Here is a 142252-nt window from a genome sequence, read left to right as displayed (position 1 = left end):
TTAAGCAGAGGCTTGACAGCCACCTGTCAGGAATGCTTTGATGGTGTTTCCTGCTTGGCAGGGGGTTGGACTTGATGGCCCTTGTGGTGTCTTCCAACTCTATGATTCTATGATTCTTTCAGCTTCTCCAGGTCAGTAGCTTTTGCCTCATAGGAGCAAACTTGTTCCATCAGAGTGAGGAGCTCATTGCACAGAGCACATAATTATGACTTCTGTCCAGCAGGCAGGCAGTTGTGTAGGTCACATTCTGTACAATGCAATGTAATAATAACAATTAACAATAACAATAATAAATTTATATCCTGCCCATCTGGCTGGGTCTCCCCAGCCACTCTGGGCGTCTCCCAACAGAATATTAAAAACACGATAAAACACCAAACATTAAAAACTTCCCTAAACAGGGCTGCCTTCAGATGTCTTCTAAAAGTCAGACAGTTGCTTCTTTCCTTGACATCTGATGGGAGGGCGTTCCACAGGGTGGGCGCCACTACCAAGAAGGGCCTCTGCTTGGTTCCCTGTAACCTCAGTTCTCACAGGTTGGGACCCATCAGAAGGCCCTCGGAGCTGGACCTCAGTGTCCGGGCAGAACGATGGGGATGGAGATGCTCCTTCAATGTATACCCCAGTTGGCTTCCTACCTGAATGTATTTGTTTGTTGAGTTAATTGCTTTGGAGTTTGGTAACTTCTTAGGTCAAAGGAGAGGGAGAATAGTTTGCCCTGGTCTCATTGCCCTGTTGCCGAACTCACACAGCGGCCCAACCCATTGTGTTATGCTACATCTACGTGCAAAAGCTGGACGTAAGATGGGTCTAGCAGCATGGTTCTCCTCCTTCCTACACTTGCTAACTGTACACATGGAGAATATCCGAGTAGATCGATGCTTTCTTCACGTGCCACATGTTGGGTGGCACCTTAGCTGTCAAACCTTATTGCACACATGATATGTTATTAGTTGAATACATCTCAGCAAACCTTCATTAGGTTTTAACCAACACGACACTCTTCCTGCGTTTGTGCTTTGCTGAACACAAGCGGGAACAGAGTTTCCTGTGCGATGGCGATAACATCTGCTCGACTTTGTTGTTGGCTGCCCGAGAAAGTTGAAGACGGTGCCCCGCGATCTATGGAAAACTGCATAGCCTTATCAGATCCTTACCAGATATTGCTGGAGGAAATTGACTATGAGGGCTGGCCCTACTTAGGATTTTTAAAAAACAAAAACAAAACTGTCAGTCAAAATGTCATTAGATAAGCACTTTTGTACACTTTCGCCTAGTCAATGCAGTCCAAAGTAGCATGCAGACCAAAGAAAGACAGCGTCTTGCATACACTTATACAGTATATATTCTTTGGTAATCAGCTGTATGACACTTTTTCTGGCACGGCACAGTGCCAAAATAAATTGATGTGAGCTATTGTATTTATCCTCTTCCAAAAACTTTTAAAAGCATTTTTAAATGTCAAACAATTATAATCGGTGGGACTTTCTTCCAGGTACACCAGAAGCTGCCTTTATATTGAGTCAAGACCACTGATTCATGTAGCTCAGTATTGTCTAGTTGTTGTGGCTGATTGTGGCTCTCCAAGGTTCCAGATAAGGGATATTATAGCCGTTTATTCACATACGCATAGGATCAGAGTGTTGATCTTTATTATTAAAAGCTGGCTGGATGGCTGGCTGGCTGGCTGCTAGACAGACCGACAGCCATCTGGTTTTTATTCAAGGTCAGGTCAGTACCGACCACAAGAAAACCAAATGCAAACACCAAATGGAACCAAACAGTAGTGCAGTTAGGAATATATATAGGGCTGTTCCTATTCTAAACCAACAGTATGTAAAATATTTTAAGTATCTGACTTATGGTGGCACTGTATTTTGCCTGTCCTACTGTAAGTAAATGTAGCAGTAATGGGACACACGCGTTTTACATATGCTTCTGCAAAATTATTTGTGAGGTTTTCCATATTCTTGTCCTGGGGAGTATTTCTAGGATAAAAATAAGACAATGGAATGATAATTCTATTTTTGCTTTGATGGCTCCATGTACTTTGTGGACTTACATAGCATCTAATGACTGTCACCGTTTCCTTTGAGTCGCCTCATAAAACTGAAATTACTGGAAGCGAAGGTAATAACTGCAATGGAAATTAGAAGAGAAAGGGAAACAGGATACATTTTGAGTAGCCTCAAATATACAGCCAAATCGTTTCTTCATATATTTTTGCTTTGGCTGCCGTAAACTATGTGAAGCACCTATGTCTTCACTGCGATATACGAAAGGACAGAGCATGAGACTCAATCTCGGGGTCATGGGTTCAAGTCCCACATTGCATGAAAGATTCCTACATTGCAGATGATCCTTATGGTCCTTTCCAACTCTATAATTCTATGATTTATCACTCAGTGAGGGTGTTTGGATGGCTTAATTTGCAACAGGTTGTTGAGATATTGCAAATGGGTCATTGACAATAGTTATAAAAACTTCTCCGAGCCTCCCCTTTCAGAAAGAGTAAATCCTAAATAAACGCTGCCCTAAATTTGCTTGCATGGGAAGTGGGACGTGGGTGAAGCTGTGGTCTAAACCACCGAGCCTCTTGGGCTTGTTGACTGGAAGGCTGGAGGTTCAAATCCACAGTACAGGGTGAGCTCCCATGGCTCTGTCCCAGCTCCAGCCAACCTAGCAGTTTGAAAGCACACCAGTGCAAGTAGATAAATAGGTACCGCTGTGGCAGGAAGGTAAACCAAGTTTCTGTGTGCTCTGCTTTCCATCATGGTGTTCCGTTGTGCCAGAAGCGGTTTAGTCATGCTGGCCACATGACCCGGAAAGCTGTCTGTGGACAAACACTGGCTCCCTCGGCCTGAAAAGTGAGATGAGTGCCGCAACCCCAGTCACCTTTGACTGGACTTAACCGTCCAGGGGTCCTTTACCTTTTTTGCATGGGAAGCATTAATCCCACAGTAAGCACCTGTATCCAATAGCAGTGTTTTAAACCCCTCTCTGAAAGAATTTCCACTGCACATTCAATCATCATGCAGTGGCACACTGTTAAGACCCTATCAACTCACACTACAAGTGGGTATTGTGTTTCCCCTCCCTCATTTCCTTATCTAAAACAAACACCTTCTCGCATGTACAAAAGGACTGCCTTCGCTTCCCCCGATTTGTTCGTTTTCTGAACGCAGGGATGTGTATTCTAGTAGGCAACCCGCAACTTGAAGTGGAAGCGATACACTCCCAGCAAAGCTATGCCACGTGATATTTCTGGCTATAGAGTAAACTGGCTGTTATGTGCAAGGGCTGGCTTGACATTGCTCATGGTAGAAAACATGACACCGATACTAGAAGCTAGCAGCAGTACAGTCTATAAGCAAAGCTTTCCAAGCTGTGTGTTAGGACACGTTAGTGTGTCGGCTTCAGTGTGTGTACCCTCTTTCTTTTTAAATGATGCTCAGAGATATGTAATTTAAGAAAGAGAAATGGAACACGTAGATTGGAACCTGTTGCCCAGATGATTTAATGGGGAGAAATGTAAGTCCTGAATATAACTACATGCTTTAAACTTAAAACGTGTGCGCAAACGCTCCCTGTGCTCTTCCCAGGGCTGGAAAGGGATTAGTTTAACCTCTGGTTTGCTAGTAAAACTGAATTACTGTGTCATGAAATGCCTAAAAAAGTGTGTCACACCAACATGAAGAGTTTGGAAAGCCCTGGTCTACAGCAATGCAGCTAGCTAGGGAAGTCAAACGGCAGTACAAGTTATTCTTGCAAGCTGATATATATAATTGATCCTATTTGTCTAATTTTCTCTCTATTTAGATCATGAATCTTCTGATCCAAAGAGTTGCCTCTAAATTAAGTCCTATTCAGACTAGCAGCCATATCTGTAATTTTTTGTTCTTACACTTTGATTCTAAGTAACGGTAACAAGGTCCTGTTTCAGCTATATGAAGTGGTTCAACGTCTCAGCCACAATTGCTGCCGTCTCAAGCATCTATGCAATAGGCTGCACTGCAGGCCTGGTCTCTGTTGTATGTCACTTTGCATGTCTCGGGTTCTGCATCCCCAGAGGACCCTGTTTTACTACAAAATAGGATTTTGAATCCCAGCCTTTGTGGAGAGGTGTTTTCTGGAATGTAACCTGTACCCCAGCTTCAGCATCACCATTTTCCATGGGCACTTTGCTGTTGAACTGGTTGGCCTTCTGGCAGCTGCTAATAAATAGAACTCTGAAGCTAAGCTACTATCTTCGGGTGACATCACTAAAACCACAAACTAATGTATCCCTTTATACCAGGGGAGTTCCCCAGTAGGTAGATCCCCCTACCTTGCCTGTAGGTGGCCTCATATTGTGCCTTACTGAGAGACATGGAACCAACAAATTACCTACATGCAGTGCAAATACTAGATGCCTAAATTCCCAGTGCCAGTTGTATATCTGCACCCACCTTGTACAAGCAATTCCCAAATCTGAAAGGAAAACTTATTTTGTGTGCATATCTCCTTTGCAACACCAGAGGTATGACACTAATTGGGTTAGGGGGATCCCATTTAAACTGGCCTTAAGCAGCATGTGAAGCTCATGATACAGGAACTACGCTAAGGTTAAGTAGCTCTGAGTCTGGTCAGTACCTGGAAGGGAAAAAACCATTTCGGGATCCCATTTTTATTGCATTTAGCTCCCTGGAGGAAAAGCAGGACAGAAATGTAATAAATAAATACTGCAGTTTGTTTTTATTTTATTTAATAAACCACTGCTATTCATTTTTGGTAAAGAAGTTTCCAATGCATTTCTATAAACAGTCTTGCTTTATAAAACTCAACACTGAACTATTCTTCCCTGGGCGCTATGTCTACTACAAAACTGCAAAATGTTGTCATTCATAACAAAGTTTTTATTACAAGTAAACAGTGCATTGCTGGAAATAATCCTTTATTAGATTGTAAGCCATCTCACACTTAAGATAAACTATTGTTTCTTTTCACTGTTCAACAAAGAGGCACTTATACGGGGGTCTTAGTTATCTGTTGATTAAAATATTGCTTAAAGGCTAGATGATGGTTGATCAAGAAGGGGTGACAGAAGATCTACAGGTACGTAGTCCATGACTTGCTCATACTAAGGGTCAAACTATTCCTACTTTGTGTAGAAAACTAGCCACTGCTCAACATCCTTTTAATCTTTCAAGTTGATGGCACTTCCCAATCTGACACGCAAAGCAGCAAGGGGGCAGTTGAAAGGGAACAACAGAAGGCAGCAGGAGAGATGCTGTCTTCCTGTTGCATTTATTCTGCAGCCCAAACGACTTTATATTCTGTCTGGCCCAAGATGAGGTTTCCCAGTCAAGGGGGTGAGGGAAAGGATAAGCACCGCTGTTCCCGACTACAGTTACTTCCTTGCATATGGCTCCCTACAGTCCCTCAATGCATGACGCTTCTTTCTTTCACAAATAGCCAGTGCAACAGAGGGTAGGTGGGCTCTAGCTCTTTTTGCCCCTCTTCCATCATGGTCCCAATCCAAATCACTGCCCACTTTGCCTGCTGTGTGCACAGGGCCGCCAGGGGAATGTCCATTCGCTTCAAGTGCAAAAAGCAGGAGAGGGGGAGTCCAATCCAGACTGAGAGCATAGCGAGGGTTAAATTGCATATACCTCCCCACAATGCCACAGTCTTGATCAGGACCAGGGAGTGGCTTGCTGGCTAATGAAAGAAAAATAGCCATGGGTGACATTTTGGCCATCAAGAGGCAAATACTTGATCAGGAATCCTGTGTTTAGAACTAAGTGGCTAGTTAGTGCTTTTAGCCTAAGAAGTTTAAACGGAAGAGGTACAGCAAATAGTTTGTTCCCGAAGTGTGTGTTATTTTTGGTGTTCGTACAGGTGGCAGAAACTTAAGGAATAAAAGAGTAGAAATTCCTGAAATAAAATTCAATAGAAAGGCGTGAATGGCTTTTTTTTTTGGAACTTCTAAATGCTACACATCATTAGAGCCATGGATTTTCAAAGTTATATGTAAATATATTTGGATGATTGCAACCTTTATTAAGGCATCTTAAACTTGCTAATTTTCCACTACAATTTGGGGTTATTTAAAAATGCATTAGACTTTCACTGTAGCATTCGGAAGGGTTTTCCTTACCATGAAAAACCTAGCCGACCCTTAGTGTGCCCATATTCATATTCATTTAACCATTTCATTTCTTGAGCTGTGTCACCTATAAACGGCAGCTTAGTAGGCTGCTTCTCACATGGCTGTTCATTTTCTCTATAAACTGGTCTGTTTATACCTGAGTCACCTTCATTGAGTGCTTTCAAAAGAGGGTAAAGATTCCGAGTAGTCTTGGATTGCTCATCAATGATTTTCTTTGCATACTTCTGGAATTCCTGCTCCTTGTATAATAAAATGCGTTCTTTTTGTCTGACATAGTCCGTCTCTGCTTGTTTCTCACGATCTTCTTTTAACCTTTTTTCAACCTGCATTGGAAGGGAGGAGGGAAATCTAAGTATATCCAACAATAATTTTATAATATATTAAAACTGAAACTATAAAGTTGTAGATGTCCTGATTCCCAGAAGAAGAAGAAGCACACGACAAAAGCACTAGCTAGGATAAATGATATCGTGTGGGTGTAATCCTTGTTCTATGAAGTCAATAAACATTGTGAGTGGGACACAAGCACAGCATTAACTACTGAATGTAAAATTCGGCATTCTGAGAATCCCAGCTTAATCAAGTGAAACAAAGCTTTAAGTATCTGTAATGGCATTTGCCTATTTTCTTCCCTCCTTGGTCTCTTTCATTCATTGCCACTGTTGTTTGCCACTTGGGAGCAGGGAACCTGTCAGTTTTTGCCTATTTAAATATTTAAAATACCACCTAACTTCCAAAACATGGAAGATTCCCCTCATCTGATTTTGGGAAATTCCCCCCTTCTTCTGGCAATGTCCCGGAAACTTAAGACTGTGCAGGACCCCCTATAACCTTCTGGAGAGGACTGGCATGCAGAGGGAGAGACAGAGATGGAAAAAGAAAGGAAGGAAGGAAGGATACTTCTGTGAGTTTTCTGCTCATGATATTCAGGATCCAAGCCTGTCTACTACACTACAGTGATGATGCTCCCGGTTTTCTTTGATTTCTGACAGGATGCCAGGTTCCTTTCTCTAAGGCGTTTGTCATCTGGAGACAGAAGAAGCCTGTCTCTGAGAATTCATCCATTTGCAGGTGCAGAGGGCAGTTTTCTCACTCAAGACTGCCCTCTCAAGCACTGGACAGAAATGTACAAGTCATATTCCATTTCCGCCCTTTGTTTACTTTGTAAACTTAATGCCCATACTTACTATTTGCATGACATGGGTCTCTTGCAATTTTAAGTTTGCACAATGATTTCTATGTTTCTTGTCTTTCTCCAGTTCTTGGTAAATCCGATCTGCTTCTATTTGTCCACGAAGCATTTCTTGAGCCTCTAGTCTGTCCTGTTTTTCTTTCTCTTCTTTCCTTTTAATCTATAACAACACAATCCAGTTCTTATCCTGTGGTAGTAAAGCCTAAGATCTGATGACTCTCTAACCTGCTACTAACATTAAGAGTTACATATATGCAATTTTGATATTCTGGGCATCCAATTTTTAAATACTTTTATGTGTAAGCCAGTCCCACTAATTTTAATGGAACTTCCTTTCATGAAAGCTGCTCAGGAACACAGTGCCATTGTAAAAGAAGTCTATTTTTTTAGACTAAAGGTTGAATCCAACACTGTCCACTCGCAAACTGAACTTCTGCTCTCTCAGCGCAACTTCACCTTTCTCTCCCTCCCTTGTGATCTCCCCCATACCCTCAAAATCTGCTCTACACGGCTGGGGGATCCTCCGAAGCCTATTATGGGGTGCACGGGGGAAAAGGTAAAAGTGAAATCCAGTTATACGAGCAGAATTCTGCTAACCCAATGCTGGATTCCATCCCAACTGATAAATAAGAAGTGGTAAAACAGAAAAGCGTGTTTAATTTTTTTCTTACCACATTCATTCTGTGCTCTTTGATGGATTTCAGTTCAGCATTGTTCTTTTCTTCTTTTTCTTTGCGCTCTCTCGCCAGCTGCGCGTCTGTCTCTGCAATGTCCCTAGCGATACGCTCATCTTCATCATCAGCCTCCTTTTTCATATGAGCCAGGAGGCGGCTAGTAATGTTGTCTCTGTGCTCCTCCATTAACCTGCAATGGTTCAGCCATAAATGCCAAGATTCATCAACTGCGTGCTGTGAGTGGAGGCCTGGGGCATGCCTTGATTAAACTACCAAATTGGATGAAACCACACTCCTCTATGCCAATCAGAGGAAGGACTGATGCTCTGTATCTCTACCCATATGTGACATTAGGTGCCAGACAGGTAGAGAGCTGGCTGCCAAGGAGCAATCAGAAGCCTTAAAACGCTCCCAGTTGTTCCTCGGTGAGGGAGGTTTGCTATCAGCGATCTTCAGCTGATTGGTGGTGACAGCAAGCCTAACGCTTGTAAACTGCCCTGTGATCCTCAGGTGAAGGACAGAATGGAAAGTTAATAGAAGCAACAGCTGATTTACATGCGTCCAACTGGTGCACGGCTGTGCACATGCACATCACAGCGACCTGCATGTGGCCGGAAAAGGAGGAGGGCTTATGTGCACTCTGCCATTGTGTGTGATGACCCAGAATGCAAATCGGGAGTTGCCTGTAAATAAATAAATAAATCTGCACTAGAGTGTTCCCGACCTGTTGGTTTCTACCCAAAGTCGGCTTGCGGTCAGCATCAATCAGCTGACTAGTGCTTACAGTCAGCCCACTGGGGTCAGATGTACTATGGAGTTGGTGCTTGCCTGAAGTGGGCTTCGCAAGCTAGCTGGAATCTGCACTTGCAGCAAGCCCCAAACACAGTTTGCTGTAAGTGCAAGTATCTGTTTGACGGGCCGGCTTGAATTGAAGCTGGTGATAGAATATTTCTCTGTGGTTGCAGTTCAAGTGGCACCTGCAAAGGAATTCTAGTTTGCTTACGAGTCACTTGTGACGTCGGGTGATTGACACCTGTCAGAATGGCCCACAATACATCACCGAGGTAACTATCTGGCCCACTGGCTGCATCCTATTCCCCATCCGTGCCTTATTATACTCTGTATAATGTTCATCTCTTATATTGGTCCCTAGGCAGGTCTGTGGGCACATTTGTTTGTTTGTTTGGTTGGTTGGTATCCTGCCCTTCCACCCAGGGCAGCAGACACGGCAGTCTAAAAAACAGTTTTAAAACATTATCTCAAATCAGTGATCTCAAGGTTGGGAGATTGCTTGGCAGCTCCATGTATGCTGCCTTGGGTTCCGTGACGGAAGAAAGGCAGGACGCAAATGTTATCAGTCAAATAAAATAAAAAGAGTTTGCAGCAGAGTAAAAATGTATCGAGAGTCCTTGGTCCCACAGGGCAGGATTCAACAAACATGTCCTGCTAGCAGAGGCCAACCAAGAACCTCCATTAGTGCAACAGGACTCCCCCCCTGAAATTGGCTTTGCTGGGACCAAGAACGCCCAGAAGAATATGATGGGGAGGAGGGGGGATCGTTCATCAAGCCAGCGGAAACGCTGGCACAGAAGCAAGAATTGCCGCAGTATTACTTTCCTTTCATAATATCTCTGTGTGCAAGATGGGGTCTCTACCGTAATAACTCACAGTGCTAGAAAGCTGTGCAGTCATACCTCGGGTTGCGGCCGCTTCAGGTTGCGTGTTTTCAGGTTGTGCACCGTGCTGAACCCGGAAGTACTGGAACGGGTTACTTCCGGGTATTTGGTGCTTTGCGCATGTGCAGAAGTGCCGAATTGCGACCCGCGCGTGCGCAGACGCGGCACTGTGCGTTGCGAACGCTGCGGGTTGCGAACGTGCCTCCCGTTCACAACCCGAGCGTCCACTGTACCTTGTTTTATTTGGGTAATTTGTTTCCATTTCCCGCTCACATGCTGCCTACCTGTGCATTTCATCTTCTTTTGCTTTTGTCAGCTTAGCCATAGCTTGCTTTGCTTTATAATGTGCTCGGACTTTATCATCTTCTTCCTCTTCTTTTTGCTTCTCGATAGCCTTGAGAGTCACCTGGTCAGCAACATGCGCCTTAAAAAAAAAAAAACAACGGAAAAACTCAGAATGTGTGTTTTGTTGACCAAAATAAGTGTCGCGCAGAGCACTCTATAGAGTCGACTGGCTGGAGGATAATTGGAGCAGTAGAGCCACCTCCACTTCAGAAGCCCTGCTGCCTCCTGTGGATTTTTGTTTTTTGCTGATCCTTGGCTGGCCCTGCTTCACACAAGACACCAAACACCCTGTATCAAGGGCTTGGGCCAGCTACCATTAGTGGGAGCAGCACCAGCAGTAGCTCTCCAATGACCTGTGCCTTCACTGGGCAAACTGGGGCTGGAATGACACTTCTGCCCAAACCTAACTCTTTCCGGGTTATAAAGTTACTACAGTATATTTGAAATGAACGCAGAAGAGAGGACGTGAGGAAGTCCCCCAAGTAAGATTATAAATAAGATTAAGATAATTAAATAGGTGTTTTGTTGTTTTAGGTGTGTCTTATGTATTGTATAAGTCTTTTTTTGTTTTGTATTTTGTAGTCTGTATTGTCTATGTAGTTTTCCTTTTTCTTTTTCTGTATTCTTTTTAAATACCAATAAATTTCTTATAAAAAAAAAATTTAACTCTTTCCAGGTGCGTGTTCGCAGAGGGGTGGGGCAGAATCTCTACACAAGGCTTCACTGCGTTCGTACCAATTAGGCCCAAGCTATGGAAGATGACAGAAAAGATCACGAAAAGAACGTTATATATTTATGCAAAGTACAGAGCTGGAAGAAGGAGGTTTATAGGGATTTGTTCCTGTTTTCTACGTTAAAGGAGCAAGAAGCAGTGGTGACAGTGCAAATATAAGACAGCATATTAAATGTCATCTCGTGTAAACATGGGTACCAATGTTGGAGCTGTGTAGCTGTTATTGAGCTCCTGACACCGTCCTTGAAAAAGTGTGTGGGATGTAAACACAGAGCAGCCAAACACAACACTGCTAGAGTGGACATGAAGGTAACTCAGTCCTCCAGGCTTAACTTCCTGTTTACCTGGACTGAGTTACAGGAACCAGAAGTAGGTGTGGTCTTACCTGGGAACAAGATCCCAAAGATCACTCTCCATTTTGCCTCATCTTTTGAACAAGCAGGATGCTCTCTCTCAGCTTGAAGCTGAGAGAAGCAGAGGTGAAGCCTGTTCCCCTATGGAATCAGCTTCACCACATGTAAATATATTTATCTAAGCTTATCTGCCTCTTTGAGCCTGTATTGTAACTCATGGATGAATGTAAGTAAACTCTTTTATATCTTATAATCAGTACTTTGTTGTGTCTTTACTTTTAAGAGGGAAGAAGGGGAATATACCAGGAATATATATTTCTTACAGAGGCTTTAGCAAGCCTATGCAACCGTTTTCTGCTGTGTTTTAAAAGGGAATGTAACTCTGCTAAGTTTGGAGCTTGCTCACACAAACTGGGATGATATATATAAAATAATATATACTCATCCACACTCCTAAACATTCCCACAAAGTGCACCTTGTGGCTTGTATTGGTCCTGATACAGACAACTCACTGCAAAAATATGACTGAACTCCAATTTTTGTGCTGCTTACAAATCCCCACCCTTTGTGTACCTAACTAGAAGTAATTTCTGTCAAGTATGGAGACTATTGGTATTGTTTCATATGCAGGTTCCACCAAGATATCAACAGGTGATGAAACATGAATGGGAAATGCCCTTTAGATTTTGCCCAGAAGGCAGCTTTGTCAACAGCTGGTTTGACACTATAGCAGTTTTAGACTGCACCACTTTCACTAATACAGTCGTACCTTGGTTTCTGAACAGCTTAGTTCTTGAACGTTTTGGCTCCTAAACGCTGCAAATTACTTTTGGAAACTGAATGTCCGACAGGGCTTCCACAGCTTCCGACTGGCTGCAGGAGCTTCCTGTAGCCAATCAGAAGCCGCGCTTTGGTTTCCGACGCTTCAGACGTCGAACGGACTTCTGGAATGAATTCTGTTTGATTTCCAAGGTACGACTGTATTGCCAATTTCCAATCTGCCATTTGGAATAGTAGAGAGCACCATCATCTGTGTGAGCCTCACAACTGCTGAATTATCACATCCCTAACAACCACCTATCCAAACAAAATTGTGCATGGAGGTAGCCTCTCTCTCCTGACCTTTGCACTAAAGGCTCCCCTAAAAAGTCATTTCTGAAAAGCAATGACACAAGCTCTTGGCCTAAGCACCAGAAACCAACTTCCCCTCCGTTTGTTATAAGCAGGCCTGTGAGTAATTTGACTGGTAATTTGTCCCAAGTTAAGCGCCTACTCGAAGTCCAAATGGAGTGGAAACTGAAATGTGTTTTTTTCAGATCCTAAGTTCCATACATTTGGCTACTACCTCCCATTTCATACCTGATGCGCCCGTCTACGCCTGATTTTGTCTTCACGCTCCTCCTGCTCTTTCTGCAGCACTTCCTGTTGATTTAGCCGGACCTGCTCCTGAATCTCTGCCCTTTCCCTTTTGTCTTCCAGCCTGCTCAGTTCTGCTAGACGTTCATGCTCTTTTATCCTAAAACATAGAAAAGATTGGTCAATAAGCCATGTCTAAAGTTCCTCTACAATTGGCAGAAGTTCTGGATGCTCAAGAAGACTGGTACAGATGGATCGCGGTTATTCGCAGGACTTCTTTTCTCTCTCTCTCTCAAAAGGTGTACCCCACTTTTCAATCAAATTATCTCCAAAATGATTTTTAAAACAACAGTTCGAAAAATAAAAAATATTACTGGTGCCCTTGCTCCTCTGGCTGATAAGCAGAGGCTAGGGTAGCCTTCCTCTCAATTATTATTATATTATTATTTATTGAATTTATATACTGGCCTACAACCGGGGGTCTCAGGGCGGTTCACAGAATAAAATCAAGATATAAAACCACAAAATACCTAATAAAATAACAGCCCCCCTCCCCACAACAAAAACAGCCCAACAGCCCCCCTCCCCACAACAAAAAACTTTTTTAAAGGGTATAGGATGTCAATCGGATTAACCAAAGCCCTGGTTAAAAAGGAACATTTTTGCCTGGCGCCCAAAGGTATATAATGAAGGTGCCAGGTGAAATTCCCTGGGGAGAGCATTCCACCGACAGGGAGCCACCACAGAGAAGGCCTGTTCTCGTGTTGCCACCCTCCAGACCTCTCGAGGAGGCACACGAAGGAGGGCCTCAGAAGATGATCTCAGGGTCCGGTAGGTTCAAATGGAGAGAGCCGGTCCTTGAGGTATTGCGGTCCTTAGCTGTTTAATTCTGAGCTCTCAGATCAATTGGCAGTTGGAGCTGAGTGTTCTTTCATTTAAGGGGGGGGGGAGGAACCAGGCAGAGGGCCTTCTCGGTGGTGGCGCCCGCCCTGTGGAACGCCCTCCCATCAGATGTCAAGGAAATAAACAACTATCTGACTTTTAGAAGATATCTGAAGGCAGCCTTGTTTAGGGAGGTTTTTAATATTTGATGTTTTATTATGTTTTTAATCTGTTGGGAGCCGGATGGGCGGGGTATAAATAAATCATCACCATCACCATCACCACTGTCTGGCCAATGGTTGAGGCCAGGCTGGCCTTCAACTTGCCACTTGTATTCTTCCTAAAAGAGAGGAGATGCAGCATCCCCGTGAAGGTCCTTATTCTGTTGACTAGCGGCAGAGGCCTTCCCCTCACTTCCGGAGTCCCAGGGCGAATGGTACTTGGAGTACACCTTCCTTCCAGCAGTGAGAAGGAGTAAGGAGTTACAGCTGCTAATTCAGAACGTGGTCCAATATGGTATGTTTTGGTTTCTTAAATCACCGTCTCTCTTTCATATTTATCTCCCCAGGCACTAATGCAGCAGTAGTTGTCAAAATCAAGTACCGCAGGGACAAGAGCTATCTTCCTTTAGGAACATAGGAAGCTGTGCTATATTGAGTCATACCATTGGTCCATCTAACTTAGGACTGTGTACACCAGGGTTTCCCAAACTTGGGTCTCCAGCTGTTTGGGGGGACTACAACTCCCATCATCCCTAGCTAGCAAGACCAGTGGTCAGGGTTGATGGGAATCGTAGTCCAAAAGCTGCTGGGAACCAAAGTTTGGGGAATCCTGGTCTACGTGGAGTGGTGGCCGCTGCTCTCTCCAGGATTTCAGGCAGGGTTGTCTCTGGAGATGCCAGGGATTGAACCTGGGAGCTTCTGTACGCAAAACATAAGCTACGGACCTTCCCCAAACACTATTGGAAGAATAACAGTGAACAAGTAGGGTTTCCTGCCCCATCCCCCAATAAATGTTAAAACAGATCAATTTCTTTGTTGCTGCTTTATGGGGCAAATGTGCTTACGCCACAAATGACACATTTACTTTATTCTGCGGGCTTGAAAAAAGAGCTCTGCTAATTATATTTACTGTTCCAGTTGATCCTTGCTGAGTTGCACTCTCTTCCTACGGTTCTCTCTAATCTTTTCCTCCTCTTTTAGTATGGCTTTTTGACGTTCACATTCTACTTCTGCATCTCTGCAGCGGTACAGGTTTTCTTTTACCTTTTTAAATTCAATCTGAGCATCTCTTTCTTTTAAGCATTCGGTAAGTAAGAGGGCTCTCTGCAAAATAAAATTGCAATGTTTGATAGGGATTATTTTTATTGCTTTAATTAAACAAACAATATTTTAAAACAATAAATGATGCACCAGTGATGTAAGTAGGTATCTGAAGAAGTGTGCATGCACACGAAAGCTCATACCAGGAACAAACTCAGTTGGTCTCTAAGGTGCTACTAGAAAGAATTTTCGATTTTGTCAGTGATGTAAGTATTATACTAATGACCATGTTTGTCGATTTTATCATATTTACAACCTCCCAGATTTTGATTACCCAGTTCTCTGCTGATAATTTTTTCTTCTTTCCACTTAGGTGCTAGTCGTTATACAAGCAACAATCAATAAATTTTTGACCATTTCTCTATTGTCTGTTAAAACGCGAACTTTCACATACCTAAACAATATTGGGTATGTGGGTTCATTAGAAATGTATACCCTGCTTTAACATCAGTTTCTTTTATATATTTCAATCCAAAGAATCTTTGTTTGGGGACAAGTCCAAAAAATATTATACATATCTGCATTTGTTGCTTTACATAGCCAGCATATATTGCTTGTTGTCCTAGATCAGTGATGGCGAACCTTTTTGAGCCCGAGTGCCCAAACTGCAGCGGAAAACCAACTTTTTTATTTCAAAGTGCCAACACTGCAATTAAACCTGAATATCGAGGTTTTTAGTTAGAACATTGACAGAATTTTTATATCAAATAAATAAATGGATCACTTTAACAGAATATGTGCTAAAATTAAGCTGCAGGTCAGGCAGATATATGTGTTAGCATAGTGGAAATAACTCATCTTATGCACAGTCTCTGAATAGCAGTAACAGATAGAGATTATAGTGCTGCTCCAAAAGGTTTTCTTTTTCTTTTTCCTTACAAGCATTTCTAGGGGCAAGCAAGATGTGATGTTAAATGTGTCTTTGCATCCAGTGTGCTGGCTTGCTGTTATTGTTTTAAATGCAAATAGCATCAATTGGGGCAGTTGATAATAATCACCTGTTGTGGTCCTTTGAAATTGCTATTTGCATTGGTAGGAAATCCAAATGTTAACACGGGAGGCTCTCTCCAAAGCAAATTAGGAATTTACCTCAGAAGAGCAACAGTCCTTAGGGCTGCAGCATGGGAGGAAATGGTTAAATTGCCTCTCCATGCCTGCTGTGTCCTTCATAAATATCCTTTTTGCCCCCAGCAAGAAGAGATGTTTTTACAATGCAAACCCACATCCCATCAGGAGAATATGCAATGCGGAGGGGAGAAAAGAAAAGAAAAAAGTGGAGTGGAGAAGGCTGAAGGAAATATATCTGGGGCTGGAGTGGAAGAAATGGAAAGGACGCAAAGAGGAGCAGGAAAGGAGGAAGGGAAAGGGACAGAAAGCGAATGAGAATCAGGAGGAGGCTGAAGGAGACCAGCAGCGCAAAAGGAAGGGAATATGAGGAGCGAGGGGAGAGAAAAAGGGCGAGAAGGGGCGAAGGTGCCCGAGGGAGGGGCAACAGAGAGAGAGAGAGAGAGAGAGAGAGAGAGAGAGAGAGACGGCCGGGTGCGGATGGAGGGAGGGAGGCAGGGAGGGAAGAGCGAAGCCTGACAGGCAGCAGCACAGTGAGCAGCGGCGTCTCCACCGCAGCCCGCTGCTGTGAGCGCGCGACAGGCGCTTCTCCTTCGCCTCTGGGACAGGAGCTGCCTTGGGCAAGGGGGGGGCAAAGGGAGGAACTTGGGCGGCGGGGACAGCAACCTCCTCCGCCTCCACTTCTTCTCCGCTCCTCTCTCCCGCCCCGCTTCTTCCTCAGCATGACGCCAATCATTTTTGCTGGGGGGGGCAGCTGGCTTCTAGGGGGGGCAGCTGCCCCCCCCCTCGGTACGCCCATGGCGGCGGAGTGAGGTAGATGGCGGGGAGGCTGTTCCTGCGGGCGCCCCGAGCCCTGTTACACCGGCCAGTCTGCGCTCCCCGCAGAACCTTTTGTTGTTATAGAATCCGGCGAACAGCTGATCGGTAGCGCCCGCCGGTAGTACCTGTTGTTTTTTTATTATTATTTATGTGTGGGGGTTTTGTTTTTGTTTTGCAAAAACTGGGCAAAGGGAGGAACCATAGCGGTTGCATCCCAAACCTTCCCAAATGCAGCTCCTGCCCTTTCTTCGAGAAGTTTGACTTCCTCCTTACCGGAGAGCGCTCGGGCAGTCGGAGGAGGTAGCTAAAGACGTGCAAGAGCCGCCACCACAGCAACTGCGCCTCCCGGACTGTGAAGGCGGTTGGGAAGAAAAGCCCACGCGGCAGTGCGAGGCGGGAAGCAAACGCCGCTCAGCTCCTGCACAGCTCCGCCTACCCCTGCGCGGGAACGCGCGCCCCTTGGCGGCTTGGGTCTTAGCGAGACTTTTCTTCGCGCCATCCCAAACACCGCTCGGATGGAAGCGGAGGTGGCCGCCTACTCCTCCAATGCACCAACCCTGTGTGCACATGTTTGAGTAAAGAGCTCCACATTTGCCTCCTTCCATCCTTCCTTCCACCCGAACATGCATAGCACTGCCGTTTTACTTAGGGATGGCATCGCTGGAGGGGCCGCGCGGCTCCCCCCCCCCCGCTCGCAGCGCTCAAAAGGAGGGCTTCCCCCTCACCCGCCGCCCCTGGCCCAGCCCCCGCTGCTGTTACCTCGTCGCCTCGCGTCGAATCCTCCCCAGCAGCAGCAGCCAAACACCACTGGGACAGGCGCCAAGGAGGGAAATTGCTGCTGTCTGCTGCTGCGCCTGCGCTGGCAGGACGCATGAGCAGAGCAGTGCGGCGGCGCCATTTCCCCGCCCCTGGCGTGCCAGCAGAGAGAGCTCTGCGTGCCAGCTGTGGCACGCGTGCCACGGGTTCGCCATCACTGTCCTAGATATATGGTTCAATCTTGATAGTGTAAAGTACCATTGAAATGTAAGTTTAAATGTTATATAATTAGAGAAGTTTGCCAACTCACAAGGTGGGGGGGGGGAACCATGAGCCTAAGTCACTTGGTTCATGCCACAAAGGTATAGGGATTGGAGCTGACAGGTGAAAGCAGGTTGCTCTGATTTCTGGGTAGAGGTAGAGAGCTGGGTGCTGCCTCTGCTTGCTTCATCAAACAAGTTGATGGAGGAAAGTAAGTTTCTTTCAACTGGGGAAGGTCAAGTAAACAGGATGCTATCTCAGAGTCCCCGTACCAGTGTTTCTTCAATAGCCTTGGAATCCGCTCCTGTCTGGGGCCTATACACATTAAGACGAGGTGGGGGGTGGCAGCGATTCCTGGACAGTTTGAGATGTGACTGGCCTGCTTTGCAAAGAAAGGCATAAGCTGGTTCTCATGGCCTCACACAGAGCTATTACCTCTTCCAATATTAATGATCTGTGTCAATGAAACCAATTTTTCAAATTTGTAAAGAGGGCTACCTGATAGCAGTTTTTTACTGATGGGAATGCTAGTCCCCCACTGCTTATTGTATAATTAGACAATGTTTTTCCAGCTACTCTCAGCTTCTGCTGATCCCAAGCAAAGCTTATTAACAGCCATTTTGATTGTGCCTATTTCGCTCATTTAATACAGCTTCTATGTTGAACATATGCCCCACATTAAAGTGAAATAATAATAATAATTATAAATGTTACATGGAAGTCTTTCACTCTCTCATTCTGATAGTACTGATAGAGTTTGGATTCTTCCACCGCCTCTTTTCGCTTCTGTGCTTCATACTTTGCTTCTTCCAGGTCAACCTTTCTTTTTTCTTCCTCTTCCCTCTCCAGACGCTCTTTCTTGGCTACAACTTTCGCATGTGCCATACCCTGCAATGCAATATTTTATTCATTCATTCATTCATTCATTCAATATTGTTGCAATCTGTCTGTCTCGAGAAAAAATGGAGTACACCTCTGGTGATGAAGTCAAACCTATGTGTTAGCAGCACCAAAGTGACCTCCTCAGGGCACAAGCCTGGGCAGTATGTATAGAGGTCCTGTGCTGCCCAGACAACAAGACCCACCCCCTCTCAGCCTAGCTGATCTGGTCCAAAGAAAAGCAGTGATACATTTGGCACCAGCTTGGCTGCAGAGTTGCCGGAAAGAATCATACAAGGCACCGTCTTAGGGACTCCACTCCAGCTTTGTGCACGGTTTACTTCTTAGCCTTTTCTTCTGTTGAAGATATCCCACAAGGCAGTAGAGGTTTAGGATCAGTTTTTCCCTTCTCCTAGATGGGCTACCTTCCCAGGTTAACAAGCCCCATCTGTCATCACATCCCTCTATAGCACATATAGAAACTGCCTTCTTGACAATTGGACCCACTATTAGTCTCATCCATTCAATCCGCCAGAGCCTGTCTTTGCAAACCCTACCTCACCTAGGGCTTGAGACCCATCAGCTACCCACACCTGGTTTATCCAGCTAGTTGAAGCCGCTCCCAGAGAATGGCTGCTGTCACAGGTGAAAGCTGAGGGCAGGGTGGAGAAACTACCCCAGAAGGAGTATGGCGCATACCCCACCAGAGGTACTACCCCTCCCCTAACACCCTATGCACCCAACTTCCTTGCATGATGCATTGTAATAAAGTACTCAACTAAGACATTTGGTCTAGAGTAGTAAACAGGCATTTGTTCATTTATAAACTACTAACATTTTTTTTTTTTTACATATAACCCACTGCTCTGGCACACGCATGCTGCACATTATGACACCAAGCAAGGCACCCAATGTTGCAGATACAATGTCAATGTTGAGGATCAGAATGTTGTTGTTTAAACTAGCATCAATGACACTAATACTCAGCAGAATGAGCAGCAGAGAGCAAGGATCTGCCATCATCAGCCACTGCTGTTTTCGCCAGCTGGCCTGACTCCTCCCCTCCCCTTCACAGAGGCTTGTCCTGTGAGAAGGAGCAGGACCATCTGATCTGAGGATGACGGTATCTACTGGGTGTCTATGAGCCATGAGCCTACCTGCTATGATGCCACAAAGTGTTGGCAGATTTCATTTAGGCCCCAGGAGATGAAGGCCCCACCTAGTAAGGTCAACAACTTCTGCTGCACTGCAGTCACTTCCAGGTAGGTTGGGTTGCCAGGCTATTTCTTAGGAGCCACCAACCAACAAACAAACAATGATCAGCCTATTTCCATCCAATCTGTTGATTTAAAAAACCTTGTACCTTTAAGATCATGGCGCCTGAGTGTGTGACTTTTCTTTGATCCCCCACAATATCCCATTTTCCTATTTTGTCATTTATTTGTTTTTAGTCTGCAAACTGAGGGCAGGGTCTGTGTTATTTTTATCAATTTGTAAGCTCCTCTGGAAGCTTTTCTGGTTGAGGAGTGGGACCTATACATGTAAATAGTGCTCAACAGTCTGCATGGTAAATCAGTGTTATTTTTTATCTACTGCAATATGAGTTGACCTGAAAAATTCATGGTTGAAACGAGTTCTGAACCCAGGACTTCCCAGTTCACACTATAAAATTATCATTATCATCATTATTATTAATTAAATCACCTGAGGATCACAGGGAGGTTTACAACATAAAAATACAAAATGAGAACAGAAGATAACTAAATAAAAAATAAAATCAAACCAATACCCCCCCTGCGCAACTAACATATTTAAAAGGCCATAGAATGTTTAATCAGTCAAAGGCCTGGTTATAAAGAAACATTTTTGGCTGGCACCTAAAGATAAATAATGAAATGGGGAGAGCATTCTACAAATGGGGAACCACTGCAGAAAAGGAACATTCTTGTGTTGCCTCGCTCCAGACCTCTCATGGAGAAGGCATATGAAGAAGGGCATCAGAAGCTGATCTCAGGGTCCAAGTAGGTTCATATGGAGAGAGGTGCCCCTTGAGGCATTGTGGTCCTAAACCATTTAAGGCTTTACAGCAAATTGAATTGGGTCAGGAAACTGATTGGCAGCCAGTACAGTAGGGGCCAGGATTGTTGTTATATGCTCAATCCATCCTCCCCCGGTGAGCAACCTGGCTGCCGAATTCTGCACCAGCTGAAATTTCCGAACCGTCTTCAGAGGCAGCCCCATGTATATCATGTTGCAATAATCTATTGCTGATAAACACATATATTCTGATTTTACTGAAACTCTTTTGACTGACCAACCCAGTACTGTAGTAAGAAAAAGGATAGGAATACAACCAGGACTGTCATAAACATTCCACAGACATTGAACTGTATGTGTGTCACTTACCGCAATAGTATTATGCCAGTTTTTCACAAGTGCTTGAGACTTTAAGTGCAGATCTTTCCGCTCCTTCCTTTCAGCGCGAAGCCGGGCTGCTTCTCTTGCTGGGGCAGTGAGGCTATCGTGAATCCTCTCCCATTCTTTTTTGGGGAGTATAGTTATTTGGCGGAGATCTACTCCCACCGGAAGAAATATTCCCTCCACAAGATCATCTTCGTTTGCTAGATATGAAAAAAAAAAGTTTTCTGTCAAATGCCGTTTATGACTCTTTCACCTTCTGGGCAAAACAATCATGCTTTCATACCAGGTTGAGATAGCAGCCCTGGACACGCTGTATGATGGAGATATCTTCACACTGCAACCCTAAAAACATGTTCATTCTCTGGTTTCAGCGAGAATGCTCCCAAGTAAAACGTTCATAGGATTAAAGCCTTATAGGTCTGCAGAGATGCAAACACTTCAGAGTTCAGGGGGACTTATTCCCAGATAAATGACAATGGACAGGATTTGTCAAAATATTGGGGCCATTGGGTACATTTTTTATTTTGGGAGGGTGCCATGGGCACCACCCTCTCTGATAGCTTTTATCTTCCCTTCTCCAGCTCAATCATTCCTGCTACTTTCCAACCAGGGGGTTCGAAGATAGCTACCCTCTCCTCCTCATTACAGGGTTTGTGGGTGCATACAGGCTTCACAGCCACCAAGGAATTAAGTCCAAATGGTGTCACTATGCCTACAGGCGTCACACCGGTGACCCCAGCAATATAAGATTTCAGCCTTAGTCAACGTATGGATTCCTCATAGTGGAATAACCACAACATCGAGGACATTTCCCAGGGGCGATTGGCTATGTGAAGGAAGTTAAGACCTGAAAACAGAAGTGGCAAAAAGTCCCTATCTAGGATTCTGTTATGAGGGGGTAGAAGACTGTTTAGGAAATAAGGTATTTAATATTTTCCAAGACACCCCACCTTAAGCCTACCACAGTTAAGGCCACATAAATGAAAATGTCGATAGCCGGGAAGCAGGGCAAAAATGAAATGCTTAGAATATAAGCCACAGTTCCTCTGAGGATAGGGGAGGCCCCATCTGGGTTAGTGGCAGCACCCGAAGTGTCATTTTCCTGCTAACTACAGCTTTTAAATTCAATCAGCAAAGCTGAAATCTCCGTCTTCAGGGGCAGCCCCATTCATTCATTCGCTTTGTATCCCGCCCCTCCGCCCGGAGATCTCGGGGCAGTTCACAGCATAAAAATACACGATAAAAACACAAAATACATAAATAATAATAATAATATTTCTTCAATTAAAAAATGTTTTCAACACTGCACTGTACAAAGCTCCTTGTATGCCGTGTCGCTGACAAACCCATCGACTCCGATTTCACTGAATCTCTTTTGACTGACCAACAACCCAGCAGTTAAGAGAAAAGATAGAAAGACAACAGAGAAAAATCGCCCCCCACCCAACCGCCCCGCATTTTGCCAGGGCGAAGGCGTCAACCCTCATGAGGAAGCTCAACTGGCAGCATCATCAACAGGCGCATCATCAACCGGGACCGCCACCCTCCTCCTCCTCCTCCTCCTCGGACACCCAAGCAGGCAGCGCCTCCTTCCCTTCACACGCACGCGTGGCTTGGCGCTCCTGCTCTCGGCGCTTCCTGGCGAGCGCGGCCTGGCGGGCGGCGGCGGCCTTCATGGCGGGAGGCGACCCGCCGCCGACGCGCGACGACGACGACGCCGACGACGACGCGACTCGGGGCCTTAGCGCGCGTGCGGCGGTTGCCAGGCAACGGCGGGACGGCGGCGTCGGAAGGGAGGGAAGTGACGCGACGTTCTGAGGCGGCGGCGCGAGAGTTGTCCGCGCGCCGCTCACGTGACCCGGCTTCGAAGGAGACGTTGCAGGTCAGTGCGGCCGGGCGAGTCGAGCCGCTGCAGCTGCTGCTGCTGAAGCAGCGGCGGCAGCGGTTGTTGTTGTTGTTGTTTGCTATTGCGGCTATTTACCTCCCCCCCCTTCTCCTCCTCCGCGCGCGTGCGCGGCCGCCGCTCAGCCGGTCCCTCTGCCTTGTCCTCCGCGCTTCCGCCGGGCTCCGGCCCGCAGGCGGCCCCAAGCCGTAGGGCGACGGTCCGGGTTGGGTGGATGTGGGGTGGGGTGGGGTGTTGAGGGGAAGGAACGGGGACAGGGTCTCCCCGCAGGCTTTTTCACTTTGCCGTGTGTGGGACTCTTAATGGCTGCGATTAAATATTTGCCCAATTATTATAGAGAGGTGGAAGGGACCCCGAGGGTCATCTAGCCCAACCCCGTGCAGTGCAGGAATCTCCAGTCAAGCATCCAACGTCTGCTTTAAAAACATCCAAGGAAGGAGAGTCTGTTCCACTGTCGGAACAGCTCTTACCGTCAGAAAGTTCTTGATGTCCTTTTGTTTTTGTTTATTTACTTACTTATTAAATGTGTATATCACCCTATGAGGCAGTTCTCCTTCCTTTGTAATTTGAAGCCATTGGTTCGGGGGTCCTCCCCACTGGAGCGGGAGAAAACCATCTTGTTCCCTCTTCCATGTGACAGATAATTAGAGATGGCTGCCCTATCTCCTCTCTTCTTATCCAACTTGCACATACCCAGCTCCCTCAACTGTTTCTCACAAGGCTTAGTTTCCAGACCCCTGATCATCTTTGCTGCCTTCCTGTGCACACGTTCCAGATAGTCAACGTTCTTCTTAAATTGTGGTGCCCAAAACTGGACACAGTATTCCAGGTGTGGTCTGACCAAGGCAGAATATAGCGGGACTATGACTTCCCTTGATTGGAACACTATACTTAGGCAGGTGCAGCCTAGAATATCATTAGCTTTTTTTTGCTGCTGCATCACACTGTTGACTCATGTTCACCTTGTGGTCCACTAAGACCCCTAGATCCTTTTCACATGCACAACTGGCAAGCCAGGTGTCCCCCAACTTATATTTGTGCAGTGGATTATTCCTGCCTAAGTGCAGAACCTATTGACATTCATTTTGTTAGTTTTGGCCCAGTTGTCCAATCTGTTAAGGTCCTCTTGAATCCCAACTCTGCCTTCAGCGGTATTGGCTACCACTCCCAGTTTGGTGTCAGCTGCAAACTTTTATGACCATCCCCTCAATACCCTCATCCAAGTTGTTTATAAAGATGTTGAACAGGCCCAGGAGAGAACCCTGCAGCACCCCACTTGCCACTTTTTTCCAGGATGATGAGGAACCATTAGTGAGCACACTTTCAGATCCAGTCGGGTAACCAGCTACAAATCCACCTAACAGTTTCCTCACCTTGCTCATACTTTGCCAGCTTCTTTGCAAGAATAACATGGGGGACTTTGTCAACAGCCTCACTGAATTGCTCCTTCCCTTAAAAAAAAAAAAAAAAAGGCATGCAAGGCAATGTATGTTGTAAAGATTATGAATACGATTCAGCTGGTGGGGAGCTGAGAAAGCAGTATCTGCCTTCATAGGCTTAAATGTACACATGTATGCTCTCACCTGAATTTCCTTGGCTCTTCTTTCCTCTCTTCCTAACTAGATCTGTGGCGGCAGCGATGGAAAGCTTCAGACGGCAGCTTGCTTGGGAACTGCTGGGCGGAAGCTGAATAGTGGAGCAGCTTACCAGGCTGTTTCTGTCTCCTATTTTTTCTTCCTTCCCCTCAGGACAAGGTAAATAGTGTTCTGATGTTGAGCACTGGCCCAAACTGTCTGTTACGAGCATAATCTGCAGTGATGCTTGAGCTCTATCCTCCTTTGTCATCTCCCCTCACACAAGAGGGGAGGAGCTTAAAATCTGAGAATCTGGTTTGTTATAAACTGCAGTTTTCTGTTTCATTCAACTGCACCAAACTATAGTTTGCTATCAGACTTGTATCTGAAACCTATAAGGCAAGAATAGGGAACCTATGGCCTCCAGATTTGCCAGACTACAATTCCTGAAAGGAACTGGAATCCAACATCAGCTGAAGGGTCAAAAATTCCCCACACCTGCTATAGGGTATGGTAAATAATTGCATATTCCAAATGGGTTTCATATCATAGGATATTGTAGATTGTAATAATTTCAAAAGCACGCTTAAATACTGCCATACACAACCTGATTTCTGAATAAGAGACAATATTTCCCCCCGGCATAATTGCATTTCTAAGATCATGGTCAAACTATAATATATTAATATAATACAGTAATAGCATACTTAAGCAAATAATTCTTTCTCATTTCCAGGTTTATATTTATCCAACAACAATGAAGGTCCTTCTGGTTTTTGATTTTGACCATACAGTTGTAGATGAAAACAGTGATACTTGGATTGTGAAATGTGCACCAGCTTCCAAGCTTCCTGATGAAATTAAAAATTCCTATCGAAAAGGATACTGGACAGAATATATGGGCAGAGTCTTCAGATACCTGTGGGACATTGGCATAAGAGAAGATGAGATGAAAAGAGCTATGACAGCAATCCCTTTTACTGCAGGAATGAAAGAGCTGCTAGATTTTATTGGCAAGCACAAAGACATTTTTGACTGCATAATTATATCGGATTCCAATGCAATATTTATTGATTGGATTTTAAAAGCTGCTGATGTATCTCAAGTATTTGATGAAGTGTTTACAAATCCCGCCAGTTTCAATGACGGTGGCTCTCTCACTGTGCAGAATTGTCACGCTCATGATTGCGCAAAGTGTCCTGTAAACCTCTGCAAGAGAAAAGTCTTGGAAGACTTCCTAGAACATTTAAAGCCCAAGGTGAAATACTCACAAGTTATATATATAGGCGATGGTGGGAATGACCTGTGCCCAGTAATGTGTTTGAAAAAAAGCGATGTTGTTATGCCAAGACAAGGGTATATGTTGGAGAGCTTGATTTCTCAGTTGTCTCAGAATCTTGTTCCCATGGAGGCATCGGTTGTCGTCTGGTCATCTGGATTTGAGATACTGGCCTACTTAGAAGTACTTACAAAAGGATAGAACTAATTAATACTGGGTGGTGCTTTCTGAATCTTACAGCAGAATCGTTTCTTTATGAATGTTAGAAAAAAATAACTTTGTTTATGCTACTTTGATTCACTGTCTTCCCTTGTGCAAACTCGGTGGGGTGGGGTTCCTGAGAAAGGAGGGAAATTCATCAAAAGCAGCAGATGCCGAAGGTTGCATTTCTATAGACACTTACCAGCAAGTCCCGTTGAACCCTAGAGGGCTTACTTCTGAGTAGACATGTATAGGATTGCACTGGAAGTCGTCGTTAAATGTACTTGCCATGTAATAGCTATGTTACAATGAGATAAGCTGTCGGTAGGGTATGTTTCATGAGATGTAGAAACTTTTTCCCCTCTAATTATCTGATGGAGAGGAGAAATTTAGCAAGAGCTATAGCTAGCGTTGCACTGTGGTGCCTCAGTGCCACGTTCAGAAACAGCTATCCATTTAAGATGATAGGTATCCCTATGAGCTAACTTTTAAAAGATTGTTAATATCATGTGAGTTGTGGCTTTGGCTTTTGGTCTTGTGAACATCCCTCACCCGGAGCGCCTTGCAACCATTACAATTCAGCTGCTATTTGCAAGAAACGTAAAACTTCCACACTATGTGAGTAACAAGCCATTTCTGTATAACCTTCTGAAGCTCTTTCTTGAGGGAGAGTTGCTTCCCTTAGTCACAAAATCAGCCTAGAAACGGGGGCTAATTTTGTCGCACGCACATCTCATCCCAACGTGGCTCTTTTACATTATTTAGCAAACAGCCAGCGTAATTCAGTATCGACCACTAATCACAAAGTGAAAGCTGATACCGTGTGTAGGCAGCATTAACAAGGAATAAATGTGAGCAACGCTTGAAGGTTTCCTGTTGTCTGACTTCACGTGCCCATGCAGTGTCTGCTTTAATTGCATATGCCTTGTAAATAAGTTAAAAGAGATGATGGAATGATACCTGTACTCCTTGTAACAGGTAAAAAAGGTGCTTCATATTAATGCAGCCTTCCATGTTTGCTTGGAAGTAATTCTCGGTAATTTCAATAGGATTTACTTCCATGTATGTGTGCATAGGATTGCAGCCTTTAAACAAGTCAGTTTTGCTAAAACAAGTGTCCTGTGTATGATAATGTTGGAAAGGAGAATGTATCAATCTGATGCTGATGCATCTTAATGAAAGTTCCTGTTACTGAGACACCATGTTTTGTACCTCTTTGTAATACCTCTGAGGATATTTACCCAGGAGTTTGTGGTCCATCTTCCTATGGCATTTTATTAGCATTAGAATGGTGTGTCTGAAATGAAGGGTTTGAAAAGTGGCATATATTGATAAACAGTATTGTGTTGACCAAACTTTTACCCTATTGTGAAAGGTGATTGTGTTAAAATGTTTTGCTTAATATGTGGAAAAAAATATTTAGATAAATTGGTTTTCCTTCCAGTTTTTGAAAGCATACACGAAGAGTAAAGAGCATAACCTGGTAGGCTTCCAGATTCTAGTAATTTGGTGGCAAACATCCCTTTGACAAGTTTACTTAGCAATCTGCTAAAATTCAAATATTGAGGTACAGTGATCAGTGGATTTCCTTGAAGATCCATTTCTTGCCCAGTTGTTATTTTGTCTGCATACAATGTGCCTGCTGCGATTTTTGGAGTATGTATATTCTTTAAAAATAAGAAAGATATAAATTTAATTTATCCTGTTTGTAGTTTTGTATTTAAGGATTCATGCTTATATAAAGAATACTTAATTAAATATTTTATTAAGTAACTACATTACAGTTTGATGTCTTTTGCTTTAATGTAAAATCTTGCTGCAGTGGAAATAAACAGAAGCAACCTACATTTGTATAAACAGATCTGATATTACAGAGATACTCGAGATTTTTGCACTCTTGACAGTGAAAGAACAAAAATACAATGGCAGTAATCCCATTGAATCAACTCTAATACAAATAACCTGTAACTGGCCTCAGTCAGCACCCCGAAACCCTTCTAAAATAACATTTCCACCTACTAAAAACTATGAAAATGTCAGGTTTTGCAGGTAAGGCGTTCCAAAGTTGTGCTGCCACAGAAAACGACTTGCGAGTCATTGCCAAGCTGCTGATAAGTTCTGGAAAGGTTATCCTATCCTTGAATGCTCCCTTTTCAGAATTTTTTTTTGCTCTGCTGTAGCATGCTACTTTCAGTGTAAACTCCTTACATGATAAGGTCGTAGGAGAAGCGAACGTTTAGGTTCAGGATGTTATAGGAATTATAAGGTCTCAAATATAGAATAAACGATAATTGCACAAGGTAAATACACATACATAAGTATATAAATAGTCTAAAATAGAACTGGAGAGCAGCAATCCAAAAGCCATCTGGGCTTTCTAAAGACTACCTTATTTTTCGCTTCATAAGATGCACTTTTTTCTTCCTAAAAAGTATGGGGAAATATCTGTGCATCTTATGGAGGGAATGCTGGTCCCTGGAGCTGAATTGCCCAGGGGCCAAAAGAGGATCATGCTTTTTATTTTACAAAGAGAAAAGGGGGTGTTGAAAGGACCCCGCTCAACAGCTGATCAGCAAGAGATCAGGAGAGAGATAAGAGTACCAGCTCCCTTTCAGCCCCGCCCTCCATTGTTGAATGTGCTGCAGAGGGAGGTTGTTTGTTTCCCCAGCGACATGTGACTTGCTGATTAGATTATCTGTCTGGAAACTGTAGAAAAGGCTCCCTTTCCTTTAGAAGCTGCAGAAATGTGGGTTGAACCCCATAAAAATGGGGCTTTTCCTCTTTGGTTTTCCCCCTTTGCAAAAGGAGCTTTGCTTTTCCCCCTTTGCAAAAAAAGCTGCAAAACCTTTAGCTGACCCTCAAAAAAACCAGGGATTTTCCCTTTGCAAAAAAGCTGCAAAACTTTTAGCTGATCCTCAAAAAACAGGGCTTTTCTCTTTGAAAAAAAGCTGCAAAACTTTTAGCTGATCCTCAAAAAAACAGCTTTTAGAGGAGGAAAACCAGAAAAAAATTCTTGTTTCCTCTAAAAACAAGGTGCGCCCTATGGTCCAGTGCGCCCTATGGTGCGAAAAATATGGTAAATATTTCCTCTGCCTCCTTAATCCCCCTTGCCTGAGAAAAGATAGGCAGATAGCAATCTGGAGAAGTTCCTGAAGGGATTCCTCTCCTATATCTATGAACCTCCTTTGTATTAATTGTCATTGTTTGCCCAGATGCTCTGCATTGAGGGATGTCTGATGGGCATCCTGATTGGACAGTTAAGTCCAGTCAAGGGGACTGGGATTGCGGCGCTCATCTCACTTTCAGGCCGAGGCAGCCGGTGTTTGTCCACAGACAGTTTTCCGGGTCATGTGGCCAGCATGACTAAACCGCTTCTGGTGCAACAGGACACCGTAATGAGTGCCAAAGTGTACAGAAACGCCTTTACCTTACTGCCGCAGCGGTACCTGTTTATCTACTTCAGGGGTCAGCAAACTTTTTCAGCAGTGGGCTGGTCCACTATCCCTCAGACCTCGTGGGGGGCTGGAATATATTTTTTTTTTGGGGGGGAGAACTAATTCCTATGGCCCACAAATAACCCAGAGATGCATTTTAAATAAAAGCACACATTCTACTCATGTAAAAACACCAGGCAGGCCCCACAAATAACCCAGAGATGCATTCCCAGACCATCCGCGGCCCAGAATGAGAAGGCAATTGGCCTGCATCTGGCCCACGGGCCTTAGGTTGCCTACCCCTGGGCAAGCCCAAGAGGCTCAGTGGTTTAGACCACAATGCCACCCGCTCCCCTAAATGTTTTGTGTAAACTGTGTCTGTAACTATGTGAAACTTGCTAAATCCTCAGGAATATCATACCTTGGCCCGCCTGAGCCACAGTAACCCCACCTTATGTGTGATGTAATTTCTGACCATTTGTAGATGGGATGTGCTCCTTCTCCACGCCAAAATGCAAACCCTTAAAAGAGATGTTTCTTCTTGGTTCTGGGTCTCTCTTTCCCCCTTGCTAGCAGGGGAGGGAACTCTGTCGCAACAGAAAAAAATAAATATCTGCCTTGTTTTCGCTGCATTCAGCCTCCATCCATTCATCTCTGACCGATCATGGACTTAGGGGAATCATTCCCTTGGGGCATTGGGCAGCAAAAGCCAGCCACCCTTATTTTTCCTATATCATTGGTTCTTGGGGGCTCCCATTAAGTTCTGTGCAGCAGCAAGCAGCCTGCAATGTGGTCCCCGGCTGGACCAGGACTGGGCAAGGCAAAACACACACCCAGGGCCGGATTTAGGTTTGATGAGGCCCTAAACTACTGAAGGTAATGGGGCCCTTTATATGTCCGGCTGTCCTTTGTCAACAACAAATTGTCGCTCTTTTTTGTGTTGAATAGCCTATATGCTATATGGTAATTTATTGACCTAATGAGTATCTCAAGCCATCTGCACATGCAGAATGTAGGCACTCTATATATAGAAATGAGCAAACCAGTGATATTTTAGGGAGCAGGCTAGCAGGCAGGGGCCCATGACTTACATCATAGGAGCCTACACAACACAAAACACTGTTGCCCTATGTAAGTTTTACTTTATTTTTTTCAATCTTATATTTTGGAAATGTACATCCAGGTTTTGTTTTTTCTTTAATTTTTTGGGGGGGCCCCCAAGAGAGTGGGGCCCTAAACTATAGCTTGTTCAGCTTATACCTCAAGCCCACACTGCCACACACCCCTCAGGCCCCCTCAAGCCCCACGCTCCCAAGTCAGCCTGGGAAGCCTGAGGCGGCAGAAGCTATTAAAGGGACCTCGTTGCCTTCGGCCTCCAGGGAGCAGCGGGTGGGGACGACCTTGTGGGGCGGAGGGAGAGGCAGCCGAGGCACCAAAATAGGAGTTGCTGCCGGTGCTTCTGCTGCCGTGCAGGCCATCTGCTCGCGGACAGCTTGGCAAGCAGCAGCGCCATGGATGAGCGCCTCTTCCTTGCCAAAGATGGTCAAAGGGTCGCGCGAGGTGCTGCTGCCGCTGCGAGCCTGAGGAAAGAAGCGCCGCCGCCGCGTTTGCTTTTCCGGATAGACCCGCGGCCAATACTTCTGACACGCGCGGGAGAATTGCAACCGGTCGCCCGGGGGCAGAGGCGGCGGTAGCAGCAGCCGGCGCGCAGCGTGGAGACCTTTTTTGCAGGTCCCCCTCGGGCGGCGTTGGTCAGAAAAGAGGACGAGGCAGCAGCAAGAGAGGGGAACTGGTGCCGGGGGTCTCTCCAGCAACCCCCATGATGGCAGCCCCCCCCCCTTTCCATGCGCGCACAAGGGCCATCCTGAGGGGAGCGCCCGCGCGCGCTCCACGTGCAGCAGCTTGAGGCGATAGACGCGCGCGGCGAGGGGGCCGCCTTTGCTTCGCTTCCCTCGCCCCTCCTCGCGGCCGCCTTTTGTCTCGCGCTTTTTTTTATTATTTATTTCGGGAACCGGGCGCGCACCTCCCCTCCAGCCGAGCTCGCCCCGCCGAGCTGCGTGTGGAGAGCAGGTGGGTCTCCGCACCGCGCGCCGCCGTGTGTGTGTGTATGGGTAGGTGGGTGGAGAGGTACAAGTGCGAGCGAGAGGGGTGTCCTGTTTGTGTCGCGCTCTTGGCCTTTGGAAATGTCTGGAGAGAGGAGGCGACAACCTTCGCTCCCCAAACAGAGCCCTCCTCGCCCGTTTCTTATCGACAGGCAAGGCGGGGGCTTTCCCCCCTAGTCTTCTTCCCGAGCGCGCAGAACGAAACGCGTGACTTCGAATTGGCTCCCGTGTCTCGCTTTTGTCTCGCTGCAGGTGCAAGAAGAAATTGCTGGCTTTTCTCTGCAGGCGCCAGTTTCGCATTTATGTATACGCTAAACAAGCTACAGTATAGCTAAGGGCCCCACTGTCTTGGGGGGGGGGGGAGCCCAAAAAAATTATGAGTCTCTGTAAATTGTGTTTCTAAAGGAACTTTGGTTATTGCCAATGCCAGTGTGTTTGCATTATTCAGTTTGTTATGGGTAAAAACAAACCTTTATCTAAAATATGGCAAGACCTTGAGATGATGTCCAGATAAGGCAATTTATACTAAAACTAGATAAAGAAGAAGATTTTTAGGTCATTCTTCCATAAGTGTGCATTTACTTATTTACACCTCATTTACTTGTTGATACCTAACACTAGACTTAGCTCTTTGTATTTTACGCCTTATGGACTCTACCATATTGTGGATTTTCTTATACCTTCTCCTTTTTTGGAGTACCCCTGGTATGAGAAAATCTGGATTGAAGGAGAAGTGTGGGAGGACAGTGATTTGGGGGAGAACATCATATGGACAACAGAGAATTAATGGAGATACAGGAAGCTTAATGTCTCCATTAAACAACAGTATGGATGAGCCCAAAATGAATACAGTATATAAATTCAGTAGGGCTTACTTCTGAATAAGCAGGCTCTACTAGCTTCATTGCTTCACCATTTCTTGACATTTTATTGCAGTGATGGCATTGACTGAGCAGGAGGAATATACCTATATATACAGAGACAGCTCTCATCCTGTGGAGTTCTTGGATGCATTCAGAACATTCTACCTTGAAGGTGTATTTACTGATATCGCCCTTCAGTGTGCATCAGGTGTGGTTTTCCATTGCCATAAAGCTGTGCTAGCTGCTTGCAGCAACTATTTCAAGGCCATGTTCACCTCTGACATGAAAGAGAAGTCTAAGAACCAGGTCGCACTTTCTGGGCTCAGTCCGACAATACTGGAATCCCTGGTGGTTTACGCTTACACATCAGAGATCCAAATAACAAAGAGAAATGTCCAAAGCCTTCTCCAAGCAGCGGACCTCCTTCAGTTTGCCTCGGTGAAAAAAGCCTGCGAGCGGTTTCTGATACGGCACTTGGATGTCGACAACTGCCTAGGAATGCACTCCTTTGCAGAACACCACGTCTGCTCAGAGCTGGAGAAGGAATCTAGAAGGATATTGCTATCGAGATTTGATGAGGTGTGGGCGCAGGAAGAATTTTTGGAAATCAGCAGCGAGAAGCTCCAGTTTATTCTCTCCAGAAAGAACCTCGGCCTTTGGAAAGAGGAGGCAGCCGTGGAACCCATTGTTAAGTGGGTAGCCTACGACGTGGAAAAAAGAGCCGAGTGCATTTACGATCTGCTGAGCTGCCTCGAAGCAGATTTAGATGAAATGTACCTGAGGTCAGCTTTAAGCTTGCACAAGAAATGCCGGCTGAATGAAAACAAGATCCGGTCTCTAATACACAACGCGCTGCGCCCCAACCCAAAAGCAGTTCCTACGAGGTCTACGGCTGTTATGTACGTGATTGGAGGATACTACTGGCATCCTTTATCTGAGGTGCATGCATGGGATCCAGTCGCCAATGTCTGGATCCAGGGAGCTGACATGCCGGACCACGCGAGGGAAAGTTACGCAGTTGCTAGCCTGGGACCCAACATTTACGTGACAGGCGGCTATAGAACAGACAATATAGAATCCCTTGATGTAATGTGGATATACAACTGCGAAGCCGATGAATGGGTTGAAGGCTGCCCAATGCTTAATGCGAGGTACTACCACTGCGCAGTTACCTTGAGTGGCTGCATCTATGCTTTAGGGGGTTACAGAAAAGGGGCTCCAGCCGAAGAAGCAGAATTCTATGACCCTTTAAAAAAGATATGGATCCCTATTGCAAACATGATTAAAGGTGAGTGGCACATGCTTATTTGTATTTTCACATGTCGCTTTTAAAACATCAATGAATATTCTAATGACAGTGCCCTGATTTTTCTCTCCCCCCCCAAGGATACACAATTTATTTTTTGTTCAAACTTTTAAAATACAGCCTGATCATAACATAACAACCTTCTGCCCGTGAAAAGAAATGCTTGAGTGAAGAAACATTGTCACTTGCATGTTTCGCTTAGAAATTACCGTATTTTTCGCTCCATAAGACGCACCTTTTTCCTCCCAAAAAGCAAGGGGAAATGTCTGTGCGTCTTATGGAGCGAATGCATGGTCCCTGGTGCTGAATTGCCTAGGGGCCAAAAGCAGATAGTGCTCTTTTTTTTACAAAGAGAGAAGGGGGTGTTGAAAGGAAGCTACTGAACAGCTGTTCAGCAAGTGATTGGGAGAGAGATAAGCTGATCCTCAAAAAAGCAGGGCTTTCCCCCTTTCCTCCTCTAAAAACTAGGTGCATCTTATGGAGCGAAAAATACGGTATGTTTGATTATTACAACGGCATTTCTGCTCCAACACAATCTTTCACTATTGCTTAAGCTTCAAGTGCATTCATTGTGCTTATTAGCTGTTCATAACTCATTTAGGGAAGTTTTTAATGCTTGATATTTTATCATGTTTTTAATATTCTGTTGGGAGCCACCCAGAGTGGCTGGGGAGGCCCTGCCAGATGGGCAGGGTATAAGTAATATATTATTATTATTATTATTAGTCCTGGTCTTAAAAACAGGTGGTGAGAGCTGAACCCTATCACAAATTTAGTACTGAGAGAAATGAAACAAAACTTGTTGCGTAACAAGAACACAAGTTATGCTTTCCTGGTTTAATTAAGGACATTATCAGGAGCACATTTCTCTTAATATTTTGGATATTGTTGTCTTCTGTTAAATCATTTGAAGTTCCTGTGTTGCCTTCCTCAACAAATTTCAAATGAAAATGTACAGACTTTTGCTTAAAAGCTTCACTTAAAAGCTTGATCAGCAGATTATATTGCCATACCTACCTTGTTTCTTCTTGAGCACTGAACAAATTAGCTCTGTGATCAAATGCACATATATAAAATTATCAGAAAAACTTCAAGATAAACCAGAAAAAGCCTTTAGTGTATAATTTATTATGAAATCATTTAAAATTTCATAATAAAATTTCATTTAAAATCTTGAATTTATAGTTCTGTATTTCTGTACCATTATACCATTGCTTATATATTGCACCATTATTTATATATTAGTTATATTACTAACTTGATGGTGAATGTTACTCCGTTTTAAAGCTTGTTAACAATTTCAGTTTTTATTAATTAGGGGTTGGGAATGCCACAGCCTGTGTCTTGAATGAAGTTATCTATGTCACTGGAGGTCACTATGGTTATCGGGGAAGCTGCACTTACGACAAAGTTCAAAGTTACCACTCTGATATTAATGAATGGAATGTCATCACCACCAGTCCGTATCCAGGTAAGCTTTACTTCCACTCGGTGGTTTGAATAATTGCCTACCAAAAGCAGCAATTTGCCTGTTTTTCTTCCATTAAAAAAAAATATCTGCAGCCACTCTGCTGATTTGCACCCACGCATTAACATTCAAAAGCTCACAGCCAGCTAGCAATACTAGGGCATTAACAGGCATTGTTGAGCAACCCACTTCCTTGCAGGGAGCCCACTGCTGACTCACAGAACCTGCTGCTCCCCTTTGCTGTTTCTGCCTGTTCAGGTTTTTTCCAGTGCTTTTGTATTATGGCCCCCAAACTCTGGTCCTGCTGTATTTCTACCATTTAGGGATTGTAGAGTTGGATGGTGTAGGAATGTTCAGGGAGGCAGGAGAGGATGTATTGTTTATTAATAATATCCTTCCTAACTTGTGCTAGCAAGTTCTGTAATTTAGCAGAGTTTTAACATTCCCCTTTAAATGCACAGCGGGTATCTGGTTGCAAGCTTGTTTAAGCTTCTCGCTATAGATTCCTGTTAAGATCACTTCCTTCTCCATCTTCCTTTCGCCATGTCAGCTGCTGTGACTGCCAGTCTGCAGTCACTGGGGTTAACCCCCCCATATGGGGTATATCCACATGTATATACAGTGGTACCTCGGGTTAAGAACTTAATTCGTTCTGGAGGTCCATTCTTAACCTGAAACTGTTCTTAACCTGAAGCACCACTTTAGCTAATGGGGCCTCCCGCTGCCGCTGCGCCGCCAGAGCACAATTTCTGTTCTTATCCTGAAGCGTTATTTCTGGGTTAGCGGAGTATGTAACCTGAAGCGTCTGAAACCTGAGGTACCACTGTATACCTTTGTAACTAAGTCTGCCTTCAGGGACCCAACTGTGAACTGATGATGTGAATAAACTACTTTTATATATCTTAAATAAGATTGTGGCCTGTTTATTCTTTTTAAGAGAGAAATAAGGGATCTTACCAGGAATCTATGGTGAGAAGCTTAAACTAGCTTGCAACCAGCTACCCACTGTGCATTTAAAGGGGAATGTTAAAACTCTGCTAAATTATAGAACTTGCTAACGCAAGTGGGATATTAATAAACAATATATCCTCTCCAGCCTCCCTGAACATTCCCACAGAAGGGACCCTGTAGACCATCTAGTCCAGGCCCCTGCAATGCAGGTATATGCAGCTGTCCCATACAGGGATCAAACCTGCAACCTTGGCATTAACAGCACCACGCTCTAACCAACTGAGCTATCCTGCTGCCTGCCCTTTTTCTTCCTTTTCTTCAAATGCTTATTCAGTGTTTTTTGGTACTGTACTCTTTGTTTTACCTGTAGAATATGGGCTGTGTTCCATTGCACTGGAGAACAAGCTGTACCTTGTGGGTGGACAATCGACGGTCACGGATTGCTATGACCCCGAGCAGAATGTGTGGAAACAGAAGGCTGATATGATAGAAAGAAGGATGGAGTGCGGCGCTGCCGTCGTGAATGGATGCATCTATGTGACGGGAGGCTATTCCTCTTCCAAAGGGTCGTATTTGCAGAACATTGAGAAATACGATCCTGAATGCGATACATGGGAAATTGTGGGGAATCTCCCCAGTTCTATGCGCTCGCATGGCTGTGTCTGTCTGTACAGTGTGCTAGAGGTTGAAAATGCCACTTATGGGACGAGGAACTAATAATATAAGGGAGCCCAAAACTAGATGAAGGTGACCCACCACCTAATGATGGGACTTAGCCTATGGAAGAAACATGTTATTCAGTCACTATGGAACACTATTCCGTTTGGCTTTTATTGACACTAAGCCTAGTGCATCAACTCCAGTTAAGCTCCAACACTGTTGATGCAAGGGCTACCGCTTCTTTTGTTACTACTGTTCTCTGCCCTACAAGCAATGTGAATGTTTGATTGCTGCCCGAGCCAGATCTGATTAACTGTTGGGGGGTTAGGCCGCAGGCATAGGAGTTACTACACTTCCCATCATCCCTAGCTAACAGGACCAGTGGTCAGGGATGATGGGAATTGTAGCCTCAAACATCTGGAGGGCCGGAGTTTGCCTATGCCTGGGTTAGGGTTTTATATTTCTAAAGGGAGGACAAACACTGGGGTTTTGTGTGTGTGTGTGTAAACCAAGTTATTTTTTTGCACCAAATATGATCTTAAAGCCCATGTTAAACTGGGATGAGGAGGCTGTGGCCTTCCATATATTGCTAAACTCCAAGTCTCATCCGTCCCAACCAGCATGACTGATGGTCATGGATGATAGGTGCCGTAGTCCAGAGCATCTGGGAGAGGTTCTCCATCTGTGGTACAACATCTCCATTTTATCTCAGGACCATAGCAAACTGCAGACTTGGCCTTCTCATAATACCCACCACAATTCTCTCCCCCCCCTTTTCCACTCTGCCCTTGACATTTGGAAAGTTGTTTGGCTTAACATACAAGCTCTTGTAAAGGGTTAGGGTGAACTGAGCAGGTTGGTCACCATTTTGTGATGTTTTTAATTGGCCCTAAAATAGTTATTGTGCTACTGTTGCTTTTGGATTTTTGTCTGAGAGACAGACACCACTGCCTACAGTTTATGTCTAATCAATAGGTGGCATCTACGCTACAGCTTGACCTCCTTAATTAATTTTATGGTACTACTGTGTTGCCGTCATGTATGAACGATACAATAGCGATCAAAATAAAATATAGGTGGGGTGTGTGGAAATGAGCACAACTCCCTAATTTTAGGGTCATACGGGGTTAGGCAGTGGTACTTTCTTGGATATGACTGGGCAGAAGACCCCGCTTTCTGTACATTGCATATCTCGCTACCCTATAAATTTGAACAATGTGCTTTTCAAATGCATTTTGGACTAGAAATGTATTGTTTATCTTTCATAGTTGTAAAACTTAACTTTTGCACATCGTGTTTGTGTTTCAGAATGGCGATCTAAAAATGACTTTTTAAAAATGTAAACAATTGAATTTGTGGTCTAGGCCACTGACGATAACCAGCTGCTTATAAAACGTCGCCTCCTTTTCTTTATTTGGCTTAGATAGCACCAAATGCTAAGCCAAACTATGCCTTACCATGAACAAGCAAGTGTGCATCTAGAAAGTCATGGCCACTTCACCCCTACCCTGTCTGTAGCTGCTACCATGCTACAGACACCTATACATACCATGGTTTGACTTAGCATTACTGTACATGTAAACCTGAGTTCATGGTATGTCTCCCCTGATAAGTCAAGCACAAACCTTGGTTACAGCTCATTGCGGGGCTTTGAGCAAGACAAACCATGTGTCTGGGTTTGCTCATAATGCTAATGCATTGGCTCCTGGTAGCATGGCAACCACAGGAATGGAGAGGGTGAGGAGCAAAGCAGTCACAATAATTTCAAGGATTACTAACTATTTGGATTTTGGTTCAAAAGTACCAGCACTGTAATATCACTTCGGTACTTTCCTTATTTCCAAAAAAAGATGCTTCACCAGCACAATGATAGCAAATACTAAGAAAAGGAACCCACCCATAACAGTTTCAGGATGACAATGCAGGAGACATCAGCATAAATGTTTACAAACTGCGAGTGCCACTGTTCCGGTCACGATTTCATAGTTATTACTGTACCTGGAACATTATTATTTATAGAAGCGGAAAAGGATTAGAATGTAGAGCTTTCAGGTTCTTGTTACAATTGTATTTATTGTTGTTTATATTTAATTTATATTTAATTCACATTAAGTATGTTGTGCGTTTGATAAATATTTGTAAAAGGTGGTTTACTTTCAGGAGTAAACAAAATGCTGCACTGTTTTCTAAATTATAAGGAATACACTACTTGAAACCCTTTTTTCAAGATGTGCTCATTAACTTTGAGGAAAAAATAAAAGACTAATATCTTATCCCACTGAAAACACAGGCAACCCCCCCGACTTGTCAGGACTTGCATTCTGGGTCATCGCTCGCTTCCGTGAAATAGTGTGTAATTGAAAAAGCCTGCAAACACCCCATTTATTCCACCCCTGTTCACCCTGGGTCACTTCAGGGTTTGGTGATGTGCGCATGTGCACGATTGCTCACATATTGGTAGTGCCTAAAATGGGAGTTGTCCGTAGCACATCTGAAAATGTGTTTAGGACCAAGAGGGAAGAATACCGTTTCCTTGAAGTAACCTCGGCCACTTTTTTCTCAAGCATGCCAACACGCTTGCAAGAAGTGATCAAATAAATACATCATTGGCTACAGTTTGTGGGGTGGGGTATAACTGCGCAATACAGTACATCAATAGCACGCCATAGTGCTTTTGTATGTTCTGGTTCCAATGCATAAATAAACCCCATTTCTCAGTGAATGTTATCTGACTAGTTAAGTATACCAAATCTCCAATAACCAATCTGATATTAATGGAAACATTTTTATTTTTCCCATTTATGGAAAATTTATGAAAATTCACACCACTGGTAAGAGTTCAATCCTGTTTGACTGACCTGAGGAAGGGGATAATAACCCGCAGCTGAAAAGCAGGGCAATGATTGTGCTTAATCATCACAGCTCAAATTAGATACGTTATGCCCAAATCTGTACCCGATTGCCAAACGGGTGCTGCAGCTTGTGATCACTCAATAATCAGAGAAATGTACTTCATACATGTTCAGAGGTGGTGTTATTTATTTACTTTTTAAATTGATTACCTAGCTTCCAATGCGGGCTGCGAGGCTGTCAGCACTTACTTCCCGCTTTAACAAAATCGATAGTTTAGCTATGCTATACTCATAGCTGTCAAGTCTCCCCTTTTTTGCAGGAAACTCCCTTATTCCATTCCGTTTCCCACTGCTATCCCTGATTTTTTATATCCCACAAATTTCCCTTATTTCAAAGGGAATATTCCTCTCCCCAGGCATGTCTCTACCCTGTGGTGCCAGTGGCATGGGAAACCAGGGCCGGGCAGCAAGCTGAGTGTCCGGGAAGGAGAGTTGAGAGTCCGGGGAGAGCAGAGCTTCTCCCCCTCTGCAATCCTAGAGCGCCACTGAGGGAGGAGGAGGAGCCGGAGGAGGAAGAGGAGAGTCCACCACCCACCCACCTCCCTGCCCGTGCAGCTGGAGGACCATGCTAGGGAAAGAAGCCACGCTCCCCAAACTTCCTGCCCCACGTTCCTCAACATCCGGCTGCCGAGCGCGTGCCGAGTGTGAGGAGCAAGGAGAGAGCCACGTCAGAGACCCTTAAAAGTTCTGGATCTGAAAGCAAGCTATTGTGCAGTGCAGGAAAAAAGACACCAAGAGGTGGGCTCTGGGTTGCCCGTGAAGCTGCCTGGACCTTTAACTCCCACCCCACCCGCGCATGCCTCTTTCTTGCTCCATCGCCCCCCCCATCATCTTCGCAGGGACAGCAAGAGCCGCGTGGCTCATCCGGGGAAAGAGAGGGGGGGCAAAGCAGGCAGAGACAGGAGGAGACTGCAAGGGAGGCCTTTTTTTGATGGGGTGACGTAGAGAGCTTTCTCTCCTTCCTCCGGTGGGTCTCTAACCCCCACCCCTAGATTTGTTCCTGGTGAGTTCTGGCACCTCTTTCTCTAGAAAAATAGCACTGGGAGGACATTAAGCATCATATTGTTTGGTCTACGTAGTAGGCAGAAGACTAGAGGCCTGCCTTAAAAGGAGTGGTGAGGAACTTGGTTGTCCCAGTGTGGTTTCAACTCAATGTTTTTCTCTGAGGGGTTGTCCACACTGGAGTTTAATGGGAATTTAAGGTTGCTTATGTCTCTGTTATTTAGCAATGCCCTCATGATGCCCTTCACCACTCGGCCCCTATCTCACACATTCTCACTTGTAAATCAGGTTTTCCCAATCTGAGAATAAGCCTAAAAGGGGGAACAGTGAGCCCAGCCACCTTTTATTCACAGTTGCATAAGCACTACACTACAGCATGGCCTGCACCCAATCTTGTTTTTGTACAATCTTGTTTGTCCTCAGTAACCAAAATTATATTATCAATGTATACAAGCAGAAAAGTTGTTTTCCTTCATTTGCCAGGAATCATACAAAAAAAGTGGCACTAATAAAAAAAAGTTCCAGTGTGGCAACAGAATGCAAACTAAAAATGCTTTGGCAGTTGATCAAAACTATCCAGCAATATCAAGTTATAGGAAAACTGGTGTTATTAGCAGCAGTCCTTCTGGTTGGTTAATTGGTTTGGCAACTTCTAGGCATGTGTGATGCTAATTATTTTCCCCAAGAGTTAATTGATAATTCATCAGAGGCAGCTACCGAAGAGCTATGAGATTCAGGTGAGGGTCAGGTGACTTGTCAATCCCAGGAGGTATATAAGAGGGTCACATGACTTCTCAATCCCAGCAAGTATATAAGAGGACGACCTGGCCTGCCTAGGCCATTGGCCAAATGAAGAATGATCTTGTGTGCTCCTGTGAGAGCCTGCCCTCTGTGTGTGGTGCTGTCAGGAGGGGGGTCGTGGAAATGCTGCACGTGGGGAGCGGAGTGCTTTTCTTGAGCACGGGTGCCTGCCTGCAAAGGGATTTGTGCCCCGGAGCTGTTGTGGAAAACACCTATGTGGTTGTGTTGACAGGTGTGCAAAGGAGGGGTGCAGAAGCTAAAGGTATCTGTCTATATGGCCTTTCCAAAGGCCAGGTTGTGCAGTCAGCTGGGGCCTGTAAAAAGCCAGGCCGGGAGCCACCTTAAGTTGAGGCTGCATAGGCCTTGTGGTGCATGTGATTCAGATTCTATTCAGTTGAACCTCTGGTTACAAAGTTGACATTTTTTTAGCAATGCCCCCCTAGTGAGCCTTCTTTTGTTCACTTCTTTTTATTTCGAGGCAGTGCACACCTATGTTTGTGGAACTGCAAACCTTTCCAGTCATGTGTTGCTCCACTCAAATCCCACATATGAATGTGGGGAAAGATGGTGTGTAGCCTGGTGTAAATTAATTTGTAGCCTTGGGGGATTACCACGGGGTGGACTGTCCCTGAGACCCGTAGACTGTCCCCGGGACAGGTGAGGGTGCTGATCCCTTGTTTTCAAATCCGAAACTTAACAGCTATGGCTATGCTAAAAAAAACACCAAACATGGCTGGCTTTACCCTAAACATTTTTTTTTTACTGTCAGAAATTTCTTCCTGATGTTTAGCCATAGAATCACACGCAAGAAGATCATATTAGGAGCTGCAGGGTGCGCATCCGCTTCCTGCTCCTTTACCAGTGGAGGGAGAGATCTCTGCAAAGCCCCGAGACCAGCCTGGCAACCCGCTGCTCGCTGGGTACCCTTCCGAGGAGCCGGATTCAGGAGGCGGGCGCTGAGGAAGCCCAGCCCTCGTAGGCCGGGCCGGGCCGGGGAAAGGGGTGCGGCCAGCGCCGCACAGGCTGCTGGGCTGCCCGGCGAGAGGAGGACGGGAGCGCGTAAAGGCGCACGGAGAAGCGGTGCCGGCGGCCTACGCGATCTAGAGAGGGAGAGGCCGGGGTTTGCCTTGGGCGAAGGTTAGTTCGTTTCAGCGGGCGCGTAATCCTGGCTCCGGGCTTTTTGGGAGCGCCTGCCTTGCGCGCGGCTGCCCGGAGCTCGTTCCAGGCTTGGGTGGACGTCCCCACGTGCGTCGCGGCCGCTCCCGTGGACTCCCCGGGTGGGATTTCGGGCTTCGCAGCGCTGGATGGGCAGGTGGGTGGGGAGCGAGGAGAGTCGGCTTGCTTGTGCTCCTCCACCGGCGACGGGTTCCCACGACGAGGCCTGCTCTTTTCCCCAGCCCGGGGAAGGAGCTGAGCTACAAACAGGGCCCGTGTGCGCGCAGCAGAAGGAAATGTTGGAGGTTCAAAGCCCAGGAGAGTTGAGATTTCTTTCCCCGGGGCGCTTGCTCGCTGTAACGCTCTCCGGAGTGACCTACACGTGTAGGTCAAACCCCGCGGTGCTTGCGGAATGCGGTGGTCGTGGGGTCTCTTTGGGGAGCACGGATGTACCGCTCGGAGTGATGGGGGGAGTAATCTGTCTCTTTTCCCGCTTTAAGGTTTTCTTCGTGTGTGTTTTCTTGGCTTTGCTTTTAATGCACGTGAAAGCGGAGTGGGGAACTTCTCGGAACACGCAGGCGACGTGTTTAAGGGAGAAACTTGCATTTTAAATGCCCAGGGAGCTTTTTCCTGTTGGAGGTGGCCGGCGAGGAAGAGCTCCACGATGCGCTCTGTGCGCGCAGGTTTGGACCACGTGGAGGATGGTTTGATTGGCAGCTGAGAGTCCTTTACTGCAAATGCTCACGGAGGAGTGGCAAATGCTCGACTTTCCGATTCTTCGGGTTTTTGTTTTGCTTCCCTTTCTCACATGAGTAATACACAAGAGAAGAGTTCTCTATCTTTTTTTGTAGTATCTCATTTGGTAAAAGTGAGGCCAGGCTGATATCAGCCATGCGGCATCTCACTTTATTGGCTGAGGGAGCCGGCATACAGTTTCTGTGTCATGTGGCCAGCATGAGTAAGCCGCGCACGGAAATGCCGTTTACCTTCCCACCGGAGCGGTACCTATTTATCTACTTGCACTTTGACGTGCTTTTGAAATGCTAGGTGGGCAGGAGTTGGGACCGAACAACTGCCAACCTTCCGATTGGCAAGCCCTAGGCCCTGTGGTTTAACCCACAGCGCCACCCGTGTTTCTTAAACTTGGATCTCCAGCTGTTGTTGGACTACAACTTCCATCATCCCTAGCTAGCAGGACCCAGTGGTCAGGGATGATGGGAGTTGTAGTCCAACAACAGCTGGAGATCCAAGTTTAAGGTAAAGGTCCAGCAGCACAGTCTGTTTAGTAGGGCTGGGTAATAAATTGCCATACCATTGAGTACTGGTATTGAAATAACGTGATAAATGTTTGAACAAAGCAATATACCTGTGAACAAAAGGTGGACACTTGACAGGGGGTAGCTCAGCTGAGCAGGATACTTTGCAGATTCTTTGCAGATAATTTGCTTGCATGGTGTCTTCAGCTATGTTTGCCCTCTCCTTCATCCCTCCTAACCGCTAAGTAATCATCTTTCCACTTAAAGCACAGCAAATTATTCAGAGCCTGCTAATAATACAGGAGGGACCCCCCACAGCTAGACAAAGAGGCAAAGTAAACAGAGAACTGGAAAACACTTCTTTCCTCACCCCTGAAAAAAAGAGGGGGAAGAGTTTTTATTTTCATTTTTTGGTGGTGTTTATGTTGTTGGTTCTCCCTAAATAGCGTTCCTCTATATCAGAAAGGAAGGTTTATTATTATTATTAAAATTATTATTATTTAAAGGAGACTACCTTTTTGCTTACTTGCCCTCCCTCCCTTTGATAAAAATTAAAAATATATAAAAGGATGTCATATAGAGGAGGGAGAAAGGTTGTTTTCTGCTGCTCCAGAGAAGCGGACACGGAGCAAAGGATTCAAACTACAAGAAAGAAGATTCTACCTAAACATTAGGAAGAACTTCCTGACAGTAAGAGCTGTTCGACAGTGGAATTTGCTGCCAAGGAGTGTGGTGGAGTCTCCTTCTTTGGAGGTCTTTAAGCGGAGGCTTGACAGCCATCTGTCAAGAATGCTTTGATGTTGTTTCCTGCTTGGCAGGGGGTTGGACTGGATGGCCCTTGTGGTCTCTTCCAACTCTATGATTCTATGATCCTACCTGAGGGGAAATGGTCACTGATCTCTGGTTCTAAAGCTGGGCTGTGGAACTTTTGGGAGGAGGGAATATGATGAATTTTAATTCTATGTTTCCAGTGAAAGCCATGGTGCCTCCCCCATACCCAGCCTTCACTGAATGTCTAGATATGGGACCATGTCCATGGGCACTGAATGTCTCTGTGGCCCCACAGAACACCTGGAGAGGGCTTGTAAATGCGTACACAGGCGCCTTATGAACAGTCCATGTCACCTTTAAGAACGAGAGGTTGGAATAGGACAGTATATATGTGGACTGTCCCTGGATTGAGGGGTTTTTTCTTCTTTCAGGTCTCGAAAGTTCTTAACCTAGTTCAAGGCTGTCATCTGAACCAGCCCGATGTCGCGGTCAACCCATCATTTGAAAAATAAGACTTTAGAGCAGTCTTGCCCCCCAAATGGCAAATAGGCACCCCATTTTGGCGGTTGTAACCTTGAGCTATTGGGTGCCTGGCTTATAAACCTGAGATTCTAACACTGTCAGTGTTCGAAATTGACCAGGCGCATTTTGCACCGGGCTATCGGCCACGTGCGCCCAAGTGAAGATGCCTGGGCGCCAGGATGGCGCCTGACATCACCCACCTGGAGGTGCACACCTGGGGACCGTTGGATCTTGACTGATTTCACACAGTAATACCCACAATCCTGTAGAACTCTTATCAGCCATATCTTATCTACACAATTTCAGGAACCAAAATGCTATCAATGTGCAGCCTTAACAGGAGCAGTGAGCAACGCTGTAGTTAATTGTTGCAGCTTGTCTGCACTTACCATACTTTTCTGTGTATAAGACTCCCCCTATTTTGTGGGGCTCAAATTTAAGAAAATGGGGGGGAGATGGCACAGAGTTGTTGAGCTTTTTGGGGGGGATTACCCTGGGTTGTTCAGCTTTTTTAGGTGGGGTTGCCAAAAATTATTCACCCGCACGCGTAGCAAAATCGGACTTTTGTCTGTCCCCTTTCCGGCAGAAGTTGACAATAGTCCACCCAGTTGCCGCAGCGTCAGCCAATCAACACCACCCATTGACGCAGCAACCAATAACACGCACAATAGCTGCTGACGGCCGCGGCAGCAACCAATCAAACGTCCACCCTATGCACTACCCATGTATAAGACGAAACCCATTTTTAGCATGATTTTTAGATAATGAAACTTAGTCCTATACACGGAAAAGTATGGTACCTCACCCCCCGTTGCCCTCCTCATAGTTGTGAAGGATGTTCTCATGTTATGAATGATCTGTGTCACTATTAAGAAAAAGGAAGTTGGGATAGGCTAGTATATATGTGGACTGTTCCTTGATAAAGTGACTTTTCTTCTTTTAAGTTCTCAAATTTCTTCATCCAGCTCAAGGTTGTCAGCCAGAACTTGCCAGGTGTTTTAACTGATAATCAGTCCATCCTTTGAAAATAATAATTTAGAGTTGTCTTGCCCCAAAATGGCAACTAGACATTCTGTTTCGGTGACTGTAATCTTGGTTTAAGGAGCTGTTTGGTGCCTAGCTTATATACCTGAGTTTCTAACACTGGCTCATGATTCTCTGCTGCCCAAAGGGCAGGGCCGGCCCACCCATGAGACAAGTGGAAGCGACCACCTCAGGTGGCAGGACCTGCAGAGGCAGCAGATTCCGAGGTAGATATTTATTGTCCCCCTTGATCCTGATGTAGATCTTCACGCGCACCTACTTCCCTGGCTGGGAGGGGGGACTCCATTCTGCAGTTCGCCTCAAATGGCAAAATATATTGGGCCGGCCCTGCCAAAGGGTAACAGATAGCGCAATTTCTTATTTTCATTAGGCACTACAAGGCGATGCTGGATGTCTTGAACCTGTGCCAGGAGGTGGTTCAAATCGGAAATGTGGGGCGTATGTTTTTTTAGACTTGTTTGGAAATCAATATACATTTACAACAGTGTTCGATATTTGCCAGGTGCATTTTGCGACCAAGTGAGGGTGCCCGGGCGCGAGGATGGGGCCTGATGTTTCCGCCGTCTGGCCTGGGAATCCTTGGATCTTGCCTGTTTTCACACACTGTCGAAAATTAAAGAATCCAAGAACTCTGGCCAGGCGTGAGATCAGTTTTAAAGTCTTCAAACAGTTTTATTATTATAGTATTGAAGCAAATTCCAGTCGAAATAAATTCCAGGACAAGGCCCTGTTTCGCTAATTCTTCCTCAGCTAGATTTTCATGGTCAAGGTGTACCAATTCTCTGTATGGCATAATAATACTATAATGATAAAACTGTTTGAAGACTTTAAAACTGTTTTCACAAACTAGCAACACATCCTGTAGAATTCAACCTGTTATGTTTTGTCTGCACAATCAGAATCAATTTCAGGAGCTAAAAAGTCACGTTGGAAAAGCATTACTTTTGAGCCATCTGGCCCCCCCAAAAGGGGGGGGGGAACTAGGCATTTCATTTTGGCAACTGTAAACCCATTTGCCGCTTAGTTTATATATCTGTGTTTCCAGCACAGATTTAATAGAAGAATGTTCTATAATTCACTAGAGGCAATTGCTGATAAAGTGGGGTGTCAACCATTTAACTGAGCCCTATTGCTAAATGATGCGAAATGTTGCTCTGATTACAGGCGGCGAAAATGGCCGAAAACGGAGACAGCGAAAACATGTCTGACTTGGAAAGGAAGGTGTGCCAGCAGATTGAGGTATGAATATTTGTTGAGACTAAGTGCATAGCATTAATGCAAAACGCCTGTTATAAACTTTGTGTAGCTGTCTTGGTTGAGTACTTAAAATGAGGGTTCCCCGCAGCTTAGAACTGTTTTATTGCTAATATCAGCCTGTATCAGCAAGATGTGTTGGAATTGGACCCTCCATCCGCACAGCTTTGCTGGCCGATCGCTGATAAAAGTACAATACTTCTTAAACCGAATAGACTTTTGTAATAACAAAGATTAAAAAAACAGCCTTGAAAAGTCAGGCAAGAAGCTATGAAGGGTTCTGCAGCTGCAGAAATTCTCCGTTTGTTCTGATGAAGCAAGGGACAATATGCACTCCAGGAGAATGAGATGCAGCCCAGGAGATCTTGTCAGAACAATTTTAAGCACCCACAAATTGTGTGTCACAATTGCCTCACAACTCAATAATGTAGCTTCATCTGTGCTGATACTTTCCATCCATCAAGCTTCTGGCAAGCGGTTTGTAATATAAAACCATTGAGGGGTACGGGTTAAGGCATTTTAAAATGTTGAACAGAAACCCGGACGTTTTTAACCTGGCGCTCAGAAATGTGTGCCGTAAATTCCGATGGCGCTCTTAAGAAAGGCTTCGGGAAGCTCCTGTGCATGGGAGCTGACTTCTCGGTGCTAAATGAAGCAGTAGATTATCCTTGGCGTCTAATATTTGTGTTGCTCTCCATACTTGCGTGATAGTACTATTTTGGTGACCACAACTTGCCACGGGACAAGTTTCTCCAGGAGAAGATAAAGCTGGACGATGGCTGGGTGACTTTGGAAACATTAATCAAATTCAACAGGTAAATCTATGGGTGCTTATTGAAAGTTAAAGGAAGGGAAAGCAGGGATGGGGGTTTTGTTGAGTCTTGTGGGTCCTGCCCTCATCGGCTCCTCTGTGCTCCATCCCATGTTTGGGACCACAACTCCCATCATCCCTAGCTAACAGGACCCAGTGGTCAGGGATGATGGGAATTGTAGTCCCAAAACTTCTGGAGGGCCGAGTTTGGGGGTGCCTGCTTTAAGGGGTTGTAGGTGATGAGAAAACTACAGGTTGAGGAGTAAAACTACGTCTATGAGCTTCTCACACAGGGTGGATTTGATTTAAATCAAATTGATTTAAATCACTAGTCAGGAAGACTTAATTTAAATCATTTTTTAACAGAAAGACTCATCCTTGCTGGTATAATCATAATATTTACAACCGGATGAAGGTTTCATTTTTGGAATAATAAATTTTCAGAGTAGTTTTTACAGTTATATCAAAAACTACTGATTTGGTTATACTAATAGAAATACATACATAGACAGATAATTGTGAAATTATTGTTTATATTCAGACAACTTTTTTGCTGTACTTTATTGGAAGGAGAAAAATAATCATTTCCTTAATAACAATTTAAACAATTTATTTAACTAAAACAATAACGTTATAGCATATGTATCCATGTTTGTTAACTGATGTTAAACGATTTCATGTTTTAGCACACATGAAAAACTTGAAACAAATCCTTATTTCCTGATGAATAGCCTTTGGACTATAATGTAACTTAAATAGGAAACTATCTTTAGAAAGATGTTTCCTCCAAAAGCATTTTATTTTTAAAAATCTGATTTAAATAAAAAGAATCAGATTTAAATTTTTTAAAAATCCATTTTTATTTTATTTTAAATGATTGATTTTTATCCACCCTGTTCTTACGTGACCTTACTTTGGGATCCAAGCCATTATGTTCAGTAGAAGGTAATGGTTTCAGTTTTAAGAATTTGCGCAGCCTTGTAAGCAATATTTTATATTATTTATGAATTTAGTACAAATCCAATAAAAGCCACATTATCACAGTACCCAATTACAATCCAATTAAAAACAGAGCCAATTATTCAAAAACTGAATTGAACAATTTGAGGTGACTTCCTGTGCACTGGGATTCAGGATACGAGGTTCTTATTTCTTCCTGCTTCCATAATCTTGATTAATCCATTTACAGCAGTTCCGATCTTAATCCTTTGTTTAACAGCCACGGGTTTCTTGACTTTCGTTTGTAGTTGCAATTTTTTCAACTTTCGTTTCTGCAAAAGGAGTTTGTGTCCAATACGTTTCCTGTGTGAGATATTAATTTTCCATCTGTTTCTTCATTTTTCCTGATATAATTCAATCGTAAAGGGCACCTATGTTCCACATTTTCACTCAGGTTGTATTTAGAAGAGACTTAATATACCGTAATAAATTATTATTTTTTTAAAGATGAAAACAAACAACCTCTTTTTACCCTCCTTTCTACCTTCATTCCTAGGTTAAATCGCCTCACAAAAGACTTTGATGTAATAGTGGGGGCGTTGAAAAAATCAACGACTGAGCTGATGGAAATTAGCGAAGACAAAGCTAAAGTCCGAAGATCTCCAAACAAACCTTTGCCTGAAGTGACGGAGCAATATAAGAACGCGGTTAAAAGCAGATCTGTGTATATTGTAAGTGGGAACTATATGTGTTTTAATGCAACCGGATTTCAAACGTTCTGGTTTAGGGGACCCCAGGGCCCGGATTTAGGTCTGATGAGGCCCTAAACAACTGAAAGTAATGGGGCCCTTTATATATCCAGCTGTCCTTTGTCAGCAACAAATTGTCTCTTGTTTTTTTGTGTTGAATATATGGTAATTTATGGACCTAATGTATCTAAAGCCATTTGCACGTGCAGAATGTAGGCACCCTATATATAGAAATGAGCAAACCAGTGATATTTTAGGGAGCAGGCTAGCAGGCCTACATCATAGGAGCCTACACAACACAAAACACTGTTGCCCTATGTAGGTTTTATTTTATTTGTTTTTTATCTTACATTTTGGAAATGTGCATCCAGGTTTTTTCCCTTTGAATTTTTTTGGGGGCCCCAAGAGAGTGGGGCCCCTAAGCTATAGCTTGTTTAGCTTATACGCAAATCCGGCACTTGGGGACCCCTGTCCTGCATGAAAACTTCTTTGCCATTACTGAGGACACCCTGTGTGTTGCAAAGGATTCTGGGAAGCATATTGTAGGCCCTGGGCTTCACTAGGCTCAGTGAATTGAAAATGCACTTTTCCCCAGGGAAGATCTACTATGAAAATAATGAAACTTGGACATCAGGGCCCCTAATCCCAGAGAAGCCCCAGAAGCGACTTTAGCCCACATTGCTTAAAAAAGCTGGGTCTAGTCGGCGCAAGTTGAGTCGCACAACTCAAATTGATTATTTTTTGGTTGTATATATTTCAGGGTGGATTTGATTTAAATCAAATCGATTTAAATCACTAGTCAGTAAGACTTGATTTAAATCATTATTTTTTTTTTACAGAAAGACTCATTCTTGCTGGTATAATCTTCATATTTACAACCAGATGAAGGTTTCATTTTTGGAATAATAAATTTTCAGAGTAGTTTTTGCAGTTGTATAAAAATTGCTGATTTGGTTATACTATTAGAAATGCATAGATTATGACATTATTGTGAGGTTTAATAAGTTAACTGTTTGTATTTGGACAGCTTTTCTGCTGTACTTTATTGGAAGGAGAAAAATAATCCTTTCCTTAATAACAGCTTAAACAATTTATTTAACTAAAACAATAACCTGTATCCATGTTTGTTAACTGATATGGTTAAACATTTAAAAAAAAACAAAAAAAACCTTACAGGGAGTTTTAGCTCACATTAAAAACTTAAAACAAATCCTTATTTCCTGATGAATAGCCTTTGGACTGCAATGTAACTTCAATAGAAAACTATCTTTAGAAAGATTTTTCCTCCAAAAGCATTTCATTTTAAAAATCCAATTTAAATTTATAAAAAATCGGATTTTTTTAAAATAAGAAAAATACCTTGATTTTTATCCACCCTGCCCCACATTATGCTAACCTGGTAACGAGCAGTTTAGCTGAAGTTCTGCTTGACATTCGATTTTTGCTCGTCATGAGGGAGGCTCTCAAATCTCATTCTTTACCACTGTCCCTCCAGCTTACGGGTGTTGTTCACAAACCGGCAAGACTACGCCCGTGTAAATACCCTAAACGTGCTCAGATACGTGTTTGCATAAACGTGTCTCTGAATATGAAGTAACTGACCAAATCCTTGATTTCCAGAAAGGCTTTCCACTGGATGCAACACTTGATGATATCAAGGAATGGCTAGATTGTAAAGGCAAAGTTGAAAACATTCAGATGCGGAAAACCATTCAGAAAGCGTTCAAGGTAACTCCTTTTCGCCGAAGCTCTGCCAAATCTTTTTAATTATTATTTTTTCCTGTGGGAATCTTCCACCGATCTAAATTAAAACACCTCCTTTCTTACCTCCTTCAGGGATCAGTATTTGCAGTATTTGACAGTGTCGAATCTGCCAAGCAGTTCGTTGAAACTCCAAACCAAAAATACAAGGACACGGAGCTTATTGTACTGTTCAGGTGAGTTATGTATTTGATGTAATGCTTTGAGTTTATAGATCGTTACGAGTCACCCATTAGCTACCAGACCAGTGTGTTAGTATTAACAACATGGAGCCGGTTTACCTGCAAGTTCACTTTAACCCATATATGGCCACTTTTTATTTTTATTTATTTATATATATATATATTACTTTTTTTACATATATTTTTAATTTCACCTTTATTTTGTATACTGCATTCATTCCCCAGTATATTGCAGGAAGCTAGTTTGGTAGATGCGTTTGAATCTCTTTACTTTAGCAATCCAATCTGGCTTTGTCCAGATTCCTGGTAATTTCCCCTTTTACCCCTCTTAAAAAGAATAAAGACACAACAGTCTTCTTTTAAAGTAATAAGAAGTTTACTCACATTCAGTTCACAGTTGGTTCCCCGAAGGCAGGCTTTAGCTTGGAGTTACAGAAGAGAGTTTGAGTTCATCCCAAACGGGAATGAGCTCACGTGCTGCTGGCTGAGAGCCAGCAGACAGCAAAATACATTAGTATCAGAAGAGAGCAGCAGAAGAGTCAAAGAGGAAGATGGCTGCATGACTGGCCTTTTACAGGGCCTCACAGGGTCATGCCCATCTACCTGGTCACACTCAGGGGGAGGATGCTCTAGACAGGTGTGACAGGAAGTTCTCCTGGCTGGAGTAACACCCCCCTGTCTGTGTCCACTCTAGGCAAACAGGAAGTGTTGTACTTGACTGCTTATGTTACATCCCACACCAGGTTGTAAAGGCAAGCTTTGATAGCCTTGGCAAAGGAGCCTACGATCAAGGCTGTAAGTCTATTGGCAGACGCTCTTCCTTCTAGTCCATTACACCAAGTGCTAGAAAATGGGTCTGGGGGGGGGTCTTCTGTCTTATTTTCAAAGGATGGACTGATGCCCTCTAGCATCATAGAATTGTAGAGCTGGAAGGCACCCCAAGGACCATCTGGTCCAAACCCCTGCAATGCAGGAATCTTAGCTATAAAGCATCCATGACAGATGACCATCCAACCTCTGCTTAAAACCCTCCAAGGAAGGAGAGTCCACAACCTCCCGAGGGCAATGGTAGCGATTTCATAGAATCATAGAGTTGGAAGAGACCACAAGGGCCATCCAGTCCAACCCCTTGCCAAGCAGGAAACACCATCAAAGCATTCCTGACAGATGGCTGTCAAGCCTCTGCTCAAAGACCTCCAAAGAAGGAGACTCCACCACACTCCTTGGTAGCAAATTCCACTGCCGAACAGCTCTCACTGTCAGGAAGTTCTTCCTAATGTTTAGGTGGAATCTTCTTGCAGTCTGAGGAATAGAGCACATTGGGGAGAAGAGTCTCATCGTGCTTTGAGGGGAAACAGATGGCCAGTTTTAATAAGAACTGTTGTTGTTTTTTCTTGATCCAAAGCCAGTCTATCTGTCAACTAATTGGTCACCATTGTCTATAGAAGCACCAAGGCGGCGATTAGCTTGCTTCAAAGAACAGCCAGACATCTTGAGGATAGCTTTCATGTTCCTTCCGTTGCATATAGCACCCCTAAATTGGCTTGCTTAATAAAATTATATATTCCGTGCAGGGATGATTACTTTGCGAAGAAGAACGACGAGAAAAAACGGAACAGATTGGAAGCGAAAGCAAAGGCCAAGCAGTAAGCGGAGGCTTTTTAACTTTGCAATTACCATCTCCTCTTTGTTTGCCAGCAGTGAGTGCGCTCTGCTTAACTTCGCCATCCTTTTCCTTATTTTTTTGTCGCAGGGAGAAAGAGGAGAAGCAGAAGCAAGCGGAAGATGCCGAAATGGTACATGCCCCTTGATTTCACTGACAGAACTGTGTAATCCACAGTGCCTCTGTTTCCCCCGTGTAATTTAGAAGGATAAGGTGGAAGAATAAAGACTTGAAAAGCAATTAGCTAAGACCAGCTCGAGTCTTCTCTCCTGGACCTGTTAAGAACAATAAAACAAACAGGAAATTTCCACCTGGGTTCTCCAAAACACACGACGCTGTTTAGGAATTACGCACTTGACTTCTTACACATACTGGGAATGAGCTAGTAGTCGGCCCCAACATTTGTTCCCAGTGCGAGGGCTCAATCCTAGAGCATATGAAGTAAGTAGGAAATGCCCCTGAGCAGGTACAGAGTGCATTTTCATCCCAGATACGAGTAACTGGCTGTGGACTGGGACTAGCTATAAGGAGGGTTTGCACAGGAACCAGAACCTTGACAATATTTCTGCTGACAATGCCATGGTCGCAGGTTTGATCCCCGTACGGGACAGTTGCATATTCCTGCATTGGAGGGGGATGGACTAGATGATCCTCAGGGTCTCTTCCAACTCTACAATTCTATGATTTTTCTAGAAATTAAATCCTGAGTGCCTCATTCATAAGGGCTCTTCGCCTAGTGCTGCTGGAGGTATAGGAGACCTAGAAAGCACTTCTCCTTTTTATGTCATTAGGTTGGCCTTGTATTTAACACCTTGCGGGGTAGACAAAAATCACCTGGGATTTCACTCAGACAAAGGAGCTGGCTGGAGGAGGAAGTGACTTCTCTTCCAGTCCACTTGGTAGAAGGATTTTTTATTTAAAAAGCTAGTCAGCATTTTCATGCTAGTCGCAAACTTAATTAGCCAAGGCTACATTTAGGCCATACAGTGAAAAAGGCTGTTCTGACCCAGATGGGAGAAAATTGTCGTGGAAAGGTTCGTAAGAGTTCTGTGGATAAGGCTAAAGGCAACAGTTTACCTTTTCAGTTTCAAGCTTCTTCCAAAAGTCTTTTGGGAGACTTAGAACTCAATTACCAGAGTGCGTCTGTGATTGTAATACCACCACCCCTTTTGGGGGATAATAATTTTTATTAATTTTCAATTGCAATCCAATAATAAACTCATTATAACAATGCCGAATTGTAATACAATGAATAATAGCAATCATTGAGGTGCCAAATTACACACGTGCTAGAATTGATGGTTTAGTGATTTACTTTGTTTCTGTGCTCCAGAATCTTACAAATTTCAATTACGCTCCAATCAGACTGGAGTGTGACACCCCTTCTCATACTAGTGTTCTGTGCTAAACTGGCTTTCCTGGAAGAAGCAGTGCCCCCCCCAAAAAAATTCCAGATTTAATGGGATTAAGGATACCTTTGTGTACATTGGGTGGGGGGAGATGAGCAATGCCAAATAAATTCACATTATTTGAAGTTGCGGTTGAAAGACTGAGCGTATTGGTTTTGTGCTGGTACCACTATATACTGCAGGAAGGTGTGGTCCAGGGTACTCTTGTCTTAACCGAGGTTAGATCGCTGGAGCATGCTTGGAAAACTGAACCTTAGATTAACACCGCACATAGCTGGAAGCATGCAACTCAAAATGTGATGGCTATTAAGAGCCACCAACAGCACTATGCAGCCAACAGCACTGAAGGAATGTCCCACTTCAGGCGTTCTCTTTCATGACATCATAATCACATGGTGGAAGGGGGTGGAGCTGTGTTGTTTGGAGGTTGGGGAATGGGTCCTCCCAAAGTGTGGATGGCGGGGGGGGGCAGGGCCATGGAGCCAGTTGAGTGTGGAGGTACAATGCTGTGGCCCCCACCTGTCCTCCATGTGATTATGGTAGCATGAGACTCTGAATGGGGCTATTTTAATGGCCAGGAACTTGGGAACTCGCTATCTTGTCTATCTACAAGCTTGATTCCCACAATACACACACCTTGGAACGTTCCAAGTTTGCGTACTTCTCTTCGTCCCAAGTGCTGGAGAGCTTTAAAACCAACTCTTGCTTGAAGTCTTGTTAAATCCTGCAGGGTATAAATGTCTGTCCTGTCTAACGGAATCTTTTCCCTCCCCTTTTGTAAATGAAAGAAATCTCTGGAGGAGAAGCAAGGGTGCTTGCTGAAGTTCTTTGGAGACCTGGAAGATCAGACTTGCCGAGAAGATCTCCATGCCGTTTTCTCTGGCCATGGCGAAATTAAATGGATAGACTTTGTCAGAGGTGCCAAAGAGGTCAGACCCGGGGAGTCGCTGCATCTGGCGAAATGTTAACAACCAAATGGGGCGATGTTTTCAGGATACGATGGTGGTTCTCTTCGAAACGTATACACCAGGGACGTCCAATACTCACAGAATAAAAATCTGGCAGTGATCTACCCCTTTTGCAGGGGGTTCAGGTCAAAGTTGTCGAGCTTTTCTTAGGGAGAAAGACAAAGTTGTGGAGCTTTTCTTAGAGGGGGTGGTAAAAAAATATATTGAGCTTTCTTTAGGGGAGAAAGGGAAAAGTCGCTCACCAAAAGATCGCTCAGGAAACAATCAGCCTCACAGTGAAAACTCTGTTTTCTGTTCTTGCGATCATGCCCAAATGGAGGGCGGGGAGAGGGGTGGGGGCCAGATGCTCTTTTTTCCCCAGCAGAGGGGGGGGGGGAAAGCCAGAGATCAACCGCAATCGACCTAAAACTCCCAGGGATCGACCAGTAGATCGCAGTCGACCGGTTGGACATCCCTGGTGTATACGATCTGCTAGTACTGAAAATCTGAATGGAAAACTTGGCAGAAACATTTGATTCCTCCTATTCAAGGCACTCTCATAAAACAGGGAGCATAAATTTCATTCTTGCTTGCTGGACAGAGTGCTGAGATTGCTTCGCTTTATTCTTCGAAGCAGCAAATTAATAGGTAGAGTTAAAACTTTGCATTGTGCTGCATAACAATGGGTCTCAAACCTAGGAGACCTGTGGCCTGCCTTAAAATATTTTGCACTCCCACCAAACCCCAGCCGATGGTCACAAATGATGGAAGTTGCAGTCCGAACAGCACCTAAAAGGTGTCGACTTTTCCCATCCCTGCCTTAAACAAATTGGGTGGTATTTCAACTAAGATTTACTCAGAGTACACCCATTGAAATTAATGAGCGTGACAAAGTTAGGTCCATAAGTTTCAATGGTTCAACTCTTGAGTAATACCTCCCATGGATTTGCCACACGAGCGATGTCCTAGGAACCAGAGCTAGTATAAAACACCCCAGGAAACTCTGGCAGCTGCTGGCTGAAGGAGCCACAGCTAGCTTTTGGAGGACTGCTTTATGCTCAACAAGCTACTGGAACTGTTTGATTCCCCTCTGTAGTCTGCTATAGCATCTTCTCCTGGGAAAGAGATAATAGCTAAAAGGGCAGAGTTGTGGGTAGTGACCTGTGCGCTGCTTTAGGAACATAGGAAGCAGTATCGTCTATGTTGACTGGGATTTCAGACAGAAATTTCTCCCAGCCCTGGCTGGAGAGGGCAGGGATTAAACCTGGGACCTTCTGTGGGCAAAATCGATGCTCCGACACTGCGGCACGTTTCTTCAGGTCATAAGGTTGCCCTGTCCCACTTGGGCATCAAATGAAAAGAACAGCAACTAATGCTAGTACAGTCGTACTTGGAAGCCGAGCGCCTTTGAATTTGGAATGTTCCAGCTCCCGACGGATCGAAAACCAGAAGTGATTGTTCCGGTTTCTGAACGATTTTCGGAAGCCGGACGTCCGGCACAGCTTCTAATCGGCTGCAGGAAGCCGTGCTTGGGTTTCGAACTGTTCCGGGAGTCAAAAGGGGCTCCCAGATCAGATTAAATTCAAAAACCAAAGTACGACCGTAGTGGCTTATCTCAGTTTTTTCACAATAAAAAACACACGCTTTTTCATAAAAGCACCAGTTTTACGCCAAGTGCATAATGGCTTTCAGGTATGAAGACTCCGATGAGCACAATATAAAACAGAGTAAAACTGTAATGTAATGATTATATAAGCACCTGATACCATTTAGATAGGACGTGGGTGGTGCTGTGGGCTTGCTGATCAGAAGGTCGGCGGTTCGAATCCCTGCGATGGGGTGAGCTCCCGTTGTTCGGTCCCTGCTCCTGCCAACCTAGCAGTTCGAAAGCACGTCAAAGTGCAAGTAGATAAATAGGTACCGATCCGGCGGGAAGGTAAACGGCGTTTCCGTGCGCTGCTCTGGTTTCACCAGAAGTGGCTTAGTCATGCTGGCCACATGACCCGGAAGCTGTACACCGGCTCCCTCGGCCAGTAACGCGATGAGCGCTGCAACCCCAGAGTCGGACACGGCTGGACCTAATGGTCAGGGGTCCCTTTACCTTTAGTACCACTTAACCTCTGTCTGAGTTGTATTACATGTGGCCAATACAGGCCTAATACCGCAGATACTGATTGACGATGTCAAGATTTTAGTTGTATGGTTGTTCAAGGCTTTGACTTTTTAAAAGAGCTATGGTTTTGTTATCTGTTTACTGTGTGTTCATGCCACACCCAAGTAAAACCATTCTTCCATCAGCTACTACATGCGCACACCTGTTATATACCACCACATGCCCTGATATCTGTGAGCTATCGTGATAGATGAGTGCGCATGGTGTGAATTTGGTGCGTTTCTGAAGAATTGCATGACACGTCAGCTATGCTGTTGCAGCGCTAGAGAGGAAATAGGAGCATTTAACAGTGGGCTGCCTTAAGAGGGCTCAGAGGAATGATCAGTTATGTTCCTGGGCAACTGGTGTCAAATAGTTTAGGCCGAGGCCTTGTGGAAGTGCTTGGCCTGCATGGTCCTTGCCGTTACGACTCAGCGGCAAATTTTAGCTATCAAATCGCCACCTTCGCCGTCTCTTCTGACCGCAGGGAAGCCATAGAAAGAAAATGTCTGAGCGAACGGTTGCGTATTGATGTAACAACCTTGCGTTTCTGCACCCAGGGAATCATCCTGTTCAAGAGCAGCGCAAAAGATGCGCTGGATAAAGCCCAGGCGGCAAATGACGGGAGCCTGGAGCTGCGAGGCAGAGAGGTTACGTGGGAGGTGCTGGAAGGAGACGCAGCTAGAGAAGCGCTAAAGAAAATCATGGAGGGGCAGCAAGAACTGTTGAACAAAAAGAAAGGAAAAGGTGACGTTTTGCCTTGATTTTTTTCTTCTTTCATTTGGTTTATTTTAAGCCTTATTATGTGGATAGTGCGTGTTGAGCAAAGCAGTGGGCTGCTCTTCTCAAGTAGGGTGCCAGTCTGGGGATCTGCATCGGAAACGTTTCTGGACTCTTTGGTAGCTCGCAGAAGCCATGTAAGGACACAAAGATGAGTCCGGCTGGATCGGACCTGGGAGCTATCTTGTCCAGAAATGGTTTAATGCAGCGGTGGACCCAGTTGCCTTTGGGAAACCTGCAAGCCAGACATGAGGGGCAGGCCAGTGCTGGAATAGCTCAGTTGGCAGAGCATGACTCTCTTAATCTCAGGGTTGTGTGTTTGAGCAAAGCATACCTGCATCGCAAGGGGTTGGACTAGGTGACTCTTGTGGTCCCGATTCTAGGAATGCTGGAAGAGCAGCAGTGGGGCGGGGCTTTGGAGGGGACTGCAAAGCTGGTGGTGAACTGGATTGTGCAGCAGAGGGGAAAGCCTATGAAATAAGATCGTGCTGGGGTAGTGAGAGTGCTTGGGATGTAATCTGAATTCCGCAACTGATTCGCACACCTCATTGCTCGTGGTTGGATGGGCAGACTAACTCCACCGTGTGTGGAGGGGATGCACAAGTTCTGCCTGCGGGGTTTGATCTATGAAGGCTCACTGGCCAGATGCTTGGGGAGCGTTGCACATGAATATGCTTTGCAGAAGGGTCCAGGGTTCAAGCAGGGCAGGGCAGGGCAAAAGTGGAAAACCGCTGCCTGTCAATATTTGGCTTAGATGGATAGTTGAGGTTGTAGCAGGCCGTTTTATTATCCTCTTGAGATGCATTGCAGTAAGCCCCTAAAGCTGAATATGAAGCGGCCTAAGACATGCGTTTTCTGCCTAACAGGCCGCAAAGGAAAAGGAAAAGGTGGCAAGGGACCTCAAGGGACGCAGGACAGGAAAGTGAAATTCCAAGGCAAGAAAACGAAGTTTGAGAGTGAAGATGAAGAAGAGGGTGAAGATGAAAGTGCAACAGGTGAGTGGTTTCCTTTATTAGAACAAGATTCTGAATGCATGAATTGGGTTTAGTATCACATACATACTTTCAATACTGGCTGGGGTTTTTTTCTGGTTCCAAATGCAGCTTCCCACTGCAGAATAAAAGGGCTAGGTAACTTAGTCTCACATACCGTAGGTTGAATGTCTTTGCAGAACTGTCTACCCGGAACAGGCAAAAATAGGGCTGTGCAATAGCAGCTCCAGCCAACCTGATCTTTCAAGGAGCTTTTGCTTGACGGGGCAACTAATAAAAAGGCAGTGTTAGAAAAATTACCTCCACGAGAAAGCCGGTACGATTGGTAGTTCCAACACCAAAATACTCTCCTAGCACACTGGGCTAGGAGTGTTTAGCATCCAGCTTGTTAGGCTTTTGCAGCTGGGGGGAGATGGCTGATCGGTCAAAATAGGCTCGGAGGCCTCTGTTACTTCAAAATAGTCGCAGCTGAATATGTTTCACCTTGAACAGCTGCAGGTCAAAGGGGAGAATGGCTGTCCGAGGGTCACAAGCATCCCTCGATATTGCTCCATCCAAATAACGTAGCGTAAGCATTTGGTGTTGTTCTGAGAGAGACACCAAGGACTGTTGCACAAAAAGTTTCAGTAATACTTGTTTTATTGGCAGAGGTATGGATCTGGCTGTTTCATAGATCAAATACTGAGTGAGCTCTTGGATGTTTTTTTTTTAGGGGCAGCGAGTCCAAAGAAAAGACCACTCGAAGAGGCTGAGAAGGAAGAGCCTGCCCGCAAACAGCTGAAGACAGAAAATGGAGCTGGAGATACAGAATAGTACTCCAAAAAGCGTTGCAGGGTTTTGTTTTAAAAGAAACAAATGATTTGTTTTCAATCATTCCTCCGTTCATCCTGTTTTCTGAAAGAGAATCTAATAAAATCGACTTCGATGTCCACCTGCAAAAGGGGGATAGAAGAAAGAGTTACATTTAAGATTATTTTTTTCTTTTTTTTCAAAAAACATACCTTTTTATAATAGCTATTTGAGTGAAATTGAACTGTGTTGTCCCTCTTAACATAAAATGGGACTTCCCTTTCCTCTATTCTCCCCTTACAACCCCCCTGCATGCTGCCCCCCCAAAAAAAATATGCTCTGGAGGATTGGGGGCAGGGACTGTGGCCTGGAAAAAGCATAAATGTTTGTTATACAATGCACCAGGAGTTTGCAACCTTTTCTATTAGCTACAACAGAATGCTCTTTTCGAGCCTAATTTCAGCAGTAGGGAAAGGCAGGGCAGTGGATGGCGTGGGTACCAGGGAGGGCTTCTGCAGGAAAATCTCTGCCCGTGGGCACCATCTTGGTAATCCCTGGGCCAAAGGGGAAAGGCTCAAGAAAACTGAACCACCCTCATTCAAAACTTATGTACAAAAGTTGTATTTAGTATATACCAAATAAACTTAGCGTGCTTCAGTGTTGGAATCCAATGAATTATATCGCATTAAGTTTCAGAAGTGGAACAACAGGTGTACCACCGTCTTGAGTTTGATGGGAAGGTGGGCTTAAATAAAGCAAAATGTGTACAGTTACCCGACTTGCGTGATTTGATTCTGAGCTGCTTGCCAATGCTTTCGTTAAATAGCTGCCTTCGAATTTCATTTGCCTTTTCTGTTTACCCCCACAATAGGAGTTGGGTCGTGTGTGTACCTGTAAAAGCCTTTCTTGGCATCCCTCAAGCAACCTGTCATTTAAGTTGCTTTTTCTTGCTTTGCCACATGGGATTTTTAAAATTGAGACGGGGAGGGTCAAGAGGAAACTGCCATTTTTTATTTATTTTTGCCCACCAGCCACGTAGAGCCCCTTAGAGGGGCCTTTTTTTTCAAAATGGGGGAGAGAAGGAACAAAAAGGACCACCTGGCTTGCTCTGTTATTGCTTGCCTGCCAGCGGGGAGTTGCTTAGTACTGCAGAGGGCCTTTTAAAAAAAAAATGTGGGTGGGGATAACCCTGTGTATGTGAGAGAGACGGGTGTGTGTGTGTGTGTGTGTGTGCATGCATGTATGTGAGAAAATAAGTGGGTGTATCCACCTTGTATATTTTTCCTTCTACTTGAATACAGTGGTACCTCGACTTACGAATTACTCAACATATGAATTTTTCGACTTACGAATGAAAAAAGTGCCCGCACGCCTACGAATTTTTCGACATCTGAAGGACATCCGTTGGCGGTTTTAGATGGGGTTTACTCGACTTACAAATTTTTCCAAATTTTTTGTCTCCAATGCATTCCTATGGGGAAATTGCTTTTTTGACTTACGAATTTTTTGACCTACGAATGTGCATTCGGAACGGATTAAATTTGTAAATCGAGGTACCACTGTATGGTGCTTCCTAGCAGCAGCACTTGTGTGTGAAAAATCAATATGGTGTAATATATAATCTGGACCAGCAGGACACAGCTGACTTCATGCTCTGTTAGTAAACAGAGACTTGGTGTAATGTTTACCTGAATCTCTGCTGGCCAACACTTAGGTTATACCACCTGCTTGTATCACTGCCAATTTGTTTAGGGGGATGTGTACCTGTACAGTGGTACCTTGGTTCTCAAACTTAATCCGTTCTGGAACTCCGTTCCAAAACCAAGGCGCGATCTCCCATAGAAAGTAATGCAAAACGGATTAATCCGTTCCAGACTTTTAAAAAACCCTAAAACAGCAATTTAACATGAATTTTACTATCTAACGAGACCACTGAGCCATAAAATGAAACACTATAAACAATGTGCTGTACTATAAACTATGAAAGGTGCTACTGGAAGGAATTTTTTATTTTATTTTGTATAAGCAGCATTGTAGGTGATTAAAATTAAATGATAGTCATTGTTTGGATGGGGGGCTTTTATCCATTTCCGTAGTCACACAGTCAGCTGAACTGGGTTCCACACAGTCACAAAAACAAATTAACTGAAAAAGCCTCAAATACAAAAAACGCAAATAGCAAAAACAAAAGCGCGAAACTAAATCCGTTCCGGCAGTCCGCTTGACTTCCGAAATGTTAGGTGCAGGTGCCCCAGAAACGATAGCCGATGCCACATTGGACGTTCGGCTTCCAAAAATTGTTCAAAAACCAGAACACTTACTTCCAGGTTATCAGTGTTTTGAGCCCCAAGGTACCACTATATACATAATCATGTTCAAAATAGGTTTCATGTTATACATTAGAGTTAAGTGGCTTCTAGGGCTGAATCATTCTTAAGGTCTCTGCTCCCACAGAGTTGATTCTCGGGATCCTGATTTCTGTTCCCGGATCCAGCTTTAGTGCCCGAACAGTTCAGTCACAGAATACACAAAGCGCCTTGCGTAAAAGGTTTTCATACATCGTCCTAAGCGTGTGGTTCAGTTAAAACTACGAAGCTCCTATACAGTATTCACTCTGGCTCAAGAATGACAAAATACTTGCCGATTTCTTCTTGTGAAACTTGAACGAGGCTGGTAGGTCGTATCTCAGTTCTGAAAACAAAATGAGTAAACACATTAAGCTGTAATGGATGGTATCAGGCAATTATGTCTCTGGGTGTAAATTGCAAAAGCATTAGGGAATAATGAAGCGAAAGCAGGTTAAGTGGAATCGGTAAGAAAACACAAGTTTGCACAGACTAAATGCATTTTAGATACACGGCCTGTTTTCCCAGGGCCATCAACCATCAGCTGCTGTGTGCTAAGGATTCTGGGAGAGGGAGGCAGGCAGGTGAAGGCGACAAAGCCTGAGCTAGATGAACAATGCACTCCCCACAAAGAAGGACCCCCTACCACCTGCTGCCCTCGAGGAAGGTTGTTGCAGGCTTGTTAAGCATGCTGCATTTTTTTTTTTAAAAAAGCATTTTGATATTTGTAAGCTGTCTTAGAAGAATCTATCCCAGTGTTTCCCAAATGTCTCCAGCTGTTTTTGGACTACAATTCCCATCATCCCTGACCAGTGGTCTTGCTAGCGAGGGATGATGGGAGTTGTAGTCCAGAAACAGCTGGAGATAAGGCAGGATATAAATTAAAATAAAATGGATATTGGAGGTCAGGGACATTATTTGTCTTAAGGTTTGGATGGCGTGGGGGTGGGGAAACTACACTATTGGACAAGCAGTAAATCACCTGGATCTACTTCTAAAATGCAATTTAGAAGATTTAAAAAAATTGCTCTTATTTAACCATACTTATTTCCCCAATAGCCAAGTTCTCAAGGCAGCTCAACCGGAAAAAACAAAACCTTAACCTGGCTCCTACATCGTATGTAATGAAGTCAGCATTGTTGCAGCTCTTACAAAGTGACTTTTGATAAATAATAATAATAATAATAATAATAATAATAATAATAATAATAAATTTTTATTTATACCCCGCCCTTCCCAGCCAAAACCCGGGCTCAGGGCGGCTAACACTAATTAAAATCACAGCAAAAACATAAAAACAATCAATTTAAAATACAGATTAAAATACAAATTTAAAAATTCAAAATTAAAACTGCAGTCTCATTTTCAAATAGCCCACCAATAAAAGAATGAAGCATAACTATCAAACAGAAACCAACCCAAAGGCCAAGTGGAACAGCTCCGTCTTGCAGGCCCTGCGGAAAGATGCCAAATCCCTCAGGGCCCTGATCTCTTGTGATAGACTGTTCCACCAAGTCGGTGCCAATACCGAGAAAGCCCTGGCCCTAGTTGAGGCCAACCTAGCATCTTTGGAAGCAGCTCTTTTGAGTTTCATGTTTTTAGGCACAACCCAAGCACAGTCAAACCTCGGTTCCCAAATGCCGAAAACCCGGAAGTAAGTGTTCCGGTTTTCAGACGTTTTTCAGAAGCCGAACATCTGACGCGGCTTCTGCTTGAATGCAGGAAGCTCCTGCAGCCAATCAGAAGCCGCGCCTCGGTTGTTGAACATTCCTGAAGCCGAACGGGCTTCTGTAACGGATTACGTTCGACAACCGAGGTTTGACTATTAGGCATAACCCGTGTTTTCATTTTTTTATTAAATTCAAGTTGCCCTTCCTCACAGCAGCCTCCTATCCAGCCCAAACCTTCAGCAAAGGGAAGAAGAAGAAGAAGAAGAGTTTGGATTTGATATCCCGCTTTATCACTACCCGAAGGAGTCTCAAAGCAGCTAACATTCTCCTTTCCCTTCCTCCCCCACAACAAACACTCTGTGAGGTGAGTGGGGCTGAGAGACTTCAGAGAAGTGTGACTAGCCCAAGGTCACCCAGCAGCTGCATGTGGAGGAGCGGAGACACGAACCCGGTTCCCCAGATTACGAGTCTACCGCTCTTAACCACTACACCACACTGGCTCTCGAACCATGTGTCTTTAAGGCTGATCTAAACAGTCAGCTCTTACCTGCTAAAACTTCCATCTTCACGTTCCATTCATCTGCTTTCTTCTGGATATGCTAAGCATGGAAGAAATGCAAGGTGTTTAGTGGTCACCTTGACAATCGGCAGAAGCGTGCCTGATCTTTTGAACCGAAGCAACAGGACTGCTTCCATAGTGACCAAAGGGTAAGAACCCTAAACACTGACAGTTGTAATGTAGCTGGTTGTGAATTACGTTCCAAAGTTGTGATCTTTGTGTCGCTAGAGCTCCCATAAGTTCTGACCCACTCAGTTCCTGTAACGTAGGTGGAAAGAAGACAGACTTGCTGGAGATGTACCTGTCGGGTCGAAGTCTTGTGCAAGGAATATACAGCCGTTCTTGCCAACTGCAATGCTGTCTTGAGAAAAGCCATATCCATGCCTAGGAAAATACAGGTGGTTGTTAAGTTTCAAATCGCCTATTGAATGAGACAAAGCAAAACTTATTTTACTGAAACGGGTAGCGTGCTAGCAATCTTGAAAGGTGCGATGGCAAACATTAAATTGATTTTAAGCTTTGTCCATCAGCATTAAGTGAAACTTGATAACTTTTGGAAAGACGTTTTGTTGAAATTTGGAACCCAAATGTGTCTCTTCCAGGTTTTCAGCATTGAAAGCCTAATTAAACAGTATATTTGAATATTCAGCTTCCCTGCCCGAGCAGAGTAAATATTTTAGCTACCTGTTCCTGTCTAACATCATGCTTTTACAACCTTAAACAATTAGTACATCTTTCTGCAATAGGTGACAGACCTTACTGACGAGTGGGAAGGAAGAGAAGCGATATGCCTAAACTTCAATAAGACTTTTGTCATTTTCAGATGACTTACTCCGCCCCCCCCACCCCCACAACAGGGAAGGTTTTGCCCCCATTAGATGACTACAATGTACTGGATCAAGTAGTAACAAAATAAAATTTCCTTCCAGAAGCACCTTAGAGACCAGCTAAGTTTGGTATGAGCTTTCGTGTGCATGCACACTTCTTCAGATATCTGAAGAAGTGTGCATGCACACGAAAGCTCATACCAAACTTAGCTGGTCTCTAAGGTGCTACTGGAAGAAAAATTTTTATTTTGTTTCGACTACGGCAGACCAACACGGCTACCTACCTGTAACTGGATAAAGTAGTATATGCTTGGAAATATTAACAAGCAGAACATCGCAAGCATCCATCCTAAATCTAGTGCTAAATGTAGAACGAAAGTGAACACATTTGAAGAACAGAAGGAATTGGGTTTGCACAACCTGGGAGGAGAGCAAAACAGGATTGGTGATGTGCGCCTTCCGATATATGGAAGATGCCTAAGGATAAATCCTTATCATTAACACCACACATGAAGGCTAAAAAAATTGCACTAGACTTTAGAAATCGCCCACCCTTACACAGTCCAAGAGTAAGTACTGAAAGAAATTGCCGAGAAGCGTAATTACAAAACATTTAGTTTGTAAAGCTAGTTGCTTTATCACTGGAAATAAGGGTGCATCATTACCAACCTTTATTGTGCTTCGTTCCAAAGGGAGGATTCATAATGACTGTATCAAAGGTTTTTGGCATTCTGTCAGACAAAGAACACACATTGCACTGGACCAAATCAACATTTGTCAGCTCAAATTCTTCAGCATTCTTGCTAAATACTTCCAAGGCATCAGCATCTATGTCAAATCCTATACATAACCTAGAAAAGGGAAAAATGAAAAACAGTAATTACGAATATGTTGATTTTATTCCTGGTATAGATAAAGGGTAAAGGTAAAGGACCCCTGGATGGTTAAATCCAGTCAAAGGCGACTATGGGGTTGCGGCGCTCATCTCGCTTTCAGGTTGAGGGAGCCAGCATTTGTCCACCGACAGTTTTCTGGGTCATGTGGCCAGCATGACTTAAACCACTTCTGGTGCACGGAGGACCGTGACAAGTGCCAGAGCACACGGAAATGCCGTTTACCTTCCCGCTGCAATGGTACCTATTTATCTACTTGCACTGGCGTGCTTTCAAACTGCTAGATTGGCAGGAGGTGGAAGCTCACCCCGTGGCGGGGATTCAAACCGCCGACCTTTCAATCAGCAAGCCCAGGAGGCTCAGTGGTTTAGACCACAGCGCCACCTGCGTCCCTATTCCTGGTATACTCAATACTAGCCTTCGTGAAACTATGAATAGCTTTTCTGTAGAAGGTAATACAATGGTGCCTCAAGTCAAGAATTTAATCTGTTCTGGAGGTCCGTTCTTAACCTGAAACTGTTCTTAACCTGAGGTACCACTTTAGCTAACGGGGCCTTCCACTGCCGCCACACAATTTATGTTCTCATCCTGAAGCAAAATTCTTAACCCGAGGTACTATTTCTGGGTTAATGGAGTCTGTAACCTGAAGTGTCTGTAACCCGAGGTACCACTGTAATGGATTTGTATTGAAGACTGGATGCATAAATGAATGATTATCAAGAAGCAGACCAGTAGCGTGGCGTGACTTTTTTTTTGTAGGGGAACAGTTAGAGCTAGAAGCGCCAGCTTGCGCAAGCAATTGGGGAGGGGACGTCATGTACATGAGCATCGTGCCTCCCCCCCTAAGCCAGGCAAGAGCTTCCTGGGCTTTGAGGAGACGCCAGGGCTCTGAGAGGATACTGGAGCCCTCTTGCCTCCTTCCAAAAGCAAGGCAGGCTTGGGGAAGGCGGTGGGAAGGCTATTGGACCCATAGGAGCATCACACCGCCCTCCCTAGGCTGGGCAGAAGCTTCCTGGGCATTGGGAAGGTGGTACCAAGGGAACTTTTAAGGAACTAGCCTAGTGTCCCCGGTCCAATGACCGCACACCACTGATCCAGACAATAAGAAGACAATTTTCCCTGTTGCTATGTGACTTTGTTCTAGGAAGGCTAGCCAAACTATGCACACTGTTCATTTAAACAGACTATGAATCATTACCCCTTACCAACCTAATATGTCTTTACAATGCGAATCTTCAAGTCACCTGAGCAACTCAAAAGTGGGTGTAAGGTTGCACATTATAAAAACCTCAATAAACTAAGGATGTCAAATGTTTTCTTCACAGGAATGACTTTTGTGAATTCCTTCATGTGAACGCTTGGAATACAGGAGAGTTACTCTATGGCTTTAAGCTCCAGTGCAATTTTAGTACTGTATTGTGAAACAAGCTGGCAACAGTTTAAGCTGTGCAATAATGGCAGCATTCAGGTGTAGCATACGTCATGGTTATGGTTTCTTTAATCGTACTGTGCATAAACTATGTTCTGCCACAGCAGCTCATCCCATAGTTAAGTGGCTAAATAAACCACAAAGGAGCTGCCTTAGTATTACTCCTGAGCAAGCGCTTGTAGTTTGTGTCTCTCCAAATTCCAATCTAAAGGTTTTCCAATTGTGTTATGTGTCAGAAATAAACCGTGCTGGTTTGGACATAACACTAAGCCAAGGATTGGTCTTAATTTCTCCACTTGACTAAGGGAGGAGCAAAGATGGAAAACACATGACCTTTGTGCACAGTAAACAAACCATACCCTGTGGCTCAGTGTGGCGTTTGAAGGCAACCAGTGTATTTAGGGATACACATTATATTCAAAGCAACAAAGCATGGCTAGCCTGCATCCCTACTCAGCAGTGTATCCAATTTATGCCTGCAGCTTTCAGATCAATATGGATACAAGCCATTACTCAGCAGGTCCCAGGTTCAATCCCCAGTATCAATAGGTGGGACTGATATGTCCCCAAACTGCAACTCTGCAGAACCACTGCAATTCACTGTAAACAATACTGAGCTAGATGGACCAATGGTCTCACTCAGTATTAAAAGGTAAAGGGACCCCTGACCATTAGGTCCAGTTGCAGACGACTCTGGGGTTGCGGCGCTCATCTCGCTTTATTGGCCGAGGGAGCCGGCGTACAGCTTCTGGGTCATGTGGCCAGCATAACTAAGCCACTTCTGGCACGGAAACGCCATTTACCTTCCCGCTGGAGCAGTACCTATTTATCTACTTGCACTTTGACAAGCTTTCAAACTGCTAGGTTGGCAGGAGCTGGGACCGAGCAGCGGGAGCTCACCCATCACAGGGATTCGAACCACCGACATTCTGATCGGCAAACCCTAGGCTCTGTGGTTTAACCCACAGTGCCACCTGCATCCCTCACTCAGTATTAGGGGTGGCGCAGAGCCTAGGCTTTGCCGATCAGAAGGTTGGCAGTTCAAATCCCCATGACGGGGTAAGCTCCCATTGCTCGGTCCCAGCTCCTGCCCACCTAGCAGTTCGAAAGCACATCAAAAGTGCAAGTAGATAAATAGGTACTGCTCCGGCGGGAAGGTAATTGGTGTTTCCGTGTGCTGCTCTGGTTCGCCAGAAGCAGCTTTGTCATGCTTGCCACATGACCCGGAAGCTGTATGCCGGCTCCCTCGGCCAGTAACGCGAGATGAGCGCCGCAACCCCAGAGTCAGACATGACTGGACCTAATGGTCAGGGGTCCCTTTACCTTTATCTAATGCACATGTATAATAGGTCCAGGTCCTTTAGTATAGGTCCAGATCAGGATGCTAGCCTTTAACATAAAACCCTTTCTAAAACTTTATTAACTGCACTTTTATATGTTGATTGGCTTCATCAAGGCTTTCTGGTTACACACTTTTATCATTTTTCAGAAATACACCCAGTATCGGCACCCATTATAAGAAAGCAAGAAACCCATTGCTGTAAGAGACCTACCCTGCTCCCAACATGGCACTTCCAATGCTCAACACACCACAACCGCACCCAAGATCTGCAACAGTCTTGTTTTCAATATCACCAAAAGTATTGTGAATTGTATAAAGCATACATGCTAGATGACAAAAACAAAGAAATACAGGTGACAGGTTCCGGGCAAATACAAAACAATACTGTAAGGCTGGAATGAAATGCAGGCCTCTAACCTATCCCCTTTCCACCAGCTGAACAGTTTCCTATTAAGTCCAAACACTCCCAAAGTACCAGCCAACTTTATAGTGGGCAAGGTCAGCTAAGAAGACTAAAGTAAATATATCTGCAAGACAGGTTGTAAAAAATCCAGGTGGCTCAAGCCAGTGATTAGCATTGAAGGACAGAACAAGTCAAACAAGAACGTGTTTCTGTTCATGACCCCAAAATATGAGAATTATCCACTAAAGAGTTTCAAACATGGACTCTTGCTTTTCAGAGGAGTTCAACAGCATAATTAGACAGTCATAATTCAATATTCACCATCAATTAGCAACTTAAGCTCCAGGGATACAAATTAAGCTCCAAACTTCCTTGACAGCCCCAGGAGAAAAATGTTTTACCCACAACCTAAAGCTTGTTAAGCGTTACCTTGACAAAATGAGAATTTTTGCTGGCCACGTGACTTAAATTTAATGCTAAATATACATGATTGCTAAATACACCATTCACACCAACAACCATAGGTTCTAGAATGAGGGTGCTTTCTTGAATTAGCTTGTCAAGCGTTTGCAGAATAGATTTATAGGGTTGTAACCAAGTCACAGTAAATCCATTTAAATCTGTGGACTTGCTAGTCATTATTAACTTATCCCTTTTGTTTTCAATAGGTCTCCTCTGAGTACGTTAGCTATAATCCATACTGTTAAGGAATAGAAAAAATATTGAGATTTACCTGCAATATGTGGTCTTGTTGGATATTGCTCAAGTAGAAGCTTTGGATTCTCAAAATCATCAACTTGTTGAAGATTGCTCTCTAGTTCTTTAAGTTTTAACTTCTTCATGTTTACAGTTTAAGCTTGAAGAGAAATTTATAATCAGATATACATAGGAATTAAACACGGACATGGTTGTTACATGCATGCATTGGGTTCAAGAGCAACATTCCTGTTTTTGTTTAACAAAATAAAAAATAAAATAAAATCCTTCCTGTAGCAGCTTAGAGACCAACTAAGTTTGTTACTGGTATGAGCTTTCGTGTGCATGCACACTTCTTCAGATACCAAATATCAGATGTTTTTCTTCAACATTCAGATGTTTTTCTTTAATTTGTTTTTGTCCTCTGCCACCTGTATTTATTAAAGTTTTAGGAAGGAACATAAATAAAACAGCAACAAGTCAACAGATTAATTTTTTTTTAAAAAAGATAGTGTTATCAAGCACGATAAAACAACAACAACATTAGTTATACCCTGTCCATCTGACTAGGTTGCCCCGGCCACTCTGGGTGGCTTCCAACATATATATTAAAAAATTATAAAACATCCAGCATTAAAAAGCTTCCCTATGCAGGGCTGCCTTCAGATGCCTTCCAACTTTTCTTTCAATTTCTAACACTTAGAATTTTTCACTTATTCATCCGTTCAGTTTATAAGCCACAATATAACAGTCCTCCAGGCAGCATACAAAGTATGACAATGCTATAAACCAGTATTACAAATGAAATACGGAAAACACATGACCGTAAAACCAAACAAATCACTCTTAAAAAAAAAACGGCCAAGAGAAGGAAATGCTGCAGCGCTATGACAGTTGGAACAAATAAGCAAAATAATATGAAACCACAGCATAATGGCACCCCACCAAAACAAAAACAAAACAAAACCCCACCCTACAATAGGGTAACACTTTGATTTAGACCAATTTAAAAAGAGCACAAACTCTCAGGCTGGATGCTAATAAGGAGAGAAACAGGCAGGAGAGGAAAAGGTGCCAGGCCTTCTGTATATGTGGACCAATATTTTTAATGCGCTTCAAGAAACATGAGATGTGAGAGATCATTGGAGAATTTCTCAAAATTTTGAGAGCTCAAAATCGAGTCCCCTGGTATTTGAACGATTGGCATTAGTAATTGCTTTAAAATTTGGTATTGTTATAATGAGGCTATTTATTGGGTTGTAATTGAAAATTAATAAATTGAGCTCCCTTGCACGCTTACTCGGAAGTAAACCTGCGCCTGAATGAAGCGTGAACAGGACAGGAACCTTCCCAAAAGGGAAAAGGAGCTTCTCTTCCACCGTTGTATTCGCGTTCCCGGGAAGACGGTGCAAAGAGGAGCAGCAGCAGCAAGGAAAATAATAATAATAATAATAATAATAATAATAATAATAATAATAATAATAATAATAATATCATTTATATGCCGCCCATCTGACTGGGTTGCCCCAGCCTCTCTGGGCTGCTCCCAACAAAATGTTCAAAACACAATGAAACATCAGCTTCCCTGAACAGGGTTGCCTTCTAAAAGTCACATAGTTGTTCAAAATAATAAGTGACTTCCAGGAAGTTGCATTTACCTTCTTCTCTGCAGCTTCCACGCCACGAAAGATCACATTTCCGCTTTGTGCTGTTTCTTAAGAGATCCCCCGTACACAAAAGAAACAGCAGCCCCCTCGCTTTAGTTCCTCTTGCTGCTGCAGCGAAAACCCGGAGCAGGAATCCGGCGCCTGCCCTGGAAGCGCGAGAAATGGGTACGAAACTGTCACTTCGGATGCACACAGGCCAGGGTTGGGTTGCCATGTTTCAAAAAACAAAACAGAAACAGGACACCCCGAATGTTGTGGAGCTTTTTTTTCTTTTTTCTTTTTTGGAAGATTCCAACATTCTTGAGCGATTTTTCTTTTTGAAATGATTTTATTTGATTTTACAAAATGAACAATTAATTACAATGCCAAATACATATCCATAAAATGATATTTCTCTGAATCGCGCAACTTCCCCCCACCCCCTCCATGGGTCCTATTGTCAGCATTTCCAACTGCATATTATTTCATAGTCTATGTTTGGTATCAATCCATATTGTCCATGATATCCATTACATTACAAGCGAGGTTAAAAGGTAAAGGGACCCCTGACCATTAGGTCCAGTCGGGGATGACTCTGGGGTTGCAGCACTCATCTCGCTTTATTGGCCGAGGGAGCCGCGGCATTTGTCCGCAGACAGCTTCCGGGTCATGTGGCCAGCATGACAAAGCCGCTTCTGGCGAACCAGAGCAGCGCACGGAAATGCCGCTTACCTTCCTGCCGGAGCGTTACCTATTTATCTACTTGCACTTTGATGTGCTTTCGAACTGCTAGGTTGGCAGGAGCTGGGACCGAGCAACGGGAGCTCACCCTGCGCAGATTTTTAAGTGATTGCAAACCCGCTTAAAAGCCCAGGATTCAAACGTGCTAACTTCAGTACAGATGGCAGCTTTTAACTATTGCATTTCATGTAAGCTGCTTATGTAAGATGTTAGGGGGAAGCAGTATACAATTCTTGGCCGAATAAGCTGCTTTCAGAAACCCAACACTTGTTGGTAGCATGAGCCGATCCATGCCTAGCTTTCGGGGAGAAAGGGCAGCCAGTGCCCAATTAAACCCTAGGCAGTCGAAACCTCAGTGCTCCCCAAGCAAATTATCTTCTAATTAATACTTAATTTTAATTTCCTTTCAAGATCAAATCAATATTATTTAAATCCGTTGTCGCGGGGTTCCCAAAAGGTGTGGGGGCCCTAGGTCTACTCTGCCTATTTGGTAATCCAGTACTGAGGACACCCAGGCACATGGATTCAAAATTTTCTGTGGCTTTTGCATATTTGGAACCATTTTATTTCACCGATTTTAGTGCTGGGCCTTCTGTACCACTGCCTGCGGTGACAGAGGTTAACAGAGTGCTATCATGAGTGGGACGCATCCAAGGTAGAGGTGCATAAAGTGGAGTACCCCTCCTTGATTGTTATTTTCTTTCAAGAACAAATCAATATTATTTTGATCTGTTGTTGTGGGGCCCCTAAAAGGCATGGGGCCCATAGGCCGGTGCTTACTCCATGGGCGTAGCCAGGATTTTTGTTGAGGGGGGCACAGAACCTCAGATTTGATTTTTATTGATTTTGGGGAGGGGAGAGCAGCCCACTCTGCCCATAGCCTGCCTACTCTACCTTTCTGATAATCTAGCACTGCTGCCAAACCTAGTGGGTGCCTGAAAGGAAGGACCATCGGTCAAAAAACGTCGTCAACCTTCCTTATGCGTTCCTCGAAGGCCCCCACATGTGCATGCCACCCACACGGTTGTTCTCTTAAAACCAGTGTTTCCCAAGCTTGGGTCTCCAGCTGTTTTTGGACTACAACTACCATCATCCCTAGTTAGCAGGACTAGTAGTCAGGGATGTTGGGAATTGTAGTCCCCCCCCCCAAAAAAAAATCAGCTGCAGCAACCCAAGTTTGGGGAACACTATCTGGGGGTTGTTGTTTTTATTTTGATTATATATTTTGTAGTTATATATTTTGATTTTGTTCTGTGGACTGCCCTGAAGGCAGCCCTGTTTAGGGAAGTTTTTAATGTCTGATGTTTTATTGTGTTTTTAATATTTTGCTGGGAGCCGCCCAGAGTGGGGTGGTATATTTTTTAAAAAATTATTATTATTATTATTATTATTATTATTATTATTGTTGTTGTTGTTGTTGTTATTATTATTATTATTATTATTATTATTATTATTATTATTATTATTATTATTATACAACCCAGGGGAGCCAACTTGAATAAAATATTGAGGGGGGGGGACAGGTAAACCTCACCTCACATGACCGATCACATGATGCGGTGCACAATGGCCATTAACTTTGGCCTCAAATGTTTTATGGAAAGGAGGGGTGTCTCTTCGGCCCCTAGGAGTTGGCTCCTATGCCTCCAGTTACGAGTTAGGTCGGGTTTCCGTAACGCGCGTCTCGCTTCTGAGTGGACACGCGAAGAAGGGCCGTTTGGCCGAAACGCGCTTCTGGGCTAGTCGTGTGAACGCCGCGAATGCTTTGAGTTTCATGCGTGTAGTAGGCGCACCAACCCGCACTGCCGCCCTCCACACACACACACACACACATATAAACACGCAGGTTCCTCCGAGGCTGAACACCGGAGGAGGCGGGTGTGTACAGTAACATCAGGGCGGGGAGGCGCCGCCGCCAGCAGCCAGCCGTAGCAGAAGGAGGCGGCAAGCGGCGGCCGGCAGAGCCGAGGAGGCGGCCTGAGGCGAGCGGGCAGGGCGCCGGCTTTCCCGGCTATCGCGAGAGGCGGCGAAGGGAGGGGAAAGCGGAGCCGAGAGGGCCGAGAGCGAAGGAGCCCGGCGGCCGAAGCTGCGTCGCGGTTGCTGAGGGGGGGAGAAGAAGAAGCCTCGCAGGTCGCCGTCGTCATGGCGGGCGCCGCCGGAGGCTCGAGCGCCCAGGAGAAGCGGGCCACGGCGTCGCGCCTCAAAGCGGCCCTCAGCCTGAGCGCGGACGAGAGCGAGGCCGCGGCGGGCGAACTGCGGTCTCTGCTGGAGACGGTGCTGAGCCCGCCGAGCGGCGGAGGCGCCGGAGGTGGCGAGTCGGTGTCGGAGGCGCTGGCGTGGTGCCGCTGCCTGCTGGCGGGCGGCGAGCCTTGGGACAGCTTCGTGCAGGCGGTGCGGGCCTACGACCCGGCCACGCTGTGCGGCCTGGTGTGGACGGCCAACTTCGTGGCCTACCGGTGCCGGACGTGCGGCATCTCGCCCTGCATGAGCCTGTGCGCCGAGTGCTTCCACCAAGGCGAGCACGCCGGACACGACTACAACATGTTCCGGAGCCAGGCCGGCGGAGCCTGCGACTGCGGGGACGGCAACGTCATGCGGGAGGCCGGGTGAGTGCGACGGGGGGCTGGCTGCGTTGGGGTGGGGGGTGAGGGGAGACACTTGTCTAGGGCGGAGGGGGGGTGGGAAGGCCTCCCGGGCGGGTGTCTGCGAGTGGGTGGCAATCCCCCCACCCCTCCATAAAATATCCGAGGGGGGCACCCCCAAAGTGGATGGGCATTGCCATTCAAATGGTGCTTGTGCGCCACGTCATGCGATCGGTTATGTGGGGTGAACCCCCACCCCCAACACAAAATATTTTATTCAAGTTGGCAGCCCTGGCATCTGGGAGAAAAGCGAGAGACCCTCACTCCCTCCCTTTCACGGACAATAATGGTGAAAATAATAGTACCAGGGAGGACCGGTTGAGTGTCCTCTTCCTGTGTGCAAAATCCTGACCTAATCCATCCTATTAAGTAACCCGGAGCAAGCTTGTTTTTGCACTCGTGGGCTCTGTTTTGACTCCACAGGCGGACAACAACAACACCACAATTATTATTATTATTATTATTATTATTATTATTAATTATTTTAGCTATATGCCACTCATCGGACTGGGTTGCCCTAGCCTCTCTGGGCAACTCCCGACAAAAAATAGTAAAAACCCCACACGACATCAAACACCAAAAACTTCCCTGAAGAGGGCTGCCTTCAGGTGTCTTTTAAAAACCACATATCTGTTTATCTGTTTGACATCTGCTGGGAGGGCGTTCCACAGGGCATATGCGCCGTGTAATCCTAGGCGTGTCTGCTCAGAAGCAAAGCCGCACTGAACTAAATGGGACTTGTGCACTCTTTAAAGTGCTGCACACATTGATTGAATAATTATTATTACTTTATTTATACCCTGCCCATCTGTCTGGGGCGGCTTCTAACACTAATAAAACGTCAGACATTAAAAACTTCGCGATACCAGTAATAATGGATGCAGAATTGCAGCCTGTTTGCGGATTAAGTTTATGTGGTGAAGTGGGCTTTATGGAAACTTTGGTCCAGCAGAGGGTTTTCCATTTGGGCAAAGGTGGCCGTGCACCATCAACCTCAGTTTGGCCTTAGGCAGATCTCCATCTGCCCTCCTTCAGCCTTGCATCCAGTCCAGGAGGTGGCAATGATTGTTGCCTTCCTACTCTGAAGCCTCCCCGTTATATAACTTGGTAGGATTGGGGTAAAACTAGAATTAATTTGCTCTGTGTGTCATTTGCTGTTGCTCCACCCACGGTTGACCTTTCTGCCTTCTGTCCTCAATGTGCACCGACTTGCACTGCTTGTGTTGCAATGTGAAAGGCTTTAAGATGCCACAGCACTCTTTATTTGTTTGCTACCTCTGTGCGGTTTGCCACGTGGGTTGAAATTCTCGCTTCATCCAGAAGTATGCATTCCAAGGGCAGAAAAGAACAACAATCAGGCGTATATTATGCAAATCTTGACAGGTGAATCTTGCTGGTATCTAATCTGTGGGTGGTGGTCTTGTAAATGCATCCTTGATCCATGTTACAAGTTAATGGTGTGTGCATGCTTATGTGAAAACATTGAGAGTGAAACCAAAAGTGGAGCATTGTAACAGTAAACATTTCCGTAGCACTTTCAAATGGTCTAAATGCGCCACATGATCCAGTTATTTGACAGAGAGGTGAGTTTCAAACTAGGGATTTTCTGAGTATTTGGTGGTATGTGTAATGAGAGAAATGTATGTATTGGAGAAGACAGATGGGTGCATGCCCATGGAATGAATACACATGATCACACATTTCATCATGTTGATCAAGAATGCTAGCAAACCTATGATCTTGTGCTTTTACAGACACATTACATCCATGTGGTTTTATCCACAAAAGCACGATAAAGAGTAACTAATCCAGAAAACAGTCTTCAGATTTTGCTCCAAACCATGCCATACGTACAATACAATTCTTCTGCCTTCTGCTGGTTGGTTGTGTTGGTCTGTATGTGCCCGGGGGGGGGGGTTATAGACCAAGTGGGCACTGAGTGATGCTGCAAGGTTTGGTATACATTCTTACACCTAAGATTCCCCCCCCCCTTTGGCTGTTGTACAGTCTTCATGTTGCACAGCCTAGTGCTTCTTGCTCCTGTTCTTGTGTGGCATAAAGCAGAAATATTGTGTACATTAATGCACTTAAAAGGAGTGAAAAGATTGTAGGATTTGGGTCTCCAGTTGTGGGGGCAGGGGAAGATAGACACACCGGTAAGGATGCAGAAATAATTTGTAGGGAAGAGTGATGCTTACAGGTAGAACACTGTCAGCCTGTTCAAGTGTTACAATTTGTGTGTGGTCCCCCTCTTTCCCCTCGTTACAGGTAGAAGGTAACTGTAGAAAGGAGGTACTTCCAAGTTTGCTCCTGCAACACACCTGTTTTGGCTTGAGTGCCACTTACACATTTTGCCAAACCTCTAGGTGCTGTGGATGCTGCTGCAGTCTCCCTGCAATCTTGCTTGTGCATGCATGTAGCCCACATATACACAGAGCCCCCTTCCTCAGTTGATCCATTATCAGCCCCTTCCCACTAATCTATATTATCGATCTGATGACCAGGAATGAACAGTCTGCCTTTCCGAGCAAGGTGCTGAGCTGGCACAGGAAGCAGGTGGTGCTGTGGTCTAAACCCCCGAGCCTCTTAGACCTGCCGATCAGAAGGTTGGCGGTTCGAATCTGCGTGACGCGGTGAACTCCTGTTGCTCTCTCCCAGCTTCTGCCAACCTAGCAATTCAAAAGCACGTTAGTGCAAGTAGATAAATAGGCACCGTTGTGGCAAGAAGGTAAACAGCTTCTCCGTGTGATCTGGTTTTTATCATGGTGTTCCATTGCGCCAGAGGCAGTTTAGTCATGCTGGCCATATGACCCGGAAAGCTGCCTGTGGACAAATGCTGCCTCCCTCACCTTGAAGCGAGATAATAATAATAATAATAATAATTTAATAATAATTTATTATTTATACCCCGCCCATCTGGCTGGGTTTCCCCAGCCACTCTGGGCGGCTTCCAACAGAACATTAAAATACAATAATCTATGGAATGCCGCACGCCATATTCAAGTTTGACTGGACTTAACCATCCAGGGTTCCTTTACTTCTTTTACTTTGCTGAGTTGGCCAGACACATAGTGCTCCAAAATGGGTGGAGTCTTATGGGGCGGGGGGACAGAAAAATTTGTGGGGGGCATGATTTGGCCGGGAGTCAACCACCCCATCCTACGTTATTTAATTGTACTGGGATTCCCTCCAGTGTGGTGGTTCCTGGGAGAATGTGCTAAGTGGCTTGTTGTTTTTTTGAAACATTCAAGGGTGGGAGTACCTGCTGTTGCTGCAGTAATGGACAGATGTAAAGCTGTGAGGGTGTAATTTCAGCAGCGCGGTAGTATTTTATTGGCGGGGCAAGACAAAGTGCTGCCAAATTATGGAAGAGTCACTAGCTGTCATATTGAACACATGTGATAGCTGGAGTCATCCTATCCCCTACTCTCATTTTAGTAAGGACTGAAGTGTGAACTCTGAAGGTATGCCAGTATGTAAACAATTCCCAAGTGTCGTCTGATCACCATGATAGACACTGTCCATTGTTGGCAGTGCCAGCTGTGGAACTTGGCTGTTTTTATTTTTGTGTGCTAATGCTGTGTCATTGCAGCAGGCAAGCCTATAATTAAAATGTAGCTGTGCCTTATAAATTCAGTGGGGGAAAAGAACATAATGCAGTTGTCATAGTTTCTAGAAAGATTGCTTCTTGATCTGTTTGACTGCTAAATTGCTATGAGAATCTGTGGTGTGTTGCTGGATTCTTCTTGTTGAAGTTTGCATCGTTGATTATTGATGCAATGTGAATGTGGGGACAATGAAGTGGGAATGCAGGATCTGATTGGGATTATTTTAATTTAGTGATAGTGTGTAGTGGCAGTCTGCACTTAGGTTTTCAGATGTGCCAAATATTCTTTTGGTTGATAAATAACGGTGTGTTTTGACAAATCCAATATCATCACATTTGAAGTAGATGTAGCAAAAGTCAATAAAGATGTTTCCTGGACTACCGTATATACTTGAAGCTGATGTGCAAATGAACTCAGTTAAGCCTAGTTCCCAGAAATAATGAATGGAATTGTAAGGTTGTTACATGTGGCCAGAGGGAACCTACATTCAGGTGTTCCTAGATGGCTATCTCCTTGAATTGGACCACTTGTTCAAATACTTTGGACTTCATGTCAATGTGAAACTCTCATGGAAGCTACACCTGGGTGCCATTAAGTTATCAAGAGCCAGGTCCATTGGCCAGCTCAGCAGATTTTTCTGTACAAAGAAAACCAATGAATTAATGCTGTTCTCAAGATCTTTATGGCTAAAATTAAAGCGCAAATGCAGAAATCTGGGAAGTTGGAGCAAAGTACAATATGGAAGTTCTGCAAAATAAATTTGCACTAGCAGCCAAGAAGCTGCATTCTAGTCATATCAGGAATTACAGTGTATTGTAAAGTTTTATCCAATGTTTTGTTACCCCTGGAGGATGGCATGCATGGTTGTTAATGGTTGCTCTCTGATTCCATAGCAAGTCTTTCTTTTAATTCATGTGTTGTGTTGGAAAGACACACACACACACACACAGAGTGAGGGGGAAAAGTAATCCTGTTGTTATTCTGTCTCTCTCAGCTACAAAAAACCTACCATTAAAATTATGGACTGGTCATTTCTTCGTCAGAAGGCAAACAGGCAAATTTAATTTAGCAGGGGATCAAATACTTTCCCCCCTTACTATGTGTGTGTGTGTGAGTGAGTGTGTGTATCCTACACATAGAAAACTGGCATGTCAAAAAGAAGGCTAGTTTCTATGTTGTTCAGGGAAACTTTTAGATTGAGAATTCAAACATGTGAACTCCACTTTTCAGAAAAAGGCTTACCACCTCCTCAGATACTTGTAATAACTAGTATTTAATTCCCAACAGTCTTGCATTAATTAATGTAGCTTGTGAAAACAGTGAATGTGTTTATAACATAAGAGTATGCTAATTGCTGTAGTAACCAATATCCAGTGAGACTTTGTGGTCCCATTTATGTCTTGGCAAATCTGCTGATTCTTCCCACTGACTTGATAGACTCACTATTTAAGCTAAGGAGCTACCCCAGTCCCTTTTGGGTAACTGATGGGGTTGGAGGAAAGTGAGCTATTTTGTGTGTGACTGCTTAGTTTACAGCTGAGATCTTTTGGACTGTTTCAAGTTCTGGAATTGGAATTTGCCTCTGCTATTCTAGATTTCTCTCTTTCTCATTGTTCTCATTCATTCTTCACCTCTCCTTAATATTGTCTACCCTTTCCATGGTCTGTATGAATATCCAGCAGACCAATCAAGACTGTATTAGTCAAGAACATCCTTTATCTGTTTTATGTTTTAAGTTTTCCATCATAGCAAGCAGTTGCCCTCTCTTTCAGGTCAACATTAACAGCTGTGTGAAAGATCAGGTTTCTTGGTACTTTTGCCACAGCAATAATTTCTAGCATGCAAAGAAATAAAGTTCAAGTTGTATTTTGCCTGGCACTACTTTTTTTTTTGCTAAAATCCCTGGTTGATTGTGTCCAGTGTAACGCCTCTTAAAATAACCTCCTTGGCTGCTGAGCCAATGGACGGTTTTCAATAAAGCTATGATTCACAGTGCTGTGTACCCATATACAATCTCTTATCAAACTAAACTTTCTAATATTTGCTTTGCCTGAATACATTTTGGCTTTGAAATCAAGATGGATTCCCCCTGACACTTTAGAAATTTGGGGGGCTATAAATAAGAGTATAGAAGCTCAGAATCAGGTAGTTTATAGTTGCAGTGTGGCTTTTATCCAATACCACCCCCCGAAAACCCAAAACTAGTCAAATGCTGAGAGATGCTTTTTGGTAAATCCAGGCAATTATGAAGTGGCTTTTTAAATCACTGAGTGGTTTTCTGTTTTCAAATCCATCCAGTTATACTTTAAAACAACAACAACCCGGGCTTATGATTATTAGTGAAACATTTGTATTGGCATTTTAATTTTACCCCTACACTTTTCTATGACGTTTTTTGCGCACTAATTTTGTACATGAGTCTTGAATATGCACTTCTGAAATAGCTGTTACGTTTTTATATAGTTGTAAAACAAATGAAAGAACTTCGTTTGTATTTATGTAGAGGGTGCTCTTTAACTAAAGATCATGCCAAGATCATTAATATCTAAGGAAACTACATTAGCTATGACAAGTAAAGTGAGAATTTGAATAAATTATAGAAGGGAAAGTCATATGAGAAATAAAAAATAAATAAATCAGCTGAGGATTTTGCTTTGACAGCAATCCTTCAGGAACACGTACTTGGCAGGGCAACAAAATAGAAGCCAAAGGTTATTTCAGTGGTTTATTCAAGTAAGTGGTATTGGGCATACTTTGAGTGAAACTCTTCATGCATAACTGAGAATGTGTTCTGTACCAGACCTTTAAGTGAAACATTCTTCAGTTATGTCTTAGGGGGAATTATATAGACTCTGTTCTCCAAAAAACTTTTTTTTTATAATGCGTGGAGTCTCTATTTCCTCAACCATTTAATGTCTCTGCAGCTTTTCTTATAGAATCATAGAGTTGGAAGAGACGACAAGGCCACCCAGTCCAACCCCATGCCAAGCAGGAAACACCTTCTTTTGTTGGTATTTTTTGCTGTTGGAAGGATAGACCAGTGTTTTTTGTGTGGTCAAGGCAAATCACATCTTAAATAAGCTCTAAATTATCTGCAAAAGATAATTTAGTGAAAGATTGGCGTGCTCTGGTCCATGGGGTCACAAAGAGTCAGACACGACTGAACGACTGAACAACAACAACAAATTATCTGCAAATAGTTTGATTTCTCTCTGTGCTGGATTTGTGTTTTGTCTTTTGTGTTGAAAGAGCTTCAGTTGTCTTCCAGACCTGTATTTTCGCATTTGATATAAACATTATGTAAAAGACATTATAATCCTTCTTTCTCTTTCATTTCTCCTAAAATTGTAACTCTGCTTCTGTTGTAGCATTTAAAGTTGGGTGAGAAACTGTGCTTTCTGAATGTGTGGAAATAAAAGCATTCCAACTAGTACTGCAAGATCCAGTAGTTGTTTGTCTAGTAGTACAGATGGTTCTGTGGCAAGTTCTATATCAGTGACCTGTGAGAAATGCTATGATTAGAGTTTTTCTTTGAACTTTCTTCCCAGTTTCTCTATAGTTTATGGCAGGAATGGGGCATCTGTAGCCGACCATATGTAGTTGTGGAGTCCCATCATCCCTGACCACTGGTCCTGTTAGCTAGGGATGATGGGAGTTGTAGGCCGAGTTTGCCTATGCCTGATCTGGAAGGTCACAAGTTTCCCATCACTTGGATAGTTTTGCATTACTTGGTGGGTATAAAGAGTTCTCGTCTCTTCAGCTCAATAGAGCTGGAAAAGATTCAGAAAAGGGCAACCAAAATGACCAGGGAGACAAAGCAACTTCCCTTTCCTATGAGGAAAGGTGACAACAGTTGGCGCTTTTAAGTTTAGAGAAAAAGTGAGTAAAACTATGCATGGTGTGAAGAAAGTGAATAGAGAAAGGTCTTTCACTTCTTATAGTGCAGAACTTGGGGAAATCCAATGAATCTGGATGTTGGAAGAGTCAGGGCAGACAAAAGAAAGTACCTTTTCACTCGGTTAATCTGTACAGTTTGCTCCCACAAGAGCTAGTGATAGTCACCAACATGGATGGCTTTAAAATAATATTGGACAGTTTCATGGAGGTCATGGTAATCAGTGGCAATTAGTAACAATGGCTGTGCCTCTGAATATCAGTTATTGGAACTTGCAAGGAAAGAAAGTGATGTTGCACTCATGTCCTGCCTTCTGTAAGAATCTGGTTAGCTACCATGACATCAGGATGCTGTACCCAGTAGGCTCTTCTTACATTATTTTCAGTGCTATTTTTCTAGAAAAAGAGGTGCTGGAAAACCTCCCTCATTCTCTTAGAATGGCAAAGGAGCCCACCTGAGAGCTGCCGGAACTTAGTTCCTATGAGTTCCCCTTGAAAAAAGCTCTACTTAGGCTTATGTTTACATATGCAGCCATAGCATGGTTGTTGTTGTTGTTGTTTTTTCAAAATTAGCAACTATCTGTTCTTTCTTATTAATTAGGTGGCTGAATATGTTTAACTTTGTATAACTTTATTTGTAGGTTTTGCAAAAGGCATCGGATAAAATCAAGCTCAGAAGTTCCGTCTGTTCCAAAAGATCTGTTGATAATGTCAGAACTAGTTCTTCCACAATTCATCTTCTGTCTTATTCAGTACTTACGGGAAGGCTATGACGAACCAGGTATGGATGCTATTAATATTTTTGGAAAAGTTCACAAGGCAGATTCCCAGTGCAACTAATAAGTGTTGTTAGTTTCATTTTTGTGACAGTTCATCTTGTTCTGAAGGTAAGGATGATTTCAAACTGTTGGTGAATTGCAAATGGGCTTTTAATAAAGTGTGATGTCAGGATTGTGAAGTTGAATATGATCAGTGAAGCTAAGGTTAGTCTGCTCCCTGCCACCCATGTAAGCAACTCCTTATATTTTGCAAAATGGGAGAAAAGCCGAAATCCTAGAGAAAGTTGATGCAGAGTGTCCTGGGTTACACAGAAAAGAGTGGAGTGGGAGAGAATTATACTTTTGAGTAGACTAAGCCATGGTGTGAATGCTGAGATAGAGGTTAAGATAACTGAGAGCCATAACAATAGTTTGAGAGTAAGGGAAGAATTTAGATACCTGATAATGTTAGAATTGAGGGAATGAGAGGCATGACTCTGTGGAAAGGAAACGAGAACTTCCAACATCCTGTGATGAATATAAAAAGAAAAGAAAAGCCAGTTGCTTGGTTTAAAAAGTTTATTACTGTTTTTTTCTTTCTTTATTGATCATAGAAATGTGAGCAGCTTATGTCTCATACAAATATTGTAATCAGCAAGGGGTGTATAATCTAAGATTTTAATTGTTGGGATGGGGTGATGTCGTAACAGAATAACAAGTAAGGAGCCACAAAGTAGCTAGAACGGTTTGTTCAATCTGCTACAAGCTCATTGCTTGTTTGTTTTTCAGTTCTAGATGTTCCATCAGAAAAAGACCTTCACAAAGTCCTTCAGATATTGGAATCCCACATTTCATTTCTGGAAGATCTGACAAAAATGGGAGGAGCGATGCGTTCAGTCCTTACTCAGGTTTTGACAAATCAGCAGTTCTATAAAGATCTTAGCTCTGGTGAGTTGGTGTGTATTTATGCCTTGAGGAGTTTTTGGTATTAACCATGCATTCTGTACTTTAAAAAGTCACAAAATAGTGTGGGCATGGGAGAAGGGAGTGGCATTTATTATTGCCGGTGATGTCACAGTCTGTGACACACAACCACAATTCCACACTGGTCTTGTGGTAGTTGCAGGTGTGCTGCCAACAGCGGAGTCAAATTTTCCTTATGACAAAGCACATTGAAAACACTACTCGAAGGAAGGTATGTGAATCCCATGCATCAAATGAGTTATAGGATGAATATCGTATTGCAAAGTAAAAAATGTACCGTATTTTTTGCTCCACAAGACGCACTTTTTTCCTCCTGAAAAGTAAGGGGAAATGTCTGTGTGTCTTATGGAGCGAATGCGTGGTCCCTGGAGTGGAATTGCCCAGGGGCCAAAAGCAGATTGTGCTTTTTTTTTTTTTTTTACAAAGAGAGAAGGGGGTGTTGAAAGGAAGCCACTGAACAGCTGATCAGCAAGCGATCGGGAGAGATAAGGCTCCCTTTCTGCCCCGCCCCTTTGCCCAGGCCTCCATTGTTGAATGTTCTGCAGATGGAAGCTGTTTGTTTCCCCAGTGACATGTGACTGGCTGATTAGATTATCTGTCTGAAAACTGTAGAACTGGCTCCCTTTCCTTTCCTAAACAAGCTGCAGAACTGTGAGTTGACCCCCCCCCCCCAAACGAGGCTTTTCTCCCTTTGCAAAAGAAGCTGCACAACTGTGAGCTGATCCCCCCAACAAGGCTTTTCCCCCTTTGCAAAAGAATCTGTACAACTTTGAGCTGATCCTCAAAAAACTGGGGCTTTCCCCCTTTCCTCCTCTAAAAACTAGGTGCATCTTATGGAGCAAAAATACGGTATTTAATTCTGTGGGCTATTTATTTTTTCATCTCTAGTCAAACTTTCTAACCCATTTCATGCTACAAGGCACATAAGAGCAACTCAAGGGCTTCATGTTTCTCCTTGGTTGCTCATAGTGCAGCCTTCTAAGCCCCAGGAAGCCCAGTTCACTTTCTGCATCTGATCAGCTGTCAGTTGGGCGGTGGTGGAAGGGTTGCTGTAACAGTGCTGCTAAGCAGTGGGGGGGGGCAGCAGTTTTAGCTGCCTTGGGATGGCTGTGGAGTGCAGGCTTTGATCTGCCTGCCCAGAGCTCTCAGTGCAGCTAAAATTGCAATATCTGCACTGCCGATAGCAGTGTGAGGGCAGAATTTTTAGCTGCATCAGGATTACTGGGGGTGGCATGCAGACTTGAATGGTTAAAGTTGCACCAGAGTTCCTGATGCAGCTGCAAAGGGGAAGATTAAACTGTTATTGTGAGGTGGGGAGAATATGTGTGTAAGGGGGAGGAATGCCAGGCCCTGCCCTGCCCTGCCCACTGGCATGCAGCCCCTGACCAGCTGCACACCGCACATCTGCAGAAAGGTGGCCACCCCTGCAATAAGGTTTGGTAAGGCTGGTCCCTAGAGTGAACGTAAACCTTTTGAAATACATTTCAGGTGGTGCAGAAAATGCATGTGCGAAGAAAAGCCACGAGAAATATCTTGTAGCTCTGAAGGGTTCCGGACTCACATTTCCCGAAGACAAGGCTGCATGTGGAGTGCAGGAGCAAGCAGCTGGGGGAGCAAGCTCTTCAGTAGTTCAAGGTTTCTCTATTTATTTATTTTTTAAAATATCTTTGTTATTTGAAGAATCTTCTTAGACTTGCAGCAGCGTCGCCACATGTCTGCTTCTGAAATAATTGACAGAATGCAGTCGAAACTACACAGTACCAGATAACAGAGAGGAAAACAGAACCCCTTTTCAATTGATACAAAGGGGGAGTATATCAGTTCTTACAGAAGTAAATTGCAATGGAAGCATTGGGTCCCTTTGATCCTATCCATTAGAAAATGTGTAAGTTAGAATGAGCACTTAGTAATTGTGTGGCACAAGGTCACATTTCATTATCAGCAGCAGCACTACCCCCCAGCAACATGCATTTCTGCACTGTTCCAGGCATTGTCCCAAACCACACGTAGCACTTCCTAAAGTATTTATCGTTTTCCTCCTAGTATTTTATTTCCAATATTGCTAGACCTAACGCAGCCCATGCTCGAAAGATTAATCCAAACTTACGTGGAGAGATAGATGGGGGTATTTAAAAAAAAAATTATCTGATTATTCTTTTGTTCAGTTGTGTATGAATTAGAAAAGATAATTTGATGTTTAATTTCTCACGGTTTTGCAGATGCTACGCCAGCTTCAGGGCAAGGTGACTCTTCAGATGAGGTGAGATTTCTTCAGGAATAAAATAAAGCAGAAGAATATGTGAAATAAATTGAAATACCCTAATTTTTATCATGCTTGCCTTTGTTAACACGTACGGTAGACTGGTGGTGTCAGCCCTATAAGCTATTAAGCAGAAAACACAGCTCTTTGTATTTATGTAGGGCCAGTCCCTCTCCACTTTCTCCCCTAGGAGAGTTGTTTTTAATACTGCTTTCGTTGAACTAATTTTAGCAACACTGGGGACCTCAGTGTATATGGCAACTTCTGGAAATAACGCTAACTCATTGCTATGTCAGTTTCACTTGCTGGGGCAGGTTTTAACTTGCGTTAATGCAGCGAAGGTTGTGTTTCAACTGCATCTTTCTGGTGCTCTTGTATTGACAACAACGGCTTGTTCTTAAACAGGTTCCTTTTCTTTGAATTTGTAGGATAGGAATACTTATTTCTAACAGGGCACTCCTAAGCATGTTTATTCAGAAGTAAGTCCTGCTGAGGTTGATGGGGTTTATTTCCTAGAAAGCATGCTAAGGATTTAACTGTGAGCAAGTCCTGTTGGAACACTGAGTAGGCGTGCATGGTATTGTTCTGCACGTTAACGATGCTAGGAGAATAGCTAACTACGTATGTGTGTTTATATACACACATTTTAAAAACAGAAATAATAAAGGACCTATGAGTTGCAGATGGTTCCCAAGAGCTCTTGTAAACCTGAGGTAGGACTCCATAAAGTTGCTAGATTAGATGCTGAATAAGCATCTTCCTGAGATCCCTTTACCTTGTAAAGAAGAGGAGAAAAGTGGGAAATTGGGGAAAGTGGGAATTGTTTCAGTAGTTCCATCTCTGGTTCTAATCTAGAACTGGGTTCTTAGCTGCGGGACAGGAAAGATTTTGTTGAAGCACTTCCCACATCTGCATGCAACCAGGAGTCATATGCTGCAACTGTGTGCATCCTCTCGTTTTCTGTACACTTAGATGATGAAGTCCTGTTTTGCTAACACATAAATGATGGGAATCTCCGATGGCAAATAATAGTCCATCTTTTTTTTTAAAAAAATAGGTTTTTAACAGTACCCTGACTTAACAGGAATATAATTAGTGAACCTTTCATTGATACTGATATCAGTGTTGGGAAAAGCTTTATGAACTCAATTTCTGCATAACAGGCTGCAGTAAAAGTTGCCAGAAGAAAAAAAGAAAGAAAGAAAAGGGGAAAGGTATCTGTTTGAAAACCTTCATTCAAAACGTTTTGCAGTACAGTGGTGCCCCACTAGACAAAAATAATTCGTTCTGCGAAAATTTTCGTCTAGCAGGTTTTTCGTCTAGCGAAGCGGCAATGACAGCCGCGCTTTCGCTAGACGAAAAAAAAGACGAAAAATTTTCGTCTTGCGAGGTAGCCCCATAGACTTTTTCGTCTTGCGGGGCAGCCTCCCGCTAGACGAATGCCTTCGTCTAGCGAGTTTTTCGTCTAGCGAGGCATTCGTCTAGTGGGGCACCACTGTATTTTGGATTTTTGTTCAGCTTCAGGAACAAAATGAACATATATGGCTGCTTCAGAGTCATTTTCAGATGTGATTGCAAAACGAACATGTTGAATGTTTATAACATTTGCAAATGATTCCTGGTTAATGCTGAGCTGCAATTAAACAGATGTGGAGGGGAAAAATAATTGGTTTATACCCAGAACAATTTATTAGAAGTTTGTTGTTGTTTGTGCAGCAGAGTCTGCTATGCTTTTAGCAGTGCTATTTATAAGCTAATATGTTTCAAAGTGCTGCTGTACTTTCACAGTTTTTAAAAACAGAACAGTAGCTATTTTTTCAAAAATGGCAGTGTAACCGAAGATGAACTTAAATCTCTGAATTAATGAGACCCAGCCAAAAATAATACTTAAGACACTTCATATTTGCTCAGTTTATTGTGAGGGAAGAAATATGTAAGGTTAGGATTTAGACAAGAATCTGATACAATGATCTTTACAGGGGGAAGTGGGAATAGAAGGGTAGCACACCTCGAGTTACTGCTTGTGGTGTTGGGAAGGAAAGATACTGGATCATTTCAATAAAAGATTCAGATATGGGAATTTTCAGATAAATAATTAAATGGTACAGGAAACAAATCAAAGTGCTTTATACTTGCTGGTGGATGGGTTATTTAATTTTGCCTTTCTAATATTTAAGTGGATGCAGATCACTTAATAGTTTATTAACCTGTGTGTGTTATCCAATAATAAGTCTGCTAGCAAAAAGTGCTTGCGCAAGGCAGAGTACCCAATTTTTGTTAATCACAGTTTATTAACCCATTTCTGTGTGCCCGTGTTGAACCAAGCGGTGGTTTGTACCAGCAAAAAACACTCTTGCTTGTGTAAGACAGAGCACCTAATTTTCATTATCCCTACCCGCTTCACTATAGTCCTCTGCTACACAGAGCTGTTCCTGGAGCTTAGGAGACCCTTCAGACCAGGGGTCAGCAACCTTTTTCAGCCGTGGGCTGGTCCACCGTCCCTCAGACCATGTGGTGGGCCGGACTATATTTTTTTTGGGGGGGGGCGAATGAACAAATTCCTTTGCCCCACAAATAACCCAGAGATGCATTTTAAATGAAAGCACACATTCTACTCATGTAAAAACACGCTAGTTCCCAGACCGTCTGCGGGCCGGATTTAGAAGGCGATTGGGCCGCATCCGGCCCCTGGGCCTTAGGTTGCCTACCCCTGCTCCAGACGGTTAGGAGATATGGCAGAGGGCTGTAGTGGATAGGTAGGATCAACAAAAGTTATGTACCCTTCCTTACATTATCAGAAATGCTTTCCATTAGTGCAGAACCATGACTAGATACAATCCTGTGTGTATATCTCTCTCTGAAGTAGATGTAAAATGCATATTATGGGCAAGCTTATTAAACCAAAGAGCCTACGAGAGAACAAAGTCAAGGTTTCAAATAACACAGTTGTAATCTTATCCAGAAAATGGTGAGTTAGCACTTACACGTCTCGTTCAAGGCTCCTACATGTAAATAATCTAAAACAAGGACATCTGGTGAGATACTAGTAAATTCTTCAGTTGCTTGTGTTTTATCAGAGTCTCTGTTTTCAACTCTGCAAATACTAAGTGGATCTAGTTGCATCTATCTGCAAGCAAGTAAAAAGGACTCCTTAAATGTTTCCTTAAAACATTGACGTATTTCAACGGTTTTTGCCTCCGTATACTTCTGTGTTACCACATATTGGTAAGCAGGTACTGCATATGAAGACAGACTTCCCACGAGGGGCCCAAAAAAATCTATGTGAGAGGTCTTTCTTTCCCATTCCCCCCATTTGCACAGTTCACAATTCTTGCAATATTAAGTGACTATTCTGGGTTGGCTCTGGGGACATAAAAGCTGTTCCCCCAAAGCCCTGTACGAGGAGGAGCTAGATTTGAGACCTCCTCTAGTGATAATTGTGTATCTATATTCAAGACTATGAGAACAAGCAAGGGATGCAAAATTATATATGGTTGCCATCTAGGGAGGATAGATTACTAGGAAACACTTACCACTCAGATACCACCCCAACAGCTTTCTGTTATCCAAGCTTTCAACATACTGATGCCAAGTATGCTCATTTTATTCATTGTGCTGCTGAATAAAATTAATCATTAGAAAAATACTAATAGTATTTAAGCATTCAAATGTTTTATGATCGGTTTCTACTCAGACTTGCAGGTTTCTAAGTGTGCATGTTTCTAATCAAGTGCCATTAAAACTAACAGTATTTGCATCCAAGTAAATATATTTAGGATTGGGGCAACTGACATGTCATACCTTTAACTCCAGAACTTGAATCAAACCATTAAATCAGTTGGAAGATGTGCCATTCTTTGTTTTGGCTCTAAAGCCACAAGTTGAACTCAATTCATAGAGAATCAAATAACAACAATAACAAATCCCCATAGTTCAGATTATGGATTTGTAAACGTAATTAGAAGCAGCAGAAAGAATGTTTAAGGAAGATTATTAAGACCTGTCCAGTGAAGGATATGTTACTAAGAGTTTGAGTTCCTAAAGTATTATTGGAATGAGTTGCTGCAATAATTAAACCGTTCCTTTGTTTCATTCTTTTTTCTTTGAAAAGCATGTTAATAGCATATGTAGCCTTGGACAGTAAGACATTTTATATTGATCCACTTTCAAACTCTTCCCATATCTCAGGAGGACCAGGATGGTGGCCAAGGTGTGGGAAAACGCAAGAGGGTAAAACTAAGCAGCAGCACCAAAGGTACATGGCCTATAGTTTGTCAGCTACTTTCGTGTTTTTGTATCTTGAGGTCACCAAGCCTGATCAGTTTTCGATCAGTCTTGACTGAAGAATGCAGTATGAGAAAAGACTGAGAAATATGCCGGCATGACATACTTTCACCAGAATTCACTGCCGCCACCAGTGTCTTGTACTAGTTGCATATGTTTCCTGTAAGCTGCCATTAAGTTTGCAAGATGCCCTTTGATCAAATGATGAAGAGAGTTGTATCATATTTGCTTCCTCTCCGCACACACCCCATCGCCACATCCCCCCAGAATCTTCTTTGGTAGGTCCCCCAACCCTCTGGAGCTGATTTTGAGGGTGCACGGGGGGGGGGGCTGGGGAGGACAAGAGCAGAAGAGGAAGTTCTGGTGTGTGCATGGAAATCTGATGTGGCAGCAGAGCTGCAGTGTTTGATACAACCCTTAAAATGTAATCATGTCTCTCTCTCTCTCTTTGTGTGTGTGTGTGTGTGTGTGTGTGTGTGTGTTTGTAAAAAAAACAACACAATATTTTCCTTGGGGGAAGGAATTCCATGGCTCAGCTTTCCACAAACTAAGTAAAGGCATTTGATCTGGAGGTATTTGTGACTCACCTCTGTTTTAATAAACCTATGCTGCCAATACTCGTGGTAAATCAGTATACAATAAGCAGCACAAAAACGGTGCACACAAATCTACCAAACCATTCCTCCAAAGAGTTCACCCTATCATTCTCTTCTTCCTCGTCTAAGGGAAAGTCACCGACAATGTGGGACTATCTGGTACGCATGTGTTTGGATATACCGAAGAGGAACAGTCCCGCATTGTCGGTGACTTTCCCTTAGACGAGGAAGAAGAGAATGATAGGGTGAACTCTTTGGAGGAATGGTTTGGTAGATTTGTGTGCACCGTTTTTGTGCTGCTTATTGTATACTGATTCACCTCTGTTTTAGGCAGAGGTTGCTGAACCAGAGGGTCTACATGGAAAAGGCTTTTTCTGTTATATTTTCCCTTATCCATTCCCCATAACATTTTCAACTTGTAATTTATTCTCATGATTCTCCTTTCATATTCAACTTGTACCTTATTTCTGTGTCCCCACTGGCCAACCCCCCCCTTCATTTTCGTTCATCCCTCCTCTCTGCTCCCCCCCCTTCTTCCTTCTTTAGCAGCTTTACTCTCTAGCGCCTTCATTTCTCAGTTTATTTCATCACTAATAATTATAATTATAATATCTCACTTTCTAATTCCCTTCAACAACACCTCTGGAGGCCTCCCTTTCCTTCCTCCATTCTCCTGGCCACTTTCACTTTCACTCAGCAAGCAAAGAGCTCCAGGTATTGGTCCAACTAGAAGGCTTTGGCATGGGCTAGGGGGCAGGACAGCAAGTGACTAGGCATTGGGCACCCTGAGGCTCCTCTGAAATTGCCCTGGGGTGCATTGACGGGTCCCTGCTGTTTGAGAAACCTTGGTGCAAATTGTTATGAGCGGCTAACCCCTTCAGAATTCCACTGAATGATGTGTCAAGACATGAAAGATGACTGTCTGAAAAAAGAAAGAAAAGATTGTAACCTAGCTACCAGATGGCATGCAATTAGTATAATTTGCACATCGTTTTCATGGGTATGGTTCATGTCAAACTGCAGTTGATGGATGTGTTGTGCCGGTTCTTGGTATTATTATGCTCACTTTGTTATCCTTAAAGACAAACCTCCATGAGCCATTCAGTCATCAGTGGTTAGGAAAAACAATCAATTTAGATATGTCTTGTTATTTTCTCCTGTCACTTTACAGTACTCAGAAATGCACCTTTTTACAGAACTTTTTAAAAACAGTAGGCAATTCTGTGTGAAATGGGTACACAGTGTGTGTTTTGATTTTTAATGCTTGCTGGATCTACTTTAGGACAAGAGGATGGGTTTGAAGGGCCTTGACTTCAGTAGAATCATAGGAATAGAATAAAGCTGAAATTGTAACCAGTGCCTATATGTACCAGATAAGTGGCCCTGGCACAGTGGGCAACCTTTAGGCAGCCGACAATTGCTTGTATACTCCTGTATCTGTAACCTTTAATTATTCGTTATGAATGATCAGCAAGCTGTTGTCTACACATTTCTTCCTGTCCCCCATTTTCTGCAACTATGGTACCTAACTCTTAAGCAGCCTTTTAAGCTTTGAGCAGATGAGATGAAAAACACCGGCCTGTTTATAAGATGGGGTTTGTAGTTGCTGTGTGTGATTTGAATTGTATGGAAGATTTGTACTGAAGTCTTCTTTGCAAAACAAAAAACCCTCTGAAAATAAAGTTCTCTGGGCCAGCCAGATGTACTGATTTGCCCAATCTAGTTTTTCCTCTTAGTAATAAACTCCAGACTCTTTCATTTTGTTAGTAGAAAAGTATTATAAAGAGTTAACAATATTTCTTAACAGCCTCCTTCCAATTTTATTACTCGTTTTTGTACAGATCAATCCATTATGGATGTTTTAAAGCATAAATGTTTTCTAGAAGAATTATTATTTTGGACAATAAAATATGAATTCCCCCAGAAGATGGTAACTTTCTTACTCAACATGCTTCCAGATCAGGATTATAAGGTATTTGTGTGTTTCCTCTTTCCTTTCCTGTCAGAACACTTCCCTGCTTCAGTTTGCATACAGTTCCCCATTGCAGTTTGCATTTGGCACGGGGTAGGTATTGCAGAAGATCTTCAAATGCAGCATTTATTTATTTTTACCGTAGCATAAGGTTGCTGGTTGAAAATAGCGCAAAAGAACATAAATAGCTCAGACTAAGTTAGAAGGAACAAATTTAAAAACCTGTAAAAACGCCTGTTTCTTTTATGAGCCATAATTGGAAGGAGTGCTGTCTGCGTAGCTGGTGCTTCCTCATGGTTGGCCATGCAATAGCTTGCAGTTACTGTTCTTTGGGTTTCAGAGCTAGTATGTGGAAACTAGCTGCGCCTTTAGTTTTCTGAAACACCGTGCAAAATTTCAACTGCCAATAGAGCCCACAAGAAAAGGTCAAGATTAGTGCACATTTGATGGTTTCTTAGCACTTGAGTGCTTTGGATAGCTCCAACTTATCATTAAAGGCTTATCATATATGGTAACAGGTGCCAGTTCAGACTCTGCTTAATAAGCTGCATTATGAACAAGGCTCATTCTCCTTTCACGCAGCAGATTCTCTTCTCTCTTTGTCGGATTGACTTATAAACCTGGAAGTCTTCTGTTAACTCTAGGTTTTCCATTTCATCTGAATCAGCAAACTATGGCTAACTGCTTCAGGAAATGAAGCCACAATTCAAAGTTGGTTTCATATCCTAGCTTGCTCCAGATACATTAACCATTGTTTCCTGGTTGGGTTGTAACAGGAAACTATACTTACTGTAGCATAAGACTTCCTGGCTTGTTTCCTTGTGCAAAGTAATTATTATCATTATCATTATTATTATTATTAATAATAATATCCCGCCCATCTGGCTGGGTGTCCCCAGCCACTTTTATGTCTTCTACTACAAGACATAAAAAATTGTAAAACATACAAAACAGGGTTGCCGTCAAATGTCTTTTAAAGGTCAGATAGTTGTTTATTTCCTTGACATCCGATGGGAGGGCGTTTCACAGGACAGGTGCCACTACCGAGAAGGCCCTCTGCCTGGTTCCCTGTAGCTTCACTTCTCGCAGTGAGGGAACCGCCAGAAGGTCTTCGGAGGTGGACCTCAGTGTCCGGGCTCAACAATGGGGGTGGAGACGCTCCTTCAGGTATACTGGGCCGAGGCTGTTTAGGGCTTTAAAGGTCAGCACCAACATTTTGAATTGTGCTTGGAAATGTACTGGGAGCCAATGTAGGTCTTTCAGGACCAGTGCTATGTGGTCTTGGCGGCCACTCCCAGTCACCAGTCTAGCTGCCGCATTCTGGATTAGTTGTAGTTTCTGGGTCACCTTCAAAGGTAGCCCCACGGAGAGCGCATTGCAGTAGTCCAAGTGGGAGACAACTAAAGCATGAACCACTCTGGCAAGACAGTCCACGGGCAGGTAGGGTCTCAGCCTGTGTACCAGATGGAGCTGGTAGACAGCTGCCCTGGACACAGAATTGAAGTGAAGTGACTGTGTTCAGGGGCGCAAAGCTTGTTGATATTCCACCTGGTTACATTGAGATGTAATTGTACAAACATGCCCATTGTGTCCTCTAGGTGATACTTACCTGGACATTTGGTCCTCATTAACAGATTTTTTTTAAAAAAATTATGTTAGCAGAAGTATAGCCTGATACAGTGCAGAGTGAGACATACATAAAGTCCATTGAAATAATTGGATTGGGCAACATGTACTTGGAAAATAATTGCACTGCATGGCATCCTAGTCTTGGTTTTGTGCAACTACTGGTTTAATATACTTTCGGTAACGCTTCTTATTGAGACTTGTTCGGGGGTTGGGAATGCAAATGATAACGCTAACATTTATTTTATACCTTGCAGATTGCTTTTACTAAAACTTTTGTGCAGCATTATGCTTTTATTATGAAAACCCTGAAGAAAAGCCATGAATCGGATACCATGTCTAACAGAATAGTACATATTAGTGTCCAGTTGTTCAGCAATGAGGAACTGGCACGTCAAGTGACAGAGGAATGTCAGCTGCTTGATATTATGGTTACTGTCCTACTGTACATGATGGAGAGTTGCCTTATTAAAAGTGAGCTGCAAGGTGAGTCGAATTCAGAATTTGCTTTAAGAGCACTTGAGAGGCGCACACAGAATATTCTCAGCCTGTATTTAGGCTTCTTTCTGTAAGGGGGATGCAGTCTGTTGGACTCCATGCTAGCAGTCGTCAGGGCTAGAGTCTGTCTCTCTTATCCTGCTCCCTTCTTTCCCACTTGTTTCCCCATCCTCTGCACTCCCATGAAATTAGACCCAAGTGTCACAGTTTACCCATCTGTGGGCTGTAGTGGAGGAGGGTCTGTTTTAAGCTTTCCAGCTGAAAGAGTGAAAAAATGGCTAAAACAGAAGGAAAACGAGCCCTTCCTCCTTCCTCTTCCGTTCTTCTACCGGAACATGCAGACAGAGAGACTGCTTTGTGTAAATGAGAGAAAATGTTGGAAAAGATCATTATTGCTGTACTCTTAGACATAAAGACCAGATTAAGAATTTACTGCATCTCGGAAGTCCGCATGGAACTTAACTAGCATGCAGGCTCCTTGTGAGGTTTCGGAGAAACAAGGAAGGTGGTTGTAAAGTGAATGAGGAAGTACTGATACAGGTAGAAGCTCCGTTTTGCACGCTGTATCAGTGTGTACGTTTAACATTAGCAGTCTTAACATTTATGTCTTCAAAATCACTTCACTTGCCTTTTAGATGAGGAAAACAGTTTGCATGTAGTAGTGAACTGTGGGGAAGCTCTACTCAAGAACAACACCTACTGGCCACTTGTCAGCGACTTTATAAATATCCTTTCACACCAGAGCGTGGCTAAGAAATTCTTGGAAGATCACAGGCTATTAGTAACATGGATGAACTTTGTATCGTTTTTCCAAGGTATGCATCGCTTTTGCTAATTATGTGCCCTAGTATTGACTGTCCAACTATATATACCTATATTAGATAGGGGATAGGGGGACACTGTGGTCTAAACCCCTGAGCCTCTTAGACTCATTGATCAGAAGGTCAGCGGTTCGAATCCCTGTGACGGGGTGAGCTCCCGTTGGTTTGTCCCAGCTCCTGCCAACCTAGCAGTTCAAAAGCACGCCAGTGCAAGTAGATAAATAGGTACCACTCTGGCGGGAAGGTAAACGTTTCCATGCACTCTGGCTTCTGTCACAGTGTTCCATTGCACCAGAAGCGGTTTAGTCATGCTGGCCACATGACCCAGAAAAATGTCTGTGGACAAATGCCGGCTTCCTCTGCCTGAAAAGCGAGATGAGCGCCACAACCCCATGGTTGCCTTTGATTGGACCGAACTGTCCAGGGGTCCTTTACCTTTTACCTTAGATAGGATTTTGATGACTAACTTTCCTTTTCTCGTATACGGTGTGAAAAAGATGGCGCACCGGTTAGCTGCAACTTTGTCTTGATCTTTCAAGGAATGAATTTAAACAAGAGAGAACTTAATGAGCATGTTGAGTTTGAATCTCAGACCTACTACGCTGCTTTTGCCGCTGAGCTTGAGGCCTGTGCCCAGCCAATGTGGGGGCTACTATCACACTGCAAAGTCAGGGTAAGCTGAGCACTACCTCCCCCTTTGGTTCTCTAGTGATTAAATATTTTAAATATGAAATAAGCAGTTTTAGAAAGTTGTACACTCTCCTTGTGTTAAGCTGGTGCACACACCCCAGGGCCTGTTGTGTACCTTGCAGTGTTTGACTCTCTCTGAATTTTGTAATATGATAGCATTGTGCTCTTAGCTTAATGCCCTTAAATTTTTATTTAATCACTATATTTGTCAAGGTGAGCAGCAAATCCCCTTTTGAGGGTATGCTCGTTAATCTGTTTTCCTGTTACTGAAAATATGTGCAGGTGCTTTATTAGTTATGTTGTGCAAATAATAAATAGAATGCTTTCATGTTTTTGATGGAATTCCTTCAAAAATGTGCCTTTCTATCAAACATAGAAATGCAGGTCAAGTGACTCCAGTTTGAAAGTCCATTTATTCTCTCAGCCCACACTCCCAAGAGCACAGAATGAGATAACACTGCTGAAGAATTATTGTCAAAAGCCATAGTTTTGTTTTGGTTTTTGGTGTGTTTTTTTACTTTGATCACACAGTATTATATAATTGTTATCAGTAGGTTGAAACATCCCTCTCCCCCAGATATCAGATTGCCAATCATATCCATAAATAAGGATTGGTTCTTGGCCCTGAGGGTGCACATGAAGTGAGACTAGAAACCGGACTCCGGTTCCAATTCATACGTTGGGAGAGGAGAGGAAAGGGAAGCTTGCACCCTCTAGCAAATTTTGCCGTGTTGTTTAACTTCAGAGAGTTCATTTTTCCGTTTGTGCATCCTTTGTATCCCACTTCAGGAGACACAGGAATACACACGAAACGTTGTTAGATACTGCCTAGAAGCACTTCAGGATTGGTTTGATGCTATCAACTTTGTGGATGAGGTTTGTGTGTCTAATGTATTTGACTTTGCATTTACGGGATAGGATCTTAGAATCATAGAGTTGGAAGAGACCACAAGGGCCATCCAGTCCAACCCCCTGCCAAGCAGGAAACACCATCAAAGCATTCCTGACAGATGGCTGTCAAGCCTCCACTTAAAGACCTCCAAAGAAGGAGACTCCACCACACTGCTTGGCAGCAAATTCCACTGTCGAACAGCTCTTACTGTCAGGAAGTTCTTCCTAATGTTTAGGTGGAATCTTCTTTCTTGTAGTTTGAATCCATTGCCCCGTGTCAGCTTCTCTGGAGCAGCAGAAAACAACCTTTCTCCCTCCTCTATATGACATCCTTTTATATATTTGAACATGGCTATCATATCACCCCTTAACCTTCTCTTCTCCAGGCTATCTTCTATTAAAATTTGGAAGCATCTTCCCTTCAAACCTTTATTGCATGCACTTCCATTCCATGGCACCCTCTCTTATTGCAAGAGATTTCCCTGAGCCAAGCTACCCGGTGGAGGGTTGCTTTTGTATCTGTAGCAATAAAAAAGTGCAGCATCACATTTTCTGGAGTGAAAGCAGAAGTGTATACACGTGTGTCAAAGTTTTGGGTTTTACCAGAAGAGAGGAAATAAGTGATTTAATAGTGCGCAAATTGGAATTGTTTATTCCTTTGAATTGTAAGCAACCTTTTGTTTCCATTGCAGCCTACTCCTAATCAGGTTACTTTTCATCTGCCGCTGCATCGTTATTATGCTATGTTTCTAAGTAAGGTAAGTGAATGGTTTTTGCACGGTAGGGTTTTTTTTTGGGGGGGGGGAGGAGTCATTATTTAGGTAGACAAGTCCGGATCAAATATGTACATATTTTGTTTGTAGGCTGTTAAACGCCAAGAATTAGATCTCGATTCCCTCCTTCCAGACCAGGAGATGTTGATGAAGCTCATGGTTCACCCACTTCAGATTCAGGTAAGTTGGCCAAGTATTTTTCCAGAGAGATCCAGAGATCTAGAGAGTAACATCCAATTGCGTACACCCACAGTCAATACAGAAATTTGCTTGCACAATGGGAATTTTTGGTTTCTCCTCTTCCCCCTCCAACCTCTTGTGTGGCCTCAGAAGATGCTTTGGTGGGTCTCTGAATCTTCCAGAGCAAATTGGGAAGGGGGCTGCAAGGGGGAGAAAAGGAAGGAGATGCCCCATTGCATGAATAGACACCTACAAGCACTACTTTGGATTTCACTCATGGTTCATTGCCTCAGACAGTTTTCCCCCACTGGAGGCAATTGATTTGTGCCTGAATGTAACTTGAGTGCTAAGGGCATGGATATTTGAATAACTGCAAGTTCATTCCCACATTGTATGTACAGCACTCTTTGTTTTCCACATATGGATCACAATAGCGAGTGATAAATTTTTTGGTGATTCTATTGAATTAGCAAGAGGTAAAGTGATAACCTGCAGGGATGCGGGTGGCGCTGTGGGTTAAACCACAAAGCCTAGGGCTTGCTGATCAGAAGGTCGGCGGTTTGAATCCCCATGACGGGGTGAGCTCCCATTGCTCAGTCCCAGCTCCTGCCCACCTAGCAGTTCGAAAGCACGTCAAAAGTGCAAGTAGATAAATAGGTACCGCTCCGACGGGAAGGTAAATGGCGTTTCTGTGCGCTGCTCTGGTTCGCCAGAAGCTGCTTTGTCATGCTGGCCACATGACCCGGAAGCTGTACGCTGGCTCCCTCGGCCAATAAAGTGAGATGAGCGGCGCAACCCCAGAGTCGTCCGCAACTGGACCTAATGGTCAGGGGTCCCTTTACCTTTACCTAAAGTGAGAACAACACAGAAAAAAGATAGGCGGTATAAATAAGCGGGGAAAATATTCAGATCCTATGGAACAACTGCTCAATGGTTGCAGTTAAAAACGTGATTACATCCTTGGTTGTGGCTGACAGTTTGTCTGGATGGCATCTTATGTATTAGTGAAAGTCACAGGGGAGAAAGATTGCTATGTTTGCTATGTTTGCTATGTTGGTTTTGCCGTGCCTCCGAAGTCTAGTGTGCCACCAAGGATTGAAATATTCTGCAAAAAGCTGTGTGATCAGCTACAAAATTATATTCTCAGCTTTTCAAGTTTTTAACACTGGAAAAATAGTATACCTAAGCAACAGGTAGCATGTTGAGCTGAAACAGCTTTCTCTTTGCTCTTTTTGGTAGGCAAGCCTCTCTGAAATCCATAGTAATATGTGGGTAAGGAATGGCCTGCAGATTAAAGGACAAGCCATGACTTATGTGCAGTCCCACTTCTGCAATTCCATGATTGATCCTGACATTTATCTGTTACAGGTAGGTCAGTACTTTTTGTAACCTCATCTGCTCTATGTTATTAGAAAGCTAAACAGTAATAACTAATATATTTATATATATATATTTATGTTCTCCCTCCTCCTGGAAAACAGGTCTGCGCTTCAAGACTTGACCCAGATTATTTCATTTCCTCAGTTTTTGAAAGGTAAGATACTGTTGAAAAGAACACACCGTCTAAGCAGTGTCTGCCTTGTGGTTTAAATGCACCACAGGGGGCTCTTTAATTCACATGTGGTGGCAGTGCAAATTTGCAAAAAAAAAAAAAAAAAATCTGGGTAATGGTATATGACAAATATAAAAAGTGCACTTTCCCCCCCAAAACCAGAAGCATTCCAGTTAGTAATAGTAGGTCAGGAAACACCAAACAAAGTTAAACACTTATTTCTATATGGAACAGCAGCTGCAAGAATAGTGTACACAAAAATGTGGAAAGAGAAGGCTATCCCGACAAAGGACCAATGGCTACTTAAACTAATAGAATACGTCAAACTACAGTGGTACCCCGGGTTACATACTTAATTCATTCTGGGTTACAGTACATAACCTGAAAAGGACGTAACCCGAACAAGACCGAAAAAAATGCGAAAAACGCACTTCTGGGTTAGTGGAGTTCGTAACCCGAAAAGTACGCAACCCGAAGCATATGTAACCCAAGGTACCACTGTAGTATGTATGACAGCCAAAATAAGAAATATAGATGGGAAGATAGTAACAAGTGAGTGGGAATGATTTGAAGGGTATTTAAAACCAAGTGGTATTAAGATAAATCTACAAGCAGGGATAAATCTGTAGTCAGCAGCAGACACAATAAAGGATCATGAATGGAAGGAGAAAAGAATAGATAATCAGTAGAGATGTGTAATAGGATGTCAACAAAAGATAGGTTTGGAAAGTCTTTATTGGACTTGATTGTCTGGAAATATGTGTGTGTGCGTTTGTGTGTGTGCATTTTTCAGTATACGTTATTTATACATTATTGCATCCTATCAAGTCCAATAAAGACTTCCAAACCTATATATGCACTGTAGGGTTGTGAGAAAGTGGCAGGAAAAATGTTGAGTTATTTCTGTCCCTATTCTGTTTTTCCTGTGGACATAGGTTAAAAATGTCTATAATACACCTTACAGTTAAATTTCTTTGGCTGTCTTAAAAATCAACAGGTTTTCCCTTGTAAATATAAGGAGAAAGGAGAAACAATGCCACAACGTTCTTCCTTGTATTTAATTGTTTTGATTACCTTGATGTCTGGAACCGATGGGGTAGATGGAGGGTGAAATATTTGTAAAGCAGTTTAGGCTGCCGTTGAAGGGGAGTAGTTTTTGACATCAGCAGTGGTTCCCCTCTTTTGGAGCAAGTGGCAACTTTGAGAGGATGACTTTTATCCATGGGGTGCTCCAGTGGGTTAACCCCACCTTCTGTGTGCCATGGTTCCAGTCCAGACTGGGCTATAAAACAAACAAACAAACAAACAAAGCATGAAATACTGATTGGAAAGACATTTTTGATGTTTAAAAGTAATTGTGCACATTTCTGTTTTCCTGGATATTGGTTGCCCTTGGGTGATGAGCAGATTGCAAAATGGTGCCTTCATTCCAGCTTCTGTCACGGCACTGCTGAGTTTCCTGGATATGACAGCCCATCTGCCTTAATGTGTCCATATTTGCACACGTGCATCCTCTTTTCTGGCCTTAGTATTTTAGTGCTGTTAAGTTTCTGAAGAAGTGGCTGATGAAATGCGTTCCGGCGCTATGGAGACAGTGTACTCCCTCCTCCCTCCTCCCCATCCATTGTTTATGGCTTAGGGAATAGAGACGGACAGCAGGCATTTCACAGTACAGTGGTACCTTGGTTTGCATACGTCTTGGTTCACATACTTTTTGGATTACACACACGTCAAACCCGGAAGTTCGTGTCCCGGTTTGCAATCTTTTTTGGGATTACAACCCCCCCCCTTTTTTTGGATTATGAACAAAAACATTTTTGGAGGCCCCATTGGTGAAAGCGTGCCTTGGGCTACAACCTGTTTTGGTTTACAAACGGACCTCCGGAACGGATGATGGATGTAAACCGAGGTACTTCTGCACTGCATTTCATTGGAAACTCAGTGTCAAATGTATCTAAGCACCCTCAGACCTGCTCCCTCTGCGTTAAGGTTTGGAAAAAGGCTGACAGACTCTGCATTAGGAGCAGATGTTGCATGGCAGCTCTGGGGCATGTAGGGATGGAGAAAAGTAGTGCTATCTGTAGGCAAACATAGCACCAAGTGTGTGATAACCCATAAAAAAATAAATCCAAATTTCAATTGAAGGTTGAATCTTGTACTGTGCGTCAGATGTCGCAGAGTGTAATGGCACAGAGAGACATTTATTACTTCTTTTTTAAAAAAATAAACAGTCGTTTATCCTCACATATATTATGGTGGTATACACTAGGCATGAGTGAAATGTATCATGCCAAAACCACAATAGAGTAATAGTCATCCTCATAAAAACTGTTAGAGGCAACCAAAAACAAGCAGGCTAAATGATAAAGAACATCAAAATATCTGGGCAAGTAAATAAGTTGCACTTCAATATTCGCTGCTGCTGCTGCTGTGTTGTGTGAAGTTAAGGGGTCTCCACTTGATCACGTCTGGATGGGCAAATGCCTGGGAGCCTTGTGAGCTTCCTGGAGGAGCAACAGGAAATGTTCTCAAATTATTAACCATACTAGGTTTTCTAAAATTCGTATTTTCCTCTCCTGTAGGTTCAAGGTGGTTGACCTCTTAACAATGGCTTCCCAACACCAGAATACAGTGCTAGATTCAGAGCATGAGAGATCGATGCTAGAAGGCGCCTTAACATTTCTTGTCATTCTTTTAAGTCTCCGTTTACACTTGGGTAAGATTAATCGTCTTTCTGCTCTCTGCTTTACTCCTAGTAATTTTCTATGTCGGGGTATGAATGGTCACAGGCACGTACAGAATATTAAGTTTCAACCAATGTTTAGATAGGAATGGTGATGGAAACCACAACCAAAAGCACTTGCTAACTCTTAATGTTCTTGCATTGTTTCTTAGCTTTTATTAGTCCCTCTTAGTGGAAGCCAAAAGTTGTGGTTGCCCGCTAAGTTGTGTTTAGTCAGTCTCCATTCTTGTAACTTGAATCCATTGGTTTGGGTCCTAGCTTGCTCGATCCTCCTTGTGACAGACCTTTAGATATTTGAAGATGGCTATCCTATCTCCTTTCAGTCTCCTCTTTACTAGGCTATACATGCCCAGTTCCCTCAACCATCCCTAATAAGGCTCTAAATCAGGCATGGCAAACTCGGCCCTCCAGATGTTTTGGGACTACAACTCCCATCATCCCTAGCTAACAGGACCAGTGATCAGGGATGATGGGAGTTGTAGTCCCAAAACATCTGGAGGGCAAGTTTGCCTATGCCTGCTCTAAATCCTTATTTCTTATTGATACTCTGTGGATTAACAGCCCAGTTTTTTTTTAATTAAAAAAATCAATCATAGTATTTTTTTTAAACTCTTGTAATGTAAAACTGAATGCACTTCTAGGTAGCAATAACTCCACCTCCACTTCCTATCTTATGGTTATGTTAATTTACCTTTCAATTTCTCCTAGGAATGACTGATGATGAGATTCTTCGGGCAGAGATGGTAGCTCAGCTCTGCATGAATGACAGGACTCATAGTTCTCTACTGGACCTCATATCCTTGGAATGTTGTTAAATGCATTTTTTCTGTGATTAATTAACAGGATTCATGTTTTGTGCTTCTCTATGGTGTACAACAAGTAAGACTATTAGAAGCAATTTTTAATGCCTTGAAACAATATTAGCATATAATTTTCATATGAAAAGTTGCATGTTGAGCTTGCAATGAAATTTGATGTTGTACTGAGCTGGGTGTGTGTGTGGGTGTGTGTATACACACATGCATGCATGCACTCGTCTTTCTAACTCTGGGCTAGGAATATAAATCATCACCTTTCTTCCAACCTTCTGTTTCAAAAGGATAGAGTTGGGATTTACAACTATGTTTGCTTTTCTATTGAATTAAACTGCCTTCCCCAGATTGGGTTCTTGCACTCCAGGGAGTAATTGGGCAATATGCCAGGACAAAAATAAATAAATACTAGTGTTATCTGGTTTGTTTGAAATCCATATTTCATTCTTTTAAACCCTACATATATTAAGTAAAATAGAAACATTGTCACACCACACCACCCATCTCCCCATCCTGCCCACCTCTTTCCCTCTTATCTTCCTAATGTCTCAACAAACGAAACTGATTTGTAAAAATGTTACATGGAAAAAAATACGAGAGAGACATTGCACATACCTTTGTAAATCAAGAAAATGTTTAATAAAAAAATACTTTTAAAAAAATAACTGTAATGTACATGAAGACCCAGAAGGGTGCAGTATAGTGTTCTCCTTCTGGTTATATAATCTTCCATATTTAAACATGTGAAATGCATCTTCCTCCCCTGTTAGCAACCAAAGGGTGAGATTTTTTGAAAAACCACAACTAGCCAAGGTTTTAGTGTTGTTGCATAGCTTTTTTTTCTTACCGATGTGCATATCCTTAATCTAGTGTAATGTTGATTAAGATAGATTAGTAATACCACTATATTCATGCAATTATGTCCTTATACCAATTAACATTTTGCAATTGTGAATGTATCATTTTTCTAAATGATGGACATTCTTTGGTTTTTTTTGTTAAAGCTTCCTAGCACCTCTGGAATAAGCATTTAGTTATGTATCTAACCATTCTCTTAGTCTGAATTGTTCAAACGTGTATTTGAAATCTGTGCCACCTCCAAGAAAACTTTTTATATTAACACTTAAAACGATGGATCGAACACTGTTTATTGTGGAATATAGACATCTTGTGGTGAAGTGAAGCAACTGCAGAAATCCCTGTGGCTTCTGCCCACCAAAAGACATGCTTATACAATGGTACCTTGGTTCTCGAACGGCTTAGATGTCGAACAAATTGGCTCCCGATTGCCGAAAACCTGGAAGTAAGTGTTCCGGTTTTCAAATGTTTTTCAGAAGCTGAACGTCTGATGCGGCTTCCGCTTGAGTGCAGGACGCTCCTGCAATCAATCGGAAGCCGCGCCTTGGTTTTCAAATGGTTTCGGGAGCCAAACAGACTCCCAGAACAGATTAAGTTCAAGAACCAAGGTACCACTGTAGAATCATAGAATCATAGAGTTGGAAGGGACTATGAGGGTCATCTAATCAAACCCCCTTGCAGTGCAGGAATCTTGATTGACATAGGACTCGAACTCACAACCCTGAGATTAACAGTCTCATTCTCTACCGACTGAGCTATTAAAAAATGGCTGTGTATTTCTAGAGGAAGTTTGATATGCATGTGGGAATGATTAGGGAGGTAGGAAAGGATATATTATTTAATGATATCCTTCCTAACTTGTGCTAGCAAGTTCCATATTCTAGCAGAGTTCCAAACACCCCTCTTTTTAAATTATGCAGCGATCAGCTTCTGCCTGACTCATCTGAGTTACTATTAAAGATTCCTTCTTAGTAAAATCCCTTCTAATCCCTCTTAAAAAGAATAAACACAAGAATCTGATTAACGTTAACATAAAAGTAGTTTACTCACAGATTCATTCAGGTTCACAGACATGTCCCTGAAGGCAGGCTTAGGTTATATAACAACTAGAACTATTCCATAAAGAAGTTAGTCCCAGGTGACTGCGACTAAGCAGTCACTTCTCCAAACACACATCAACATGGAGGCCGTGTAGTGGAAGTCTGTCCCAGCTCAGGAGGAAACAGGAAGTCTTCTCCGGAGTGGTGCAAAACATCCCCTAACATGTCCACTGTAGGAATGTTGTACTTGACTGCAGTTTTACATCCCACAATGCAGTGGTGACTTTTTTGTAACGGAAAGCACTTCCGCTCACACAAGGCAAGGCATACAATTTCTGCTGACCCTCCCCAACCCCACATGCGCACTGGCAGGCCTCCACAGTGTCCCATATATGTATACTGTCGCAGAGGATCCACCAACCCTCAAGTGCAGCTAGAGTGACTAGGGGGAGTTGAAAAACAATATGCCGCCCCACATTGCAGACGCAGAATTGTTTTCTTACTAGTTCAGGGCCGCCATTGGATACAACCCGAATAAAGTTAATATATGCAACACCTTTTTGTTGAAAATATTCTGGCAATTATTGTTTACCTTAACACGAGGATCACATTCCAGAAAACCCAAATCCAAAAAGTGGCATTATTCCTGGAAGTTTAAGCTTTGAATCAATGCTGTCAGCTGTAGCTGATTTTAAGGCTCCTGTGTTTGAACCTGGGGGCTCTATGCAGCAGGGAATGTATACACCTAAAGGTATGTTCAATTTTTATTGGTGTTTTAGTGTGAATCTGCAATATATGTATGGGTTCTTAATGAGCTGGTATTCATTACAACTCTAGAAAGTATTATTATTATTATTATTAATACCCTGCCCATCTGGGTGGCTTCCAATAGAATATTAAAAACACAATGAAACATCAAACATTAAAAAGTTTCCTAAACAAGGCTGCCTTCAGATGTCTTCTAAAAGTCAGGTAGTTGTTTATTTCCTTGACATCTGATGGGAGAGCATTCCACAGGGCAGGCGCCACCACCGAGAAGGCCCTCTGCCTGGTATCTCTAAGATGTAAACGGCTTAGAGATAAGTTGACTTCAGTTGAGTATTATATGAATTTTGGTGGATTAATAAATATTTTCAGAATTTCAGTGTTGTTACATGCTTTCAGCTTTTTTGCTTTTCCTCCCCTGATTCCTCTGTTTAAACAAGTGGTTGTTTTTCACACTTTGAACACCATCATGATATGTACAAGAACCAAAATAGTTGATCGGCGAACAGGATACATTGTAATTGTGTATGTTGAGTAATGATAATAAAGATATGTGTTTGAGGATGTTGGCACAAAACTGAAACACTTAGCTGCTGAAAACCTACATTGTGGTTCAGCATGCAGGTAGGTTAAGTCAAACCTTATCTAAACATAGACAAACATGTGGGCACTGAGTAAAAAAAAATTGTGACTGTGCTCCTCCTTCCCCGGTCCTGTTGCTGCCATGCTACCCAGTGCTAAACTGCAATTTGGCTTGGCATTATGTGTGAACGCAGCCTCAGGGTTTGTCTTGTTTCAGACAAACCAACAGTTGTATCTAGAACAAAGTTTTAAACCATAAACCTCAGGGCCAGCTTTAGACCATCTCACTTGATGGTGCCCTTGTGCCTACCGGATATGGGACCATTATTCTTATCTGAAAGGTGTTTCAGTGTGAGCACTAACTAGCATGCCTCCAAGATCCAACCTAAGTGTGGTCGTACTTTAGATTGGATTTAAGGAGTGGACTGTCCATTGAGTAGTCGTGTGTGTGTGTGTGTGTGTGTGTGTGTGTGCATATGTTATGTGTATTACATTATTTCTTACCAGTTGTGGTATGAGAGTGGTTTGACTCAGTTTAGGTTATTTTCATGCTTGATTAGAAAGCAAATGGACATTTTAATACTCTGATACTCCAAGGGAGAGGTAAGAGAGAGCTTCTTGTAGAGTGACAATGTTTTCCTGCCTCTAGCAACTGGAGAAGTACAGTCCCACTTGGTGGTTTCGTAGTGCCCACTTAGAAACACCTTTTTGATAAAACTAAGAGTTCCTTCTCATTAATGTGTCCTCCTCCTTCTTCTTCGTGTTGTTATTTGAAGTACCTGAATAAACAAAATAATCAGTCAGCTACTTTAGTTCTTAATCATTCAATATTTTTCAAATGCACCAGTTATAAACTCAGGGTTTTAATGGTTGTTAATTGGATTTCATAGTCTATTGTTTTTAGATGTTTAAATGAACAGGTGAAGGTATAGTATGTTTGTAAGTGATTCTTTGTGTGTGAAGTAATTTGTATTTATCTTAAAAAAAAAATATTGAATAAATTTCAGAACTTAATGTCCAATGTGTTCTGTCTCTTTAACAATAGCTGAAGTCTGGGATAAGGAGTTTGACCCGGTCATGGTAATTCTCCGAACTGTTTACCGTAGAGATGTGCAATCTGCGATGGACAGATATACAGCATTGTAAGTTGAATGTATTATAAAATGAATGCTGTATTATGTAATAGTAATATACAGTGACTCTTATTCTTATGCAGTGAACCCGTTGGCATGTCATGCAAAGCCAGTTTGTTTTAAATCGTGGCTTAATCGTGATTCTTAATTGTGAATTGTTTGTTCACTTCAAACAAGCCATGAGAAATAAGACAGAAGTGAGCCCAGATTTGTGGCTGGCTTATTTCTTGCTTACCACTCGTGGTTTATGTGAATACAAAAACGTTCCATACTATGACTTGTCTGAGTACATCCTTAAAAGTAGATTCATACTCAGTCTGCTGCTGTAGTTAGCAAGGGCAAAATCATTCCATTTGCATCTTGTTGCCACTCACTTGAAACAAATTATTATTCAATTGGCTTGGGTCGGTATACGGCTAAAGTCCTTACAAGTATAATTTTGTGCTTTTCACTGGTGCCATTCTGTGAAACGTGTACCTTTTAATTTTTTTTAAAAAAAACCTTCGCTTTGTGAAGTGGCATGTCAAAATGATGTATTACCTGCCATTTTGAAGAAATACATAACCTTTTCGTTTTTTAGTGAACTGAATAATATGTTCCTTGAAGCCAAGTAAAAGCAAATTGGAAGTCAACCTTTTGAATTTCTCCTCCCCTCCCATCTCCTCCCCTCCTGCCCAATACTTACATCTTGAAGAACCGTTCTAGATATACTAACTGGAAATGTTACCCATCTAGAGATTTGTAGTTGTTCTTCATTCCCATCTGTGTGGTAGAACTATGTTTAAAAGGTAAAGGGACCCCTGACCATCAGGTCCAGTCGTGTCCGACTCTGGGGTTGCGGCGCTCATCTCGCTCTGTAGGCCGAGGGAGCCAGCGTTTGTCTGCAGACAGCTTCCGGGTCATGTGGCCAGCATGACAAAGCCGCTTCTGGCGAACCAGAGCAGCGCACGGAAACACCGTTTACCTTCCCGCTGGAGCAGTCCCTATTTATCTACTTGCACTTTGACGTGCTTGAACTGCTAGGTGGGCAGGAGCTGGGACTGAGCAACGGGAGCTCACCCCGTGGCAGGGATTCGAACTGCCGACCTTCTGATCAGCAAGCCCTAGCGCCACCTGGGTCCCTCAGAACTATGTTTACTACCCATATTATTAAAAGGATGATTTATCATTTCGAGACGTCAGAAAACAAAGTAAAATTTGTTTTCAGGTCTCTTCACTTCCTTGTTTCTGCTTTCCTTTTGTCAGCTGTGAGTTAAGGGTTTAAGATGAAATTCTTTGAGCTGATCGCACTCTGGCAAAAATGGGAACACCCTGTTAACTGAAAATATTTTGCCCTCCTTCAACACATCTGGACTTGAGCTCAGTACAGATGTTATGCTTAACTGTCTTAATCAGAGTTAAGAGATTGGAAGCAGGCCATTGGCTTTTCCACCTCCTCCTCCTTTTCTTGGTTGGTATTAACCATGGTGCACCAGAACATCAGTACCAGTATTAATGTTAACAGTAAACCTAGGCTTAGAAACTGGCTTGCAAACCTTTTGGATTTCTCCTCCCCTCCCATTAGTATTTACCATGGTAACACTGTTGTTGCATACTTATCTTGTTATACTTAGGTTAACACTGACAAGGACAGGAGTGTGGAGGAATGGGGAGTATCAATTGTGTTGGTGAAATCTTAAGACCACAATCCTAAGTACACTTAAAAGAGAGAAAACACACTGGACTCAAGATTTACTTTTGAGTACATACTTAGTACATCATTGAGATATGAAGGTGGTGGTTGCCTCACTCTTTTTGTGATCATAATTAAAGTTCTCAGCTTTGCTGTTGGCTTTGGTATCACAGTCAGAGCCATGCATCTTGGGTTGTATCCAATGAAGTCACCCTGTTAGTGCAAGGATTTCTGCTTCCCATCTCTCCCTCGCCCCCAGAAATCTTTTCCTGGATTATGGGGGGAAACCCATAATGCATTTGAGCCTATTTTATACAGTGGTACCTCGACTTACAAGCGACTTGATTTCCGCATTTTTCGACTACCGAATGACCTCCGGAAGCGAAAAAATGGCTGCCGCTTCCGAAATTTTCGACTTCCTAAGGGAAAGCGGCGGCATGATACCTCGACTTACAAAAATTTGAATGCGGTTTTTTCGACTACCGAATTTTTTCCCCGTTCCGAGATGGCGGCTTCGACTTGCGAAGATTTCCACTTACGAGCACGCCTTCGGAACGGATTACTTTCATAAGTCGAGGTGCCACTGTAATTGGCACCTGGCTTTCAAAATGTTCGGTGCAAGCATTTTTTATTTTTTATTTACTACCAGAAATGCTGAAAGGGGCATGCAGCCAAGTGGGCATTCGTCAAGCATCACAGTTCTCAGCTGTATCTTCTGTAGCATTAACTTTGAGCAGGTTATTTTTTGGTTCTCTTACAGCTTAAAACAAAGTGGGAAAGTGCATGGAAACCCCTGGCCTCCTTACAAGAAACGAACACATTTACACCCAAGCTACAAAGGACTCATGAGGCTCTTGCACTGCAAAACTTTACACATTGTGTTATTCACTCTGCTCTACAAGGTACTACTGAATTGTTGGCGTAGGGAGGGGGAACCAAGGGACACAAAGCTGCTTCAGACTTCACATAATTTTGGTTTGTGGAGGGTGTTTGCTGTGGGTACAATTTTGAAACACTGATTTATTTATTTTTTAAAAAGTTAAGCCAAGTAATACCCCGATCCATTTTTAAAATTTGTTTTTCCAAGGAGAAATGGAACATAACTGAATACATTTTAAGGTTATCATTAAGAGAAGATAGTGCCACAAAGCCCTCTTGTTTGCCCCTGTCCTGAAACATTCTGCACATTTTCTCAGCTATACAGGCTCAAACTAAATTAGGTGGCCAGACTAGAATTTTTGAAACCTCATCTTGGGCTCACCTCTCTCTCTCTCTCCCTCCCTCTCCCCCCCCCCTCTCTGTGTACTTCTTTAATTTGTTCCTTAAAATGAAAGCTTGCATATTTCCACAACACAAACATTTTCTAGTTGTGTTTGGGAAGGTGGTGCTGTGTGTTTGTGAATTTTGACCACCATTTTTCTCTTGATAAATCATTAACAGCTGTCATTCTGAGAGGTTTTCCTGTACTGAATACTGAATCATGTGGAACTGATGTAGCTATATATTATTTCTTTCTGTTTCCCCTCCCCTCCCACCGAATTCTAAAGTGGAAAAAATTTGAAAGGGAAAAAGGAAAGTAACATTTACTTTTGCTTTAGATATTAATGGATCATCAAAATCTGTCAGAACATGTCCTTTGCATGGTTTTATATTTGATTGAGTTGGGACTAGAGAACTCATCCGAGCAGGAATCTGAGGAAGAAGTAAGTGCTCACATTTCTGTACCTTTTTGGTGTTGTGCTTATATCTATAACTACATTTTTATTTTATAGACAATATATTTGTTCTGCTCACAGCAAACTTTTACTGGAATGGAGGGGTGGGGGTAAGGCAATTTTCATTCCTTCCTCCTCTGGAAAGTTACTTGGGTGGGCTAGGGGACCCTCCAGAACAGCATGGGAGGTGGCACTGTGGACTGTAGGAGGAGGGGGATGTGGCGGAATAATGCCTGCTGATGATTCAGGTTCATCATGGGCTAACCTATCACTCCCATTTTAGGTAGGCGTTCCCTGGGAGGCGGAGCTAGGAGGGGAGGGCATTCTAAAAGGAGGGGGAACAACCGTTAAAAGGCAGTTGGGGGTTTGGCAGTTGGGGGTGGAGGTTTAGAGAGAGAGAAGGGGAGGTTAGGCTTTGGGGAATGGGAAAAAAGGTCATTACCATTGCTAAAGGGATGCAGGAAATATTATAACAAAGCTGAATTACATGAGAAGATTTGTACCAGTAATAACCCGAGACATCCATGTTTTCAAGTTACCTAATAAAGTTAAATGTGCTTAAACGTTCGCTGACTGTGGCAGTGTATCAGTACCTTAAGAGGTGTGACTAAGAGGAGAGAACAAAGCTTTCCTGTGGAAGAGGAAACTGTTTGCTTATTCTCCTGTCATACAAAGGGCTGGACAGTGAAGCCAAGTGTGCCACTTATTTGCCTAAAGGGGAGGCAAACTGCAGTAGTTGGGAACCCTGGTAGGGAGATCCCATAGGTGGCAAGAGGTTTTCAAACGTAGAGCCCTGAGGTACCCCAGAGACAACTCCCATATGAACACTGAAGGATTCATCCTAGTTGTCAGTGAAACCTAGGGAGTGTCACTGTTGGGGAAGTATTGAAAGGGGAGGGAATAGGATCCCTCACAGGGGACATTACTGAAAATTGCCCCTTTCCTACAGTTGGAGCCTCTGTTGGCATGGCGTAACCTTTGGCCCTGGGAGACCAGGGTTTAAATTCCCACTCAGCCATGAAGCTCATGGGGTGACCATGGGGCAGATACTCGCTCTCAGCCTAACCTACCTTGCAGGGTTGTATGTTTGACACCTTGAACTCCTTGCATGAAAAGTGAGCTCATTAAAGAAGGCCCCAGACTGTCCTTCTCCAACCTTGGGTCCTCAGATGTTGCTGTACTACACTCCCATCTGGGAACTCGGGGTTGGAGAAGATTGCCTTAGACAATTCCTCTGTTGCCTTAGAGTTCCTCTGTTGGTGGAAGGACATTCTGGATCCAACCCATTATTATTTCAGGGCCTTATTTTAATAGCGGGCTGCTCATTGTGGGTGGATGTTGGCCCCTAAGAGTAACTCAAAGACCTCTAGCGCAATGAGCTCAGATCCTGAAAATCCCAACTCAGTCATGAGCCCACGGATGGCTTTAGGCGAGCTAAACAGCCTCAGCTCACCAGGTGCCATACAGGGATAACAATATTTCACAAGGCTATCATGGCAACACAAGAACGGGGCCTTCTCTGCAGTAGCTCCCCGTCTGTGGAATGCTCTCCCCAGGGAAGTTCGCCTGGCACCTTCAGGCGCCAGGCAAAACGTTCCTTTTTAACCAGGCCTTTGGTTGATTTGATTTACATCCTATGCCCTTTTAAAATGTGGGTTTTGGGGGGGGGGCAATTGGGTTGTTGTTTTTATTTTAATTAAGTATTTTATGGTTTTATATCTTGATTTTATTCTGTAAACCGCCCTGAGACCCCCGGGTATAGGGCGGTATATAAATTCAATAAATAATAATGTTGGGAGAATGTATATGACGCATAACATTGCATAGTATTGTCACCTTAGTATTTCAGGAATATTTTCCCCAAACATTTACAGTGCTCTGTAAATACTAAGGTGGCAGTCCCAGTTATTTAGGAATAATTTTCCTCAATGTGCAGATTGGATGTGTTGCACTGTCCACATCTGGATCTGATGGCCTGCTTTGTTTTTGTTTGTTTAATGGCTGATGTGCCAGGATTCCATGGGAGGACAAGAGCGCTGCCACGATAGTTGGTTCCCAGGGAATAACTTGGTGTCTAACATGCGCCACTTCATTAATTACGTGCGCGTCAGAGTCCCAGAGACGGCGCCAGAGGTGAAAAGAGAACCACCTGCAAGTACGAGCGCCGATGGCTCAGCGGCTTCTCAGGTAAGGATGAGATCTTGCAGATTTATTATTACGGTTCAGGATCTCATAAGCCATTATTGACCTCAAGGCCTTTTGCCTTTATGTGGTTGAATTAAGCTTTGCTGAGCAGATAGCTGTCCGTATTTGATATTTCAAGACCTGGTATGTAATAATCACATTTCTTAGGGTGTTTTAATGCCATCCTTTTCCCTCCCAACTCCCCAGAATCCCAGGCGGCCTAAAGGACTCCAGAGAGAGGTAGAATCCTGTGTATCTTGCATTCTAATAGCAAGATGGCTTTAGCTGTGCTGACTCTAACTTCCCTGCAATTCCACGGTCTTTTCAAGAATTTTATTAAGAAATAGCCGTCATTGCATATTTCTAATGATTGTGTTTAAAAAAGTGCATTGGCCTAGAACATGGCAATCCTTTTTGGTTCCAAATTAATTGTGCCATCTGCTGGAGATAACCTTTTTTTAAAAAAAGGGGGGGAGGGGAGAATTGCTAGCCTGTTGGAATAAATACTGGCTGCTTTGAGTGTGTGTGAATTTCTGCTGCGGTTCTTGCTAACATTTAATAATGCTGCTGCTCTTTAGCTTCCCATTTTCAATAAGCCTGGCCCTCAATCTTGTTAGAAATTACTTGAAATGATAAATGGTTAGTTGATTCATCTTTGTGAACACATGATTAACTTGTTTGAATGATTTATAGCCAATTCATAATGGGGTTGCCACCTTCTCGGGTGGAGGGATGGTGAAGAACACAGCCATGGCTCATTTTCTTATAGTAAATCAAGTATACACTACTACATATTTCATTAGCAGCAAGGCTATGCTAAAAGGAAAATGCTTAATGGAAGGCAAGCATCACAGTTATTTTTTAAAGACAGAGCAGGAACTCCGTAAAATAATCACATTTGTCATTTGTACAGGACAAATTTTAACAAAATTTGCAGATGGTTTTTTTGACCCACCCGCAGAGCCGATACACCCCTTAGTCCCTCTTTAAATAATGTTCCATGCTCTCTTTTCTACATACATATCTCAAATTTATAACAATACTCATAGTAAAACGTACACAGTGGTATTCCAAACTTTTGAAAAGGGACTGGAGCCTTTTTAATAATAAAGTTTTTTAGCTTTAAACTTCGTGTATTCTGGTGGTGGTGGTTTTGTTTTACGGCATACATATTGGGAATGTTCAAAAGTGTTAAGCAGTTTGGAGCAGGCTGTGGGATTACTTTTTCCCTGCCTTTGGAAGTGCCGATTTCCCCAGTCCTTCCTCTGCTGGCCTTAATTAACCGTGACTGAACTTAACATCTGCAACTACATTTGGTTATGATTAAGGCTAACCAAGACTCGAAATCTGAGAGAACCTTGGTTACACTTAACTGCTGATCGTATTTGGGTTTGGATACAATGCTAAACCGTAGCTTGTTCAGCTTTAACCCACCCAAGCCAACTAATTATGGTTTGTGTGAAGCCAACAAACCACTGCCTGAAATTATGGTTTTATGTTGGCTTGTGTTAACTGTGATTTGTTATATCAAAACTCAGTATCATGGCTTAATCCTAGTCCATGCCTCTGCCACTAGCTTGGCTACGGAGATGCAAGGGGGAAAACTGGCTCGCCAATAAAACTTCTCATGGGGCTATAGACTCTTACAGGTGAACATTTTGAAAGCCATGTGCTTTCTATCCCTTTCGCCATCCCACTTCCTCACTGATAACCTATTTATTTCATGCCCAGTTGCATAGCTCCACAACAGCGTTGTGAAAGGAACCGCAAGTGCATTTATATTTAACGAGGGATATATGTTAAAAGCGCACCTTTGCCAAGCTGTACCAACAGCTGAATAGATAACAATTGCACAGTTTGACCTAAAAGCATTCCTAACTACTGTCATTGCTGCCAATTTGCTTCCCATTAATGGAAAAGTGGCCACAGTAGGAAGGGCTTTTGTTCTGAAGGGTCCGGAGGAACATGATAACAAAATGTGTGTTGCTCAGGGGCATGCCAAGAGTGGCTGAAGATTACACACCCATGACTCCGTGAGTCATTGCATCCAGCTGTTAACCAGAAGGTTGGTGGTTCTATGATGCCCCTCCACAATACACTTTGTTATAGCATCTAGGTATTCACAGAGCAGTCAGAGCTGCAGGAAACCAACTTTAGGCTAAATAAACTATGGCTTGTTTGCTCATCTGCTAGTAGAATCCAAGCTTCTTCTTCAAACCATGGTTAAAGCAAACTTTTGCTTATGTCCAAACACAGCTAATGTCTGCACAATTGCAATACAGTTGTACCTTGGAAGTCAAATGGAATCCATTCAGGAAGTCTGTTCGACTGCCAAAACGTTTGGAAACCAAAGCGCGGTTTCTGATAGGCTGCAGGAAACTCCTACAGCCAATCGGAAGCCGCAGAAGCCCCATCGGACATTTGGCTGCCAAAAATAGTTCGCAATCCGGAACAGTCACTTCTGGTTTTCAGCATTTGGGAGCCAAAATGTTCGAGAACTAAGCTGTTCAAAAACCAAGATATGACTGTACTTAATTGTGAGTAAGATTGGGGGGGGCTGCTTCAGAAGGGAAGGCTGGAGAGGCAGATGATCTTGTGGCCTGCTTTTAATTGCATTACTTCATTAAGAATTTGGGAGTTGTATGTGTGCACCAGCCTTGGCAGATTGTGAAGTATATTTTAAATGCGAAAGTACTTTTAAGGTGTGGCAGTTTTTTGTTTTAAACAGCTAAGTAACAAATTGAAATTATTTTAAACATGATTTTAGTTTAGCTTGTAGTTTTCACACTTACTGATTACTATATCTAATCCCCCTTTCTTACTTTCCCCCCCCCCTTAAGAATTCAGGAACAGCACAAGTGTTCAGTCTGGTTGCAGAGCGCAGAAAGAAGTTTCAGGAAATCATCAATCGGAATACTACTGAGGCCAATCAGGCTGTTCGACCCAAGACTTCAATGAAATGGTCTGCTCCAGGTGCAACTCCCCAGCTGACAACAGCTATCTTGGAAATCAAAGAGAGCATATTGTCTTTGCTAGTGAAGCTTCACCATAAACTGTCAGGGAAGCAGAACTCTTATTACCCACCCTGGCTGGATGACATGGAAACGTTAATTCAGTGCGAAAACCCTAAGTACTTACATGGGGATGGAATGACTGCAGTGGAAAGGATTTTATTGAAAGCTGCACTTCAAAGCAGATTGAACAAACGTATCATTGAAGAAATATGTAGAAAAGTGACTCCACCTGTACCACCAAAAAAGATTAGTCCAGCAGAGAAGAAAATTTTGGACAAAGAAGAAAGGTAATTGGTGGTGGTGGTGGGGTTATTTCAGTGTTTGAACCGATTAGGAAGTGTGACAGTATTCTGTGTTAACAGGCTTCCAATTCTTCATTTGAGACCTTTATGAATTTAGGGCACTGGTTGGCAGTGGAGTTGACTACCAGACTATTGCCAACTATTGTTGATGCTGGAAGAAAACAGACTGGCAGGAAGAGCTAGGGAAATGGGTACTTGCTGTACAGTGGTGCCTCGCAAGACGAAATTAATTCGTTCTGCGAGCGCTGTCGTATAGCGAAAATTTCGTCTTGCAAAGCACCAACGGGGGAATAGCGGTTTGACCAAAAAAAAAAATCGCGGAAATTTTTCATCTTGCGAGGCAAGCCCATAGGAAAATTCGTCTTGCGAGACAGCCTTTCGCTAGCGAATGCCTTTCGTCTAGCGAGTTTTTTGTCTAGCGAGGCATTCGTCTAGCGAGGTACCACTGTATTTCCTTTTCCCTTGTACCCATGTCTCAAGAGGGAAAATGTTGTCATAATCTGCCCTCCACTGTCTTAACTGACTGTGTGTGCTCATCAGTGTGATACCCGGACATGAGCTTTTGAAATACGAGAGTCACTTTGCGACCTATACCATTGTGTTTGAACGTTCCTGCGCTAGCAATTACCTGATAGAATAACCTGAGCGGGCAAGACTGTGTGTCATCCTGACTCTTTTTGTGGATCCCCACCCCCAGTGTGGTGAAATGGAGACCAGGCCCCTCCCTCCACACCTTTCATGCTGCTTCTCACTCCACCTGACTGTCAAATCACCAAGTAGCTTGGGAGCTATTGCAGCATTTCTTTGCAGAGGTAAAGGTAAAGGTGAAGGACCCCTGACAGTTAAGTCCAGTCACGAACGACTCTGGGGTTGCGGTGCTCATCTCACTTTACTGGCCAAGGGAGCCGGCGTTTGCCCGCAGACAGTTTTTCCGGGTCATGCGGCCAGCATGACATGGCAAAACCAGAGCAGCGCATGGAAATGCTGTTTACCTTCCCGCCAGAGCGGTACCTATTTATCTACTTGCACTTTTGGGGGGTGCTTTTGAACTGCTAGGTTGGCAGGAGCTGGCACTGAGCAACAGGAGCTCACCCAGTCATGGGGATTCGAACCACCAACCTTCCGATCGGCCAGCCCTAGGCTTAGTGGTTTAGGCCACAGCGCCACCAGTGTCCCTCTGCGGAGGAGAGAACATCAAAAGTCATGGGGCATGTGGGAAGGACCTATGCTGGTATGTGGGAAAACTCTCCTCTCCTTCCCCTCCCCACTCCTGCCTGCCATGGGGCTTCTTAAAGCAATGCTAATAGTGGTTTGTTTGTTTGATTGATTGTATTTGTACAGAGTTGTGCTGCAGCTAATCCATGCCGCAAACATACTGTGTGACTCTTAAATGTATTTAAAAAAATATTTTTTATTGATTTTCTTTTCATAACAAATACTCCATATCATCACTTAACATTCATTTTCTAGTTTTTCCCCTCCCTGTTGAACGGACTCATGCGGCTTCTTGCTTCCCCCCCCCCCCCAAATCGCTGCTAACACAGCAGCAAGGTAGCAGGGAAGCTGCGGCAAGTTACTCCCCATTCGGCTGGTCTCCTCAAAACCCCACTCTTCCGTGGGGCTTTTTCAGGGGTACCCTAGCGCTTCCCCTTCAGGTCCAAAATAGCCCGAAACGTTCATCTCTTTACCGGATGATCCGTTTCACGCTGCCATTCTGCTCCACAGACTCTTAAAATATTGGGAAAGCGTGGGACCGGCTGTGAAATGTGTATTTTTTTTAGAACTCACCTTATCTCCGTGATTTCAAGTTGCCTTAATTCCCCCCTCCCATTATTGTGTTTTAATTGTTGCAATTCACCCTGCGACCTTAAGGTGAAGGGTGGGCAATTAATTAAAAATCCAAATTGGCCTTAATGAGGATTGAGTGTGCCTGGTGGCTACAGAATGCTGAATGACTGTTTCGGGGAGGAGGGGATATGGATCAGAGTAGCTTGAACCCGGAACAAGGAGCACTCCTCACACTGCAACATTCGTTGCTGTTGATATTTAGGGTCCCAGCCCCCAGCCCCCGCTCCTTTTGCACTTGCACAAACCTTGGGGCTCCCTCAGTTCTGCAGATCCTTTTCATACATTTGCATAGGTCATGCATCTGTTTTAGCTACATACGGCAACAGCTCACTCCTGGAAATAGAGGAAATGATGCTTGCAAAAAGCCTTGACAGGAGAGGACGAGGAGGGGAGTGGGGAGCCTGCGTACATATGCTTTTTGTGTAAATCCAAAACGAAGATGAATCTCCGCAGGCAATTAAGCTGTTTTGTGTGACCTCAGTGTGTGGAAGGAAGTCGGTAGGAATACAGAGTCCAGTTTGCCATAATGAAGACGGAGCAGGCTGTGAGCAGTCAATGATGACCTATTTTCTGGTTTCTTCGTCCTGCAAAGACAAAACTTGACATCACCCACATAAGTCGTTGCCATAGAAACTAAGGCATAGAGCTAAAGAAGAATTCAGCAGTGCTGCTTTGCAATATTTTTCAATCATGGTGCGGAGCCCCCTGGGCCATGGCAGAAAATCACTGAGGTGTACTGAATTTGTCAGTTTGCTATGGTCTCCTTATTAAGGGTCTCTATTTACAGTTAGCCTGTTTAGCAAAGGCATAGCATGGGTTGAGAGGAACTCCCAGGGGGTGGCGGTGGGGTTCAGTATTCTGAAAGCTGCCTCATGTTCTTGATACACCCTCCTTAAATGGGACTAAATTGTGCTTAACTGGGTACTCGGTTGCACTTGTCATATAATAAGTGATGGTGACGATGTGACAGTGATTTTAAATTGCATACGCTAAATCTTTGGCATCCTTGAAGATCCAGAAGTTTAACTGCATAAGTTACATAATTTTTTTTTATGGGAGTAAAAACTTGCCTATGCATATTCCTCTCATCGAAAGCCACAATTTGGGTGAGAGGATTTACGCACTTGTTAAAGCTATGAAAAATATTTGGTGCCATGTCCTTTGCGTATATCGACTACTAATTAGTCCATTATTGTGACAGGATAATGGCAAAAAAGCATTATATCTAGGGCAGAAGAATTCTGATTTATTTGTTCTTGACAAGTGGTTTGTGCTGTTGAGTTAACATTTCCACTAGCTGTGTAATTACGTTTTCTGTAGGCTTTTGTGTTGTTTCTAGAGCTTTTAGGGAAGCTCACATCTCTCTGAGACAGTAAAAGCATGGTTTTTCATTGTTCAAGACCCCAGCGTTTTAACTGAGTCAGGTTCCTAATAATATCAACATTCATTTTCTGCATACATTTTATCCTGCTGTGAATGTGTTTTTTTTTTTAATCTTATTTTTTATGTTGTGAATCGCCGAGATCTACGGACAGAAGGCAGTATACAAATTTAATTGATAATAATAATAATCTGCCACATCTTTTCACAAGAGACCTATAAAGCCCTAGACAACTTGAGACCTCGATACCTGCAATCGAACTTCTCCCCACACTATCTTGACCAAGCCTTGAGATTTTCCAGGGAAGACCAAGGCTCCTTAGCATACTGTCTTGATGTGTTACACAACATGCCGTTATGTGGGAGAGGGTCTCCTCTGTAGTGGTGCCCTACTTGCAGAATGTCCTCCTCTCTGGCACCAATCTTCTTTTTATTTTGGTGTCAGGCTAAAGCCGGGTTATTCAACCATTTGTAATGGCCATCGCTTCTGTTTTTAAGATTCTTTACTGCTTCATTGTGCATCCATTCCTGATCTGTAGTTGGGAGTTGTTGTTTTAATTACTACTGTGCCCCACTCTGAAATGCTTGGATGGAGGATATATTTTAATCAATTAATAAAGTGTGGTCAATAAAGCCCTCTCTGCAGTGTGGGTGGAGCATGTTCTGCTCCTGTCTTAGACTTGCCTGGAGTTCAACTAAGAGGAGAAGGAAGAGGTAGAGAGGAAGCATACATCAAGGGCTTCTGGTATATTTGGTAGTTAAAGCTTTGGGGTCTTGGGAGATTGACATGCAATAACATCTGGCAAAAATGACAGTTTCGGGTTTTATGCAATGTTTAAGATCTTCTTGTACTCTGCCAACCTAAAAACCAGAGCTTATGAAATTGAGCTGTCTTGGCATTTGTTCACAATTGTCCACCTTCTTCTCTTTCACCTAGGCGACAGAAGGCCAGGGAGAGGCAACAAAAGTTGTTGGCTGAATTTGCATCAAGGCAGAAAAGCTTTATGGAAACCGCCATGGATGTTGGTAAGGTTTTATTCTCCATTTTTCTTAATGTGGTTTTTTCCCCCAGGTCTCAAGATGTTTGCAAATGAGGCTAAAGAAGTATTGTTTCCTAGGGCACATTTAATTATAAGAAACAGGATATTTAGACTGAAGGGAGCGAGAAACAGCTTCCCCACTGGAGTTCATTGTAGAACCCTCAACGAAAGTTGTTGTTTTTGCCATAAAAGTAGTGGCTCAGTCTTCTGGTTTAGCCACATAACTGGTAGATCCAGTGTCTGATGCCAGAGGCACCCGCGGCTTTTGATTGGCTGCAGGAGCTTCCTGCAGCCCATCAGAAGCCGTGCCACGTCGCAGAAGTCAGTCTCCACGCAGCGAGGCCTCTGCACCGTGCCCGTTTAGCGCGGGGACTAACCAAGTGGGCGGCAGGGTCGGCAAGGTTCGCAGGCCAGATTAATGAGCTTGGCAGACCGTATCTGGCCCGCAGACCATAGTTTGGTGACCTCTGGCTTACTGTAAGGCGTTGCAGAAACGCACAATATTTAGTGTCAAGTTAGGCATTATTCTCATGGATCAGATACATTGGCTGAGATAGTTTCAGAAATCTAGTGCTACTTGATATTTCATTTGAGGGTTTTGCTCTGTTTCGTTTTTAAAAATGTATACATTTGTCATTTTTGAAAGCTGTCTGTGGTCAATTATGAGTACCAACCATACATTTTATCCACAGTTCCTTTATTCACAGTACATAATCTGCTATTTGCTGGTTAAAAAACCAGTTGTGGTTAGTGGTAGCAATTGCCCTAGTGTAGTGGTAATTGTTTTCATTTATTTTCCCAGTTGCTTACAAATGCCTAGGTAATCTCAATATGACCCACTATATACCATAATGGAAAAGAATGGCTGTTTCTGAACCATTGAGAATGTTCCCTTCTCTTACAATAAAGCTGTGTGCAGAATCCACTAATTCCAGTTAATAATAACGCTTGCACATATTGCTTTTGAGCTGCTGTATCCTTTTAGCTAGATCTACATGTAATGTTCTCCAGCCTGTATGATCGAACTGCATAACTATGAACTATGCATTTGCTTTATTTAAAGTAATATATTCAAGTTTTGAATTTAGGCCTGTACTGCAGTGGCTTTGAAATCTGGTTTGGAAAACTTTTTTTTTAACCGTTATTAAACAACACACGGATTTTGTGCCAAAATCTAAAGTCACTCACTGTGTGCTGCTTTCATGCGCCACAGCAATGAGGACACTTTAACAAGATATGCTGTCTTTAGTTAACTGGTTGATTTAATCATTTTCAAGCAGCTATAGCAATTGCCTAATAAATCAGTGATATTATTGAAGATGCTTGCTCCTTCCCTATACTGAACAACAGAGGCGGCATCCTTATTGTTGCTATGGTCCTGCTGTTGTGTAGTTAGTAATCAAAACATTGCGTATTCAAATCCTATTGATTTCAGCAGGAAAAGTTGAAACACACATTTTAATAATCTGTCCAAGTACAGGAATACTCAGTGCAGGATGTTCCTTCTGCATGGCTGTGCAGCCTGTGGCTGGAGGGATAACCAGATGTAATGGTTAAAACAATAATTTAATGAATTGTTTTCTATACAGATAGATATCCTATGATTCTGTAGATTGATGATTGATTTGTATAGTGTGGTTGACTTCTCTGTCACAGCAAGTCTTAACATTTGAATGTGTTAATATTCAGTACTCAGTTGAAAATGCTTGCCATTATATTTCCAAAGCCTTTAAAAAAGCTTTTATAAAGTGATTTATTAGGAAAGCTTTCCTAATGGATTCTTTTTTATCTTTGGAAATGGAGACCGGAATTCCTTTATAGGTTGAAAACATATAGGAGAAAGGTTGTTTTCCTATTTCCTATTCACATAATGTCTACCTTCCCTGAGATAAATTAATATGGAAAGACTATACTTTTAGGGATCACTTCTATAGTGCATAACTAGAGAAATTAATATAGAAATGCACTGGTTTTTAAACATGCAAATTACAGTACTGTATTCATTTCATCTGTTGTTCTTCCATTTGCCACTGGGTGGTGGTAAAAGTGCATATAGTGTCAATAACAATAAGCTTAAGTGTCAAAGACAATATGCTTTTCTTTTCTTCCTGCTCCATGCCCCCCCCCCCCCCCGATTTTGTCCTTTGGCAGCATTGCCATTATGAAACTAAAGGAAAACAGCATCTTCCCTGTGACCAGGGTTACACTTTTCTCCTTGCCTGTGATAATGAAGTTCCCCGTCAGGGACTTGAATGTGCAGCCAATCTTTGCAGAAAGCAGTTTTGCCAGCCCAATGCTTGGGGTTTTGCTCACCATAGAGCTGGCAAAGCTCCTTGTGCTGTGATTCCTGGCAACCAGCTGGCTGTTGGGGGCTTCAGAAGCACCTTGCAAGGGACTTTGACAAGTGGGCAGAACAACCCACCTATAATTTATCTGATTACATCGGTTTATTGGCCAGTGGGTTGTCTCACTCCCCTGCCAAAGTTGGTCCAAGTGGGTGGGGACAGATAATGATCTGGCCCACCAGGCTAAAAGTGTTCCCCACCCCTGTTGTAGTTCCTCAGTGAGAGAAACATCCCACATTATGCTTTTTAAATGATGTTCTGGTTTTTCTCATCCGTTGCCTCATACCAAGTCCCAACTTTTCAAAGTTTGGATTGGAAATGCAGGAGTTAGATAGATAAGGGGCTATTGAGATGAAACACATGGAACATTCCAGTGCCTCCACATTAATTAATAAATCAGTGATGGTGGTGGTTGTTTGATTTGATGTGCATTTTTTCTTTTTGTGTACATATGTTGGCTGCAGCTATATAGATTACAAAACTGGCCAATGCAGCAACTTCTCAGTCTCTTCCTGTAGTGGAGGTAGGGACAGGCTTGCCCTACCACCCACTCTCTCTCTCTCTCTCTCTCTCTGTATAACATAAAAATGATTTATAGTAGCATGGAGATAAAGCTCAGTGTGGACAAAATTAAATATATGTACCATCCTTAGGTTGAAAATAGTAACACGCTGCATTTTATAATTGTCATAATGGTCCAACTGACAGGCCTACGTTGCATTTTACCCATTTACTTACGAGAGTGTCAGTTCTTCACTAATACAGTTTCTTTCCTCTGATCCTTAGAGTCACCAGATGCAGAAATTGCTATGGAGATAGCAACAGCAGAACAGCATGTCCCCGAAGCTGTGTATGATTGTGTTATTTGTGGACAGAGCGGCCCTTCCACTGAGGAGCGACCGGCTGGATTAGTTGTGCTCTTACAGGCCTCTTCAGGTAAGAAACAGCTTACTGAGTTGGAAGGAGATAGGTAGATATCTGAGAATATTTTAACGGCAGCTAGCAAGGAGCTGCAAGAAAAGTGTACATACGGCCATCTCACATGGTTATATTCTTGAGCTTTTTGTTGTATAAAACCAAAGCGAGGAACCTTTTTCTCCCTGGGGGTTGTGTGCCCCATCATGGCAACCTCCACATGCCCCTTATGGACAGGGTCAGAGACACAGGTGGGTGGGGCGACAGACAGGATTCTTACCTTTGCACTGTATGCTGCGTTCTAGACCATGCAGAAGCCAGAGGTTTCTATCCATGCACACCCTCTCCATCTGCTATCCAGGAAAGCAAGGTGCATTATCACACTTTGCAAACACATTTCTGCCAGCAAAATCGCTGGTTAGGAAGCCATGGACCTAGCCAGGCAAGAGTGCATGTCCTGCTGGGAGAATATGGTGTGGATGTGATCTGTGGCTAAAAAGTAGAGGGGGAAGGATTCCCACCGTCTCCCAATTAAAGGGCTGTTGGCTCCTCCCCTCAGCCGACCGGATTGGTCAGCCTCTGGGGAGAAGCACCGGGAATCCGGCCAATCGCGCAGGGGCTGTGTTTCAGCCCCTGCGCATGTGCTCGGGTCGTGATGCCCGCAACGCCACCTCCTGCCTATAGGCGGAAGTGGCTTTGTGCTTCGTTTCCTGCTCTGCTGATGATGACATTATTTCTCTTTCTCTCTGCAGTTTTGGGGCAATGCCGCAATACTACTGAGCCCAAGAAGCTGCCAACCTCTGAAAAGGAGCAGATTTATCCTTGGGATACTTGTGCGGCAGTGTACGAAGCCCGCCTCGCCACTTTACAGCACTTCTTTAAAGATGTAAGTTTTCCGCAGCAGTATGTTGCGACGGTGTTTTGTTTCTTACGCTTCGTTTAAATATTTAGCTATATTAACTGCTATAATTTTTCTTACGACTTTGTTGAATTCAAATACCAACTACGAATTCCTTCAAATGATCTCTGTGAGGGTTCCACGGGGATTAGCGTCTGCGAGAACCTGTCTCTGATTGTGCACACTGTTCAGTTTAGGACATGTATGTTAAAATGCTTGCTCTGCAGTGAAAATAGTTGTTTATCAGTGTCATAATTAGGACTGTGGCAAACCAGCAGTTTTAAGGGCATTTTGTCTCCCAGAAGAGGAGTGCAATTTGAAAGAGAGAGAGCACTTCTTCGTGGCAGTGATTTCATCTCCATTCCTCCTCCTCCTCCTCCTCCTCCTCCTCTTCCTCTTCCTCTTCCTCTTCTTCACCTCCTTCCAAAAAACAAAACCCTGTTTAAAAACTATTGACTCTGGTACTGGGATCAGCAATGATGGAATAGAGCCCTGACCTTCATCACATTTCCTCCTAAGAATGCCTCTTGAACGATACGAGCATGTTTGCGCAAAAAAAAGGAGAGAGGAGTACACTATTGTCCTGGCAAACTGTTTCAGGGCCCTGTAGTTGTAGTTCAGAAAAAAAAAATATTGAAATTGCTCCGCATAATTTGTCACCTACAAATGGAATGGTGAATTTGGCTGGATCCTGATTACAACTCCTTGTTTGTGAAATGAATATACAACTGAAGGAATTTTAAAAAATGTTTGGAGTCATGAACTAAGAAATCGGGTGTCATTTTCTGCTTCACTTTGTTGCCATATCTTCTACCTCTCATTTACATTGTTTGCTGAAAGGAGCAAAGCCACATGCAATAATATTTCCCTCTGTAGAGGGGAAACAAAATAATTTCACATCCTTATACCCTTTCCTTAGAGCAATTGGGAGGCACTAAACATGGCTTTTCAACAACTAGCAGGTAGACCTTGTTACTATATCTAGTTAAAATATTCCCATAAAACCAGAATTTACTTAAATTGTAATCTAAAAGCATGCTTCCTTTTTAGCCAACTGATGAATGAATAGTTTGGGGTGGATGCATAACCCTCTGCACACAAAAGAACATTTTCATCCCTTTCAAACGTTTTAGTCATTTTTATTGTTTAGTTAAAAATGCATTTGATTGTGTGAAAAGATCTGAAGTGCCTTGGTACCTATTAGCAGAGCACTTTATTAGCAATTCTAGACCTTTCTGAAATGCAGCATTTTGTGCACTGGGAATCCTCCCACTTAGGAAACTGAATTACTCTTTGATTTTTTTTAAAAAAAGTATAGTCCAACTCAGATATTACTTGGATCAAATGTTTTTGCTTTCTTTCAGCTTTCCAGATCATTATTGTGCTAAAATGGTCACAGTAGGAAATAATTAATCCTTAAATTTCTTTTGGCACAGAAACAGAAACCTCTGTTAAAGCCCTTGAATAGTTTGTTCACCTCAGCTAAGGAATAGCGGAACAAATCCTGTTTTTCTAAAGTTACTTTTTCCAATTTTTTAAACACACACACGGCTTTTATTCAGCTGGACCTCAATGGAGCTCATTTCCAGCAACTTTCAGGTGTGTGCCATTGCCATTCTAAGAGAACAAGGGAGAAGTTCATGTCACCTCTTTTTCTAGAATAATAAATAGTACTGTGTATAATAATAATAATAATAATAATAATAATAGGAAAAACCAGCAGCAGTTCACATCTATGATACTTAACAATCAATTCGTTCATTTTAAATTAAACATAAATTCATATGAGCCCTCCATATGTCCAAATAGGTATCGTCATGAAACTGATATCTGTAATAAATATGTTCAAATGTAGCCAGGTAGTATGGTCCACAGACCATCGAATCCTTCCAGGCTTATTTGCGATTTAGGTGAGAAGTATAAAATTTTAACCTACTTTATAAATTCTTTAGAAAATCTACATTTGTCCAAAGTAGCAAACATAAACTGCTTTGGTGGTATCCTAGCATCCGCTGAGAATCACCTTTCAGGTGAGTGCTAACGGGACCTTTTCAGCATCTAAGGAAATAAGTGCAGCTGGATCAGTTCTAAGACTGTTTAAAGCAGCCAGTTGGGTCGCCAGTCTTGGGTGATGAGCTCCCTGTCTATGCTGAATAAAACTTGCTTGATTCACATGCAGTACAGTTAATACCACTGCCTGAACTCTTATTAGCCAGAATATCTGTTCATACCCTAACATCTGTTCCAGTTAAAGAAATTGGCCTATAACTTGCAAAAATTGTCATGGTCTTTACCAGGCTTAGATGTAACAGAAATATATGCATCATACATTGGAAGTTGAACAGGAACCTTATACGAAGACCTTTTGATAAACACATAGATGATTAGGAATAAAAAACCTTACTTTCTTGTAGAATTCCATAGGGAAGGTGTCTGGCCCTGGCTTCTTCATGGTCTTCACTTCTATGTTTAAATTAAACAACTAATTACATGTAATTTATTTTAATTGTGATTAATTTACATTTTAATTGATGGTGGAAATATATATGTTTTGTTTTTTTACCCCCCCCCCCTTTTTAAAAAGAGTTCCTGTCTGCAATCGGTATCAATTGGCTGGGAAGGAGGCGTGTATGTACAAACCTGTGGCCACACGTTACACATAGATTGCCATAAATCCTACATGGAATCATTGCGGGTAAGTTAAAATGGAAATTTCCGGATATTGAGCTTTTTTACTCATTAAAAATACTATAGGCTTTGCTGTTGACATCGATAGAATCCCAGTGATGCCTTTATGTACCATCTGGATTTTTTAAAGAAGCTGCAAAATCCATCTTTTGAAATACAATGCAATGCTTTATCTCCCCCCCCCCCACCTCTCCCCACTTAAATACTCTCATATATAATGCATTATGGTATTGGCCAGGAAAAATACAAAAATAAGTTTTCAAAGCTGTACTATTTCATTGTAGTTGGATGGGCTCCACAGTACTCTGCCTCTGTTGTGTTTGGTAACATTTGAATTTGCTGGTCTGCTATGTTAGAAACATCTGACTATGGTGTGCAGTGATGAGCTGTGCAGGTGAGGCAGCAATGGGGCTTAAATTACTGCTTCGCGGGCTTCATCTAACAGATTCAAATAAGATAGTTTCCATACCAAAGCTTATGGGAGGAAGTCAATGCGACACCATGGAGACTGGTACATCAGTGCAAACATTAGTTGAACCCGGTCCATAGTCTTTCAAGTGTTTTGTTGAGGTTGTTACAGATACCTAGGATAGGAAAAGGATGATTCAGTTCTCTTTTCCTAGAGAAGCACTGTTGCCATGTCTACAGAGAATTGAATATTTGCTGCTATAATTTACAAGTAGAGAGTACTTATCATTAAGGACCCTTAAAAAAAAAGTCCACCCACCCACCCCCAAAATGCTCTTCCCTTAATATCCCTCTCCTGCTTGTTGGTTTTCTGCTGCAAATGGACCTTGCACTGGCATTAAAAGGCAAACACAAAGCTGGGAATTCTGTGTTTGCATTACAGTGATGAAAAGGTTGTCTGAATAATTAGAAGTCTTTAACATTAAGCATTTATTCGTTAAATTGGTTGGTTACAAAAATAACTACACTTTAACTTGTAGCTGAGCAATTGTTCTTTTATTTCTGGCCTTGCTGTTGTCACTAGAACTTAGCATTGTCGCTTCACGAATTCATTTGTATTTTTATTTCCTTTAGAACGACCAGGTTCTCCAGGGCTTTTCAGTGGACAAAGGAGAATTTACTTGTCCTCTGTGCAGGCAGTTTGCTAACAGCGTTCTTCCATGTTATCCTGGCAACAGTGTGGAGAGGAGCCTTTGGCAATGTCACAGTAACAAGAATATGCAAGATCTCATAAAGGAGGTGGAAGATCTTCAAGAGCAGCTGGGAACTTTCCCAGTAAGCATCAGTGTAAGGCAGAAAGATCCTTGTTAATTTGTCTCCATCTTTCAACATTCCTTTTCATTCTCTCTTTCTCTCTCCTTCCCCAAACTCATTTGTGCTTTGTAGAATTTTAAAGCTGAATATCCTCTCCCATCTCTCTGTTAAGCACTTAAGAGCTTAAATAACGTTAACATTTTAACAGTTAAGCTCTGTTACATCACCTTTAAAATAGGATATGATTATGTGAGCGTTTTGCTCCTGCATTTCAGTCTATGTATTTATTGGTCATTAAAAGTCATTTTTGCAGCTTCTCATCTTATGCAGAACTGAATTGTATTACATGGAACTCATAATTTCTTTATGATTCAAAGCATCAATCACTTGTAACTAGAAACCATTTGAAGTGTGTCAGTCAAGAGAGCAGATTATTCCTTTTACTAGGACTTTTATGCATTTTGAAGTTTCACAGTGACATTCAAAAAGGTGCAGTTAAAATTATAAGTTTTACTGTGCTCCAGCCTTAGTTATAGATAAGTTAAAACAGTACTTTTTCTTGAGATGTATTAGTGCTTTAAAATTCTGTGTTCATGCTGACTTATTCCAATGTATGCCTAGTTGAATATGTTTATTATAAAATGGATATGGTGCCTTTGAGGGCAAACTCCTTCAAGGCGGTTTACAATAAAACATAGAAATAATTGTACCATTTTAAGAGTGCTTCGTCCATCACCATAACTGTTTAGATTTAGTTTCATTCTGTAGAATTCAGTATTTCAGCTGTTGATGTATGACTGTTACATAATTCGTAAAAGTAATTCTTAACTTTCCGAGGGTGTCTTTAATTCTGGAATCACCCCTTACTGTAGCTAAGTGAAGTCAGCCATCTTTCTTTTTTTACAGTCAGAAACCAATTTAAGTAAAGAAATGGAGTCTGTGATGAAGGATATCAAAAGTACTACCCAGAAGAAATATACTGACTATAGCAAGACTCCTGGATCACCAGACAATGACTTTCTTTTCATGTATTCTGTAGCCAGGTAGGTACAACATCTGTTTTACAGTCCCTTCCTGTTTGTCAACTACTTGTTACCTCTTTGGTTAAATAAACTGCATGCTTGCTATTTTTCCTGTATCGTGGCAAAGCTCCCTTGACTAACTGGGTTTTGAAGAGGACTCTTAACAGCGTCATGCATAGGGCCAGAGGTTCTTCATAACTAGTGTTACACCCATTTCCCTTGAGAGTCTGAATGTTTGCGCTTGAGCAGATTTTTTCCATTCTCTTCAGTGCTCAAATACACATATATTCCACTTTTCCTTGGAGTGAAAGCAGGGTGCCGTCCTGTGTTTTAGGGCTCAGGGTTTGATTGCAGCTTCTATGTTGCAAAAAGGTGAAGGACGTCTGTGCGTGGAGTGCAGTCCGTATACATTGAAGCAAGTGGTTTTTACAGCTCTCAATTCTGCTTTATTACCTATATCCACAAGTGTTGCTTGCAGATTCTATTTCATTAGTCTCTCTTCCTTCTAATCTTTTGTGCATTAACATTAAAAACCTTGACTATGGGGGCATGCATGAACATGTGCACACATAAACATGATAATGTAATTTGGATAGTGGGATGTTTGGATTTTTAATGTAAGGTAGTGGAGAGCGCTTAACTACTTTAGACCTGTAACTTTCAATTTATTGCTTAAGGTAATACAGGCGCTTCTTACAAGATATTTTGTACTTAGTTCTAGGGCAAGAGTCTGGAACCTTTTTTGGTTCCTTGGGCAAGATCCTTATTAGGAGTTGCCTTGCAGGACAAATTTGAAACTTAAAAAGAGCAGGGAAAGGGCTGGAATCTCTGTTTATCAGCCTATGCAGAATTAAACTCTGTCCTCCTGTCCTTCAGCTGTGACATCATCCATGGGCATACTGGCTGGCCTGTATTTATCTTCAGGTTCCCCATCCTTGTTGTAGGAACAGAGAGCAGTTCTGGAAATGAGGGTAGTGGAAGAAATCCCTGAGCCCAAGCCCAAATGGGTATATTTGTGTTGCATATGGACCAAAGTGAACAAAGACTGCAGTTTTTGTAGAGTTGAGATGAGAGCTGTTTGTAAACTGTTCCCCACTCATCAGTAGGAATACTTGAAACTTAAATTGCTGACTCCATGAGATATATATTTCTAATACTTCCTAATCAATACACCGGGAAGAACTTTTTTAAAAAAGAATTCCCATTGATAAGACTTTCAGAAGCTTTCATTGCAGAAAGTTGAAAACGTGAGGTCAGCCCTCTTGACTGCGGTTTTCCTTATTCCCTTCCGCCATCTTGAAAGTGTTTAAAATGTGGGAAGGAGAGTAGCTGACACGTCAGAGTGCTGATTATGGTGGAAAGGTTTCCCCAGATTTTCATTTTGTTTATAACTTAGTCTATTTTCTGTAAAACCATGCAAGCAACTAGTTCAGCCTGTAAGCCAACCTACTGATTACCATTAGTATTCCAATTCCTTGTCTTGTTACAGAGATACTATCACTTCCAGATTTCTTCTGGTGCCCCCACCATCCATGCTATTGCCTACCTCTTCCTCCCCCCATAATAAGCTCTTTCTAGTTTGTCTGTTTTGAATTAAGTTGCTATTGTACACATGTACTCATTCGCCTTCGATAATTTAATCATTCGTCTGCAAGCTTCTCTTGACCTAGTGTTCCCCTAAACCAACAGTACACATCACCAGCTGCTTTACAAGTCAGTGGAGATGCCCCAAGGCATCCTCCACCCCCATCTCATTATTTTTTTAGCATAATATATCAAAATTATTGGTGCATGTGGGTCTTTCAAGAGAAGTTTGTGCAGCATTTTCTTGAACCTTCAGAAATCCAGTGAAGCTATGAAGAACAGTGATTCCTCCCCCCGCCCCCAAGATTGATGAATGGTTTTATACCCTGACCTTTATAATTAAAAAAAAGGAACTGAAAGTGGTTGGAAAACGCATCCTGCAGTCCTCAAACCTCTTGCCTCTTACTCGTAAGCGGGCATTTTTGTTAAGCAGAGAATTTCAGGACTCTGGCTTTTATCAGTGGACTTTAGAGGTCATTAAAGGTCATACGATGCAACCCTTTGCAGAGAAGAAAAAATTACTGTACCGAACCAGTCTTAATCAATGTTAGTTGAGAGTAAGATCTTGCTGAAGTAGCTTTGAAAAGAGCATTTTTAATTTGCTTCCTAAGTTGGCAACTTAAAAGTTAAAAAAAAAGGTAAAGGACTCCTGACAGCTAAGTCCAGTCATGATCGACTCTGGGGTTGCAGCGCTCATCTCACTTTACTGGCCGAGGGAGCCGACATTTGTCCACAGGCAGTTTTTCCGGGTCATGTGGCCAGCATGACTAAGCCGCTTCTGGTGAACCAGAGCAGCGCACGGAAACGCCGTTTACCTTCCTGCCGGAGCAGTACCTATTTATCTACTTGCACTTTGACGTCCTTTTGAACTGCTGGGCTGGCAGGAGCTGGGACTGAGCAACAGGAGCTCACCCCGTTGCAGGGATTCGAACCGCCGACCTTCTGATCGGCAAGCCCTAGGCTCAGTGGTTTAGACTACAGCGCCACCCATGTCCCTAACTTAAAAGTACATTGATTTAAAAAAAAAATTTATGCCAGGGACTAGTGGGGATGTCTCCCTTGAACCATTTTTCTCATATCATATGACATGCAGGTTTTGATTCTCCCAACATTATAGGACCAGCTTCAGGTTTTTGCTGGACAAGATAGCTAACTTTGGGCCTGATCCCTTTTACTCCCATAGCAGGAGTCTAGTGGCCAGAAGTCTGTGAATGAGCCAGTATCTGAAACTATGGTTTGGATCTGACTTGTTCTTGCTAAACAGAGTTTAAACAAACCAAGTTCCCTGTATTTGACTTAACCACTGCTGAAGCCCTAGAATTAGGGAAATCGGTTTAAAAGTGGTAGCAGTTGCTTCTGTTTGCTGCCAAGTAGCAGCAAACTGAAAAAAAGAAAGGAGCATACAAGTCCGATACTCACTGCGGCTTGTTCACAAAACTACAAGTTTTTAGTAATAAATATTAGACAACATGTGAACTAAACAGTTAAGTTTACAGTTATTGTTACATGCTGTTGTGAGAGTTTTCTGTCTACTCTGGTCATTCAGATACATATCAAAGAACATCTTCCTCTAACTCTCAAACACCTTTTTGGGGAAATCCTGTGTGATTCATAATAGAGATAATCAACATCATTTCATTTATATATATATTTTAAAAAGCCTGCTAAGAGTGGGTAGCTTTAAAAGAAATAGTGTTCACATAACATTGATTGTGACCCTTTGAATTCGGCCATGTGTTTCTCATTACAAACATATTTCAAGTTTATTTATATAATTGTCATTCCGTAAGCTTTTCAACAGTATTTTAAGAAATGTAACGTTAACAAAAATGAGGCTTGATTCCATCCTGTCCCCAAGCGTTTCTCAAGGAGGGCACAGGCAGACATGAATGCTTGACAGGAATCTAGTTATGTAATTGCTGGCAGAGGCTACAATAAGAGAACCCTTTTGTGCTGTGTTCTCTGCATGTGAATGGATCACTGCAGGGGAAACAATGCGTTTTAGGGAAATGTTTGCCCTGCTCTCATGTGGGATCACTTTCAGGCATTTGAGGGTTCAGATGGAAGTCATGCTTAAATCATTGAGAAAGAGAGAGAGAGAGAATTCAGACAGGCTTTTGTGAGGTCTGAATATTCTATCAGGGGAAAAGTGTCTAGTAAAGCTCTGGAGCCATATGGAGGAGAATGTTTGAAAGCACATCCAAAATGAATTTACTTGTATTAGACTAAGTCAGGGGCGTCCAAGTTTCAAGAGTCTGTGATCTGCTCACAGTATTAAAAAAAACCTGGCAGTGATCTACCCATTGTCAGAGTTGTTGAGCTTGAGGACTTGTGTCCTTGCTGCAATGAAGACTAAACCCTTTGGAAGTGAGTGACTTTCAATGGCTGTAGAGCGAGACACGCAATTTCAGTAGCCACCTCCTCCATATCTGCAGAAGGCATTTTTGCTGCGTTGAGTATGTCTTGTTCATTTAGAGCAATCCTTGAAGTTGTCTTGGGTGTTAGTGTCTTTTTACACTGGACACGAATGTTTTGCTGAGAAGCAAAGGTGAGAAACCTTGGATACCTGACAAAATGGATTGCTTAAAAGATTTCCAATAACGGTTAAGCAAATATTTTTCGTACAGTAAGTGCAGGCGATTTTACTCGAGGCAGTAAATTAGAAAAATTAAAAAGGTGTGCAAATAAACACGTGTCTCATTAATATTCCACAGTGAATTAACCTGTGATCTGTGTCCCCTGTTCTGTCCACTAATATGAAATTCGTGTCCCAGCTTCTTTGCTGGTAGCTTTTTAGAAGTTCAGCAAGCGCTGCAAATCGCCCGAAGAGTGGAAAATTCCCTTGTCACGTGGATGCCCTTATCAGCAGCAACCAGATGGAGCTCAGAGCCCAAACATTATCAATGTTAAATTGCTTTTTCCTGGTGTAGGGAGGATTAAAGCGTTCCTTCAAAAATTGGTGACATAAGCTGCAAACTTAGGGATATTAATATTTTGAAATGTTACTATTTTAGTAATGTGCTAATATATTTTAACAAACATTCTATAAAGAAAGTCATCTTCTGACTGATGCATCTGGAATCTTTGCAAAATATTTTGCTTTGAATGAAATACTTCCAGCTTCCCTGCATTCTTCTGATTAGCTATACTCAGTGTAATGCCGCAGTTTAGTGGCTAACACAGCACACCTAAGGGGGGTCTGTTAAAGTGACGAAACCTCTGCTCTCTCTCTCCTCCCTCTTATTCCTTCTCACTCTGGGAAGAAAATAACAATCAATTGAGCTGTTGGCTAGAAATTTAAAGCACTGAGAAAAATCAGGTATCTGCTGAGCTTCCTGAATAGCTCTGGAAAACCTAGGCAGCTTAAAATCAGGTGGCTCTGGAGAGACTTTGTCAAATACTGTCCTGCCCGTATTTCATGGGGAGGGTTCTGTGCGTATTTGAGGCTGAGACTTCTCCTAGTAATGCAATAGCTGGTGGCTGATGTCACAAATATATATTTACAGAAATACGTTTTCAGTAGTCCCACCCATACTCCGTGGTAAGCTACTTTTGAAGAAGTGTGCATGCACACGAAAGCTCATACCAAGAACTAACTTAGTTGGTCTCTAAGGTGCTACTGGAAGGAATATTTTTATTTTTTATTTTGTTTTGAATATTTGCATAGTTATTGTTTCATTATGCACTGGTGTATAGGTCAAGAGACTCTCTTTCTACCAAATCTTCTGGTTGCAAAACATTAAGGGGGGGAATAGAATAGATGCACCAGCCTTGATCAAAGTGAAGGGAAACGTACAGGGGCAGTTTCATTTCTTTAAAACCTCTGGATAATTTACATATAGCCTACTGTATTCTGTTTATTCAGGACCAACTTGGAACTTGAACTGGTTCACCGGGGAGGCAATCTGTGTCTAGGAGGTGCAAGCACTGCTGGGAAGAGATCGTGTTTACGTATGTATAAAGTTGTCTCAATGTAATTCAGATTGATTTAAATATTTATTTTTTATTTATTAAATCTATACACCGCCCTTCATCCAAAGATCACAGGGTGGTTCACAGCATAAACATACAAAATGAGGACACAAAATACGTAGTAAAACAAACCGATATTCCCCCTCCCACAAACACATTTAAAAGGCCATAAGAGTGTTAATCAGCTGAATGCCTGGTTGGAGAGAAATGTTTTCGCCTGGTGCCTAAATATATGTAATGAAGGCACCAGGTGAGTCTCTCTCTGGGGCGCGCACTCTATATTATGTTCACAGGATCCGGTTCAGTTCATAAGAGGATATGAACCGATATGCCCTAAAGATCCATGTTGTCAACTCAAACTACATTGATGCGTGTGGCAATGTTTCTAATGTTATGGTGGACAGCGTATTAGACATCTTCATTGTTTAATTCATGTGGTTTATTTGGTACAGTCGTACCTTGGTTTTCGAACAGCTTAGTTCTCAAACGTTTGGCTCCCAAACACCGCAAACCCAGAAGTGACTGTTCTGGTTTGCGAACTATTTTTGGAAGCCGAACGTCCAGCAGGGCTTCCGTGGCTTCTGATTGGCAGCAGGAGCTTCCTGCAGCCAATCAGAAGCCGCGCTTTGGTTTCCAAACGTTTTGGAAGTCGAACGGACTTCTAGAATGGATTCCGTTCGACTTCCAAGGTACGGCTGTATTTGGGTTTGATAGTACAACCTAGGGCTGTATAGATTGACCCTGTTTATGAAGTGGATAACTTTCCAAGAACACATGTAAATCCAAGGACCTCCCTTTCAGCCATCTAGTAGGATGTACACCTTTCCACACTTTGTACTTATACTGTGCACCTATAGAGGCTATTAGATTACAAAAAGTGTGGGAGGTCCTTGGGTTGCTGAGAATGGCCAGAGGACTTTACATCATGCATTGTATGTGTGGGGCTTAGCTGCATGCTTGTGAGGATTCCCACCTTGTGGGGAAGGGAGAAAGTTATGCATCCTCTATTAACAGAAATATCCAACCAGGAGCTAGACGTATCAACTTCTTTTAGCCAAAAAGCTGAGCCGTAAACAGGCCGCAGGGTTGAAAAGTTAGATGTTCCAGCTGGGTTAAAGCTAGAAAGGCTGGCAGAAGAAGAAATATAACTTGATGCCACTAACTACAATACAAAGCAAAGTTGTCAGGGTGGGCTTCTTTGAAGATACCACACATGATGGTCCACTTCAGATATAATGCTAAACCATGGTTTGATACTGCATGTATGAACAAAAGTGAGCTTTAGGCTTGCACACCTATCCTCTTCCAATACAGCTGCAAGGAGATTGGAAGCATCGACTTCCTGGACCTCATTGTTACATCTGAACTGGTGGTGGTGGTTCTGGTTAGTTCAAACTGTGGTTGCTGTAACGAGCCAGGATCATGAGCCATGGCTTGATCCTGGCTTGTTCCAACAAACCACAATTTAAATAGTAGTAGTAGTAGTAGTAATAATAATAATAATAATAATAATAATAATAATAATAATAATAATAAATTTTTATTTATACCCCACCCTTCCCAGCCAAAAACCGGGCTCAGGGCGGCTAACACTAGTTAAAATCACAGCAAAAACATAAACACAATCAATTTAAAATAACAGATTAAAATACAAATTTAAAAATTCAATATTAAAACTGCAGTCTCATTTTCAAATAACCCACCAATAAAAGAATGAAACATAAATATCAAACAGAAACCAACCCAAAGGCCAGGTGGAACAGCTCCGTCTTGCAGAGTTTTGCCAGTTCTGCTATTTAAGGATAAAGATTTGCAAATAAACTCTGGCTTGGTTTTAAAAAGGAAATGGATGTTTTCAATCTCTTTGCAGCTGTGCCAGTTACGATCATTTGGTAGCTGTTTATCTCAAATATATATTTAAGTAATAGAATTGATAGGAAGCTTAATTTTGATTTTTTTAATGGGGGATTCTCTCTCTCTCTCACACACACACACACAATTTGCTTTCTGCCTGTTTAGATTCAAAACCGTGATGCACTTATTGTATTCACTGGGATAGGGCCAATTTGTTACACTCTCAACAAACATGCTTCTGTTCAAGTATATGAACAGAAAAAAGCAGATCTTTACTCCCATAGATCTTTCAGTCATTTTCTTGAATTTTGCGTATTGATGTCTCTCTCTCCCTCCCTCCCTTTCCCTATCTCCCTTGTGATTGAGTACAGTGTTCTGCATGAGTCTTGTAACAATTGTAAAGTTTGTTGATTAGATATGGAATATGGTGTCCCAGGTGAGCTCTTACAGCTGCGAGTGTCAGTGAAGATGTGGGAGCAAATAGGTCAAGTGCTGTTTTAGAAGATTGCGCTGAGGGGGCAGCTGTACACTGAGAAGTAAAATTAGGAATGATTAATGTAGCTGTTCATACCATTGCCTTAGACAGGGTGACAAGGACAGTGAACTAAATCTAGCTATTTAAATGGCTCCTTTTTCAGGCCTGGAACTTCAGGTATGTTTTAGACATAGTACACAGCATGCTGGTAGTCTTAATACTACATAATCTGCTGATCTTTATTGGTTTCAGGAATGCCAAAAAAATGACTATGATCTCCATTTTTGTCAGCTGTTGCAGGAAAGCTTGCAATTGCTTTTTGAATTTTGCAAGTCTCCAAGCACTTTCCTTTTGCAAGTGTTCAAGCACAATCTTTTGCCCAATGTGGGGCTCAAACCCACAACTCTGAAATTAAGAGTCTCATTGTCTTCCAACGGAGCTATTTATAAATTTTCTATTAGTTTTGGGTGATATCCGACATTTGTCATACTTGAAGCTTGTTGAATTCAATGGACTTGAGTAACTGGTTTGCTCTGGGTATAACTTAGTTAGCTAGGATCCTTTATATTTAAAAACAAATATGAACTATAGTTCTCCCTTAGATGCAAGATGTCCGTGGCTGGGTTTAAGCTTCCCCTAGTGAAGGGGTTAATTAGCTAACCTGTATATATTTACCTGAATGTATTGTTAGTCCAGAAGTATAAAAGAACTCTTTAAGCTTTTCTTTATGAAACCTCTCTGTAAAGCTGTGAACTTTGATCTGCATTGCACTTCTTTCTGGCAAGCTATGACTAAGAGTCTGGAGATAACAGTAGAAGGTCGACCTTGCACAGAGAGGAACTGTCTAGGTCAGAGATAGGATGGCCTTGCTGGAGTGCGCATGAACCAACTCAGGGCAGCTAAATGTCCTTTTGCCTTATATGTACAACAGGGAATGTACAACAGGAAACACTTTGGACAAGAGGAAGATTCCTGGGGTGGGAAGATGAGCCAGGGAACTGTCTATAAGAACTGTCTGAAAATTGCCTTTTTTTACTTGATTGGGTGTCTGAACACCGCAAGGGCCCTGCATGCAGAAATAAATCTTTCTCTCTCTGAAGCCAGCAGCCTCAGGTGTCTTTTCTGCTTCCATGTTTTCTCACCGGGCGCAACCGTGGGAACCCGTAGGGGCAAATAAGGCTCCACTAGTACAGTACTCAGAGGCCGGAATGCTGGTGTTTCAAAGAAAGTTATTGGCTGTTTCAGCTTCTAAAGCCTCAGCTTGTTCCTCCCTTTGCTAGGAGGAGCTATTTTATATCTGCTTGTTTTCTGCCCACTCCTACTCAAGCACCATCTTGAGGCCTGGGCTGCTTCCTCTGCAGCAATCATCACTCACACCAAAATCTAATAAGCAGCCACATTTATCAGTTGGTCTTGTGGTGTTGGTGTTACGAACATGAAATTCACCCAAGGAATCATGAAGCTAGATTGAAAGACTTAGGTTGGGTAGGAATGTTATTATTGTTGTTGTTGTTGTTGTTTTTAAAGTAAAATGCTTCTAAATATGATAGGAAAATAAAGTACAACCTTAATCCAATTTTAAAATATTAAAATGCAAGTCAAAATAGATAAGATTACAAACATCATAAGTAACAGATTGACATGTCTATTCATGTCAAAGCCAGATCAAAATCCTTATGTGACCAATAAATAGCAATGGATTAGGTTAAAGCTCATACATGTTTTAACCCTCTTGGTCAACTTTAGTGGTCAGAAGAAAATTATTAGTTGGTCATGGAAAATAGGCCTTACTAGGTTAGGTTTCTTTCAGTGATGTGGTGAGCTGGCCTGCAATGAATATAGTACAAAACATAATTATTACCGGTCCCTTACAAAGTTATAAATCTTAATACAGTATAGTAAAACAAGATAAGCCTCACCAGTCATGTAAGTCATGGCCATGTGCAGTATTCTGATAATTTTGCCCAATCTGCAAATATGAATTACTGTAAATTTAGCTCAGTACTTCAAAGTGTTCGCCACTTACGTCTTTTGGGCTATTCCACAATATTCAGTGACAACGTATACATGACTGTGCAGAAGTGATTGAGTGAGTGAGCTGGCATAGAAGGGACAAAAGATTCCATCCATCTTCTATAACCAGCATAGGGACCAAATGGCCCATCAGCCCTTTTCTGCATCCAGCTTAGAAAGACAAGCAGTTGAAAGAGGGAAGGATTTCTCTGGCCCTTCTCTGCCTGGAGAGGAGGGGGTGGGCAGATCCAGTGCTTAGTGTGGGCTTCTTTCCACTGAGCTATATAGTGCTAAACTGTGCTTTAGCTTTATGTATGAATGCCGCCTCTGTGTCATGTGTGAATGTGCCATTAGGCTGGTGTCAGGGGTTTATTTATCATTGAAAAGGGGTTTACGTGTGATTTAGGCTTTACATACTTGGAACTTGGTGTGTAAGGGATTGGACTGCAAAAAAACAACAACCACAAATACAAAATTTGTAACTCAAGCTGTAATCTTAGGCATTCTTAAAGGTAAAGGGACCCCTGACCATTAGGTCCAGTCGTGTCCGACTCTGGGGTTGCGGCGCTCATCTTGCATTACTGGCCAAGGGAGCCGCCATACAGCTTCCAGGTCATGTGGCCAGCATGACTAAGCTGCTTCTGGCGAACCAGAGCAGCGCACGGAAATGCCATTTACCTTCCTGCCAGAGCGGTACCTATTTATCTACTTGCACTTTTGACGTGCTTTCGAACTGCTAGGTGAGCAGGAGCTGGGACCGAGCAACGGGAGCTCACCCCATCGCGGGGATTCAAACCACCGACCTTCTGATCAGCAAGCCCTAGGCTCTGTGGTTTAACCCACAGCGCCACCCATTCTTACTACAGACTAAAGCCCATCTGCGCTTAGTGAGACAAACTTTTTAGAAAACATGCTTTGGACGGCACTGTCAACATTTCTGTTTATACATCTTGCTTTCCATTGACCCATAATACGGCCCAGATCAAATTAAACCATAGTTTAAAATGAACTGTGGTTTAATATGAATGAGCAGTGTGCTAGTTCTTGTTTTTGATATGCATCTTGTGGGGTTTTTTTGG

The 142252-nt window shown here is 43.1% G+C and overlaps 6 protein-coding genes and 1 non-coding gene across 8 annotated transcripts; 5 read left to right on the top strand and 2 right to left on the bottom strand.

Moving 5' to 3' along the window:
- Positions 1–5997: 5997 nt before the first annotated feature.
- Positions 5998–22569, bottom strand: CCDC173 (coiled-coil domain containing 173). Its single transcript, XM_033168484.1, has 9 exons — positions 22493–22569; positions 20872–21086; positions 18301–18474; positions 14495–14688; positions 12485–12641; positions 9978–10117; positions 8015–8207; positions 7339–7503; positions 5998–6474 (listed from the first exon to the last, which is right to left on the bottom strand). Exons 1-9 carry the CDS (start codon positions 22560–22562, stop codon positions 6136–6138), a joined length of 1647 nt encoding a protein of 548 aa, XP_033024375.1. The 5' UTR covers positions 22563–22569; the 3' UTR covers positions 5998–6135.
- Positions 22570–24488: 1919 nt separating this feature from the next.
- LOC117057629 (pyridoxal phosphate phosphatase PHOSPHO2-like) lies at positions 24489–26006 on the top strand. The gene is made up of 2 exons (XM_033168473.1): positions 24489–24543; positions 25100–26006. Exon 2 carries the CDS (start codon positions 25121–25123, stop codon positions 25841–25843), a length of 723 nt encoding a protein of 240 aa, XP_033024364.1. The 5' UTR covers positions 24489–24543; positions 25100–25120; the 3' UTR covers positions 25844–26006.
- Positions 26007–31274: 5268 nt separating this feature from the next.
- On the top strand, positions 31275–36949 carry LOC117057618 (kelch-like protein 23). Its single transcript, XM_033168463.1, has 4 exons — positions 31275–31347; positions 32316–33530; positions 34867–35019; positions 36338–36949. The coding sequence occupies exons 2-4, from the start codon at positions 32318–32320 to the stop codon at positions 36682–36684; spliced, it is 1713 nt and encodes a 570-aa protein (XP_033024354.1). The 5' UTR covers positions 31275–31347; positions 32316–32317; the 3' UTR covers positions 36685–36949.
- A 5385-nt stretch (positions 36950–42334) lies between these two features.
- LOC117057596 (lupus La protein-like) lies at positions 42335–60695 on the top strand. Its single transcript, XM_033168444.1, has 12 exons — positions 42335–42479; positions 47255–47329; positions 48056–48159; positions 49651–49825; positions 51464–51571; positions 51680–51780; positions 53361–53432; positions 53540–53582; positions 55647–55787; positions 58518–58704; positions 59604–59732; positions 60442–60695. The coding sequence occupies exons 2-12, from the start codon at positions 47264–47266 to the stop codon at positions 60540–60542; spliced, it is 1227 nt and encodes a 408-aa protein (XP_033024335.1). The 5' UTR covers positions 42335–42479; positions 47255–47263; the 3' UTR covers positions 60543–60695.
- LOC117057607 (methyltransferase-like protein 5) lies at positions 60561–72463 on the bottom strand. The gene is made up of 8 exons (XM_033168453.1): positions 72341–72463; positions 70720–70842; positions 69795–69909; positions 66589–66770; positions 65394–65476; positions 65081–65132; positions 63160–63209; positions 60561–60661 (listed from the first exon to the last, which is right to left on the bottom strand). Exons 2-8 carry the CDS (start codon positions 70826–70828, stop codon positions 60596–60598), a joined length of 657 nt encoding a protein of 218 aa, XP_033024344.1. The 5' UTR covers positions 70829–70842; positions 72341–72463; the 3' UTR covers positions 60561–60595.
- A 2970-nt stretch (positions 72464–75433) lies between these two features.
- On the top strand, positions 75434–136869 carry LOC117057578 (E3 ubiquitin-protein ligase UBR3). Of its 2 annotated transcripts, none has more exons than XM_033168433.1 (30): positions 75434–75675; positions 83855–83994; positions 84761–84919; positions 86444–86589; positions 87165–87215; positions 91404–91470; positions 93937–94067; positions 95951–96179; positions 96827–97006; positions 97552–97685; positions 98492–98578; positions 99286–99351; positions 99457–99546; positions 100786–100914; positions 101028–101080; positions 103681–103814; positions 104550–104635; positions 107161–107302; positions 108944–109040; positions 111464–111605; positions 112302–112406; positions 114432–114605; positions 117443–117903; positions 122084–122172; positions 125318–125467; positions 126199–126332; positions 128929–129039; positions 130074–130274; positions 131160–131296; positions 136725–136869. In XM_033168433.1, exons 1-30 carry the CDS (start codon positions 75554–75556, stop codon positions 136834–136836), a joined length of 4059 nt encoding a protein of 1352 aa, XP_033024324.1. In that variant the 5' UTR covers positions 75434–75553; the 3' UTR covers positions 136837–136869. The 2 variants fall into 2 exon arrangements, with proteins under 2 accessions (XP_033024324.1, XP_033024316.1); XM_033168425.1 differs by having other exon boundaries at positions 130074–130286.
- Positions 124090–124187, top strand: LOC117061694. The gene has a single exon (XR_004428126.1). It is a non-coding gene; the product is annotated as a small nucleolar RNA U3 (small nucleolar RNA).
- Positions 136870–142252: the final 5383 nt, after the last annotated feature.

Source organism: Lacerta agilis, chromosome 1 (genome assembly GCF_009819535.1).
Source record: "Lacerta agilis isolate rLacAgi1 chromosome 1, rLacAgi1.pri, whole genome shotgun sequence".
Lineage (NCBI taxonomy): Eukaryota > Metazoa > Chordata > Lepidosauria > Squamata > Lacertidae > Lacerta > Lacerta agilis.
The sequence above is the reverse complement of the archived record's forward strand: the minus strand, read 5'-3'. Positions and strand labels throughout refer to the sequence as shown.

Bases quoted from the DNA above. Each gene is read 5' to 3' on its own strand.
- LOC117057618 (XM_033168463.1), top strand. From the start codon at position 32,318: ATGGCATTGACTGAGCAGGAGGAATATACCTATATATACAGAGACAGC. The intron at 33,531-34,866 runs GTGAGTGGCACA...TTTATTAATTAG, and splicing joins TATTGCAAACATGATTAAAG to GGGTTGGGAATGCCACAGCC. The intron at 35,020-36,337 runs GTAAGCTTTACT...TTTTACCTGTAG, and splicing joins CACCACCAGTCCGTATCCAG to AATATGGGCTGTGTTCCATT.
- CCDC173 (XM_033168484.1), bottom strand. From the start codon at position 22,562: ATGAAGGCCGCCGCCGCCCGCCAGGCCGCGCTCGCCAGGAAGCGCCGA. The intron at 21,087-22,492 runs GTGCGTGTGAAG...TTTCATATCTAG, and splicing joins GCAGGAGCGCCAAGCCACGC to CAAACGAAGATGATCTTGTG. The intron at 7,504-8,014 runs GTAAGAAAAAAA...GTGTTGTTATAG, and splicing joins AAGAGCACAGAATGAATGTG to ATTAAAAGGAAAGAAGAGAA.
- LOC117057629 (XM_033168473.1), top strand. From the start codon at position 25,121: ATGAAGGTCCTTCTGGTTTTTGATTTTGACCATACAGTTGTAGATGAA.
- LOC117057596 (XM_033168444.1), top strand. From the start codon at position 47,264: ATGGCCGAAAACGGAGACAGCGAAAACATGTCTGACTTGGAAAGGAAG. The intron at 49,826-51,463 runs GTAAGTGGGAAC...CTTGATTTCCAG, and splicing joins AAAGCAGATCTGTGTATATT to AAAGGCTTTCCACTGGATGC. The intron at 51,781-53,360 runs GTGAGTTATGTA...TATTCCGTGCAG, and splicing joins GAGCTTATTGTACTGTTCAG to GGATGATTACTTTGCGAAGA.
- LOC117057578 (XM_033168425.1), top strand. From the start codon at position 75,554: ATGAGCCTGTGCGCCGAGTGCTTCCACCAAGGCGAGCACGCCGGACAC. The intron at 86,590-87,164 runs GGTTTCTCTATT...TTAATTTCTCAC, and splicing joins CAAGCTCTTCAGTAGTTCAA to GGTTTTGCAGATGCTACGCC. The intron at 87,216-91,403 runs GTGAGATTTCTT...CCCATATCTCAG, and splicing joins AAGGTGACTCTTCAGATGAG to GAGGACCAGGATGGTGGCCA.
- LOC117057607 (XM_033168453.1), bottom strand. From the start codon at position 70,828: ATGAAGAAGTTAAAACTTAAAGAACTAGAGAGCAATCTTCAACAAGTT. The intron at 66,771-69,794 runs GTAGGTCTCTTA...TCCCTTTTCTAG, and splicing joins AGTGCCATGTTGGGAGCAGG to GTTATGTATAGGATTTGACA. The intron at 65,133-65,393 runs GTACATCTCCAG...TTCCATGCTTAG, and splicing joins ACAAGACTTCGACCCGACAG to CATATCCAGAAGAAAGCAGA.